Raw genomic sequence first — 121,896 nt, 5'->3', positions numbered from 1 at the left:
AGTCCTCCAACCTCCCTTAGGATGGCATGGATGGTCCTGACCTAGTTCCCCCAGGATCTTTCAGGGAAGCAGCTATTGTGTAGGAGCCACTGCAAGGCCAGGCTGAGCACACGAACAACACACAGGTGCACCATGTGGGGCAAGATGCCCCATGGAGGGAGGCGGGCGAAGTCTTGATGGAGAGTGGGTGCGGAGGAGAGGGAAAGGCAGCCAGCAACACCTTAGCAAGGGATGCTTCAGCCACTTCTGTGCAGGCAGGATGTAGAGATGGGACCCAGCAGGATTTAGTGCAGTCACTGACGTCCTTGTACAGGAAGGACTTGACCTAAGAGTGGTTCCTTAGTGAGACCCAGTTCATCATGGTGGGACACAGGCTCATCCAAACAAACGACTCACAGATTCTCTCTCAAAAAACATTCTTTATTGAAGATTTAAAAAAAAACAAAAAAAACCCCAACCCTCTAGTAGGAAACAACAGCTAAACCCTTCACGATCAGAGGAGCTCACAGTATCAGACCTACAAAATAAGACACTTGGGATCATCACTTCCGCACATGGGATGGGAAGACGCCTTTTGCTCTGGAGAATCAAAGCACCTTGCCTGCCTACTATCTGTGGGCACTCAATAAGCAGCGAGATGGCCACCCGGCACCAGCGGGTTTTTGTACCATTCTGTGCGCTATATTGTAAGCGCAGAAAATGCAAGAACTCAACACTCAAATCCAGTGTGTGTTTGGCAGGAGGCAGAGAGAGCCGCACAGCACGCTGACATAGGCTCGGCGATGAGTCCCGTCCTTTGGAGATGGGTAGCTGCAATGTGGGTCTTGAGGAGTAAAATGTGTCTCTTGAATAAAGGACACATTGGTAGAGCTCCTATCACTGTCGAGATCAACCACTGCTAGGACTGCTAATGCAATCTTGGGGGTGGGGGGAACCACAAGGCAAAACAAAATACCTTGTCTTCTCTGTCCTCTTAACAATGTGGACCACATTAGGGGCACTTTAGAAGCACATTGCCCACCATGGCAACTAGTCTAGCGAGCTACGTCCCAGTGGCAGCTGCTCTTCACAAAAAGAATACATCCAGTCTGCAGGCTGAGGGCTTTACACTGCCCTACAAACCAGAAGGAATCCCGGAAGTGAGACAGGGAGAGTCGGGTATTTTCTGAGCTCTGGAAAGACATTTAAGGGGTTGGGGCGATGCAGGAAGTTGGGGAGACAATGCTGCTTTGGCGGAACTCCAAGCTGCCGTGTCTCCTTCCCTCATCCCTCCAGTCCCAACAACCTCTGCCGAGTCTCCAGCACAATTTCCTGCATCACCTCTGGTTTGAGAATGTCCTTGATCTGCAGTGAAAAGGAGAAGAGCAACGTTTGCAGTTGTGACCCCTGCACATGAAGTGGACGAGGCCTTGCCAGGCGCACAGGGCAATGAACTGCAGGCAGGTATTAATGCAGCATATGGAAACACTGGGGGCTGTGGCCCACACAGACTCTCTCTACTGGCAACAATCATGACAGATGCCCCAAGTCCTGACAGCAAACTTACCCATGAGAAGGGAACTAAGTGAGTCTTGCCTAGTCTGTCAGTGATGGTCTAGATAATATTTAGTCCTGCCACAAGTGCAGGGGACTGGACTAGAAGACCTCTCAAGGTCCCTTCCAGTCCTACATTTCTTTACCTACTGAGGAGCTGAGGGCACAGAGAAACCACAGCCCTTCCTAAATCATATGCTTCGGTACTTAAGAGGGAGCATTATATTGGAGGTGGAGCTTGACTGCATGTCCCCTTGTGCCTGGGAGGCTGACACCGGACATGAAAGCAGGCGACCGTTTAAATCTCTGTCTGTTTGGTGAGGACAGGAGAACAACGAAGGCTTGTTGATGGGATCTCTGTGATAGCATATGGCATTAAAATCATTAACAAATCACAGGACAAAGGGGTGTTGACTGCACCATATCCAGCTACAGAAAGTCTAGCACCAGGAACCTTCCAGCATTGGCAGGGGATGTGCATATGGGAGAGAGAAGACAAAACTCTGACCTTCCATTGTAATGTGAGACACCTCCTCCTCACCTCACCCTACCCTGGTGCAATTCCAAACCCAACAGGTTTGATGGGGATCAGAGAGAAAGGGGCTGTTCTTTCACCCAGGGAAGAAAACTTGCCGTTGCTAGTGAAGGAGATAGTTGTTTCTACAGAGCCCAAGTTTAACCTTACCAGATGTAGGGATTTTCAGTCCATCCCTATCTCAACCTTTCCACAGCTATCTGCTTCACTCTATGACAGAGGACATCATATTGCTGCTTACGACAAGGATCTTCTGGGAGGATCCCAGGAAATGAAAGCTTTAGGGTAAAGTGGTATGGCCTGTGCAGCAGGGAGTGAAGAAAGCAACAACTGGACTCAATACCTGATGGGGAAGGGAGGCCTCGTAGCAGTACACAATGCTGGTGTCGTAGAGCATCAGCTTCTGAGCAACCAGAGCCAGGATGCAGTTCCGGAGTCGTGAGATTACCTCCCGGTCATGTAAGGAGACTGGCTGAGAGGGAAGCAAGGATAAAAGGGAAAAAACACGGAATGTGAAAAAGGGATGAATTTGCAAGGAAGTACTGGAGGTCTAGGACAATGCAAGCGTCACTCCAAACCTAAAACCACATCCAGTCACTTGCATCATCTACGTAATACAACTTCTCTCCCTGAAAGCGAATTCAAACGGCTAAGGAAGCAGGGGAACTAGTGATTAAAGTAAGGACTGGGAGCCGGAATCTTGGGTTCTTTCCACACTGCCAGGTAAGGAATGTGGTCTATCAGTTCTGGTCAATAGCTACTCACTGCCCATGATAAGCTCCACTATAAAAGAAGCCTGGATGTTCAGACAGACAACTCTTTGTCTGAAAATTCCCCTAATTCCCCATCTGTACCTCCCCTCCACTTCCCCACCTAAAATTCCACATCTCGGACAATATTCTGCCATCCAAAAGCGGGACTGCAGCTTTTTGTAGCCCACTGACACTGTTCCTTGAATTGGCTGAGTGCGCCAGGCCTGCAGCACACACCAGAGGGACAAGAGAGATCGGGACCGAGCACTAAACCTGGGCGTCCCACAGAGCGGCACAGACTATGATCATGAAGCTACGCAGCTGTCTGTGCAAGGAAAAGTCCCTGACAGTCTCCCCACACAAGCCAACTCACTCCACACAGGCAGTACTAATGGAACAATCCAGCGTTTCAGCTAGGATTCCTGCGGTTTGCTGGTCAAAAGTAAAGAGCGAGGAATTCGGCTAGCAGTTCACTGTGTGTTAGGTATGAGAACGAATCACGGGAGTGCGGACTGAGCCAGGTGTGGTGGTTCCCGGAGACCTGCCTGCTCCCACGGTGGTGGCTCCCTTCCTTGTTTCCAGCTGCTAATTCACACTAGCAGACAGCTACAGGTATAAATATTTCCTTATTGTGTTCCACCTAAAAGCAACTGCTGTCGTGTCCCCCGGCACATTCCGTGATTGTGAACAGAAGGGGAGATGCTGTGGTGACAATCTCTTTATTCAAGCGTGGGCCATGCTATGAAATGTGTGAGAGCCCTTAGGTTAGCACTTTCCCTGGACACGGGTTCCCTTTACCATGGATACCAGGCTCCTGAAATACAGCTTGATAAAGAGGCCTTTTGACGAGAAACTAACCAACCCAACCACCGCTGAAGCACTGTTTCCTCACCTCCAGATTGGTGACAAAGCCCCCTGCCTCTTCATCCTTCTGCTCGGGCGTTGGGTAGATCCAGATGAAGCCGTTGTTGCCAAGGATCACGGAGGCGCCACAGGGCAGATCATGGAAGTGAGTCTTCTGGCGTTTCACGAGGGAGGGAGAGACCTGAACAAGCACACCCTGGCCAAGCTGAAGGGGAGAGTGACACTTAACGTGAGAGGGGTGTGGCCTGACCACTGACACCAACTCCACTGGTGGTCTGGGAGCCAATCAACTTCAACTCAGTGCTTTGCTGTCCCTGTCTGGGAAATGGGGATATCAACCCTGCTTGCCTCCAGCGCAACTAATGCCCAGGCAGCGCTTTGAAGACACAGTGCTACGGAAGTGTTCAGTGAGAGAAATACTAATATTGTGATTGCACCAACACGCCATCCAGCCTTCCCAAAAGGCAAAGAATGAGAAAGGCTCCATTTAGCGGCACATTTGATCCAGTCGCCGTCCTTCACCCCTTGTACAGTAATCCCGCTCCGCATTCAGCTTTGAAGTGCTAATATCCCAGGTCTGATAACCCTGAACTGCAGCCTAGGTACAAATGGCCCACTGGCTTATTTCAACACACAAAACCAGAGATAAATGCCAAGCACATAAAGCCCGAGTCCTGGGGCAAGAGAGAGAAGGAAAAGTCACAGGCGATTCTGGGCAGGAAGAGCTATCAGGAAGTTTCAGCCAAGGGCGATTTCTCCCCAGGGTTCTGATACCCAGCAGGGGTTCACAATCTGTAATTGCTGATAGGGAGGGTTAAAGGGCAAATGGACAAGATTCATTTCACACTGGGGGGATTTTGCATTTTATTTCACTTTGGGCCCCGGTTCCTTCATCTTCCCAGCCTGAAGATATAGGTTAGTATAGTTAGTATATCTTGTTCTTATTTGGAACTCTTCATGCCGAAGGACCCCTCACTTGGGAGCCAACTCTGCTCTCAGTTATGCTGGTGTACAGCCATACAAATTCCAGTGACAAGGAAAAGTAGCAGTCTGCTTGGTACCTCACCTTCCCGTATTTCAGACTCCGTGTGTGCAGTGATACAGCCCCATCAGAAAATACTGCCTGGACTTCTGCCTGGCAGTGCTGCTTAAGGAAAAGAGAAGTCTGCCTCCAACCGGCCCCACCAGCCTTCAGGGCCCCACCTCCCATCCCTCCCACTGGGCAACCCATAAATGAAAGAGTCAGGTGGAGTTTCCCTTTATCCCATAGTTCTTCACCAATCTCCAGAACTGCTGTCTGATGGTACTTTCCTTGTTATTTCAGGCCAGCCTAGGGGCTCAAAGCTCAGTCTTTTTTCTCAGCCCGGTAGCCTCACACAGGACCATGCAATATAGGCTATGGAGTGACAACGTGACATATCTGCCCCCAAGACAATACAGGCCCTCAAGCCCAGGTCCATCCCCCGGCTAGCACACCAACAATTAGTCCTTGGGAAGTAGGGAGGGAGGGCAAACGTGCAGAAGAAGCAAACGGAAGATGAAGGATTTAGGGACCAGCATCAAAACTGGGAGTCAGACCAGCCTGATAAGCCTGGGAGACCGCCAGATAAGACAGATTATAAAGTCTAAAATTGAGTGTCTCCCACAATGGTCAGCAGATGATCTCTGCCTTCAGGGATGGTGTGTGCATGTTGTTTCCCCCGGCAGCCATCCTAGGACAGATACTTCCTTCAAGCAAGCATCCCAGAACAGGATCAGAGCCTCATGGAGAGGCTGACCAGTGCTCCTGACCATGATACACCTATTGTTTAGGCAAAAATGGGACCTAAAGCCAGACAGAACTGGGGAGGCAGAAAAATGTCATTTGGAAACAAAGGTGAGTATAACATACCCTCCTGTCCCACCTATTTCAGTCAGTGGTGGAGGAAAGAACTCTTGGCTCAGGTCACACACATGAAGAAGGGAGGCTCACATTCTGATTAGCAGAGAGAGTTAATCTGCCGGCATTTGGCTATGCACCAAAGACCCACAGAGGTCTCCTGCCTAAATACAAATGAAGGAAGGATACGCTGATAAGATCCCCTTCCTGTAGATAGTCCCTCATTGCAAGCTCATCCTCCGCTGATCTCCTCCTCTGAAAAGCACAAAGCGAGGGAAAATTACGCGAAAAAGTAACTGATCCCCATCTATTTTAATTCCACCCACCTCACAAAGCTCTGCCACCACAAGCTAGGGGGCAAAGCCTCCTTAGATCAACAGGTAGAGCACCTGTCCTTCAGTTCTAATCCTACCACCTGCCTCTTTCTATAGATCAATCCCAATCAAAATGCGTCCAGCAGTAGGATAAGGCTCTGGAGAATATACTGCAGGAACAATCCTGCCTGGCCAGGATGAGGGTAGCTGATTGGATGGGACGCAATACAGCTCTTCTATCTCAGAGTGCCACGATTCCCATAACCCAGAAGAGTAAAACGTGCAACAGCTACATGAACAGACGCATGTCTACACTTCAAGCCGGGAATGGGATTCTGAGCTTGAGCAGACACACCTGTGTTAGTGCTGATTTAGCTAGCATGCTAAAAATGCAGCACAAGCAACAGGAGGGGCCAGCTGGCCCAAGTACATACCTAGTGCCTCTGGCACGCACTCAAGGCTGTTGCAGCTACACACTATTTTTAGCATGCCAGCTTGATCAGAGCAAACGTGGGTATGTCTCCCCCCAGCTGTGCATTACATCTCCAGCTTCAAGTGTAGTCCTACCCACTGAAGGTATCCGTTATGTAGAAGGAACGACACTTGATAGGATGAGCTGCCTTTGTGCAGAAGGTCCTGGAAAGGGGTACAGCCGATTAACCTGCAGACTTGCACGCATAGATGAATTAGCTGGCCACCAATGCTGCACTTGCAACAGCAGCTGAGGAAAGTGAGACACAGCCTCGCAGCTCATCTCAGCGCCTAGCTCCTCACATCTGCTGCCGTTGAGCAGCAAGAAAATAATCCAGCAATACACTATTTGGGATTTCACTCACCAGCTCCCCTCCTGGTAGGTTCATGGATGAGAGAAGCAAGACTGAATCCAGCCTGGCGTTGGTCTCCACCTTCCATCGTTTCTGCTGAACCTGAGGAGGAGGTAAGAAAAATTCCTCTATTATTCTGAAACATCAAGCATGTGCTTACCAGTGGAGCAGGACTCTCAATGGCCATTAGAACCACAGTCCCCAGCAATCCACACCAACCAAAGAACTTCATACAGACAAACGAAGAGGAGTAAGTGACGAGATTTGTCCTGTTCTCTGTGTATGTGAACATACCCCACCCGGTACATACATCCACTCAAAACATTAACAGGGGGGTCTCAGGCACAGATGTAGCACACAAAACGACTTTTAACTCAATTTTTAAGATTCCAACCAAATGTTACATTAACTGTGTCCCTTTAATCCAGAAGGCTGATATCATCTCCATTCTACAGATGGACAATGACTTCCTTAACGTCACACAGCAACACAGCCTGGAATAGAATTCAGGATCTTTAAAAAGGAAAGGCCCAATACAATACGATGCTGAATTCCCTCAATGCCAGGGCAGGCCCTAAAAAGCCTGGATGCTAAGGTGCTGGGCGCACGAGAAATGTCATTCATCAGGCACAGACGCACCAATGACAGTCCTATATTGTCACTATTAAACCATACTTCTGACTAACACTCTTACATTTTAAATGTAGGTCAAGCATAATACTGGTTTTAGTACGTTGTCAGGGAGTCATTGGCAGGAAACAGTGACCGGGATCTCCTTCGCCTTACCTCTGTTACTCTCCCAACCACAATGTCACCAACTTCGCCATTATACCTAGGAGCAAGACAAAAAGGGAAATTCTGTTCACATAAACCTCTTCCCGGACTGGCTCAGATACATCACTCGACTCAAGTACATGTATTAGCATGACACTAATTAAAAACACAGCATTAAAGAAAAGCAGGGCCGAGTCACAGCACTGGAGTCTGTGAAAACTGTAGCATTAGTGTTTCCAGTATATCGTTTATTTCTAGGGATTTATAATTGGGCTCAATATAGGAGTAATTCTCTGGCCTATGTTACACAGGTCAGATTAAATGATCTAATGGTCCTTTGTGGTCTAACAATCCATGAATAATATGGTTATGAAATCCACCCGTCTGGTGTAGATGGAAGCATTGATCTGATAAAGTCTGACAATTTCTACATTCACCCCAACTCATTTCCAAACATCTCCCACTGTTGGACACACACTGAGACCATCTGTTGGTTTATGTCCATCCGCTCTAAAGTCGTTAAGTGGGAAACGCGGCGCTAGGAGTTACACAGAAGGAGCATCTGATTTCTAAATAGGTTCAGAAAATGGTTTCTGCCCCAAAGCCTGTTCTCACCTGGTTTTCAGAGCTTTGACACAGATCAGTTTGTTCACTCTCTCCACAGTGCCTGCTACCGACGCTACAAGTTTCTCATCTCCCATATACGTACCATGGCCCCTGCCGAAAAAGAATACATCAAACATCCACACATCCATCTGCCATCCCGACCACCCTGGGGCTGGCCAACCCACGTTTTTGCACCCCAGGCTTAGAGCAGTCACAAAGTTATTAGGAAAAGAGTCCCCAAGCTCCCTAGAATGAAAACAGGAAAGTGAACGGGGGCTATTTCCCCACCACTCTAAGGCTGAGGTCTGTCTCTCTCCACCCAGTTCTCAGTGAAAAGTCTGTGAAATAAAGATACCTGCAGGTGGTGACCCAGCTCAGCCTCCATCCTCATGTGCACTAGTGGTCCAGCTTTAAGTGTGACTGATAAGCCCCTTCCCCACACTGCAGATGGGGAAAGTGACTTAGGGCCAGCTCTAAGCATGAGATGAGCAACAGAGTGGGGGCGCTGAGAAATTTACAGCCAGATAAAAAAGACCCCCCAGACCCCTCACCAGCAAGGTGAGCTGGGGGGGGGGGGGCGCAGGGAACCAAAACAGGGCAAGCAACTGTTCAGGGGTCACCTGAGTAACTACAATGACTCTTGCTTGCAGCCCCAGCCCCCAGGAGAAGCTGTTTTCTGCAACTCGAGAAGCAGGGGCAGGGAGGAATGAGCACCCCCCGCCCCCAACCTGGGATTGAAGGAGAACGCCTCTGTTAATTCCCAGCAACCCTTGCCACTGGGATGGTGTGGGGGAAGAGACCCTATCCCCAAACCCTTGGAACGGGGGCAGGGAAGCTGCAGCATAGCCCCATTCTGTGCAGTATAAGGGAGCCTGCCCCATAGCCGTAGCTGCTGGGATGCAGGGGGGGCAAAAGGACCCTGCCCCATAACCCAGGCCCTGAGGAGGGGGGCTGGGCTGCACCCTAGCCACATGTCTGGAGGGATAAGGAACCCTGGGGGCGTGTGGCGGCGCCATAGCCTCATGTTTGGTGGGAGAAGGGACCCCATAGCTCCATGCCTGGGGGGAGAAGGGACCCCACAGCCCCATGCGCTGGGGGGAGAATGCACCACAGCCCCATGCCTGGGGGGAGAAGGGACCCCACAGCCCCATGCGCTGGGGGGAGAATGCACCACAGCCCCATGCCTGGGGGGAGAAGGGACCCCACAGCCCCATGCGCTGGGGGGAGAATGCACCACAGCCCCATGCCTGGGGGGAGAAGGGACCCCACAGCCCATGTGCTGGGGGGAGAATGCACCACAGCCCCATGACTGGGGGGAGAAGGGACCCCACAGCCCATGTGCTGGGGGGAGAATGCACCACAGCCCCATGACTGGGGGGAGAAGGGACCCCACAGCCCCATGCGCTGGGGGGAGAAGGGACCCCACAGCCCCATGCGCTGGGGGGAGAAGGGACCCCACAGCCCCATGCCTGGGGGGAGAAGGGACCCCACAGCCCATGTGCTGGGGGGAGAATGCACCACAGCCCCATGCCTGGGGGGAGAAGGGACCCCACAGCCCCATGCGCTGGGGGGAGAATGCACCACAGCCCCATGCCTGGGGGGAGAAGGGACCCCACAGCCCCATGCGCTGGGGGGAGAATGCACCACAGCCCCATGCCTGGGGGGAGAAGGGACCCCACAGCCCATGTGCTGGGGGGAGAATGCACCACAGCCCCATGACTGGGGGGAGAAGGGACCCCACAGCCCCATGCGCTGGGGGGAGAAGGGACCCCACAGCCCCATGCGCTGGGGGGAGAAGGGACCACAGCCCCATGCCTGGGGGGAGAAGGGACCCCACAGCCCATGTGCTGGGGGGAGAATGCACCACAGCCCCATGCCTGGGGGGAGAAGGGACCCCACAGCCCATGTGCTGGGGGGAGAATGCACCACAGCCCCATGACTGGGGGGAGAAGGGACCCTGCCCCTCAGGCTCTGAGATGAGGGGAAGAGAAATCTGGGGGAGGCCCCTCACCTCATGTAGCCCGTGTCTGTGGTGATCGTGTCCCCCGGAGCCACCAAGTGCTTGTCGCTCCCCTGCGCCAGGCTCTGGACCACCAGCTTGCGGGCCACCGGCAGCCGAACCTCTATTGCCGCCATCTTAAACCCTGGCAGTTTCCTTCGTGGGCTTCAGTGCCCGTCTGAACCACACGTTCTCTCCGCCATGTCGGTTACTGGCAACCGCGTGCGTGGGAGCTGCCATGTTGGCTTGGGGCGCCGCCATCTTGGATGAGGGCTCTGCGAACCTCAGCAGTGACAAGGCTGCGGGAGGCCATATTGGATCCTGGCAGAGAGGGGGAATGGCCTTCACTGTGTTGGGTTCAAAGGAAGGGATAAATGTTGGGCCATGTTTAGTGCTGGCAAGCTGCCTAGTGCTCTGGTGCCCTCCAGTATTGGATGTGGGGTTTAAGGCTACAGGAATATCCCCCGCCCCTCCCCCCGGCCTGCCCCCCAAGACAGGCCACATGTTGGTAATGCCCAGAGACAGTATTTCATCGTGAATGCTGCACACTGGCCATAGCAACCATGGGCGTTCAGCATATTTGCCCCCCACATCCTCTTGGGGCCCACGGGCCCTATATGCATGGCCAGCACTGGCACAGAAGGCAGCCCCCCGCCGCAGAACTGAGGGAAGCAGTAAATCCCTGCTAAACGATGCTGCTGCAGCAGTGTTATTAACTCCCGTGATTTTGTCATGAGTCTCATAATTATTGTTTTCCTTAAAGTCCCAGCTCCTACAAACCAGATCCCAAAGCACTCAACAACTCATTCATGCACAGGCTCCATTTCAGCTGTCCCTGAAACACAGTCTACTCTGGAACACAGCATTGCTAAATGAGTATCTGACTCAGTGGTTCTCAACCTATTTATCATTGTGTGCCGCATATGCAGCTCTCCATGGGTTATCTGGGCCGCATCCACTCTCTTTATATACTACCTGCATGGCCCTGAGGAGGTCACAGGGGATTGCAGCTGTGTGGTGATTAGGCCGCAAGCAGCCCATGGGTTGCACACGACTGGTCTGACTGAAATGGCAAGAATTTATTATCTACACCTAGAAAGGAAAAGAAATGTAACATTAAGAAACTACTTTTTTACAACTAAGAAAAATCAGCTCTTGTCATTTACCTAGTCATACTGTCACGTAGGGATTTAAGAGAGAGATCATACCAAGGTCATCAGCCAATGCTTCCCATTGCATTAAGCCTAAATACAGCACAGGCTTCCATCTGGTAAGCTAAATTATCTTCTCCACTCGAGTGGATGGTTATATCAGAGAACAGCTGTTATTATTATTAAATATTTGCACTGTGATAGCACCCCAAGGGGCCAATCAGGAGAGGGTCGCCACAGAGCCAGGCGCTGTATAAACACATAGCAGAAGAAGCAGGTACATGTTCATAAGAACCAAATCATCATAATCCTCTCTGCCGTTCAGCTGCTGTGCTGAATCCCACAGCGTGATTCTCCTCTCACCCTACATTGTTGTTACTCCTGACAGCCCTGGTGTTAGCGAAAAAGCATCAAGTTGACTCATTCCAAAGTGAAGCTAAAGAGAGCTGTAGTGCTGTCTTGTATTAGACATGATCCTGCTACGAGATCCACCAGTGATATCTGCGTGTATCCTAAGCAATCTTCTTGCTAGCGACATGACCGTGCTGGACAGGAATTGATTAGGATAGTGGCTGTTGGGATATCAAAAGCAGGTCTGCCCCAGAACATTTGTGCTGCCTAGAACATGGTATAGTACAAACAGACCCTATTTAGGATTACATCTTGATCTATGATATATGGACGCGTGTTTGTCTTTAAAGGCTGGGGAATTCCAGAAGGAGGTGGGGTTAGTCCTGTGTACCTCTGTGTTAAGTACTGCAGGAGTTATTTGTAATGAATGAAAATTGGGGTTCAACACCTTGTGCTTACATACATATGAACACCATGTGTCTCTGTCTCTGTGTGTGCATCTGTGCGCAAATTGCTTTTCTCCACCTTTTAAAACCATTGTCTTTCAAGATGCAAGGATAGTTCTTGAAAATAATCCAGGAGGATTGAGCAGTAAATTATGCTGTGTCCAAAATGTATGAAATAGATTCTAGATTTTAAGGCAGGGAGGGACTATTATCATATGACCTCCTGCATAACACAGGCCACAGAATTTCACTTGGTGATTCCTGCTTCAAGCCCATAACTTTGGTTGAACTGGAGCATATCTTTTAGAAAGGCATCCAATCTTGATTTAAAGACTCCAAGCGAAGGAGAATGTACCACTTCCCATGGGAAACTGTTCCAATGGTTGATAATACAGTGTTTGGATCTTTTGTTAATTTCATTCAAACACAAGCTAGGATCCTGAAGACACTAAGGACGTGAAAAGAAGCAAATTTCAATGATACTCTCTAGGAGAAGCTTCACTATCCCCTTTCCAAGACCATCATTATGCTTTCCTAGAACAGAGAGAGAAAGAAAATTCCCAAACAACTCACCTTCCAAATGATAAATGTTCCAAGGAATCTTTATTTAGAATACAAGAGAGAGAGGTACAAATGTATTTACAGCTGTGTACATATACCATCAAATAATATATACTATCAAAGTTTTGTAAATAATGTTTTACATAAATATTTACAAAGGTAAAGTGACAATTGTTTTCTGGAAGTAAAACACAGTTTGCGAAAACTCTATACATCGTATACTTATAATTAATAATATTATAATAGGGTTTATTTTATTTTATTTTATTTCATTTCACAAAAGTCGTCTGATTGGGTTCATAACTGTGGCAGGACTCAAGGGGGCGCTCCGGACTGCAGTCTGGGTGTGGTTTGGGGACAGGAATTATTTCTCTCTGGTCTCCAGAGGGCAGTAGAGGTAAGAGTTTAAATAGACCCCAGAGATCTGGATCTGCTGAAGGACCACCAGCCCTACTTTAGAGCTGGAGGAGGAACACCCATGCAGTGTGGGAGGTGGCCTTGGCAAGGTGAGCTGAGTGTGTGTGTGTGTGGGGGGGCACTTCTAACTACCCCAGCTTACACACATCCTGGAAAAATGCTTTTGGTGACACCAGGGCACTTGCCTGATTCTCCAGTTCCTGAGTGCACGATGGGGCAAATTTTCATCAGCAGCCTGTTGCTCAGTTGCCGCTTTGCACGTCCCCTGTCTGCATGGGCAGAAGCTCAGATCTCTGTGCAATTTCAGAGGTCTTAACATGTGCACAGCTTAGACATGGAAAAACCAGGGGTGTGGTTTTTGAACTAATACACTTGAGACTGGAAACTTACAAAAGATCCTTGCCACCGGTGGTAGCTCTGGCACAGCAGACCAGCTGGGCGGGGGATGTGGTGGACCAGCTGAACTGACATGGGGACCAGCTGGGGGTCTAGCATGGATTCCAAGCCTAACGGATATGGGTGCAAAAATGAGGCCTGGCCCCATGATTTTTGTCTGTATTTTGCTCCCACCAGCACTAACATCAAAATAGGGTTTTGTAAATATCCCCAGTGCAGACCCAGCTTTGGGGCCAAAATTACCACTGGTGTAAACAGGCACAGCTGCCTTGACTTCAGTAGAATGGTGCCCGCTCCCACCAGTGGTGAATCTGGCCTTCCAACTGCGCTAACTACAATAGAGGGGAAAGCAATTTCTCATCTCTCCCTCCAACTGAATTAAACATGAAAGCCCTTGGAAAATGTTTCACAAATCAGCATTTTGGCTCTTCCCCACCCCACCCCCACTACTCCATATACCGGTGTCTTCACATTAGGGTCCATGTTATTTTTCATTCTCAGTGTATTTACGCTCCCAGATGCCTTTATGCCACTCACTGCCTGATGCCAAACACCCGGGACAATGAAGCTTATCACACAGCCTCCTCTACGGATGGAGAAGATCCACTGAATGGACCACAGGGCTGGGCTCATGTCTCACAGTGGCAAGATAACACCCTAAGCCCCAAGGGAATGGCAATGCTTTAACAGAGGTGCCACTTCGTCAGCAAACTGTTTAATTAAAAAATAGGCCCTGCCTCATCCTCTCTGCCACCAGCCCCCCCACCCCTCCCTGAAGGGTTAATGCCAACAAATTCATCAGCACGATCAATGCCAGTCTGCGACAGCTGGAAATGGCTGCCCGGAACCAGGCATCTCGACAGTGGCTCACAGCACCATTGTCGGTATGTGATGTGCCAGGGAGGCAGGGTGGGGCCCGGGCAAGGCTGGGGAGTGAGACTGCAGGGAAGCATTGGGAGGTCGGTGCCTTGCGCTCTTCTGGTGGGCCCGGAGTCCAGCGAGCTGGGAGTAGGCACTTTGGCAGACCTGGCACTTGTAGGGGCGCTCCCCGGTGTGCAGGCGCACGTGGTTGCGGAGGGTGGAGGACTGGCTGAAGCGGCGGTTGCAGAAGCGGCAGACGAAGGGCTTGTCCAGGGTGTGGATGCGCATGTGGGAGCGCAGGTTGCTGCGGGAGTTGAAGCCGCGGTGGCAGATCACGCACCGCATGCGGCCGGCCGTGCTGGCGCCCGTCTCCACCGTGTGGAAGTCCTCTGTGTAATAAACAACACAAGGAATCAGCCACTGCCCTCTGCTCTGCAGCCGGAACAGGATCTCAGGGCCTGAGCAAGGTATTCCCTTCCTTGTCCCTGTCAGGTGACTTCATGGCACTAGGCATTCTCAAGGTTACGACACCTTCAATAAAGACAGAGGCACATTGGTGCGTGGTGACCAGTCACGACAAGCTCAGTAGCCATGCCCCTGCAGCACATAATGAATCGATAACAAATAAACATCGTTTCTATAAGTACTGTACCACTCTGCTGCATCTGCCAGCTAAGGATATCCAAGCACTTTGCAGGCATTGACCAATTAAACCTCCCAGCCCCTTGGGAGGCAGGCATCACTATTTCCATTTGACCAGGAAACGGCACATTGCTTCTCAGTGACTCACTCAAGGCTGGAGTGAGTTGGGGATAAGAGCCGGGTGCCCTATGCCTGAATCACCAGCCTTTCTTTCTTCATGGGGTGGGGGGTGTCTGCTGTTTTCTGTCCTTTCCAGAAGAGCTCCTGCTGGGTGCATGCTGGGGCCAAGCTCTTTCGAAAATCTGGCTGGGTCACGATGGGGGCTGAGCGCTATTGGCAATCAGGCCCTGAGCTCTTCTGTAGCCCCAAACCCAGGCACATACAGACTATGAAAAGCAGCCACCTCTGCAGAGACAAAGAGGCAGGGCGGCTGGGTGTGAGTGAGTCAAGGACAGTGGGGCAAACCCCACCTCTTCTGCTCAGGCCTTGGGATCTATAATGCAGTGCAGGCAGGTCACACTGAGGCAGCCGCACGGAGCAGGCTGTATGAGGCTCTCTCTCTCCTTTCCTTACTACAGTTTTATGTTCTATGAACTGTTTCCCCACCCCCTTTGCATTCTGCAGCCTATTGGACCCGGAGATCTAAAATCCCCTGTTGCTGGCTCATTTGCTCTGGTCCCCTTCTCCATCCATCCCAGTGGGAAATGGCAGAACAAGTAGAGAAGGAATCCCAGAGGAGTTAAGAGTCCCCTGCTATGGGATCTTGGGAGAAGAGGGGTTTGTATGGGGTTAATGAAGTGGCCCCCATACAGCTCAGGGAAATCAGTGACTCGACACTTGGCCTCTGCTAGTGCGGAGCACTGAGTCAGCACTTTTTCTGCTGCCTGCCACTCACCATACAGGAAGCCTCCTCCGCGTGGGAGTGATGAATGAAGGGCTCTCTCACTGCTGGATTTGGGCCACAGGCTATTCGGGATGATTGGCCTTAGGGACTCTGCAGGCAAAGCTGTGACAGCCCTGGGCTAGTCAGCATAGGGAGGCAATACTAAGACTCATTGATTTGTCTCTGGCAGAATTTCAGGGGAGCCCCTTGGCCTTGATCCTTACGAGCTAAGCAGCCTTCGTTCACAGTGGGGCTCAGAGGGGTCCCAAGGAGAAAAGTACAGCACCTACCCTGTCCCCTAGGGCAGCTTTTGGGGTGTCAGCTCCACCAGAGCCCCCAGCAGTTTTCTATTGGGGCAGCTAAAAGGCAAACCTGGGGAGAACAGCAGCACAGCAGAGACCCAGCGCGCTCAGACCCTCACCCTTACTGGCATTACAAAGGGCTCAGGCAACATCAACTTTTTACTGGTCGTTATCTGCTGAGAGCGGGAGGAAATCTGGGTAAGTCTCCCAGTGGAGCGAAGCCGATTCCCACCAACTGAGGAGCTGGTCCAGGCTGTACAAACAGCTCCGAGAAACAGGCCCGGGATTTCCAAGGCCAGCCAGGTCAGGCCCTGCGGCAGGCGTCTCGAGCTGCAGGGGAGCAGTGGTTGGAACAGTTCAGAGCAGAGGGCTGGGCTCCGCCCAGCACCACACCTGGTAGAGAACACTGGCAAGGCTTTATTCCCTGCCCCTCTTCGTCGACGTCTGTCAGCATTGGGTCATGGTACACCAGTCAGTCCCTGCCGGGTGAGCAATGAGAGAGCCTGTTTGCCTGAGAGGATCCATGTGCTAGTGAGACCCTCCCCCCATTCACTGTCCAGGGACAGCCAGGGGACAGCCAGCAGGGCTTATGTGCATAGAGTGCGGGCAGGGAGATGAACTCAGATGTGCATTTGCGACAGTTACTGTCCTACCTAGCGCTACGTACCATGCTTGTTTTTCTTCTGCTCCTCCTCCAAGCCTGGCACACCCGGGATCCCCAGGAAGGTGTTGTGGGAGTTCCCATACCAGACCAGCAGCTCTTGGTCTGGGGGAATCATCTACAGGGAAAGAAAAAACCAACAGGGTCGGGGGGTGAATAGATTTTTCTGCCTGTTGCCTCCATGATAGCCGGAGCCAGAGTCTCGTGGGGCAAAATTCATCTCTGGTGTAACTCGGGAGTTACAGCAGAGATAATCTGGCAGCTGGAATCTGGAGTGATCCCAAGCAGAACCCTGGAACTGAGAGGTAAAAGACGGGAATTATGGCACATGATTAGAACTGCCCATGGCATCCAGACACTCGCCATTTCCCTAGTTCCAATATCCCAAACCATGCTGGGCACACCAGGCAGACACACAGCTCATAGACTGGACTGTCCAGGACAGTGCTGCAGACTCTGGAAAATAGTCAGAGATTGATCATCACAAACAGACCTGACAGCTCCCTCTGGCTTCAGCAACAGGACAACGGTGGCATTATCTTAGAGGCCTCAACTGAGATCAGAGCCACATTGCGCAAGGTGCTGTACTTACATAGAACAAGAGACAGTCTCTACCCCAAACAGCTTACAGTCTATATAGACAAGAAAGGCAAAGGGTGGGAGGGGAAACTGAGGCAGAGAGCGAGGCAGTGTTAATCCGATCCAGTGCTGCCCCTACGCATTTCAGCCCAAATTCTGATCTGTGCTGCGATCTGCTCCTGTGGGAGAGGACGGGGGAGATCTGTGTGGGAGCCAGGTATGGCTCTGTGCTGTGCTGTGCCTAGGGGCTGCTCTATCTTACGCCAGCTGATATTTGGCAGAGTGCGACTCTTCTCTGCCCCCAGCAAGCCCCACCAAAGGAGCCAGTTGGCGGGGGGAGGGAGGGGACACACACTTCCTGGTGCTTTTTAAGCAAAGACGTGGCTCAGACAGAAAGTGCAGATACAATAGCTAAGGGCTTGAGTTGCCCAGGGCACGGTTAGAGAAAAGCCTGACAGTTAAAGGAAAGGCTTCTACACCTCCTGGTAAGGGGCAGTGGTTTGGTGGGAAGATGAGTCTAAATTAGTGATTCCCAACCTGCAGCCCACGGGCCGCTTGTGGTCTGATCAGCATGGAGCTGCAGCCCATGTGACATCCTCAGGGCCCATGTGACATCCTGCAGCCCACATAACACACATGCAATGCACAATGGTAAATAGATTGAGAACCACTGGTCTAAGTTCTACTTAAAGTCTAAGCTCTTTGGGGCAGGGACAGGCTCTTGTGCTATGTTTGTACAGCACCTAACACAGTGGAGTCCTGAGCCGTGCCACTACAGTAATAATAATCACCACCACCACAGCAAGGCCTTTGATTTCCACAGTACTTCAGTACCTCAGGCGGAGTATTCTGCAGCAGCCATAAGGACATTTAAGAAGCAAGGTTTGAAAGCATCTCTCTTGCATTATTTATTGTGGTTCTGAAATCCATTTATTTTCCTTTGCCCTTCACTTTTTCAGCGTCTCAGGTTTGGGGGAGGACAGTGCATACCTGCATTGTAGAGATCAGGGGATTGATGGGGCTTTTGGCACCTGGGAAGTAGTTGGAAAATGGAGGGGGGCAAACTAGCTACTGCTGAAATGACCCATCAAGAAATAGTTAACCTGGCTGGCATGTGGAGTGGTGTCATTAGGTTTCAGAATCAACACCCAACTGAGCAGAACAAGGCTATTCTCATCGGTCAGAGCTACTATTTCAGGCTGTCAGACACTGCTACACTAAATCACACCTACTTCGTGTTTTTATGATTTTCTATGCAAATCATGCGTTAGGGATTTAATTAAAATAATTATAATAATAAGAGCCCAGATTCTGGAGCACAGTTTTGCAGCCATAGAATCTCCGAATACACAGGGCCCTGTTCATAACGGCCCAGATTCAGCAAAGCACTTAAATATGTGCCTAACTAAGCATATGAGGAATCATACCACAAACAATGGGAATTGACCTGAAGTTAGCCACTTGATTAATGATGAACAGTGGCCTATATAAGGGTTGAATAGTATGAACTTGGAAATAGATTGTAGGTCTCGCTTTCTGGCGTGCATGCAATCATTTAACCATCTCATTGAAAACTTGTCCCTTTTAACAGAAGAGAATAAAGAGAAGAGAAGGGAGGAACTTCAGTGTGTGTGCGCTGGATTGCGCGTATGCACCAGTGTGCGTGCGTGTGGATGAGGGCAGAAGTGTGCGTGTGCACCCAGGCAATCTGAATCACCCCCACTAATCTCATGGCTTTCAGACTGAAGGTTGAAACTCACTGCCTCAACTTCACCCCCCCACAGCTGCAGCTAGACACGGCCGAGGAAGAAGGAAGAGAAAGTGGGAAGAAAGAGCAGCAGGAGAAAAGGGAAACAAAAATCCAACAAGCAAATAAAGGCAATTAATTACAAAAATGCCCCCAATCATCCTGCCTGGGGGGGTGGGGGTGGAAGGACGGACAAAGATGCCTTGGGTCATTTGTGGAGTTGGTTTAACTGTGTGGGCGATGTTCAAACACTACAGCAATGGAGTTGTCATGAAAACATAGATCGCATGACAACATCTGTGTTCTGGGACAAGGAGACAGAAAGTGTGTCAAAGCGTGTGTACACCTGCAGAGAGAGTGCAAGGGGGGAGGAAGAGAAGAGAGACTGTGTGTGTGCATGCAGATGAGAAAGATGGAGGGTGTGTCTCTGTAACAAACTGGATTTTTCAGTATATCGGTGCTTTTTCTAGCATTGCATCCTCCCTCTGCTGGATTCCCAAGAAACTGATGTCTTTTTTTAATGACATGTAATCATCTATGAAAGCATTGCTCTCCATGCACTCTTGCAAAGATTAGATCCACATCTACAGCTCAGAAACTTGGTCTTTGGGGACTATGGGCCCAATCCTGCTGTCTTGATGAGATTAGCCCGGGGATCTATTCCTGAGGGTCAAATCTGCGGGATGGGCTTTTACTACCATCTCCGGAGAGTCACTCTGTTCTGAAATTAACCACCCAGCGCCTCAGTCCTGGAAGTCATTTTTCTTTTAAACCCACATTTGGCTTTTGTGAAGTTTCACAGTGGAGAATAGTGGTTGGAATCACTCACTGTTTTGAGACACTTCATTTGTGCTCCTGTAACTCAATAGCTTTGATTTAAAAGGTATATATATTACGTTTGGTGAGTGAGTGGCACCTTCATTTGGTATTTCAAGGGGGGGAAAGCACTCAAGCTATCAAGGGTTGTTCAGCTCCTATGCATGGACAGAGACGTTTGCAATAAACAACCTACATTTCTTAAATGCACTTTGGTATGAGGGCAGAATGGATACAACTGCTCTCAAAGATATGGTGGATCCACCTTCCTTTAGTCGGTTCATCAAAGGGATTCTAAGGATGTATCCAAGCAGATCAGAGTGGATGTGATCCACTGGGTGAAAATCCACTTCTAATCCCCCCTCCCACAAATAGACACCTCAATAAATATTCACCCCAAGGCAGGCTGAGCCAGCATTCTTTGTGCCCATGCCCACCCCGCAACTCCTAATGATTTCAAACAGAATAAACAGGGTAATAGGAGCCAGCTTCAACGCGTGAGTACCTGTGGCACTGGGCGTGTGCATTGTGTGACTGGGTTTGGGACTCTGGGGCAAGGAAGGAATGCAGAATCGGGACCTAGACCGAGCTATTAAAATCTAATCTCATACACTTCCAGGCCACGTATGATTTCCCTCACTCTCTCTTTCAGAACAAAATTCACAATTAACCCCATCTCCATCTGACACTGTTGAGTGGTCCTGTGTTATTTAATGCCCTGGCTGCAGAAGCAGACCCAGGTACGACTACTGCTTAACATACCAGTAGCTGTCTGGATACCGGTATGTACTACAGCATGGTGGGCTGGTAGGTTGAAGTGTGACATTTTATTTCCTTTGTCAGTTGGAGTCACAAACTCTTACGCTTATATCTTAGGGTTTTTTTTGTGATCTAGACGAACTGAAAAATAGTGTTCTGGTGTTTGTAGAATCATGGATTCAGACATATGAGCAGTACAAACTGCGTATTACTGAATGTCTGTATTAGGTATTATATACGCACATATATATGTATCTATCGTCATTCATACACACAGGTATACTAGCGCTCATATAAATGCAATAGATCTATATTTTTAAGAATTATGTCAGTATAATGCTATTATTCTATTTCATCACATAGTATAAAATATGATGAAATAGACAAAGATAAAAAGCAGTTCAACTCCCTTTCCTGCAGCTTGTCCACAGAAATACAGAGTTTAGGATCAGCTATAAATAAAAATCTGAGCTGTTATTTTTCCATAAGGCAAAGAAACCCCACCCGCAAGGAATGTTACACTATAACAACACTTCTCACTCCCATGTCCTGGATTTACACAGGTTAGCCAGGGATGGTTCTAGCTTTGGGCAGTACCTTACGCTGCAGAAAGCTGGTTACAAATGCCCAAGTTGCCTGCCACAGAAGAGGAACGGTTTTCACTCTTTCTGCGCCAACCTATTTGACTTGACCGTTTCATTTATCTCCGGGGTAAACGGTGGGTCCGAATGCCCTGTCCCTATGCCAGCAGAACTCCTATCTGACGTCAGTGGAAGCTGACCTGCCTACGGGGTACAGAATTGGGACCCAATGATTTTTCTCTTAAATCTCACATCAGGGGTGATCTGCAAGGTGCTGTGGACCTTGGTCACCATCCAACAAAGCATGTGACTCATCTGGAAGTCCATGCAGGGCCCTAAAAATGTCAGTGGGACCATGCACACGCTTACAGCTAAGCACACGCACCTAAGTGCTCTGCTGGTTGGGGACCAAGACGCTCAGCACCATGCAGGCAGCCCCTTGCACGTTCCCTTCTCCTAGTGTGTTCAGGGTGCAATTGTTCTATTCTGGGGCCCTGGCGCTGGCTCTGTTGGACACACGCGGCGACTCAGCGAGCGTGTGCTCATATTCCTCTCCTGGCTAAGAGAGTCTCCAGAGCCACGTGAATCCAATCCTATTCCTGGGGCGTTTGTTATCCTAGACTCACTGCTGGAGTTGTGCCAGAGCCAGTCCCTTCGTGATAGGAGACTGGATTCAGTGAGGGACATTCCCACTCCTGCCCTCACCCAGGCAGCCGAATTGTAATGCTACCGAGACCCACATCGGGCTCTGCATCCAACATTCCTTTCATCCGAAATGCAGCTGCCTTGAACTACAGCTGCTTCCTCGGCAGGCAGGACCCACTGACTGCCCCAAGGTATCATCCCAACAGAGTTTGAGGTGGGCCCTTCCGCTCTGTGTGGGATGCTCCCTATATGGCCCCCTTCCTGGCAGGGGTGGCTCTAGGAATTTTGCCTCCCCAAGCACGGCAGGCAGGCTGCCTTTGGTGGCTTGCCTGCGGAGAGTCCACTGGACCTCTGAAGCCGCGGGACCAGTGGACCCTCCGCAGGCAAGCCGCCGAAGGCAGCCTGCCTTCCGCCCTCACGACAACCGGTAGGGCACCCCTCGTGGCTTGCCGCCCCAAGCACGCGCTTGGTGTGCTGGGGCCTGGAGCTGCCCCTGCTTCCTGGAGACTTAGGAGACTCAGTACCTGCTGGGTCCTATTTAGTTTGTCTCTCTCAGCAGGAGTTTGGGGTATTGGCTTACAGAGATTTTTTTAATATCGGGTGTGCGGATCATGTTGCCTTCAGCTCTGATATTGTTAGGTGCTCGGAAGCCTGTGGGTGCCTCTTGGAGATGGTTCCCTCCCATTAGCACTGGCTGGCTCTATTGCTTGGGCTGCTGGTGAGGAGCTGTCCCATTTCAGTCCTGACCTCCCGTGGGGAAAAGTTTTTGTGATGAAAGATGAATAGCCCAAGCTTCGTCGTGCAGCCGGGAGCCAGAACCCTAGCTGGAGACATCTGTGGCCCCAGAGCCACAGCTGGGGGGGAAGGATAGCTCAGTGGTTTGAGCATTGGCCTGCTAACCCAGGGTTGTGAATTCAATCCTTGAGGGGTCATTTAGGGATCTGGGGCAAAAATCTGCCTGGGGATTGGTCCTGCTTTGAGCAGGGGGTTGGACTAGATACCTCCTAAGGTCCCTTCCAACCCTGATATTCTATGAAACATGTATATTGTGGTAGTTCCAAGAAGCAGGATCAGGGCCCCTTGTACTGGGTGCTGCACTTACACTAATGAAAACATGATCCTTGCCTCTAAAGGCTTGTGACTGAACTCCGCTAACCAGATGTGAGCTTGGCCAGTTCCATAATTTGCTGCGCTCCAAGCCTGATCCTGCACATCTTTATCCAGCCAAAATGCCAATTGAGTCAATGGGCCTGATTCTCCTCTCTCTCATGCTGGTTTTACACAGAACTCACTGGAGTCACTCCTGATTTACAACATTGTTACCAGGAGCAGCACCCAGTCCGTGGAATTCAATGACTCTTTTGGCTGAATCAAGACTTGCAGGATCAGGGATCTGGGTATTTAACTTGAATACCCAGAAAAATTTAACAATAACGTAACCTGTATGTTTTATGTTGAACCTACCTGATTCTCATTTGTCCCAGGCATAGACCTTGAAGCGAGGTCCATTAGAGGCAACGGCAGAATCCTGCTCCAATTAGAGGCAGTGGCAAAAGTCGCACTGACTTTAATGGGAGAAGGAGCAGACCCCTAAGGTTAACATCTCTGTCGTCCGCACAGTTCCACAGGAGGAAGAAAGCCCAAGTCTTATTTTTTTTTCTCTCTCCCCCATTTCTCTCTCTCCCTCGCTCTCTCTCTTTCTCTTTCTGTCTCTCTCTCTCACACACACACGCACGAGGAAAAAGACAAATCCTCATTTTTCCAGGCCCCCCATTGTAAGCCCAAGCAATGGCGATTGCACCAAGACGCTTGCCAAGCTCCGTTCTCATGTGTGTATGTGTCATTCTCCAGCACCGCCACACCGACCCCTGCTGCTCTCGAGAGGGTCTCGGTGCCAACATTTTGCTCTCTGCAAGCCGCTAGCCTTTTCACTGCTGCCTGAATTAGGCCCCTGATGACAAAGTCCTGATGAACAAGGAGGGATGTGTGATACGGGAAATGCCAGTTCCCTGCTCCGCTTCCCCCCCACACACACTTCTTCCCAGCCCCACTTACCTCAATGGCCTTGTAGAATATGCTGTTTCCTATCTGGATCACTTCCAAATTCTGCTCCTGCTCGTTCCTGGCACACTTGATGTAGGTCATCCAGCTACGGTGGTCTTCTTGGCTGGCATCAATGAAGTAGCGGACAGTGCCATCTTCGTTGAAGACCTAGGGTGAGGAGCAAGGGGGTGATACATTAATAGCCTTGTGGTTGAATGCGCTGCCCAATCCTTTCCACCCTTCACCCCCAGGGATGGCCCAGGGTCGTGTGGGATGCTGTGAGAAGTCAGGGGCCTGTAACTACCCCCACACACACACACATGCAGAGCCTTAGTAAGTCAGAGATGCTCATCCCTGGGGCTATATGGCAGGTCTGTAGCAGCTGGAGCGTGTATTATTTGTCATGATGGAAGGTAGGAGTCAGAAGGATTTAATCAGCTAAAGGGTGGGGGCCACACATAGGAGAGGGTGTTCGGAGTGTGTAGCTCATCTTTCCCGCTGGAGAGGACATTGGAGGGCCATAGGAAGGGTAAGCCAAGAGCATGGACAAGAAGGGCCTGGCACAGGCAGTGGAGCAGCAGGGCTGGCAGGCGCCTATGGCTGTTCCTTGAATAAAGAGTCTGATCTGACATGGCAAATCCCATGTTCCTCTTGGGTGCAGTTTAGTGCAGGGGGCCAGGAATCAGTCCATAGGCAGGGGAGAGCATAGGTAATGGGCCTGGCCTGTCGAAGGCCCCATCACTTCCATGAACTGGCCAAGTGAGCCTGCCCTGGCACAGTCCTTGCCTGCGATTCCATAGTCCACAGGCTCTCACCCAGCCGGGAATGTCACCTGCCATCTTGGCCCCACTTCAAGATGTGTGGTTCCTTCCCCCTGTTCTAGGGACCACTCTGAGCCAGGGCTTGAGGAGCACAATCAGGGGACTCTTTTCACATTTGAATTTCTTTGGTTTCCCTCCTAAGTCCGAGGGGAAACCAAACCTAGCGAAGGAGGAGGCCCATCCTGAATCACTGAGGGCAGCGGGACCTTTGCCTTCCATGTCAATGGACCCAAGACCAGGGCCGACATTAAGCTGATCTAAGCTAAGGCACTCGCTTGCAGCGTATGGCTACCCGGGGGAAGATCTGTAAGTGAAGATCTGAATAAAGAGAGAGACTTGTTTAAAAGCAGCAAGTCCTCAGGCAACAAATAGTTCAAATGCACCAAATCATAGCCTGGGGTGTTGTCTGCCTGGATAAAGGGACCCGATTCTGGTCCTGCTCACACTGGTTTTACACCAGTATAATGCCGCTGACCTTGATGGAGTCACTCCTGATTTACACCAGGCTCATTTGCACCAGGCCCCCATGTCTGTTCAAAGGAATGAGTCCAGATTTCTGCAGCAGCAGCTTCTGGGCTCAGTCCCACTGCCGCGAGCAGCCCAGAGAGCCGCAAGGCCTGAAGTTTGCAGAACCAGCCCCTTAGGATGGGAGGATGGGGGCGGGGGGACATTGCCAGGGGACGACGCTCTATGTCAGCTTCTTTTCTATTGTTCTTGGGTCCTGCCACACCCACGGCTGCCCCACACTCCTAGGAGACCCAAGGGTGCAACAGCAGCAGCAAACCTGCGTGAGCAACACACAGATCGAAAGGGCTTCGTTCCTGGTTACACTGGAGATGGGCAAACTCCTTAGCGAGCCCCACTCATTATCCGACGAAGTGGGTATTCACCCACGAAAGCTCATGCTCCAAAACGTCTGTTAGTCTATAAGGTGCCACAGGACTCTTTGCTGCTTTTACTCATTATCTGGAAACAGGGACAAGATCCTCGCCCCCTGCAGCAAGTCCCGCTGTCTAGTGGGGCCTTGGCCTTCCCTTTCGCTGCAGGGCACAAAAAGAAGCCACCAGAGGAGGTTTGGTGCCAGGCCAGGAGGAGTTTTTGGAGCCTAACCCAGCTCCCAAGGAAGCTGATGGAAAAAACTCAGCATCACCGAGTCGGATCAGGCCCCGGCCCTTCCAGATGAGGGGCTAGTGAATGAAAAGGCCTCGCCCTCGCCCCTTACTGTAATTCTCCTAGCTACAGCCCTTTCCATCAGCTGACTTGTACCTACAGAAACGCGGCCCAGGCTGAGCACCGAGGTCCTTGCTGTTCTCACGGGGGTTAGTTAAGCTGTTTTCTGTCGCGCGTTGCCCCAGAGTTTTGATAAATTAGCCTGGAGCTAAACCCCAGGGTCCCCAAACGTCTGTCCCGAAAGGCTGGAATCTTTGCGTCTGTTCCGGGCAGGCCCCAGTTCATTCCCTCCGGCTGGCCCCGAGCACACACCCGAACCCGCTTTCCCTGGGCGAGGCAATAACGACGCTGCGGATGAAACGCAGCAAGCGGGAGCGTTTTACCGCAGCGCCAGCCGCTGCTGGGATGGAGTGGCTGATGGCACCGTGTGGGGCAGGTTCTGGTCTCTCTGCCCCGCTTGGGGAGCGAAAAGTCGGGTAAAGCGAAGGAAATCTTCCTCCCCGCTGGCCGGGGACTAACTGCGAGCAGGACAGGGAGGGAATTTATTTATTTTATTAAAGATTCTTTTCTCTTACGGAAATCCTGCGAAATTAACACACACACACCCGTTGGGGATAAATCATGTACATTCAATGGCATGTCTAGCTCCTTTAATGGGGCGACCCCAAAGCCCTTTAATTAGCCCCCACCATATCATCGTCGTCCCCCTTTATACCGTGGGGAAACTGAGGCACGTGGAGGTGTGGGGGGGATGACTTGCCACAGGTCGCAACGAGCAAGGGACGGGACCAAGGAGTCCTCATTCCCTGCCCCGTGTTCTGGACCGCAAGGTCGGTCGTTAACTGCTCTGTGAAGCGAGATCTGCGTGTTCCCGTAAGTTGCGCGCATAGGCGCAAGTTGCGCGGGCAGGACGGGGGTTAGTTGGTGACAGGGGCTCTCCCACGTGTGGCGGGGCTTTGCTCCATGCATAGCAGGAGTCAGGCGGCCCATCCCTGAGCTCGTGCGCCCCTCTTTACCTCCCACATGAGATTGTTGTTCTTGCACAGATCCACGTGCTCGGGCGAGATGACCCTGCCGGTGAAAGGGCCCATCTCGGTGCCGGCTTTGATCCAGGTCTTGGAGAAGATGCCCAGGCCTTCCCCGGGGATGGAGCTCTGGGCAATGATCACTTCCGAGGGCAGGACCAGGCTGGATAACTTCTGCACCTCTGCGGGAGGGAAGAACGGAGAGGGGGCTGGAGGAAGGGAAGAATCGGGGCTCGCCTTTGCCCCCCTCTTGCCCCTCAGTAAGCGGCGCCCGGACACCAGGGACCGAATCCTAGCGCCGCGTTCCTTCCCGGGGAGAAAAGGCACCAAACTTCGGCGAAGTTGGGATGGGAGATGGTCTCCCCGGGCGGCGGGGGGGGGCATGCTGCCCCCAGGGGGAGGTTTGTAGGGCAGAGGAATCCCACCCCCCTGCCCCTGGGCGCCTACGAAGTGCTACTAACCAAACTCCGCAGCCTCGCCCGCTCCCCCAGCAAACCCGCGCTGAGAAATGCCCCATTCGCACCCTACAAGCTCCCACAAGCTTCCCCTCTACGCATTGAGAAGGTACCTGGGAAAAACCCCAGCGCTGGGAGCGCGCGGGGCTGAGAACTGGGGTTAAATGGTGTCCATTCCAGCCCGTCCAGCAATTTGTCACGCGGTTAAAGTGATCCGCATTCATTAAGCCCAAGCAGAAAGCAATTGCTAATTCTAAATTCATTAGCCCTTTAAGAATGCTGTAGCGATCCATCGCGCCTGAATGGCGCGGGGGCTTGTTTAAAAGGGCCCAGGAATTCCTGGGACAAAACGGGGCGATTCGCTGCTTGAAATAACGTGAATGAAAAGGGAATTAGGCTTCACGGTAAATTAAGAGAGGAACAGAAACCCTAGCGGGGGAAAAGGGAGCCGGGGCGCCCCAGAGATGCCAAAGCGAGAGAAAGTAGATTGTCCCCGGGCTGATGAATGAGGACTAAGAACTTGAGACATTTAAAGAAAAGAAACGTCCCCCCCTGCCCCGCCCCGGCTCCCTTTTTAAGGTCTTGGTTTAAGTGGGAACTTTCTCAGGTCAAGCCCAAGTTAACTAAATGAATTAAACCCCTCTTCTTTCGCAGTCAACTGCTATTACACGCCTAATAAGACCTTAAATGCCAGGGGCTTACAGCTTCAATGGGCTGAGGAGAAACGCTGAGCCAAGTGGGGAAATGATGGGAGGCAGGAGTGGGAAAGTCAACACTGGGGGGGGGGGTTGGGAAAGAGAATTGAACTTGCAAAGCCCCTGGGAGGTGGGAGCGCCCGGGATCCGCGGAGCAATGGCCTGGCCTTCTCCTTTGCAGGCCAGGGCAGGGTTGTTCTCCCGAGCCCCCGGGGACGGTGGGGATTTTCAGCCCAGAGGAGCGAGGCCGAGAGGCGGTGGAGAAGCCGTCTGGCGGGGTACCCCGCGCCCTGGAGGGCGGCTCTACCCAGACAGGTTGCGATGCCAGTCCTGAGCCAGCGCCTTGTTCCTTCCCCCAGGACCAGCTGGTGGGGGGCAGTTTTTAGGGCCTGGCCCCCGAAGCAGCCGGGAGAAGAAGCTACTCACCCCCCGAGAAGGACTGCGCCAGCACCTCCGCCGTGAAGGCCGTTTTGGGGTTACTGTGGCTGCTCTTCTCCTCGAAGAGCTGCTCGCCCAGCACGTTCCTCCAGCGGCCGTAGAGGAAGCTGTGGAGGATGTCCGACGTGATCACCTCGGCCAGCGACAGCCCCTGCTGCTTCAGCCCCGTCTTGAGAACCAGCGCTTCCGCGGGGAGCACGGAGCCCATCATAGAAACCTGGCGGCGGGGAGAGCCAGGGAGACGGGCCGGGGGTCACCGGGCAGCGGGCGCAGAGGGCGGCCGGGGGAGCCAGGCGCAGAGCGCTGCTCAGCCTGGGGCGAGGGGCTCTTGACAGATTCCTCTTGGCAAACGCTCCCAGCCGGCTATATATGAGCCGCAGTGACCCTCCTAATTGGTTATTAATGACCCCCCGACGTTGTAAGATAGACTTGTTCCACCAGACTGAGCCAAACCTTCAGAGACCCCCCCTCCTTCCCCCTGGGGGGAAAGGGGGGGAGACAGAGGGAGAGACAGAGAGAGGCAGCCTCGCATATCCCACCAATAGCCCATCAGTGGAGAGAGAGCGAGAAAGCGTCTCTTCTGGACACCTGCTCTAGCAGCATCCAGCCCTTCCCAGCCAGCCGCGGGGAGGGAAGGGGGAAAGGAAACGAACTAAATAAAATAATAATAATAATTAATAACCCCCTTATTGCGAGCTGGCAGAGGGGCAGCGGCTGCGCTGCAGAAATAGGGGCATTCCGCTAACCTGGGGGGGGGGGGCAAAGGTGCATTGGGCTCCTGGCTTTCAAGTGAATTTGGCTGGATTCAAAGACGGGCGATTTGCGCCTTGGCGAGAAATAGCCGGGGGGAGAGCGGGCCAACGGGTTTCACTCCGGTTCGCTTTTGCACCAACACACCCACAGCGCACTTCTCCCCCCTCCCTCGGCCGAGCATTGAGAGACACCCCCCGCTCCTGACCCTGGCCAGCACCCGCGGCTCCGCAGGCAGGACAGAGCCTCGCCGCGGAAAGTTATTGGGGTGAAACCGTCCGGAGGGTTTGGAAAAAGCAAATCTCCTCCCGTCTCTCCCGCTCCTGGCCGGGTACAATCAGGGGCCCTTGGATCACTCGGGGCCGGGCGGAGAAGTCAGCGGGAGAAACGGATCTGAGTGACCAGGAGCTGGTCGGGCTCTGCCGATCTCTGGGGGGGGCTGTTCCCCCAAGACTGGCCGAGGCTCGACCGCCGTTAAAACAACCTGAACTCGCCCACACGGCTGGGCGGATCTGGGTCCCCCGCGCTGACCCCCGGCTCCTTCAAACCGACTTCGCCTTCGATTCGCAATTTCGCCCCAAGAACCCCGAAACTGGCATTTTAAACAGACACGGCGGGGGGGGGAACCCATCTTTTCTCAGCCAGGGTCTCCTCGGCTCGGGCTCGAATGCTTAGATCCAGGTTCGTGGTTTCAGCATTACCTTGCAAAGACGTTTTTAAACAGCTGCTTGGAACTGGGGTGGGGGTTAGATCATAACAAGGGACAAGGGAAATGTTCCCCTTCCGATTCCCCTCTTTTCGGGGGAAAGGCTGCAAAGCCCCTGCAAAGCTTTGTTGCTAAACGCCGCATTTCTGTGTAGATGGAAGGCGCAGAGATTTTTGACCCGCAGTACTTCGATTCGGGGTTTAAAAACACCGACGCCTTAGAGAAACGAGCTTTTTGCTTTGGAAAACGACTAAATCCCCCCGAAGCTTCTGCTACTGGAAGTAGTGAGAAAAAACCCACCTCCAGCGATTAGTTTGCAGGCAGCCCCCCAAAAGCCTTTTGAAGTTACGAGAAAATTCGTTAAATCTTATTAGGAACCGCAGAAGGGGCTTTGCGCTGTGGCTGGGTTTTAAAATTTAATTCGGAGCGGGAGAAGGCAAAAAGAGTGTAAAAGCTAAACGGTCGTTTATACGGCGCCTGATTGCGGGGCGATTAAATCTAACCTTCCCTCCCAAGCTATTGCTTAAACTCTGGGGAAAGGGGCCAGGGGTCCGCTCACCTATCGCTTTCCTCGGGCCAGTCCTTAAATATTATACTTTCTACGCTTCGATTTCCACGTTGGAGGGGATCCCCGAGGAGAACGGAAAAGGACTTTTCTTTCAGAGGGGATTTCACAGGTCGGGCTAAAGGCAACGAGAAGCGGCCGGCAGAGATTCGGAGCTCGGGGCTGGTCAGTCTCCGGCGGCCCTTTCTAAGGAAAGTTTGCAAACAAGTGTCAACCAAAGGGAGACACTGGCGGTGAATGAGAGAGAGCGGAGCCCGCGCAGTTCTCTTTGGAAATCGCTCCATTTCTCTGCCCGTCCGTTCTGCGCTGCGGTGTTTAACTGGATCGAATCTGCTCCTGGCTAATCCTCCCCCCCGCAGAAGACAACAGAAAAAGACATTTGGCTGGCGGGGCGGGGGACTCGCCCTGGCTCTAGGACTGTACAGAGCCCCCGTCAGGGAACGTGTAGGGCGAAGCTGGGGCAGAAACGTGCTGAACCGGGTCACTAATAACAAGACAACGAGGTCGTACAGGAGCAGCACTTCTCCCCTGGGTTTCTCCTGCTGGAATCGGGGGTAACAAGCCCTCAGTCCCCCGGCACCCTCGCTGGGCTCCAGGGCTGGCAGATTGCAGAGCGCAGATCGGTTTTAGAGCCAGAACCGGGGGCCACCGAGGGGATCCTTTGCCAGAAAACATCCGATGTGAAACTGGTTTGTGCCTGCCTGACTCCTGCAGTCCTCACTCAGGCACAAGTCTCATTTGAAGGCAAAGGCAGCTGAGTGGGCAGCTCTAGTTCTGCCGTCCAGACCGTAAATTCTGCGGGGCAGGGAGCTGTCCTCACAGGTGGCCATAAGGCATCTAACCCAGGTAGCAAGGAGTGGGGGGTTGTGTCAAATAAGAAGCAGGCCCATGTTGTTGGAGCCAATGTACGTAAGATGGGAAGGAACCGGAGGCTGAGCCGTGCCCATTGCAGTCTAGGGAAAGGCTGCCAGTTTACAGCAGTGGGCCTGGACTGGGCCCACAAAGGTTAGTGAAAGGTCTGTCAAGCAGCCCGGAGGTTCCACGTGTTGCATCCAATGCAGCAAAACCCACATTAGCTTCAAATTCACGATATGAAAAGGTCTCTGGCTTGTCCCTCCCGCACCTGAGTCTCTCAGCTTGGCCCAGCTTCTCCTGTTGCATTTCTCAGGAAAAGGGGATGAAATCAGAACAGATTTCCCATGCCCTGAGAACCATCCACCCCCAAGCACCCTCTTCCCCACAGTCACATTACAACCGTTTTGGCCAGTGCACCAAGACTGGGAAGATGGGATCATGAACAGTCATTTCTTTGGACCTGCTGGGCCTCAGTCCTCCAGTCTTGGAAATGGAGGTGCTAACTCTGTGTCCAATCGTGGCTCGGCAGGGAGATGGGGGCAGAAGCAGATTGTCTGGATCTGAATGGGGAGGAAACCCCTGGGACCAGCCCAAACTTCTGGATTCTTGCAGGGCAGGGAGCCCTTCAGCTCTTGGATCCAGATGACAATGATTTGCCCCGGTGTCAATGAGGACACAAGCGGTGGGCAAGGAAGAATCAGGCCCCAGGGAGCTCAGACCTTACAGGGCCCAGTTGTACAAACCAGTTGCCAGGGAAGCAGTCCCATAGCCTGTAGCAAAGACTGCTCAGGTGAGTGGTCACAATTTTGGGCCCTCCGAACAACAGGGCTTCAACAAGCCCAGAGGAAAGCTGAAGAGCCCTGAGAGGACAGGACACGGACTATAGTTCAGACAGTATCTGAAGGGAGAAAAAGGTCCCCTCCCAATCAAAGGTGGGGGCTCAGCAGTCAGTAATTCTGGGTTTGAGGGAAACACCTCAAGCCGTGGGCTAGATTCTTCTCCCAGGTTCTATGGTCTGTATTTGCTATGTTGCTCTTAGTTCATTTGCAGAACTTCAGCGAGAGGTGGCCACATGTAGAGAGAGCGGATCACTGGAATCAGGATCTGTCATGCAGATGGGAGGAAAGAATCTTGCCCCTATCTTGGTGGCTTAAAGCTATTGCAACCCAAGAACTGCATTAACTGCCACCCACTGGAACCCTCATGAATGCTAAGAAATCTATCCTACATCGCCCCATTGTCAGGCAGCCCCTTTGCCTCCCCTCTTTCATTTCAGGATCCTGTTCACAATTGTCCTTATGCAAGGCACACTGGAGTTAATGGAAATACCCTCACTAATTTCAGTGGACTTTGGATCCGGCCCCCAAACCCATACATGGACTTTTCAAGATTTCTCTCTGTCCCCTCCCATCCCCACTCCTGCTACATCAACTTCCTCTCTGCCTTCGCACACCACTTCCACTTTGGTGCAAGGGCCTTCTCCTCTGCAACCCACTCTAATTGGAACAGCCTCTCTCCATCTCGTGCTCTCTGTTTCTTTTCCAAACTCAGATGCAAACCATTTCCCCCCTTGCCCAAGCCTTTGATTCTCTCTGACTGTCATCTGTGATGTCATCCTGCAATTGTATTATTTACGTCAACCCTGTAAAGAATTTTGGTGAATGAGTTTTGTGACAACAAAAGGAAATTGTCCAGTCATGCTAATACATTCAGGAGTAGTTCCACAGGGTATACAGAAGCACAGATCTTTAGCTACCTACTTATATAATTTCATGGCAAGTAGATTATACTTTCCTAAAAGCAAAGTTAAAACAAAAACTTAGCTGTACAAAAAATTCTGTCCAGCAGAGCATCAGAATTGCTGGGTTGTGGATCCAGGAGCATTTAGCCTGAGTCATGTAACATACACATCAGGTGTGGGGCTTTACAAATGCCTTTATTGCCTTCCCAACAGTGCAAAGAGCGGGTCCCTTTTACTGGTTCTTTTCCGGAGCTGTACATGGCCCAAATTACTCGATGACAAAACATGCCTCTTACAAACATGAGGCTACACAGCCCTTCAGGTTATTGTTAAAATCCAGCCCTGCCCTGTTGACTCAGCCTGCGAGATAGCTGGACACCGCATGCCCCGCGTTGGGGTGGACAAACAGCACTAAGAACCCCAATCCAGAGCAATCAGACACACACCAGTGCAAGTTTGCAGCTTACAAGCGGCGAGGTCCACGTTTAAATACACTCTCCTTCATTGCACAGGAGGGGCGGGAAAAAAAATCTACCTTTGGTGAGTGGTTAAAATTAGCCCCAGCTGCGTTCCAAAGAGCCTTCCCTGTTCGAGGGTTTGTGGTGGGGTTTGTTTCCCCTCCCCTAAATATGGTGACTCTCCTCTCCCTTTTAACAGTTGAGAGGAAACAAGTTTAATATTCATGGCTGTTAATAGAGGAGGCCCATTATTACTGGCCCGTTGTTCTGGGCCGTACACAATGCTGCTTGTATTTTCATGTGTCTATTCCCAAAGTCCCTGCTTAGCCTTCAGTGAGGACTTTAATATTCATGGGTGTTAATAGAGAGGCCCCCAGTATATTGGGACATTGTTGGGAGTGTACATATTGCTCTGCCTCTGAATAGCCAGAGTTCCCTTTTCTTTGGCTCTGTTTTGCAGGGTTGATGGGCCAGGAGCAAATGGGCACTTTCCCCCCCCCCTCCCTCCCCCTTACAGAGAGAACATCTTTATTCCAGCCCCAGACTTTCTGGTTTCCCATTCAGACCCCTCCGCAATCATGTCAGGCCGAAGAAAAGTGGAGCAAATCAATCTTTCATGGTCTTTTTGAGCCCAATTTGACATCCATGGACTCTTCTTTTCTTTCACAGCCTACAAGGGGATGGTCAGGAGCTGGACAAGGTTGGGGTCTGATGAGGGGAGACATGGAAGCAAATGCGGCAAAGAGAGAAAAGAAAAGCAGAACAAGAAAAGATTGCGGGGAGAGGGGGGGGGGGGGAATGACAGTGCAAGAAAGGCGATTAGTGCCCAACAGCTGCTTTTTGGGGGGTGGCGAGGGGAGGGCGATTTCGCCCCGCTTTCAGCCCTCTGCGTGAATAGGCTCGGAACAGAGCGGAGATTGATTTATAGTTATTGCAGTTGAACATTTATTGCTCTTAAAGAGCGGAGGGGAGAAAAGGGGCATGAAAAGCTCCTTTCTGCGGCAAAGGGGGATCAAATGAAGACTGCTGAGCTAATATACAGTGGCCAATGGGAATTTGATTTGCTTTAAAATTTAACTCTTTGAGGGCTGCGGCTGATGGACACATTTTGAAACGGAGCCCTGGGAAGCGCTTTGGTTTGGGGCTGGAGACAAAGCCCTGGGCTTGCCCCGCTTCCTCCTCAATAGCTCGGGGATATCTCGTTAGTGGGGCATTCCCTGCAATGACCGATTTGTGAATGAGGGAGAGGGAAGCTGCGTGTGTGTAAAAAAACCCAACAACCAACAACCCAAATGATATTGGCTCAACTTTTCCATTCACTCTTCTCTTCCCAGAAGCGGGCGAAAGGGAATATTCGTTTAACACTCACACACTGCAACATTTCCAGACTCTCTGGATTTAAAAACAAACAAACCTGAATGCCACCTCGGAGTTCTCGTCCCCCCCTGGTATTTGGCGAATAAAGGAGAAGGCGCTTTTCAAGATCCTTTCCCCTGCGGAAGGCATTTTTAAAAGGTGCCGATTAAAATGCTACCCGGAGCTTTCTGGAGGGACGTGTCCGAATAAGGAAGTCATTTGAGAAGGGGGAAAAAAACCCTTTAGGGGCTGAATTTGTGTTAGCACCGAGCGGATTTCTAATTTCTTTTACTAACACCGGCAAATCGATGCCCCGTGTCGTCTCCCTGCGCCCTCGGACAGAATGGAGCCCATTGTTAAATAGAGAGAAATACATTTTTACTAGTGATTGAAAGCGCCTTTCTCTTTTGAACTTTAGAAGAAAGTCTCTCGCATGGAAAGAAGATTCCCACCCCCCCTCCTCTCCCTTAAACATCTGTTTGGAGAAATCCAGGCTCCAGGGCAGAGCCCATCCCTAACCCCCTCCCAAAGTCATTAAAAAGATATTAGTGCAACTGTGAAAAGTCCAGCACCGTTATTGATCGGGAGGGGGAAATAATTAAAGAAGATTTGGGATTTGCCAGAACTAATAATGTTGAGGGGGGGAGGCTCATGATAACCAAATCCTCGGTGCGCATTTAGTTCAAATGAAGCCTTTATGTGGCAGATCATTAACGCAGCTTTCCCCAGGAAGCCTCCCCCCTTCTTCCAAATTCAGGTTTCTTTGGGGGCGCTGCGTGCGCTGTGGCAGCTCCCCCGAGCGGGCGGCGTCTCTCCTGGCCCCCCCCAGCACCTGGCTCCGAGTGGGGTCCGGGTATTTTGATTTCAGTTCACTTGTGCAAAAGGCAAAATAAAAGCCGAGATCAACTTGAAAATCGGTTACATTCAGATCCGATTTCAGCTGCGTTTGATTCCCCCCCCTTTAAAATCAAATCTTAAAGGGGGGGGGATGGTCCCTGTTGCGAAAAGTCGAACGGGCCCAAGAGGTACATCCCCCCCCCCGCCCTGGAAAGTCATTTGTTGAGCATTCATGGGGCTTTTCTCTCGCGCTCGCTTGCAAGCTCACAAAGAGGCAAGCTGCTGTTTGGGGGGCTTTTCGCTCCGAGACCCCTCGAACAAAAGAAATCCTGCAAATGTTTTCAATGGCTTTACCTCAATGAGGAGCACACTCTGCAAGGCAAGGGGGGGGAGAGACGGTGAATGCCCCGCGCGGTGGCTGAAAGGCAGGGCTGAATTTAATGGGGAGATATGGGTTTATTTGTTGGGATCAAATTTAATTAGCTTAGTACAACCCTTGAGAGACAAAGCGGCCTCAATCTGTATCCAATCCGAAGCTCGTTTGGGAAGAGGGGCTCCTGGAAAAGTCAAAAGAGAAGAGGAGAAAGGAAGCGAAGCCCCCAGAAGAGCCGAGCCTTTGGGGGCGAGGCAGGTGACTGGCACGCGCGAAACAAGGGACCCTTTTGGGCACAAGGCAGGATTCAAAAGGGGGCGAGGAAAATAGACTCTCCTCAGTTTTTCCCTGCTTCACATCTCGGAGGGGCCGGGGCTGAAAGGGCTGAATGGGGAGGAAGCGGGGAGGGGGGGATCTAAAGCAAACAGAAGCGCTGGAGAGGCCGTTTTGTGGCTTTGGAGGCAGCAGGCAGCAGGGGGGTTGGTTATGGGAATGCGCCCAAATGTTACCTGCTCGAGCAGCGCGGACACAATAGCGGGGAGAAAGGGCCGGGACAGGGGGACCCCCCCATTAGCCAGCCGGGCTCAGAAGGCCGCTGGGCGAGACAAGCCCGGGGGTTGGGGGAAAACCGCGAGTCCCGGGCAGATGAGCCAGCTGCGCCCAGGTCCGCCGCGCCGGGGAGTCGGCGATGCCCGGGGCCGCAGGAGCAAAGCGGACGCGCTAGCCACGGGCTGCAGCCGGGGCGCTGGGCGAGATGCTCACCCGGCCGAAGGATAATGGGACCCCCCACCCCACTAACCCTGGCAGTGGCAGGGGAAGGTCTGCAAACTGCACAGGGTTTGCGGGGAGGAGGCAGCTGTGAGCCCTCGGTTTGGGAACAGGTCTAAAACGGGCGGGCAGCCCTGCTATCTAGGCGTGGTACTTTGAAAGGAGCCTAGGGGAATTAGGAGCTCAAATCCCATTGGACGTCAATGGAAGTGCAGCACCTAACTTCCTTAGGCTCCTGTGACAAGCATCTGTACCTCACTCTTCGCTCCCCCAAAAGCTATAGGTATGATCTCCTACTGGAAGGTTGGAGAAAACCAGCAGGTGTCCAGTTTCCATCGCCAGCCGTTGGAGCATGGAAGAGGATGGAACAGAGACTGTATTGGTATCAGAGCATGAAACCATAAAACGTTACCAGACATCCAGGATCCATGTACCAGTTAATGGCGCACAGGGAAAGAAATAGCTGACAGTACTTGATGAAAATAGAGGGGTTTCTGAGCCAGGATGCCAGGAAGCTGGCCATATGTGAACACCAGGGCACATTAGTGGGGACCCTCATCCCCTTTGAGCTGACAAATGCACCAGCCACTTTCCAACACCATGTGGACAAAGGTTCGAGGAGTCTCCAAGCTGATCTGCTTCCCATTTTTAGATGACACGCTGGTGTGTTGCAAAGGCTTGACTGGAAGATGGTAGGAAAGTACTTAAGAGATTGTAAGGCTGTGGGGTAAAATTCAGCCCTGGTAAGCATGAGAATCCACCAGCCAGTAAGGTCACTAGGACGTGAAAGGACAGCAAGCAGGACCCTTTAAGATATTGCCATCCCCCAACGTTTGAAGCAAAACAGATTAGACAGAGGCTAGATGTACAAAGCGAATGGATTTCCTGGGATAGCACCAAGAGTCCATTAGGGAACGCTCTCATGTTGCTAAACCCCTGCCGTGAACTTTTAAGGGATCTTATGGAGGAGGACAAGAGGCAGAAGAGAAGGGAAATGGACCTCTCCCACTGAGCTCCTCAAAGCTCCAGAAGCGGCTGGAAACGCTAATGGATGGTTTCTCCTCTCCTTTGCCCACCTCGCCCCCAGGAGATCCTCTCCCCACTCCTTTGCCAAAGGGCTAGGTGTGGTATTTCATCAGTGGCAGGGTGATAAATCACTATGGGTCGCAAATACTGATGAGAACGCCCACCTGCCTCCAAGGAAGTTAAAGTTCCAGCCTGTTCCCAAGCTGGTTATTGCTCAGCACAGGGACCCTCCTCCACCCTTCAGCACCAAGTGCGTTAGCCACCTCCTGGCAAAGCTAACCCCACGGGGATCACAGGGTGATGGGGGCAGTTTGGCCATCAGCTGCAGGGCCAAGGGAAGCCAATGTCATTGCAGGTGGTGTTGGACACCCATGGCAAGGATATGGCCACAGGCCTGGGGACTGGAATACAAGCCCAGCTAGGAGGGGAATAATGTGTGCTGGATCCTGGCTTTAGCCAGAGGCACAGGGCAGGTGTCCCTCATGTCACCCTAACCTCTCTTGTTAGCCAAAAGGGGCTGCAAAAGAGCACAGCATGAGGGTCCCACGTGGGAGGGCAGTAACGGAGCTGAAGAGCAGAAATCAACGGCTCTAGAGGGCAGAGAGAGGGCAGGAAACTCTTGGTAGGAACATTGGGCAATGAAGAACTCCTGTATAGATGGGGAGGATCGGTACTGCCCCCACTTCCCGAAATCAGGCTCCCTGAACCATATATATCATTGGTTTAACCAATACACCAAGGGAGTATGGCTCAGCTCGGGACTTGAGTCAGGATTTTGTTTGCCGCAAGTGAGTTTTTGGCTGCAAATGAAGAAAGAAAGAGAATATAGTCAGCAACAGCCAGCCAAGAGATAAACAGAAGAGACCTAGGGTGAAAGTCTGGCCCCCTTGAAGTCAGTGGGGCCAGGATTTTACCCCTCTTGCAGCTTCTCTGCCCCGATTATTAATGCCCAGCCCCCTACCTTCCCCAAGGCTTGTCACTTCCATATGCTCTGCGTTAGTAGCCCTCCTCCCTGCACCCCCGCCCACGGGTCCCCATAACCCACCCTCCGTGTGTACCATGCAGCAGCCACATATACCCAAAACTACTGTGTGCGACTCGGCTGCTAACTCAGCCTACTGACTCCCACCCGCCGATACCCTAGTCTGACGTACACCTAAGGTAACTAGACAACATGTGTGTGTGGGGCGGGGGGGATTAGGAGCCTATATAAGACAAAGCCCCAAATATCAGGACTGTCCCTATAAAATCGGGACATCTGGTCACCCTACGTACACCCTTTTGCCACCCCTCCATTTATAATACAGCCTCCTTCTCCCTATTAAGCTTGTCACGGAACTGCCCAGGCAGTGACTAAAATGGCCTCATTGCACTAGGAGCTGCCCCAAAGAGCCGACCCCCCCACACCCTAGTGCACGTCCAGCTCATTGTTCACCACCCGCCTACAGACAAACCTCGAGAGGCAGCGTGGTCGTGGCCAGGGCGTTGAACTGGGACTCGGGAGACCTGTGTCCTGTTCCCAGCTGTGACCCTGTGGCTTTTTCTCTTCCATCCCTTTGCCTGGTTTATCTATCTGGAGTGCAAGCTCTTTGGGGCATGGATGGTCTCTTGTATACATGTACCGCACCTGGCACAATAGGGCCCAGGTCTTGGTCAGGGCCTCTAGATGGGCCTGTAATACAAATAATAATAAGCACAACACCCATTTCCAGCCATCCTGTCGCATGCCAGCTTCTTACACTCTCTCTGCTATACTCCGAGCTCTCCGGCCTCCTTCGGGGCACGCCCGGTTTGACACTACTGCACTGGGGTTCATTGCTGCCAGCATATAGGAATTAACAAGAGGGCTGCTCCTTGTGCCACCCTCCCACTCCCAAACCTGCTGCCTCTCCCCCTCCTTGTCTGCCACGTGGCCCAGCCCGAGGGAGGTCTGCAAGCTCTCTCCTTCCACTCCCAAGGACCTGCCTCCTCTCCTGCTCTTTGTCTGCCACATGGTCCAGCCTGAGGGAGGCCTGCAAGCTCTCTCCTTCCATTCCCAAGGACCTTTTGCAACCTCCAAAGAAATAAGGCTGGAAAAAAAGGGGGCTAAAGTGTCACCTTTTGGAACCAAATCAAGTAAAATAAAAAAAAAATCCAAACCAACATTTTGCTTTTGTGTGACCATCCTTGTTTGGGAAGTTTAGAAGGACGACACAAAAGGGGCTTTGAGATGGCACCTGCGTAGCGCCAGCCTCCCCATCCTCGCATATAGGAGCAGTTTAGATATTTAAAGCAGCTGTTTTATGTTTGAAGTCTTGACCCTCTTGGCTATAAACACACGTGGGCACCTCCATATCCAACTGGCCTGATGGTACCATTTCCGAAGGGAGCTGTGGGGATTATTTGCCTCCAGTTCTCTCTGCAGGGGTCCACGGAGCCACAGAGCCTGAGCGAGAGCTCCAGCATCTTTCTCACTAGTGTTCCCAGGATTAGTTTGGCAAAGAGGCAGGGTGCACACAAAGGCAAAAGGAGGGGGGTAAAAAAGCCTCAATCTGTGTCCTGCCTGCCCTTTGCAAAGCTCCGTCAGTTCTGAAATGAAATGTGGTTGTGTTAGCTTGGAAAGGTAACTTCTTTGCTGCCCGGCTGTGGTTCTTCTGGGGCCGGCAGCTCGGATGATTCTCTCTGCGCAGCAGCCGTAATGACCCATTGCAAGGAGCAGCGAGCCGAGGTTGTGCACACTGCCTGGAATGACTAAGGCAGAGAGCTATCTTTGCGGCCCACCCTCTGTGCTGTTTTAAGGCAGGTGATTTGAGGGAGCAGGTGAGACACATTTAATACATGGTCCTAAGAATACATTCCTGCAGGGCTTGCTGGTGAGTGACTACCATAAAAAGACCCTTTCAAGCCCCCTTGGCAAGGAAAAGGGCTAAACCGGGGCCTATGAAATTGAAAGCAGAGCCGGAAAGAAGCAGAGGGTTCGGAATGAGGAGTGACTCGTAGGGGTTTAGACATCGAAAACATACAGCGACATGAACACAACAGCTTGACTGGTACTTGACTGATCTCTGGCAGCTACATCAGAGAGCTAATGAGAGCCCCAGGCCAGCATGCTGGGGTTCCATTTTAAAACCCACTTAATCGCTCTCATCTTCATGTGTTTTCATCCCACGGGAGATTCTGGAGGGCCCAGTTGCTCTCAGTGATTATATACCAAACAGGAACAGGACAGATCAAAGGGTGCAGAGAGCAAGGGGCAATTTGGACACATGGTGGCCAATCTGTTGCCATCCTCCAGGATCTCCCATGGAAAACAGGCCCCACACAGCGGGCTACATTCAAAGCTGGAGCATTGGGTGCCCGCACACCTGTAACTCTCTGGGCCAGGGTCACCCGGGAGGTACGTTACACACCACACGTGAGCAGGTTCGAAAGCTGGTGTGAATGGGAAAGTGGTGTAACTTGCACCAGTTCAGCAGTCAGCAGCCATGCAAACAGTGGCCAAACCCTTTGCCCCAAGGATCCTGTAGTGGGTTTGCAGATGTGGTAGCTGGTTATACCAATGATACCCAGGTCACCCGTCCCCAAGAAGCAGGAGCGGCGCCAGGATTTTTGGCACCCTAGGCAGGGGTCCTTCTGTGCTACCAGTTGTTGGTGGCAGTTCTGCGGCCGGGGTGGGGGGGGTCCTTCCATGCTCACGGTCTTCGGGGCACTTCGGCAGCGGGTCCCGGAGCGAGTGAAGGACCCGCCGCAGAATTGCCACCGAAGACCTGGAGCACGGAAGGACGCCCCACCGCAGAATTGCCGTCCGCCCAAATCCTGGTGCCCTAGGCAACCGCCTAGGTTGCCTAAATGGAAGCACCAGCCCTGCCAAGGAGCGTGCTCCTGCATCCACAGGCTAGGCAGCTGTACAATAGTTTAGGACAGGAAGTGACCAATTCTTCTCCCACCTAAACCCATAGGGGAGGTCAAACTCTAACCAGTGATACCAGTACAAATTCACAGAAGACAGTGAGGCTGTATTTCAAGGAGGTGTAGACCAGAGGCAAGTGAGCAGAGTTTGTTCCCTAGAGGAAGTAGGAGAGAGAAAAAGTGTGTGTGTTGGGGGATGGGGGGAGAGGGGAGAATCTGCTTCATCTTACACTCTTCTATTACCTGCCTTCTTGCAACTTCCCCCACCTGCCCTACAACCCCTTTGCACATCCAGCTGGACGCCAAAGTGGTGCAAATTACCCTGATTTGCCTTTTGCAACCAACACGTGACTATGTCTAGAGCAAATACAGCCTCCCAGGGATCTAGAAAGGCCAGGAAATCCTGCCCCGCCCCATCCCCAAGGATATTCCGTGGGTGCAGGCCGCCATGTGGTAATAAAACCCCAAGTGGGACGATCCTGCTCTCAGTTATATCAGTGTAAATCCAGAGTGACTCCAAGGACTGCAGTCGAATGACTCTGGATTTACATGGCAGAATCCAGCCCAGAACTAGATCTACACCTCCTTGAAATCCCGTCAGATCAAGCCTGGTTAGTGTTTGCGTGAGGCAAGTGCGGGTTCTGTAAAGGGCGATGCAAGACTTCGTAAGTGGCGCTCTGCGATGTCAATCCGTGCTGGTCCTGGCGTGGTCCTGAGGGGCACTGTGGCTGTGGGTAGCAGCGTGGGAGGCTCTCAAGGGAGCACTTTTCTCTCCGAGTCAGTACAGACCCCCAAAGCCCAGCAGGCTGTTAGAACGGATGTGGTGCAGGAAGCAGTGTGGGAGATTCAAGGGTGGGGGGGGGGGGTGCGTTCCTTCTCTCTGGGCCAGTGCTGACCTGACAGCCCATGAGCAAACTAGTGGCACTGTGCTTTTGGAGCGGCTATCGTTTTGGGCCATACAGAAAGCTGAGCTCCTGGCCACCTGTGGTCATTTATGGGGCAGTTTTCCCTTGGGCAGGGGTGGAAAATCGGAAATCCTAGCCTTGGCCTTCTGCTGCCGAAACAATCTCCTGGGAAAGGAATTCTTCACTGCCTGTCCTAAACGGCTACGCGGCTGTGGTGCTTCTTGGGGACAGGTGACCTAATCTGTAGATCAGGTGGGTATGTTTGCAAGCCTCCTTCTGGCTGAATAAGCATCCAAGAATTCTTGGGCATCAATAGCAAATGGGTCTGCAGCCTGGCCCCTAGGGGAGGAAACAGAGGGAGAGCTGTCCGTGCTGCACATTCTGTGTAGCAGGGAGCAACATTTCCCATCAGCTTTGATGCAGCAACGCTCACACAGCCTCACTTGTTACGAACAACTGAGCGGAACGCTGTCCTTCAATGGCTTTGCAATCAAACCCCTGGGTGTCCCGAGGCCTGGGAGGATAGAGGAGGGGCCCTTTCTCCTGCCCCTCTCCCTCCTCAGGGTCACAGTACACTGAGCAAGATGAGTCTCAGGGCTTGGGTGCCTCTAAGACCAGGGATTGTCCGTTCTTGGTAAAAAGTTGTAGCCAATCACTGCAACTACACAGCACTACAGAGGAACAAACCAGTGCATGCAGCCTCTGTAAGGAGGAGACCGGACCATCAGTCATTACATATTATAACTGGTACCTGAATAGCGCTGCAAAGAGAAGATGAACATGGAACAGATTTAAAGAGAAACACCTAGTCACACACTGCACAGAGCCACTCTCCTCAGACCTTCAGGACAAATCCAGAGCAGGTGGCTGGGCTGGCCATCAAAAGTCACTCTGATCCAGTGGCTCATCCAGGGCCTGCGAGAGAGGAATTTGCATGGCTCTCCAGGGACTACGGTTGTCAATTCTTGCAATATTTAGAGTTTTTCTTAAAACTTCAGCTCCTGGAGTGGAGAAAAGCGTGAGAGTGGGGCCTGAGCAATTCTCTCAGAAACGAGGAGACAAAACGAGAACCTGACATCTGTCATTAAAAAAAAATTGTGTGAGTTTTTAATCCAGTTTCACAGGGCTCTCATGGTTTTTGGATGCTCAGGGTTGTGGGGACTGCCCCAAGTAGAACTAATTGCCCCCCTTGTTGGTAATAACAGAAAAGGCCAGGACTGGCTGGGCCATGGAGACTGGACCCCCCTTTGGGAGAGGTGCCTTGTATAAGACAGGAGGAGGGGAAGCATGCCATGCTCCTGCCCACCCTGAGCACTCTGCAGCACCAATCTGGCCTATTTCACCAGTGCTCAAACACACTGTTTCAGCCACACGTGTGAAATGCACAAGTGTGAAATGTGGCATAAACCAGACAGCATTATGTCAAAGGACAGATCCTTACCACCGTGCAGACCTTGGGACAGGTAGGGGCTATCCAGCGGGGCAGGGACCTGACACCTATTATCTTGAAGGCAGCAGGGATCATCTCTAATATTTTTTGGAATCCTTTTGATGGCAAGGAAAATCTCCCATCCCCAGGGTGGAGGCTGTGGAGATATTCAGGGCCAAATTCCGACATCCTTATTACAGTGTCCCACGTGTTGGCTTCATCTCCATATTCCTCACGTGATACTACAAAGGGAGAACATGATCTAATGCAACGAGTCCCTGGGAACACCACCCTGTCTAAAGAGTCTTTACCCACACAGGGCTGGGAAGCGAACACCTCGGGGGCCACATTGGAGCAAACCACCTCAGAGAGAGGACACAACATACAGAGGGTTGTGGTGAATGCTCCATCGCTGGCAGTTTTCCTAAGCGAGGTGCTGTAGTTCAATGAGGGAGATTAGAAATGAAGGACGCTAGCATGGATGAAGGGAGAGTTAGGACGTGGGGGAGGGGAGACACGTTGGCTTTGGAGAAAGGGGGAAGTGGTCTTGGCCGCAGAATTCAAGTTTCCCCATCCCCTTCCCCTCCCCGCAGACAGAGAGCTAAGAAGGGACAGTGACTAGCCTCCTTGGAATGGAGATGGGAAAGATGGGAAGCAAGAGCAAAACGAGAGAGAAGGGGAACCAGATTATCCTGTTATCCCGGTGCAAATCCAGAGGGATGCCAGTCACCTGACTGGAATGATTCTGGATTTACACCGGCCGCTTAGAGTTGAATCTTGCTGACTTTCCAGCGCAGCAGCTTACCAGAGACAATTAACTTCAAGGGTCTCTGTGCACCAAAACCTTCAGAACTGGCGAGGTGCCTTGAAACACACAGCGAGCCTAGGAGTCTGGCCTGCCCTGCCTGTCCTCAGTGGCTGCTCCCCGTAGGCATGCATCAGTTCTCGTAGCATGAACAGGCGTCTGTGCCTCCCCCTGCAGGGAGCGGTGTAGCCCCATGGGCTGTCCTTGACGGGCTCACAGCAGAACAGGGAATTGCCAGCCCTTCAGTCATCCTTACCACGTTCATTAAAAGACAGGTCACCCTCCAGCTGCACCTGTGATCAAAATGAGCTTGACTGGACTTTGGCGAAACCCAGGGGAAGCCTGTTGCTAACATGGCACTGGACAAAGAACGTGGAGTTCAGTGTCCGAGTCTCAGTTCTTCAGTGACTAAGAGTCTGGCCATCACCTGGGATGTTATCTGGGTACCGTCTCCTGGGGGAAAGCCCATCCCTTGAGAGAGTGATCTGACCATGCACCAGGAAAAGGAAATGCACTGTATGAAATCACCCTTCCCTGGGCCCTGAGAGACAGACTGCAGAGGACCCCAGGTGTCCTTCCCCGCAATGGGTGTTAACGAGATGGTGCTGCCCCTAAGTGCATGGAGTTTTCAGCAGCCGTACACTGAGGCAGCTTCGAGAGGGCTCCAAAAGGTGAACCACAGCAAGACTGGCAGAGCAGCTCGGCTGGCTGTCATCGCCTCAACCACCCCCCACAGGTCAAAGGGGTTTGAGTCCACAAGGGCCTACATCCAAAGCACTTGCTCAGCTATCCAGACTGGCCGATGTTGCCTTGTACGTCCCAACCCCTCCCTGCCAAAGCGACTTGAAACAGAGCCCTGGAGAGAGCCCGCAGGGCAAGGGGGAGGCTGGACCCTTCAGCCTTATCTGCTGACAGGTGACCTCCTAATGATGCCGAGTAAAAGGAGCCATTATGAGCCCTCCTGCCGCTCCCTCCCCATTGTTACCCCCTTTCTCTATAAAACAAATAGATCGACTGCCTCTGCCAGCCTGTTGTAATGACTCTGCTGCAGAGAAGTTTAATATTCCCCCGTGAATAGCACAGACAAGGATTCCTGCAGCTCCGCGTGAATTCTGCGGGGCAGGGCAGACAAGTGAGTGACAGGTGGGACAATAGGAAGGGCCTGACTAATCCCCTGGGGGCTAAGGCACCTGCACGCCAGCCAGGCCAGGATTAAAGAGCGAGCAAGGCAGACAATCAAAAGATCAGAGGCTTCTTTCCAACGGCCTTGAAATAGGATTTCCTTAAGTGATAAAGGCAGGGTGGAAAGATAATCTAGTGGGGGAACTGTTACTAGCCGGACAAATGCACACAGTACCTGTCGCCTTCGGACGTACCCCAACTATTCCCAAAAGAGAGAGTCAGACACCAGAGACTTACAATTGCTTAACATGAAGCAGCATCTGTCATAGCTTTGGCATTTCATTGCTCTTAGAGCTCATTGGCAGCTGGGGGCCAGGGCTGGGTTATTACAGAGTGGGAGCTGATGTTTTGTGGCACCTAAGAATTAATGTATTTGTAGATTCATAGGACTTTAGGGCCCAAAGGGACCATCATGATCACCTAGTCTGATCTCCTGCACGCCACAGCCTGACTCCGCCCACCGTAACAGACCCCTAACCTCTGGCTGAGTTACTGAGATCTTCAGATCATAGTTTAAACACTTCAAGTTACAGAGAATCCATCATTTACACTAGTTTAAACCTGTAAGTGACTCATGTCCCATGCTGCAGAGGAAGGTGAAATGCCCCCAGGTCTCTGCCAATCTGACCTGGGGGAAAATTCCTTCCTGAACCCAAATATGTTGATTGGTGAGACCCTGAGCATGTGGGCAAGACTCACCAGTCAGATACCAGGAAAGAATTCTCTGTAGTAACCCAGATCCCACCCCAGATCATGTCCTGTCTCCAGCTGGTGGGGATTTTTGCTACGCGCAGTTGTTGATGAGTCACTTAGTCTGGATCTGTAAAAGCAGCAAAGAATCCTGTGGCACCTTATAGACTAATAGAGGTTTTGGAGCACGAGCTTTCGTGGGTGAATACCCACTTCATCAGATGCATGACGAAGTGGGTATTCACCACCGAAAGCTCATGCTCCAAAACCTCTATTAGTCTATAAGGTGCCACAGGATTCTTTGCTGCTTTAGCCATCATAGGCAGTCCCATCCTACCAATCCCGCCATAAACTTATCAAGCTCAGTCTTGAAGCCGGTTCAGTTTTTTGCCCCCACTGCTCCCCGGGAAAGGCTGTTCCAGAACTTCACTTCTCAGATGGTTAGAAACCGATGTCTAATTTCAAGCCAAATTTGATGGCCAGTTTATATCCATTTGCTCTTGTGTCCACATTGATGCTTAACTTAAATAACTCCTCCTCTCCCTGGTATTCATCCCTGTGATGTGTTGAGAGAGAGCAGTCTTAATTCTCCCTAGCCTTCGTTTGGTTAGGGTAAACGAGCCAACCTCTTTCGAGTCTCCCCTGCTAAGGTCGGGTTTGCATTCTGCAGATCATCCTGGAGAAAAAGGTAGGTAGGCAGGCAGGCAGCTGGAGGGTAAGAGGCAGCAGCCTCTTACCCAGGGGCCTGACCCAAACTCATTGAAATCAATGAAAATCTTTCCATGGCCGGCAGCAGGCTTTGGACTGGAGGCAGAAAGAGCAGTTCTAAAGGGCTCTGTACCTAGGAACCCTACCCCAGCAGGAGGACAGATGTCTGAAAGTTGTGTCAGCCCATAGCGAGTACAGAATTTCCACCCTCGTGTGCAGAGTCCTTCCCTTCGGCTTCTATGGCACAACAGCATCTCTCTCCACCCGAGGGGTTGTTTTGGATGGGTGGAAGTGAGAGGGAACAATTTACATCAAGCCCCTTCCCTGTCCACCCCACCAACCCACACTTGTAGCTTTCCACAGGGACTCGGTCTACGGTTAACCCCGGCCCTTGCCCACATTAGCAGAAACCCAAGGTCCGTGAGGACAGGTACGGCACTGAACATGTCCCTTCAAACAGGTTCTGTGTGTTTAGTGGCTCCCACTAGAACGTAAGCTCCCTATGGCCTCTCTAGGTATTTATACAGCCCCACATCGGAGTATCTGAGCCCCTCACACACATTAGTGATGTTGTATTTATCCTCATGCCACAACTAGGGAGGCAGGGCTGGCCGCTCTCTCCATTCTGCAGATGGGGAACTGAGGCAGAGGGATTAAGGGCTTGACTATGTTTGAAATGTTGCGCTGCTGACCTGCTTCTGAATGGACACTACCTACGCTGATGGGAGGGGTCCTCCCCTAATCCACCTTCCCGAGAGGCAGTAGCTAAGTTGACAAGAATTCTTCCATTGACCTTGTGCTTTCTATACAGGGGCTTATGCTGGCCTAACTACCCGCCACAGGGGAGTGGATTTTTACCACCCTAACCCATGTAGTTACTCCAACCCATTTTCTAGCATAGGCCAGGCCTGCAGGACTTGCCCAAGGTCACACAGGAAGGCTGTGGCAGAGCAAGAGTTTGAATCTGCGTCTCCCAAAGACCAAGTGGGTATTCACCCACAAAAGCTCATGCTCCAAAACGTCTGTTAGTCTATGAGGTGCCACAGGATTTTTTCCTGCTTTCCCAAAGCAGAGAGACTAGAGCCATGGCCACTAACTTATCCTTCTCTTAGTGCTCACTACACGCCTGCAAGGTGTGGCTAGTCAGTATCCCCTTTTTACTACTGGAAGGATGGTGGTAGAGGAAGATTATGTACGTCCTCAGTCATTTTAACACATTGCACGTGCTCATAACTTTCTTTCTAAGCTTACATTTTCCAGTGCTGGTTTTTACCCAGACAAGAATTTTGGTGAAAAGTTGGAGCAAATTCCCTTTGGCTGACTGAGTTTGGAGAGCATGGAGAATTTAGGGACTAAAGGAAAAGCATAGGCAGCCTTTTCTTGCACACAAATTTCGAGAACAGGTGGGCTTTACCCTGTGACATGATCAGGTTGGCTAAGCCTCTGAAAACTAGACTCATTAAAGAAAACACAAACCTCCAAAGAAGACTGAAACTGTGACCAAAGTCAAGTTAAATCATTCAAATCAGGAACTATGAAAGCTGACATTTAACTCAATTCCATAATCTCCTCACATGCAGGAACAACAATCCAAGCTGGAATTACATGATCAGACAGACAGACCGTCTGTTTTCGACAGCCCTAGATACACACAGCACTTTATAGTATTTTCATCTCAGTCCATATAAACCATCCCTATGGGAAGTACACAAACATTTTAGCACCAGACGAGAGAAGCAGAGCAGTAGGAGAGCCAGCCAACTTGTGTGGTCATAAACATGCAGTTATTGAAAGAGCTCATCACCCCACTTATGCTTCACTGATACAGCTTATTGTAAACACTGTCATTCTAATGCAATTAAATATTTAGTATTTGGGGGATAAAACATACCTGCTTATGGAAAACGAATCATCTTTTCTTTTTAACTTGCACTGTTAGAAATAGGCTTCATTTTCAAGTCATGCAAAATTAAAGAAACTATTTTAAAATAGCTGAAAGTACACCCAAATAGATTTGCATGGTACGATACTCTGTATATAGAGCACAAACCAGAAGATCAATTGAGTAATCATGAACCTAGCAAGACATTTCAGCAAAATTATACAAGATTATTTCGCTAAGAGTTTGCAGAAAGATTGCAGTAAGTTTTCATTTAAAAATGTACCAGTACTCCAAGAAAAAGTAAAGTAGGATTCATACAGCTCAATACACATAGCTTGCAAATTAGTACGGGAGAGTAAACTGAACTAATGAAAAGGTGGGTCCTTAAAGCTATATTATTATGGGAGTTGATTTAATGGAAGAATGAAAACACATTAAAAGATGCTACACAGCTATCTGCATCCAAAGTTGTAGGAAAGTGTGTTTAGGAGGAGGTCAGAGCATTTAAAGACTGATTGTGAGACCATGAACACACAAAGGCAGAAGTAAAAGTTCAAGTTAAACTTCGCTGCCTGAATTTTCGTGTCCTACTGAGGTCACCTCAGAAGGCCACAACTTCAATTTCTTTTAAAAACTGTTAGTTGGAAACCTCAGCTTCTGATGCAACACCTTCCAAATAGTATTTTCTGAAATTAAAAACATTAAGTGTTAAGCCGACTCTACCTAGAGTGCTGAAAAATGCAAACCCACTGAAAAAGCAGCATGACCCCCCCCCCGCTAATCTTTCCCTTCCAGCTAGCGCAAGTGTTGCATGTACCTGAAGCAGGCAGAGTTTTCAGAGAGAGATGTGATTTTCAAGTGGAAGCTGTCTCTAACTTTGCATGAATGTATTGTTTGCGTGGAACACTTCCCCTCACCCCCAGTACCTCCCTCCTCAGCTGCCTTCGTTTCCCTGCCCCTTTACTTCCGTCCTCCTCCCCACTTTTAGTCCAACTAGTCCCCCACACCTGTTCAGCACCAACAGCCACCTGCTCCTGCAAAGGAAAACCCCCAAACAATCCTGCCACCTGGTAAAGCTTTAATATGAAGAATGTTCACAAACCCAGAACCTGCTTGCCAGAGGTGCTGAGCTGCTGCGGCTCCCAGACTTTGAATGAAGTTGTAGGTGCTCAGCTCTTCTGATCACCGTCCCCCCCATCACTTGTGCCAGTCCCACCCCTTCTCTTTTGTCACTCCCCATGTTCTAGACTATCGGGCAACAGCCGCCTCTGGCACCCGGTGGGTGCACACAAACATATGTAACCCTCGAAGGCAGCCAATGGCTAGTGAACTGGGAATTCCAGTCTGGAAAGCATCCTGCATTTGTCCCCCGTCACAGCCCTTTGTTCCTAGGAGTTAAAGAAAGGGGGAAATAAAGAGGAAGGATGATGGGTCATGGTTTAACCAGGCATCTCTTATGGAGAATGGGAAAGGGGGAGGTGTGAAAGGAAGCAGAGTCTCATGGCCAGAGAACCACCCTGGGAATAAAACCCTGGTTCTAGCTCCAACTCTCCCCATCCTTAGCCAAGGTGTTTAACCCACATGGGCCTAGCTGGCTGTTTAGGGTTCGCCTGCAAAGCAGTTGCAACTCCCCACGTTTGGAAAGGCAGATTATGTAGGATCCCTTCAGACCACTATTCGTTCCACCTCCACAGCACAGAAAAAGATCCTAAAGAACAAGCTAAAGCCCGACACCCATGTCCTCAACTCCTCATGCCAAGCACAAGATCCAAACCGTTCCTTCAACCACCAACCCCTTAGAGCCACAGTAGTCACCTTAAACACCTCTCCTGGCACAGAGCAACCCAGAGCGCACTGGCTGGGCCAGATCAAAGTTCCATGGAGTCAGCATCCCCAAGGCTGTAAGCTGCCCATCCCCACCGGAAAGGTGGTTACATAGGGTGAAACACCCAAAAGAGGTCATGGGAAGAAGGGTAAGAACTCAGGAGATGGCACTGAGGTAGCAGACAAAGATGGCACCAACTGCATGAATATTTGAAGAGTTCTAGTACAACAGGAAACTAGATGGAAGTTACTGCAGGTTCTATGTCAATCACTTTTGCATTGGGTTTCGCACTGGTCTGTTTCATTCTCATGAGGTTTTGTAGCAACAAGACCTGAATGCCTGGGAGAAGTCGGAAGGATATTTGAGACTTGGCCTTCCATGCCTCACCCAGTGCCATATGGGATTATGGGAAAAATTCATTCTGCTAAAATCAGCAGCAAACAGTTAACGTGGACCTTTACATCTTCTCTAGGTGTCGAAGTTAACTTCCAGTGAGATGGAGGGGGCAATTCACGCATGTGCTCTGAAGTCCAGAGGCTGGAGCGTCAAGAAGAAAAGCACGACCTCAGTTCACACATCATGGTTTTCAAGTTCTTTGCAAGCATGAGAAGATGAAACTTAAAGACAAAAGCTTCATTGTGAAGCACCTTCCAGCAGATTCTGCAACCATAGAACCCTGCGCTGTACACAAAGATTGAGCCTCAAGAAAAGAATTGGATGAAGGATTGGAGAAGCATTTGCTGTAGGGTTTTTGCTGCCCTAGGCAAAGCATATGCCTCTTCTAGACTCCTGGGTCTGATTGGCAAGGGTGCTGAGCACCCCCAATTCCCACTAAAAACTTAACTCTTGACTTTTCTGGCTGCCCTACCCAACTGCCTACATCTGTAGGGCTGATACTGAGCAGGAGAAACTCCAGTTTATAACCAAACATGTTAAATTCCTCCTGCATCCCTCTCACTGATGACCATGCAGCAATAATGGAAGACAACTGCTGAACTTGGTAACATTTCAAGCACTTTAGCCTTCCAGGACACCAGACTGCTGATGAAAAACCAGCTTTGCAGGCGCCATCTTAATGACAGGCCGAATTTCAAAGGCTTGCAAACTATTTCTCTAGCTGCCCCACCCCCTCAATAAAAGGTTGCATCAGGATAGATTTCCATAATTTATAGTATGGGTATTTCACTGGGGAGACTCGCTAATCTGTACTTACAGATACATTTAAGAAAATGCATCCTCCCACAATCCTGTGCCATTTATGACTCTTGGCACAATCCGCAATACTCAGTCTTCAATTAATGGACACCTTAGGGTTCATTATCACACAATTGCTCCCTGTGAACCATGCCAAATGCTGTTTTGGCACAGAGCTTGGAAGATGAATTAGAAGGAAGTCTTCTCGGTAATGCCCTCTCCCCAATTCCCATTCCCATCATCAGTGTTTATGCCCTCCTCCTGCATTTCCCCCCTCCTCTTTCCAAGTGGCTTTTACTAGTCCATCTTTCAACGTCTCTCTTGATTCTCTGGAGGTGTATTTAAAGATGCTATATTCTCTTTTCTTCCGGCTCTCAACACCCCTCCGAGTCACTGCTTTACAGATGGGATCTCTTTCTAAACACCCCCCTCCCCCTCAAAACCCTCGTCAACTCTGCTACAGATGCCTGGGTGTTTGCGAAGGCAGTAGAGTGGACAAAGCTTTACTTAAGTTGTGGGGCATGAACCTCACATAAAAAAGGGATATCTCGCAAGTGATTCAGCCCAGTGTGGGTTGGGTTGCAGCTAGAGAGAGTTTCCCTGCCCATGAGATTCCTGAGAGGTCATTCAACGGTAAATGTACATTGCTATCCCATAATATCCATTAATTCCCAAGGACTCAAAGTCCTTTTTGTAAGGGAGGACTGCATTGCTCCAATGCCCTGGTGCCGAAGAGCGACACTGCCAGGAGCGCAAGTGTAAGCCAAAATATTCCACTTCCTAGCACCAAGGACAAAGTTTTGGGAGAAGAGCAACAGGTTCAAGAGATTATAAAACCAAGCTCTGCTAATGCACTAACATGCAATAACAGGGTTTACACAGGTGCAGACAAACCTTCTGGATCATTCCTGTTTATAGAAAACTTTTCTTTATTAAACAGATCTCTCCGGCCATAGGCATTTGCATTTAGAATACCTGATTGTGGAACTCCTTCGTGTCCCATTATTTCAAAAGACACATCCACGTGCCATTCAGAGTTTGACTGGAATTAAGGCTCTCAAGTCAACGTAATGGCGTTATCTGAAACCATTAACATGAAATCATTTGGAGCTAAGTTGATGTGATCTGCGCCAGGTATGCAGGCCGAGATGGAGCTCGTTGAGGTAAAAGCAGTTAGCCCACGCTCACGATAGTTACTTTCAGAGGAGAGTGAGCAAACTGAGTAAAGCAGACTAAAAATACTTCACCCACAAGACATCTTGTGGAAATTTTATTATATAGAGTGTAAAATGAAACTGTCAGTCAAATAAAAAGAACACTTTTTTTAACATCATGCTCAACATTATCCAATGGCGTTTCTTTAGTTAGACATTTCAAGCATTATAAGGAAAAAATAAGGAAAGAACCCAACAACAGTAACTTCAGTACATTTCAAAACGGAATGTCCCGCAGGTCAATTAAAAATGCAAGAAAAAATAGCTTCAATTCCGTTTTTTCCTTTAAAAATACACTGTTATCTGTACAAGAAACACTACAGTAAACATTGGAAATCATATTATCCCTTTTATTAAATCAAAATTATTTAGCGCATACTGTGGTTAATACTAGATTCATTTATTTCTCTAGGTAATTTGACAAATATTAGATAAGAAAATATTTAAAAAGAAAAATGAAAAAAGCAAAAAACACCCTGGAATTAAAAAATAGTTACTACTTTTTATATGGTTTAATGTTCCACAGTGTTTGTTAAAGGTACTAATAGCAGATTCATTTTAATATTAAAAATAACAGTATTTATATTTCTGAGAGAATAGAGGAAGGGTTTTTTTGTTTTTTTTTTTAAACAAGCTTGGAGGTCTTAGATACATAAATGCAACCAGCAATGGAGACATGAAAAAATGTATTGCTAAAAAAATTAACACATTTTTATATTATCCTTTAGAACTCTAGAAATTATACAAACCCTACAAAATACCTCCCCACCCACTTGCCTGACAGCAAAACAGTAAGTGTCTCAATACAGAATTCACATAATTAATTACAATACATACCATAGTTCAGTTTTTTAAAAAATGCAATAAAATCAAAGACAGCCAAGATACAAGAAATTAGAAGTAAAACATTTAATGAATTTACATATTTAAGAATATTTAAATACTGTTTAAAATTTTTTTTTTTTTAGGATTTGTTACATACCACCTAAGACTTCCAAGCCACTCTTTCTGTTGCAACAGAAAAGATTGAAAACTAAAAAGAAAAAAAAAAACACACAAAAAACCACATGTTGAAATGTCACAGCTCTGGGGTGCGTTTTGGTGCCTGTATTCTTTCCAAAAAGAATCCCGGAGTTTTTACAAATTTGGAAACAAAAAATTACCAGCATGTCCATAAGTTTAGTACATTACTAATTGTTCCTGATTCTTAGAAAAGTTCAGTTTAGATTATCCTACAACTAGTGTTTCACAAACAGAAAAGTCTTCATCAAAATGTTGCAAATCTAGAAACCTCTGTTACAAAAAGGTTTTCTTCCACAATGATTCCAAGAAAAAAAATTGCCACAAGGACATTGTTCTACTGCTCCTGCATAGAAAGAGAAAGAAACAAAGTCAACTTAGGCCTACACTTAAAACTTATATGGACAGTTTTGTCAGGCAAGGCTAACACCCCACGCCCCATGCCCAAGACCAACATAGCAAAACCTGAGTATAGACGCAGCTATGCCTACAGACAAGTGCTTGTGTTGGCATAGCTACTGTTGTTCAGGGAGTTGGTCCTGTCAGCATACTCAGTCTACGCTGGGGGTTTACGCCAACCTAGGCTCTGTAGTGTAGACACAGCCTTACTCAGCAGCAAGTTCTAAAGTGATCTCCAGAAAACGCCTGCCCGCCACATTTCCCATTCTAACAAATGAGGATATGTACCACAAAGGGATACCTGAGAAGTAAGTCTCTGCAAGAACTCAACCATAACATTTATCATCTCTGAGCTTTCTTCCTGGGAGTCTATGCCCCTTAAAGAACTTTATTTCTTTCTCCACAGGCCCAGACTTTTCAACAGAAGGCTGGAAGGGGACTCCCTTTAGTACTACTTCTAGATCAGCTAGAATGTAATTATTTAATTACACTAAATATTTCCTCCCACGGCATTTCCAGCAAGACTGGGACCAGAGTGAGTATGCAGGTTCCTGCAGAACAGTGGGCTGCACCATCAGTAATTTTATGGCCAAACGTTTGTCTCTCTAGGAATTTGAGTTTCAGTGCTGATGAAAGGTGCCGGACAGCCATACCCACGAATTATCCACAGACAATGGCAGTGCAAGCTTTTCTATACTGCTTATGAGTGGGCTTCTACCCAGACCCAGGGTGTGGGAGGGTAAACATCTTTCTTTCCCTAATAGTGCAAACAGAAGCATTGACGCAGGACCTGCCCACTAGTAAATTAACAGACCAGCAAGTCATTTCACACTTGTTACCATGCAGCCATCATATGCTAGTAACTACGGCTGGTAAAAGACATCCAAGGGAGCAATTTTCATTACATTTTTAATTCAGATTGACAAAAAGTGAGTTGAAGTTTGATGAAAATCTTCACGAAAGTTTTGTTGGATTTTTCAGCTGGCCATAGAGCTGGTAGAAAAATTATGAAATTCCAGTGAAGAAAGGAGGAAGTATTATTGAAAAACACAACAATTTCCACAAACTAGTAATAACTTTTGGGCTCTGCCAGGCTCTATTAAAACCAGTGACTCGGTGGTGAAGGGCTCTGCAACCCATTACCAAGCCAGTAAGTAATCTAGCCCTTTAACTTGGATTTTAACATGGATTGCTGTTTTTAAAGTATCAGCCATCTTCATAACTTGCATGTGGGAGGTGCATATACACATCTCGCCAACTGCCAGAGATGTTCACATTAGCAAGTCTAACTTCGCAGGCAACAGCTACTCCTGACCAAAGCAGCTTTGATGGTGGGATCCAAAATGAACCCCATTCAACCTTCAACTGGAAAGGTGGCAACTGAACTGCACGGCTTGAGTGACAAGATAAGGTAGATATGGAATTCGTTACCATATATGCATAGTACAATCACTCTTCCAGTGATGTGTTTTCCTGTTACGACATTAGAACTGCATTTGCGTATATTTGCAAACACCTAACCCAGGCACAAGGATACCCAACATGCATGAAAGTCAAAGTCTGCATGTGGACGTGACCCTGCAAATTGGATGTGCACCCTTGTGCAAGGCTGGTCCATCCATCAAGCTCTGAAATGCAGAGATCTTGGTAGCATGTGGATTGTGATGCAAGCGCCCACGAAAGCCAGTCAGCTCAGTTAGGTATTAAGCTTCCCATGAAGAGGCACAGTGGGTTGCAGTTAGCCGATTTCCCCTCTTCTTTAGTTGTGTCTCAGGCATCAAGGCAGCTTTACTGCCTATGCCCATGGTGGGGTCTTCACCACACTGGGGTAAATGCTAAGCTACACTAACTCCTCCGAAGAGCAGCAGCAGCAGAGCTTGGTGGAACACAAATACAGACCTGGCTGTGAGCCTGAGCTTGCCCTAGTGTCTGTCCATAGTAGGCAGCCTGCTGTCTGTAATACTCTGCCCATGCCATTGTGTAGTCCGGCTGGGAACTTGCCTGAGAAGCAGCATTGGCAGCGTGACCTGGATGATGAAAAGGAAACACAGGTAGTTGAGCACCAGCAAGGGCAAGCAAACAAACCTACACTTAAGATATTGTTTTATAATGTTTCAGTACAGCAGACATCTGAAAATACAGCAGCAGCAGCTACCTGCCATTTGGACAGAACAGGACACGTTTTAAGCAGATTGCAGGTTATTAGTTGGTGCGGCACTTTGAAAGCATAATTATTCCCACTGTTCAGGGATTCTTGGCTTTGAAATTCTGCTTTGTTCATCCTTTGAGTCCTCCAGGTGAGGAACATCCAATAACTCCAGAAGCTAGGGCATGGAAGATGCCAGAGTGGCATTCCTCTGAAATGTCAATGAGAAGACACCCCTCCCCTGCAACTTCTCAGTCACCAAAGTATACAGCTTTTCTTGTATCTCAGAGAGCAAGCCCCACCCGCCTTCAGGCCTTTTGCCAGTTCTTGTTCTCTCAGGCACGGGTACATGTGCAAACATTTTCCTAATACAGACCAACTTCTGGAGGTGCACCTGAAAGGGAACAAACAGTCCACTGTGGACTGCAGTTCACTGGCCTCACCTTGCCCTGAGACGGTGCAGTAAGGAGCAAGACTTAAAGCTTTCTGTGGGAGAACTACAAGCACCCTCACCAACAGGAGGACACAAAAAGGGATTTGTAAGGGAATGGGACCTTATAAAGCAAGGGAGTGGAGATAAGTTAGTGGATTAGAGCTAACTCTGTTTATAACAAGAGTTTATTCATCTCCAGCAGCCCTGTTTCACTCACTCTGTTTTTTGTAATACTCCTCCCACGCCTTGCTGTAATCAGGCTGGCTGTTCTGCTGCTGGCTCTGTTGGCCTGTGCAAAGAGGACAACAACGGGCATGTCAATAAGGAACAGACGACAAGTCTCTAGCTAGTGACATCTCCCCAACAGACAGCTCCTGGCTCCAAATCTACTGCCCATGCCCTCAACATTCCTCTTCATGCTTGCTACAACAGGTGGGATTCTTCGCTTGGGAAGAGCTATTTTAAAGAGTAAGGGTGCCTGAGTTGTCCCCATCTAAATCCTTTCGTCAGGGAGCAGCACACTAGTCTCCTACCTGTGGTGACCAGCTGAAGCCAAATTGACTTTGCTGGACAAATACTTAGCCAGCGTTGCAAGCCATCCTATGACATAACCGGCAACCTCTGGAGAATGTTTACAACCTGGTACTACAGGAGAATTGAAGGGCACTGGCAGAACCATGATGGAGGAGGAAGACTGAACAGCACTGGCCTGCACCAGTGAGCAAGACTGCCTGTGTCCTTGGCAGTTAAATTCACATTCAAAAGAGGGAGACCTGGGATGGAAAAAAAAAGTGTACATCCCTGGTTGACAACCCAGTTTCTGACAAGCCAAGTTCCGATGACAGAGCGCCCAAGGAACAAGCTTGTTCTTTAGGTTCACCTCAGAAGGGACTCTGAGGGGCTAGAATAGCCCCGCTCGTTCGGTGAAAGCACACTGCAAACAGCCATCAATTAGAATACCTAGTTTGCAGTGTCTGTTGACACCCTGCATCCACACACAACAGCTATCTCACGCACCTCACAGGTGCTGGGCACGCCAGCTGGTTGCAGTACTTGGGAAGCAGTCTTCAGCTCAGCGTTAACAGAACCTGTGCAGTCCACCCTGGCTTTGTCGAAGCATGGAAAGGGAGCCGCGAGCTCTGTGGCATGACAAACACCACCCCACAACGCTGGGCCTTGTATTTGGAAGCTATCCAAAAGACCTGCTTCCAGCAACAGTGATGCACACTACGGAGTAGGTTATTCTAGAAGTCCCAGAACACAGCGGTGTCACCCTAGTTGCAAGGCATATGCTGGCAATGGATGCAGACTGTTTTAGGAAACTGTGCTGCTGTGCAGGCACACGAAAGCTTGTCTCTCTGGCCAACGGAAGTTGGCCCAATAGAAGATTTTACCTCACCCCTGCCTGGTCTCTCACAAGAGAGCCAATCATTTCATAAAGCATTTCTACAGCCACTTCTCTACTTAGAGCACAGGCACTCTTTGAAAAGAGTCAAACAATCCAATGAATGGGCTCAGCATGTCTAAGCTTCAACTAGGGGAGAGGCCATCCACCTGGGCCCTGGGCACCCCCCTTACCCATACCATTATGGTTAATGCACAGGACCTGCAGAATTGTGGCAGACTAACTAAAGAGCAATATAGACAACGTACTAGTTAGAGACACAGCAAGGAAAGCCAGGCGGACTAAAATGCATAAGCACTACAAGAAAGCCACTGCATGCATTAGACTGGTGGGTGAGGATGGGAGGTACGAAGAAAATAAAAAAAATGGAAGCATGCTCTTCCTGGTGAGTTAACTGCCTTCACTCTCCATATACAATCCTGGGTGCTGCCCTGCACTGCAACACAGGCTGACGAGAGCTTTGAAGTGGCAGGGGCTGGGGGGAAGGGTGAACATAATACACTGGAAGTGTGAAGTGGGTGGAGGAAACAGGGCAGCAGTGTCCTGTCCAGGGGCATAAAAGCGGGTTAAAAGACTTGACCAAAGCTACAAGTCAAGACCTTTTCTTGCAGAGGTCAGGGCTGCCTTGACTGTCCACCTGCTAATGCCGACAAAGGACCTCCTTCAATGCCTTTTCTTCTAGGAGAATTACAGTCCGCAGTGGGCTGAAAGGACACGCCACTAAATACATTTCACGGCAAAATGTTTTATCCGGCCAGTTAATTTATTTAAGATGGGGGAGAAGTAATTGAAATCTAAATACATGTGTAGGGTTGGGGGGTCTGCCCCCCCCTCACGGGGGGGTGCTGTGCTGGTGAAAGGGAAGAGGGGGGACATTCTAGAATTTGCTCATGTGAAGTCTGTTCTGAAAAGTGATTCATCTGGCTCTTTGACAATGCTAATGAGACCATGGAAAACAGGCTGCGACACTTGCTTTAGAACAAGCTGGGAAGGAACTGGTCAGAAACAGATTTTAGATAAACCTTTATGTGTGAAAACAAGAAGATGTTGGAGACAGGTATTTACCTAGTTTCTTATAATAATCCTCCCACACCTTGGTGAACTCCACCTGGCCTGACTGGGTACCATTGTGATCTGCAGCAGGAGAAGAAAGCAGTGAGGTCTGCTTAAAGCACAGCATTATCTTGTCTGTCCTCTCTCTTTACCAAGACTGCCTTCAGAGTGGGCCTGGCTATAAACAGGAACATGGAGGGTTCTAAGCGGATGTGGAACAGAATAGCTGACATTCCCACCATGTTTAACAGCCGTGATGCAAGACAACTGACCCAGAAAATGGCAGGGGCAGTACGGACCCCAGCTGGTAAAGGGTTTGCCCAAGGGGTTGCAGTTTGGAGCCCCAGAAAGCATTTGGGGGGTGGGTGGGGGAGGGGGATGTGCTTTTTCATCTGTGTCTGGCTTGGTGTTTGTGCCAGTGACATCTGCATGCAAACAGGCCCCAAATCTGATCAAGGGCTGGTGGCAGGGTGGCCAATGAACAGCCTTCATTTATCTTCAAGGCGTGGTGCAAAGCCCATCTCTCTTCTTAAACCTTTGCTTGAGGAAGGGTGGGTTATGTCTAGGAGGATTATTTTAGGAGAGGATTTTTCCTTTGTAAATAATTGCTCTTGGACAGCAAAGTTTGTGCAGATTTTTTTGGTGGTGAAGGACTCCCCTTGTTCTCATGCAAAATATTAAGTTATCTGGGGTGTTTTATTTTTAAAATGTGCATAGTCTGAGGCAAGTACAGCATGTTTCATAATGCAAAAGGATGTACACCCAAAGCCTTTTTACATGAAAGCAAAGATAAGAGCCTTGCGCGTACAGGAATGGTGAGGAAGCCCTGCCTGATGACTCCCCGTCCTGGGATCAGAGCTAAGATATTAACGGTACCCGTCCCTGCTTCATTCAAGCAATGTTAGCAGAGTTCTACTAAACGGCTTTCCCCATACAGAAAAGAGTGTATTGTGGACATGGCGTTTGACCTTTAAATCAGAAAGTTATGATGGAGTTTCTAAAACCCAGGACAGGCTGCCCTCCCAGACTCAAAGAAAACTGAAAATAACTGCAAGTAGCATATTTCTGGTGTTACAAAGTAAAGGTAGCAGGAAAACATTAGTGACCATTAGTACCTTACTATAATGCTACCTGGTGAAGGAGTACATTTGGGTGCTTGCATCACTTTACTGCTTTGAGCTATCTGAACCACATACCCAATGTAATTATTTACAGTTCAATGCTTCCTAAACTGTATGGTCCTTGGGGCACAGACTGTGTCTTTGAAAGTGTCTGTACAGACATCAGGACAATGGGCCCCTTTATCTATTGTAGCATATATATTAGAAATGTTAAGTTAATAATGCACTATGGCAGGGTATTTCCATGACCAGGACACAGAATATTCAGAGTTATGGTTTCCATGGCACCAAATTTTAGTCTCTGATCTTGGAAATATGGATACAGCTGCACTTACAATCACTGTGCAGCACTCCAGGTGGTATGTACAGCTGGAGTGCTACATCTTGAGAAGGTCTGTTAGTGGGAAACTGCATGCTACAGGCAGCAACCAGTTTTCAGATTCTTATTTCTAAACCAAACGTAACACTTAAAAAGACACTTGCCATTCTTGAGAAGTTTGAAAGGAATATTTAAAACTTAAGTTATTCAAGTATTTAAAAATGTACAGAAAGTTCTCTTAGCACCTGAAATACCCCATACCATCCCAACACAGGTGGAGAGAATTGTATCAAGTTTCTGAACAGATTCACCTTTCGGCTGAGGGAAGGCATAAAGCGTTTCTGAAAGAAGTAGCCTCTTGGTCTGAAAGTTTAGGCCTCTTAAGAGTTAAAGTGAAACCATCTCTACCAGAAGAGAAAAATATTAACTCTGGGACTACTGACAAACTGAAGTTAGTGTCTGCGTGAAATGACTGCTCCATGTGTTAGTGACATGTAGGAGAATGGCATTGCTGGAGCCACCTTAACTAAGGTGGGTCTGTTGTTCTCCATATATGAACGGGTTGGGGGTTTAAACAATCGGGGGTCAAATGCCTGGCTCGGAGCAATAGCCACGTGAAGCAGGCGCCTCCACAGCCCAGTTGACCCAGCAAGCAAACAGCTGCAGATCTGCTTTTCTGGGCTAGTGAATGGAGTGAAGGACAGAAGTTTTGGAATTCTGACCAACAATGAATTTGTACAACTTTATGTAATTTACTTTAAGCCATGTGACCAATGTGTCCTGTTTAACCGGCAAGGCACTAATTCCCAGCATTTAACACCTTGGGTGCCAGTCAGTACTTAACCTTTCAGGGACATGTTATTCCAGTAAGGGTGTGTGTGGATGTTCTGTGTCACAGGGAGGTGAAACTAGGATGGAAGCCAATCCTACCCTCTTCACCGTTCAACCCCCTCTCCTCTCCATTCATTCATTGCCCCCAGAATCCCAATCTTTCCTTCAGGCTGAGAAACAAGTGGTAAGGGCAGCTTACATCAGGAGAACAGTGAAGTAGCAAAGAGAATCAGGACAGTCAGTAGCAGAAAGGAAGTGGCTGCTAATGACAGACTGCATGGCTAGTGGAAGGGAATGGTGCTGTCCAGTGCTCAAATGAGGAAGGTGGGAGGGGAGAGAAGGGTCTTGTTAGAGGGGAGCAGAGAGGGAACCCAGGATCCTGCAGGAAAGAGGGGTGGACGCTTAAAACAAGCGGCTAAAAGCAAAGAGTGATTTATAACAGGTTGTCTGTGTGCCATCAATTTATTTTACACTAGTATAATCAGGAGCATTGATCCCTTACTCCAGGATGCACCTGCATGCACTTAATTGCGTAACTTCTACCATCTTCCATACGACTGGTTTCACGAGACCTGCAGCTGTGTACCTGTGTGGAGTACAGATTAACTTTTGACTTTTCTCAAACCAAAATGTTAACTACTTACTTGGAACTTGCTGTCCAGGCTGTTGCCACGTCTGGTAGGTGCTGCCCCAACTCTGTGTCATGAACGCCTGAGGACCACTGTGGATTATAATACCATACACTGAAGCAGACGGACAGAACATTTTCTTAATAGATCATATGCACAAAAACAGTAACAGCATCAAAATGATTATTAGGAGTCAGCAGCTGCTAAGGCAAGAACGAATGCAAAAATAGGGGGAACTCCTGACTGGTCTAATACTGGAGAAGTGAGCATGAAGGCCTTCCTTAGGTTACTAGTAGTAGAGCTGAAAGGAGGGCATGTCACACCTCACTCAGACTTGAGGCCAACAGTATCCGTTGCTAATTTAAATTTCTTTCCACACCTTGCTCCACTGATGGTGGGCGTTCTTAGATGTGGCAGGAACTGGCAGCTCCAATAAGGAGTTTTCTATAATTGGGCTTCAAAGCTTCATCTCACTTATCCTTGGATTTGGGAGTCTTCAAACTGATTTTCTACAAGGTTTTCACTTATTCTTAAACCTTCACGCCTCAATCTAAAATGCTCACATTCACGCTCCCTATGTTAGAGTCCAAAGGATGTCATGGAAACTTACTTTTGATGAGGTGCAGCAGGTGCTTGGCTGAAAGGATTTTGACCAAAACTGCCAGGTCCACCCATGCTGGTACCCTGTCTCAGAATCCACAAACACTTAATGTTATAATTCTTTGCACCATTTAACAAAAAACAAAAACAAAAACAAAAAAAACACCCAACCCCCCAGCCTCTATGTTTAGATAAATGGTAAGAAAAGGGACCAGAAACACAGCACATACCACTCATGGCACCAATTCTGAAAGTATAAAATTCCCAAAAGGCCTAAGTGAATTGGGAGCCCATTTTTGAAAACTGCTTAGGCTCCTATGTGTCTTGTTGGAAGCCAGTGGGACTTAGAAACGTATGAAAGTATTTCACTATACGTACTCCAAATCGAAAACACTCAGATTAGATTGGATTTTAAGACCAGAAGGCAACATTATGATAGTCTAGTCTGACCTCCTGCACAACACAGGCCACACAATTTCACCCACCCAGACCTGTAATAAACCCCTAACCTATATCTGAGCTACTGAAGTCCTCAAATCATGGTTTAAAGACTTCAAGGTGCAGAGAATCCTCTATCAAGTGACCCGTGACCCACCCTGCAGAGGAAAGCGAAAAAACCTCCAGGGTCTCTGCCAATCTGCCCTAGAGGAAAATTCCTTCTCGACCCCAAATATGGTGATCAACTAAACTGAGCATGTGGGCAAGACTCACCAGCCAGACACCCAGGAAAGAATTCTCTGTAGTAACTCAAATCCCGCCCCATCTAACATCCCATCACAGGCCACTGGGCATATTTACTGCTAATAGTCAAATAATTCAGTATAAAGGCAGCTTTTTCAGTTTTACAAGGTCCCACCTTCAGTTTTTTCTCACCTCCTTTTACCCAAGTCTCACCTGACTAGGTTCTTTGGCCTGGTTCCATTACACTGCAACATCCAAGGCTTTGTAACAGGTAGATTAAGAGCCGCTATAGCACCACTACAGTAACAGCAGTCTGTAGCGTCACAGAGATCCTGCCACCCTCTCTGTGCACTTCTGTAATCCCCAAGTAGCAACATAACTCAGTTTTCTCCCTCAGATCTGATTTTAGACACCTTTTTGGTACCCTACAAGATCTTTTCTGGCAAAGCATTACATCTTCCATCCATCACAAAGCAGCAGACCAGACTGGATTACTGAAGCAGGCGTCTGGGAGAAACATTCCAGGCTACAGTAAATCCATCCATATTAATCCAGGTCTACTGGAGGGCCAGTTCGGACATTTCAGGCTGTCTGCTCACAAGCAAGTTGTTTTGAACCCAGACTATCAACACCACAAGCATAGCACAGGATACAGAAGTTTGTGCCCCCGCCTACCCAAACCTTTATCAGTAAAAATACTCAACGCCAACTAAAACAAGATCAGAAGCAATACCACATGACACTTACACCAACTTTCTCATCTATGAGATGTCTAGCGAGCTCAATTTGTTGGGGAACTCCTCTGATGGTGAATATCCGTACGCTAGGGTCCGTGTTGGGAGGTGGATTTCTTTGCAGCTCCACGTGGGCTCCTGACTGTTGGTTTATGCTCTTGATGTTCTCTCCACCTGCAGAAAAGGGAAATCAAGGCATGAGAAGAGATGAGCATAAAACTCATTTCATTTATACAGAGATGATTATCATGATTTCCAAAGCTACGTCCTACAGCTGGAATAGATTTTCCCCCTACCCTTGTGCCTGCCCTAAGCAGTGAAGGAAACACTATAGTGAATATAGTCATAATACTTTGGCTCACATCCCCACGACACCCTCTCCATTTATTTGTAAGTGCACCCAGATACCAAGTCTTTGCTGCTACATGCCAGAATTCTGTCTCTTACTGGGTCAGCCAACGCCACTTAATGTCTGAAGAAGGGTATGTATCCTAGCGCCTTTGCACGCTTTGCTGGGCTGCTGAGCAAATTCAGTATTACTGGCACATATCTTGTGAATAACAGAGCCCAAGGACAAGAATTCTTCCTGCTAATTTACCATCTCTTACCCTTAGGGCCAGCTAATCAGTACAAATGCAGAAGTTATTTCTCAAGAAAAGTAACACTGTTATTCTTCCTGACTTAAGGCTACTCAGTTCACTGCTGAAACAGGTGTTTTGTTTGTTTGACAGCACGATAGCTAAGATGCATTACTTATCTCACTGTAAAACACACCTTTTTTAGCAGTGAGGACAAAGCCTGGTAGTTTTCCTATGGTTATGCAATGTTCAATAGGTGCTTTCCTTAAAATCCTACCGTCTCCTGCAGCCACTTCCCACTTGCAATGCAGCACAAATGGCTACACACACTTCTGGAACAGTGCAAAGTTCACAGTTGCCAGCCTGTCACTTCACAGCTAGAGTTCAGGCTTGTATACACGAGGAAATTAACCACAATAAGCTACTCAAAACAGCTCCCCATGTGGACCCTTATCACAGAATAAGAGTGTCCAATGGGGAATTATTCAAGCTTTAAATTCAAAGCCTACCTTAAGCTGAAATAACTTTCAAGTGTAGACATCCTTTAGTGCACCTTTGGCGAACATATACGAACAGTGAACCAGCTCTCTCAGATAAGTGAGAGCACAAGAGTACTCTTAGGCACAGCGGAGCTAATGAAATCTGGTTTGACTTCGTGAAAAAACTTGAAGTCTCAGTCTCTTAATGAAATTTGCTTAACAAAAGCTTCAGCCAATGTTACAATGGTTCAATTCTTCTTTTGGAATTTCACAGAACTTACAGATCAGCGCCACTCAACTAGAGAAAAGGGTATGTGTGTGTGGGGGGAGTTTTAAGCTCTTATTCCTACAGACCTAGATAAGGGCACTAACTGAAACATACACTGCAAGGGGGAGAAAAGGAAACTAATGAGCAATTGAGCAAAAAAGTTGATTAAAGTGTATCCATAAGCAGCTTCCTTGTTTTTGTCAGTGTTCCTAAAACTAGCCCTGAACACAACTTCAAGACAAAAAGTGTGGACATTGAGCACATTTGTTCATTTCATTGTAAAACTTGTGACCTTTTCAACATTCTATACCCCCTTTTGTGGGAGGAAGAGTCACCCCTAGGCAATTAACTCTTTCTAGATGCATTTTGGGGGATTAGAGAAGTTTTTATGCCCCATCTTTCCTTCTGCAGGCAAAACGGATTATCCTGCGCAGCCAAATAGGAAACCATCCATTTCAACTGTGATTTGGAAAGTTCTGAGATGAATTTGGAAACAAGAATTGTTTCATTTAACAAGTTAGGATGTGTGCACAATCAGAGTCTTGGGGCCTGCTTATGTGCTCACTAAGCTGCCATATGGAATGGAAGAAAGTTTTCCACACTTTTAGCCTGCCTACTTGTGAGCACATAGGAAGGAAGAGAATGCAATATCTGTGGCAGATGCTAATGTGAACATCAAAGCAAAGCTATGTGTAACCTCTGAGCTCTAAATATCTTCCCTTTTGACTTGCTATCCTTGCCCAGCTGTAAATGACCAGTGTATTTAGTTTCAAATTGTCTCCATAATTAGCATTTCACATTTCATTATGCAAGTTACCAAAAGCAGAAATGTTTAGGGGAAGCTATTAGTTGTGGGCCTGTTTCCCACCAGCTTCTTCTTTTACCACTCTGCAGCAAGCGAAGTGAGTTATCTCTAGGCTTGTTCACAAAAGGGTGTATGTTAGTCCCTTTAAACACTGCACATTCTTGGGTATCAGAATTCTTCTTCCTGCCCCTCACTCTGATATACCAAAAGTTACTTCCCTCCCATTTGAGATATTTTCTTACTGTGCCTTTGGAGCATACAAGCAAGCTGAAGCAGCCAACATGATGCTGCAGCAGCATCGGAAGGAGTTCACCTTCCTTCATAATGAGGTCACCCGCTTGGCGCATGGTGGCTGTCCACAGACTTATTTGGCAGCTTGCTCCATTCTTCTACCTGACGGGGGGCAGAAATGATCCAGGAGTGGCCCCCCAGCTGGACGTGAAATTGTAAAGCAATTAATCAAACCTGCTAAAAGGCAGAGCTGACAAGAGCTAGGCCAGCCACGTTATCTGTCAATATTGCTGTATTTATCATGGAAATCCAGCGGGGCCCCTGAGAGGCTGCAGTTTGTTTCCAGGCACCAGCACACAGAAAAAGCACTTGACATTTGTATGGCTTTCCACTCCACCCTTCAAGTCTTTCAAACAAGAAAAGCTGCACCTACCCACCCCTAGAGCAAAAAAATACAACCAACTTTGAGTGAGCCTTCGCATTTCCTTATTAAGCCACAGAACGCTCACCATGCCCATGTGGAAAAGGCACTGGGATCAGTTACTGTGTGCACGGCTGATACAAAGCTTGTAACAATCCGGTCTGAATTCCTCTTCCTCCTCTGACCCCCTCAAGGACAATTTTTAAGGCAACAAGGAATACGGCCGTTACTAACATCTACTCTTTTGTAGACATGATGCTCATGCATATGTCAGCTTTGGATCCTGTAGAGGAAGGATGGTCCAAAGGTGAGGGACTAGCTTGGAACCTGAGTTCAGGTCCTTGCTCTGCCACAGACTTTCTGCATGACCTTGGGCAAGCCACTTAGCCTCTCTGATTCCCAACACTACAATGGAGTTAATAGCATTGTCCTGCCTCACAGGAAGTTTGTGAGGATAAACACACTAAAGATTGTAAGGCCAGGTCAGTACCTAAAATAGTCTAGATTACATGAAAAGCATAAGTCTTCAGCATGAAAGGTCCAATTCTAAAGCAGCCTATTTTAGTTTAAGTTACTTATAATTTTTTCCAGTCAAAATAAATAACTCTTATTCCAAATTCTTATAATCCTGGGTGACAGTGTGTTTAGGATTAAAGGGTTACTTTACAGCTGTCTGATTAACAAACTGAATTTACAGAAATTGCTCTAGTGACCCCTGCTGTATTGATACATTGGTTTCCATTATATGTCAAAAACATTGGCCTTAGTAAGAAAAGAGCTAAGTCTACTCTGAGCTGCAATTCCCAGAGTCTTCTTTCACATCAGTCTCATGACTGTCGTTAATGACTGAAGAAAATGGTTAAAATATAATGAGAAGATTAAGTGATTTATTCTCAGTCAGATGCAGTATTAGAATCTCATTCACATGAAAATTTTCCATTAAAGAGACAACTTGGGACTCTGCTCTTAATTTCTCTGTGGAAGCAGCCCCTAGGGTTTCACTAGCTGACCCATCCAGAAATTTAGCTTCAATACTCTAAGTGCCAAATGGCTAAACCCCTTATCCCCAGCCAGGCCTGGGTGTTTTAGAACAGAGGATTCCTATTTGCCCATCCAGAAAGAGTATTAACCTTGGAAATAACATTCCCTCTTCCTCCCACTTGACATACCGGTCAGAAATTGTGGGAGTGTGGGAAGAGAACTGACTGACACAGAAGGCTCTGAAAATGTGTGTCATATCCATTTCTCATCCAAGACTCCCAGGAGACAAAGCTACAGCCATCACTCCCAACAAACAGATAAAAACGAATTAACAATACAAGTGTAAATACCCCAATAGTACTGATTGCAAGTAAATATTACACAATTTTAAATGCTCAAAACACTGTACAGTCATTAATAATCAATCCGCTGAAAGCTTCAGGTAAGCGGTCCCATTTTACTGATAGGGAAACAAAAGTACAATGGCTTACACTCACAATTACACGGCAAGACTCTGGCAGAGCCAGCATTAGAATTCAGGAGCTTCTCACACCTAACCCTGTGTTTGCTCCTTCAGATCACAGCACTTACGTTAAAGAGACATTTCTATACATTGTGGAAACACTAGTTACTTTTCTGTACTTTCTAATGGTTACTGGTAGCTACTGCAAGTGTTAAAATAGCAATGGTAGTTTCCATTATTATATTTTACCATGTTGACAACTTTTGCTTTTGAGAATAACTTTCCTTTGCTTGGTCTCTGCCCTGACAGGATTTTTTGTTGAAAGACTGAGCACTATCTTCAGCTGTTTCTGAATTATGAGGCAACAAAAGCACTTTTTGCATGGCTAATACATTTTCACTACACTTGTGTATAGGGTTACAGCAAAAACTAAGCCTGAAACTGTTTAGAGAGTTTCCTTAAAGCTTTCTAAAGGGGGAGGGGGATGAGACTGGGAATGGGAAGATTTGAAGGGCATTAATTTTAAAAACTGAACTTTCTTAAAGCAGTCAGCCCTAAGCATGTTCACAGCAGCATCTGAAAAAAAAAAGTCTTAATGAAGGCCAATTCCTTTATGATTGTCACAGCACATTCATCCTGCCCAATGATAATTGGTATAGAATGCAGGCACGCTTCATGAGAAAAGCCAAATGTCACTGGACCATGGCAAAATCCCCTCAAAAGCACATTAACACCAAGTGCAGAAGAAAATAGTAAGAAACGAGAAAAACAAACAGAGCCTCTTCTCTTGAATTTAAGAGCACTGCCACACTTCTGGCTGCATTCGGCAAATCCCAAGCTTTTATTGTCAATGACAGACAGGCATCGCTATGCCACAAATATAACGGAAGCAGCAATGCAGCCTGGCAGAAAATTCTCTAGCCAGCAGCAAAGAGGGAACCCACTGCTACTTGATTTACCTCAACTCCAGGGACACTAAAAGCTGAATTGGGACTATTGAAATGCTAACATTAAGCACACAGATCATTCTTTCCTAGAGTATGGAGAAATTAAATACAAACTACTTTCATGTGTTAGTGTTGCAGTTAACCCCCGCCTCACAAAGTCTAGACTCCAACATTAACTAAGGTGCATTGCACCAGTGCAGTATTTCTATTCCTGTTTCTAGTTAAATATAGTGTAGTTATGGTGCACACTTTATAACCTGACGACAGACACAGCCAAGTTACAACTGCTGTTGGAGCCTTCACCTTTGCATTTGGTATTGTTTGACTGGGACACAACTGTTTTAAGAAGGGAACAAAAATGTTTCCATTACTTTGGTACACTTGAGTTCAATGACTAGGCAGCAGTGTTACGCCAACTATAGAGAACTACAGACTCCAGGCAAGCTAAGGAGTCCTAGCCACTCAGAGGGCACCTGCTCAGCCTATTACACACCAGGAGATTAAATTCAGTGGGTAGGTTAGAGCTTGCTGTTTCCAGACAGACTTCTAACTTACAGGTGACTACATAAGCTTGGCTACATGTAGTCACTTGCTGATCTCCACGGACAAGGAGATACAACATTCGCTCCAACAAGAAGTGCCATGCAATGGAGTGTAAACTAAATACAAGACAAAGGGTACCACTACAGAAATGCAGCTGTTTGGTCTGTCCCCTTGCACTTTAAACCACTCTGCTAGAAGGGTTCTCAAAAGGACTTAAGTCTTTTCATGAGATAGCTGCATTGTACAACATGTACACCTGACCTGACAACTTAGAGTACAACTTTTCTGCATGCACAAACCCCCTTCCTCATAAAAAATGCCTAGAAAGCACACTTGTGAGACAAGGCATCAGAAGGAAGTGTACAGAAAGCATCTGCCTTACTAGGTGGTTTCGCCTACTAAATTCCTCCTATGTTGTATGGTCATGGCCACTGAACTACAATTTTCAATACTGGAAATACCACAGCCACTCCAGTAAAGTTTAGGAACCCCCAGTTGAGACGGAGATTACATCTCAGAACATCATGTCAGCAGCACTTACCTTTGCCTATAACAAGGCCACACTTATCAGCTGGCACCGTGTAGGTTATTTCCTGCATCCCCCCAGGTGTCCCAATGCTCCAGTCCCCACGACCACGACCTCTTCCCCGGGCTACTGCCAGACTTCCAAAGCCATCTCGTTCCTTGAAGGGAAAAAACAGCATTTCCATCAATATTTTTCCTGACCTCAATACCTGTACATCTAATTTGCCACATTAAAAAAAGGCAAAGCAGAGTTTAAACTGCATGATAATCAATACCACTAATATCACTAAACTAGGGAACTCCTGGCCTTCATCTCCATAGGTGAGATTCTGAAGCAGTTCAAAGAAGTGCTGTTAATGCAGGTCACAGCTGCCTTCCTGATTCTGTAGGTTTATTTCAGCAAGTAGATATAAATGCCTTCAAACAGAATATCCTTTTGTAACCGGCAGGTATGCAGAAACTCAAAGTCCTTTTAGTTGCTGGGTTCCAATCTGAGCAGGGCCAGTTATCTAAGCTTTCGTGAGCAAACCAGAAACCTTAGCATTAATGCACACTGTTTGGCACCAAAGGCTTCATAAAAGCCAAAAGTTAACCCTTTCAGATGCCAATTACCGTGAGAACTACCGGAATCCCTCAGCTGAAATACACATTGCTCCAAATCAACTTGAACCTCCAAACAACGTTGTCCAATTTCAAAGACGTGTTAGGTCAGGATAAAAAAAATCCAAATGCTTGTATCTGCAAAGTAAAGGCCCTCTGCTGTCACAGGCCAATGTCGGAGAGATTAAGTGGCTAAGGAAAGGATCTGCCCTAGTATGTAAAGAGGTTTTCAAACAGTGCTGGGAAGAGCCACAAAAGGCTGTTTTCTCCCCCCACTGCCTTCCAGAAAGAGCCGTGGAGCTTTCCAGCCCTAGAGCCTTTTCAGAACAGTACAAGGATGGGTATCCAGGGTACAGATCCATTAGCTACACCTCTACCTTGATATACCGCTGTCCTTGGGAGCCAAAAAGTCTTACTGCGTTATAGGGTGAAACTGTTATATTGAACTTGCCCTGATCCACTGGAGTGCACAGCCCTGCGCCCCCAGGGCGCTGCTTTACGGCGTTATATCCAAATTTGTGTTATATCTGGTGGCGTTATATCGAGGTAGCGGTGTAGGACAGGGGTCTGCAACTGTTCAGAAGTGGTGTGCCACGTCTTCATTTATTCACTCTAATTTGAGGTTTTGTGTGCCAGTCACACAGTTTAACATTTTTAGAAGGTCTCTTTCTATAAGTCTATAATGTATAACTAAACTATTGTTGTACGTGAAGTAAATAAGGTTTTTAAAATGTTTAAGAAGCTTCATTTAAAATTAAAATGCAGAGCCCCCTGGACCGGTGGCCAGGACACGGGCAGTGTGAGTGCCACTGAAAATCAGCTTACGTGTCGCTTTTGGCACACGTGCCATAGGTTGCCTACCCCTGAGCTAGAACCTGCAAAAAAGATCCAGAAGAAAAGAGCTCTTCGTGCACTCAGTTTGTGCTCTGCCATTCTGAGCACTTCTCACCCTTATCAAGCCCTGTGGTAGTAGCAAGCTTTTCCATGCTAACCCCAACCCTCAATTCCAGGCTCTCCCCCCCCCCCAAAATCAGGATAGATAAAAATTGATTTTTTTTTTGAAAAAGTGAAAATTGGATTTTTTAAATTTAAAAAAGATTTGGTTATTTAAATGCTAATTACATTTTTCTTTTTAAAAATAAACCCATTTAAAATGAAATCTAAATATAAACAAAATATTAAGGCCTAAAATTATAATCTCTTAAAATGTTTAAATATAAAATAAATATGCTGAATCCTTGATCTTATTTTAAAAAAACTGATTTCAAGGCTGCTTTTCTATATAAAAAATGATTAGGGGAAAAACATCTAACTTTTGAGGTCAAGCGTTATATAAATATAGCGCAGCAGGCCGTGTGTTATATTAATGGCCTGATCCTGTGGGGGGCCCAGAGGCTATGCTACTGGGTGCAGGAGACTGGCAAAGTCACACAGGTATTGGGACCCTACCTCCAGAAGACACCATCGTGTGTCTCATCAGGCTCATCCACTGAGCCCACCTGGGTGGTGCCGTACTCCTATTTTACAGCTTCTCCCTCCCTGAGCTCTGATAGGTTCAAATCTCAAATTAAAAACATGTATGACTCCACCCACCATGGATACCTGCTCTCCAGCTCATGGAAAGATACTGATCTGTCCAGTAACTATCCATCCTTGCTTCTGGATGGTTTTGGGTACTTCAAGTAAATAGCCTTGCTCTGTCTCCTCGCATGTGTACACAGAGATACAAAAAACAGAAATCCCATTAATTTCTCACCTGCTTCCCTCTCCTGCTAAACAAATAAAATCTAAAAGCACGGGGTCACATGAGGAGAAGGCTCAGAGCGTGATTACTTCTTGCGTTTTCTGGAGGTACTGATGGGGGAGTTATGTAACACGGGAGAAGGAGCAGAGTGCGCAGCCAGAAAGGAGCAAGACTGGTGCCAAAGCAGGACACTGTGGGAATCAGAGTGCAGTCGCTCGTGCTGATTTCAACACTAGGGAACTGGAGAAAAAACCTGTCATGGCTGCAGCTTGTACAAAAGACCCTATTTGGGAATATTTTCAAGAAATTCTTGGACCTCTGGGTAAAAAAAAGAACACGTACCAAATTTAAACAGTGCAACAAAGAGATGCAAGGCCTGGTGGTCAGAATGAAACATTATGAGAAGTGCTCCTCAAAAGGAAAGTCTTTGAAGATGAGATAGGTGTGTCTGAATCATCTGACTAATTTTTCACTATTCTTATGGACAGCCTACCCTGTCTTACTATGCTAGTAAATGATAACTTAGATTACTGTCATAAATGTGTTTTTTGGGGAGAGTTTACTTGTGAATTTCAAAATGTGTGTTCAAAAGATAATTGGCAAATGAGTTTGTTGTGGGAGTATTTATCAATTACTTTTTGACGTATGGCGGGACGTCTGACAATTTTTATTGCTCAATATAATCAAACATCCCAGGTGAAGATTTCCTATTTAAAAGTAAAGATTTTAAGTATTAACTTCAACATTTAAAAAAGAGTCCGTCTTCCCCTCCACAACCAGTTCGGTACGTTGCTAGAGATAAGGGTTTAAATAGATTCAGACAATCCTTAGGATTTATTTTCTCTCTAATTTATTCTAAACCCAGTTTTCTCTCTTTTAAACAGGTGGTACAAACAGCTGCAGGAGAAGGAAGTCTTTCATTTAGTCTTTTCTTTATCATTCAGTAAAACCACAGCTGAGTTCATAATCAGGCCCTGCAAATTCTAGCAAGAGTCCACAGATGAAAAAAATGTCTTGATTCATTTATGCAACAAATTCTCCCTTTCCACTTGTTCGGAACAAACATTTCATTGACTTGGTGCAATCATTACAATCATGCTACACTCCACCCTGTAGAGCAGACATTGCTGGATACAGTAGACAAGAAGTAAATTGAAGAGCTCACAAAAAACATTGATGGAACATTTGTTAATCTGAGTCTTGATGGGTGGAACAATGTACACAATGATCCAGTAAAATGTGCTTGTGAGACAGAAGAAGAAGATGGGGTTGTCTATCCTACAGAAGCTATTAATACACCAGGAAATGGCCATACAGCAGAATACTTAGAACACACTGAACAAAAATTCAAGTGTCAAATATATAGTTGTGTCACAGACAATGCTGCCAATGTAGGCAAGATAAGAAGAAATCTAGAGGATAATGAAGGGAACCTGAAACTTGTAACATATGGGCGCAGTACTTGTTTGGATGCAATGTTCATTTGAAGAGTTAAGTACAACTCCAAGAATAAAGAAAAATCTTTCTGAAATTGCAAAATACTTCCATAACAACCACCTTGCTTCAGCTTCACTGAAAAGAACAGGAGGACCCAAAAAAATTCTCCCTTGCGATGAAACGATGGAATTCAGTGGTTGAGTGTTTTGATCGATTTAGTAAGAACTGGCCTATTCTAATGACAATTTATGAAGAAAAAATAGTGCCAAAACAGATGGAACTATCACAGCCAAAGCAGTCAACAGACTGAAGAGAAATGTAGAAGATTCACTGAATATATTGAAGCCTATTTCCATAGCCTTGGACAAAGCAGAGAAAGATTGCTGTTGTATTGCTGATTATTTAGGTGTAAATATGAAACATGTCTCCATAAGAGAAGCGTCTGTATCCAAAACATTTAAGGTTATTTTGTTTAATAAATATAAATGTTATAATGCTGTTTTCTACTTTTAAATTCCAGTTACCATCCTAATGCAGCTTGATGCAAATCATGAGCAAAATGTTAATTATCTAAGCAAATAAGCAGTATATTATTCACCATTTTCTTCTTATACTAAAAATGTACAAGAAACTGACAATATTAAGCTATCCGAGAACCAAATGGATGTGCTTGAGAGACCTTCCATAGTTGAACCAGCACATGGTTAAGTGGTACCAAGGACAGGAAAACACTTTACAAAAGTGACACTACAGCACTCTAATGGGTAGCAGCATAAATGGCCTCCTGAAAAGAGAACACAGTTGCCTACTCAATACCTTCTATTCCTTCTTTGTGGTATGACTATAGGCCACCACCTATGTTTACTATGTACTTCCCATAACTACCTTTCCCATTCTCTATTAATATAGGTGTTTGCCTCATGGGAGTTTACAGAACCCACCTGTGCTGTGAGAATAAGCTCATTGATGATATGAGCTGCATGCTGACACCGATCAGGAAGCCCCATGACCTGCGCGACTCTTTCAGGACTAATCCCATCATCTGTGGAGGGAGAGGTGACAAAGACTTAATTAAAAAGGCCCACCCACCAAATGAAGCTTCCCTCCAGTATGGCTATTGCCAGTGTTTTCCCATAGGTAGATCTGTTGTGTTGGACCTGCCATCTTTCTCCTCTATCTTCAGACCTTCCCCGAAGCCACCTACGAACCCATGTTGATTATCTGGGAAGAGTCTAATAGTGGAAAGGTAACACTTTCACATGCAACATGATAAACCTTGAGAGAGATTGGCTAAAGGTAGCCAAGTGACCCAGAGGAAATTATTTGAATTTGTCAAGTCCTTGATCCCTAAAAGCCAGGAATATCCTGGAGTACTTTAAAGTCAGGAAACAAGGTTTTTCCGTAATCCAATTCTTTGTATCAATTAACTACAAGACCAAGACATTGCTGCCATAATGTCTAATGTTTTGAAAATGAGGTGTATACAATTTCTTTCCTGTATCACAGGTAACACACAGAAAACCTCTGTAAAAACAGCATGAGGAACCAAGGAGGTGGCATGTCATTTAGAAAGGGGCACTAAAGCTGTATCTACTGTGCCGCTGTTAGGTCTCCAGGGTAGTTAATCTTTGCAGGCAAGAGAGAGCTCTTCTGCCAGCAAAATAAATGCACGCATAAAAAAAGTGCTGTCCACAGCAGCGCTTTTCATTGGTAAAACTTTTGTCGGCTGGGGCGTGTTTTCTTCACACCCCGACTGATAAAAGTTTTACCTATCAAAGTGCAGTGTAGACACAGCCTAAGTAACTACAAGCAGACAGAAAACTAGCTGCTGTAGATTAGCACTAAGCAATAAAACTGGGCAGTCCCTGCTTCACAGTGATCAGAAAGCAACAGACCTTTGTTCTCACACAAACCTGGTTTAAACTGAATCCTAACGCCAGCATCATTCTGAATCTTTTTGATCATTTCTCCATTTCTTCCTATTACAATTCCAACAGCAAACCTAGGCACAGAGACCTGATGGGAAAAGCAAAGCATTGTGAAAACTCAGAACTGGCATATATTATACTTGTTTTACAAGAGGAGTATTCATCCCACTTATGTACCATGCCAGACCAAATGAAGCAGCTCCAGGCTGTAATGTCTTATCCCTCTTAAGCACAAGTGTATGGGCAATTTTCAATCCTTAATATTTCTACTGGCCATAAACCCCTTCCCCTATCAAACTTAGCCCTCTGCATTACAAGAACGGCATTTCCAAAAAAACAATTTTGGGAGATGGAAGTGCCACCCGCAAGCCCAAACAAATGCCCTCTCTGAAAAGCTGGTGAGCCTCTTCTGGTGGATGGGTGCAACATATTTAAAGGCAGGGAGCACTGTGAAGGAAATAAATCTCACTGGCAATGTTTGAACTTAAATGGTCTCCATCCCTCACCCTGGGGAGGTAACCAAAGCACGTGTGAAAAGAAGATACCTCTATGCTGCCTCCTCCCATTCTAGAGCTGAAATCACTTCGTACGCCTCGGAAATCTGCCTGATCTTTCTCTCGGATGATCTCCAGTACCATTTCCCTTGCTTGCTGTGAGGAAAAAAATTATGGTTACCTTTTAACTCATGTCTATCCCACTTTCCATCTTGGTGCTCATGGCCTCAATGATTAGGAGGCATCAAGCAGAATTGCTTCTTATATTAAGCAGACGGAAATTCCTTCACTTTGGATTTCTTTCACCATTTTAATGGAGATCTGTTTTGTATGGCATCCTCCCTTCCTCATTAGAAATTTGATAGTTATTTAGAAGGAAGATCCCCATGTGCAATTGTTTAAAATGTCTTTCAAAAAACATGGACATTTGTTTCTAAAATATAATCTTAACTGGGATTTAAGGAAATTCAAGACCCTTGCTGCTGAACAGAACTCAAACCCATACATGCTATTGCAGAAGCCATGATGGCACATTAAACTGCAAGTCCACTAGAAGATGGGGAGGAGGAGACAGGAAGGAAAAGAAGAAATACTAGCTACCAAACATGGTGAAAAGTAAGCACCAGAGAACAACCCTGGTAATCTGTGAAGGTTTTCCTACAAGAGCGAATAATCGTGTGCTTGTTTCTGAAGGCCTTTCATAAGCTACTATACAGCCCACCTAGTGAAAGTGTACATTGCTAACAAACCTATAGTAGCCACCATTTATAGAAGTGTACTTATTAAAGCTATATATCAAACTTTAGGTTCCATGCATTACCTGAAGCAGCACGGCCGATATTTGGTGGTTGTGTTAATAAGATATAGGGGAAGGTGTCCCCTCAACCTTTTACTGAAGCAGAAATCACAAAAAAGGTTGACATGGAAAAAATAAAGTTATTGGCATGCTTTAATAAAAATCCACCATTTGCAAAATTATCTGCCAAGTGCAACTGTTGTAGCATCCAGAGTTTGTTAGGTGCTCAAGGATCTAGAGTTTGTTAGGTGCTGTGCAAACAGACAATCCCTGCCTTGAAGGGTTTGCAGTCTAAGATCCTTTAATTCTGATTTGCATGGGATTTACTGCTCAGGAAGAACATGGAAAAATATGCTGAAGCACATAGAGAAAGGCAGACAGAGGGGCAGTCTAGAGAGTGTTAAGTGACAGGTGAGATGCAGTTTGGTTGAAAATATAAGAGCGCTTTTAAATTTGTCTTATAGATCTACACTTTTGTAATGCTCAGTTTATGTAGTTTATGAATCATCATTCATCAAATTGAAAGCTGTATTACTAGCTAGATAGACCTAGGAGTGTAGGAAAGGATATTAGTCTTCTTCAGGAATGACTTGAAACACCCTATCATTGTAGGTGTTTCTAAAGGCAACCAGACACTCAGCTCCCGCAGAAAATCAACAGGAGTTGGGTGCCAAATGCTTCTGAAAGATCTCGCCCATTGTTCCTATGCTTGGGCAGGAACTGAAAATTTAACTTGAGCTGTTGGGTGCAACTTGGTGCAACAAACTGCTGTACCAGCCTTTTAATGTTTTGAGAGTTGTCTAACTTTAGATTACTGCGCCAGCCTCTAGTAAGGCACCTCATCAGCACAAACTGCTATAACTGGTAGATCTAAACATCCACTATGAAGCATCCTACCACCTCCAGAGGGATTGTGGGATTAAGCTCTGAAGTCACGACTATACGTTTTAAGTACCTAGCACAATAGAGGCCCTGGATGCAACTGCAATATAAACATTGAATACACTTAACCTTTGGTGCCAGGATTTGTTCTGCTTTCAAATTACAGATGTTAACTGGCTGTCTGAGGAATTAAACATTCAAGTTACACTAGAGTCTTATCTATAGCATGTGTGCCAGCACCTACCTTCATCAGTAGACGTTTGGAATGAACAGCAACCAACATTTTCTAACAAAGCATCCACAACTTTATTTAACTCCACTACATGCTCACAAGCACCATCAACAATTCCACGGTCTAAAGGTTCTGTTAGCACAATTATGCAGAATCACATGAAGTGTTTTTTACTCCATACCTGTACTTTAAAAGCATCTCCAGTAATACGGAGAGGTTTATCTGCTCCCGTCGGTAATGGGCCATCTTGGATCATAACCATTTTCACACCTGTTCGCTCCTGCAAAAGCCACACAACACTTGAATCAGCATGGTCCCTAAACAAGAGTGAACAGTAGGTGTCCAAACTTTGGTCACTAAATATTTATATGGGTCAGATCAGCAGCCTTCCAGCATGCTGTTTGCAGATGATACTAAACTGCTCAAGATAGTTAAGACCAAAGCAGATTGTGAAGAACTTCAAAAAGATCTCACAAAACTAAGTGATTGGGCAACAAAATGGCAAATGAAATTTAATGTGGAGAAATGTAAAGTAATGCACATTGGAAAAAATAACCCCAACTATACATACAATATGATGGGGGCTAGTTTAGCTACAACGAGTCAGGAAAAAGATCTTGGCATCATCGTGGATAGTTCTCTGAAGACGTCCACGCAGTGCGCAGAGGCGGTCAAAAAAGCAAACAGGATGTTAGGAATCATTAAAAAGGGGATAGAGAATAAGACTGAGAATATATTATTGCCCTTATATAAAACCATGGTACGCCCACATCTCGAATACTGCGTACAGATGTGGTCTCCTCACCTCAAAAAAGATATTCTAGTACTAGAAAAGGTTCAGAAAAGGGCAACTAAAATTATTAGGGGTCTGGAGAGGGTCCCATACGAGGAAAAATTAAAGAGGCTAGGCTTCTTCAGCTTGGAAAAGAGGAGACTAAGGGGGGATATGATAGAGGTCTATAAAATCATGAGTGATGTAGAGAAAGTGGATAAGGAAAAGTTATTTACTTATTCCCATAACACAAGAACTACGGGTCACCAAATGAAATTAATAGGTAGCAGGTTTAAAACAAATAAAAGGAAGTTCTTCTTCACACAGTGCACAGTCAACTTGTGGAACTCCTCACCTGAGGAGGTTGTGAAGGCTAGGACTATAACAATGTTTAAAAGGGAACTGGATAAATTCATGGTGGCTAAGTCCATAAATGGCTATTAGCCAGGAAGGGTAAAGAATGGTGTCCCTAGCCTCTGTTCATCCGAAGATGGAGATGGATGGCAGGAGAGAGATCACTTGATCATTGCCTGTTAGCTTCACTCCCTCTGGGGCACCTGGCATTGGCCACTGTCGGTAGACAGATACTGGGCTAGATGGACCTTTGGTCTGACCTGGTACGACCGTTCTTATGTTCTTATCCTATTTTTTAAGCAATCTATGATACTCTACTTTACAAAACTGTTCTACAGCCTAAGCACAGGACTGCAAGGAGGTGCGTGTCTTACCACACCGCATTCTAGTGCGGAGAGAGAACTGCAAACAGAAAATCCAACTTCTGTCTTTCCATCCAAGCGTAACAGGGAGATAAGAACCTTTCTAAACACTCAATTACACAGTGTGCCAGATACCTTTGGATGATACGGCCAAAATTAAAGCTCTCAACCAAAAAAAAAAAAAAATCACAATTACTATCTTGGCATAAATGTATTTCTGAAGCCCTTTATAGCCTTGAAAGATGTGTAAAGTACACCAAGATAGAGAAAAAAATATATCCAGGAACACTGATTTACATACGTGTTCATGGGGGTGGAGGGAGAGAAGAGGAGATTAAATACCAACTTCACCTACAGAAGTAATTAATTTGATGAAACATATCCTTGGGAACAGCATAGCAGGCATTAAGCAGCTTCACCAAGGTACTTGAATATTGACCTGGGACACCCTTTGCTATGCGTCTCTTATAATGCAGACAAACCTACACTAGGAGCTCAACTGAGAACAAGATCATTCCTTTTGTAACTCAGGGCTGGATTTGAACCCAGATCTCTGAAGGTGAAAGACTAACATTAACGTCCTACAGCAGGGCACCAGAGGCTCTTTATTTTAAAGCACACTTTCTTGATCTCTATTGGGTCACACACCACCTTCTTAAGTTGTTGTGAAGTGAATGGATGGATGGAACACCGAGCTCACATACTACCAGAGGTACGTGTACTACAGTTTGGGAACCCTTAATCTAGAGGAACTTTCCCCTAGCAAAGTTCCTTGAAGTAAAAACATCTTGCACACCTGCAACTGTTTTATTGTTTCGCCTCCTTTGCCAATGACTAGACCCACTTTGGATGCCGGGATCAGAATCTCCTGGATCGTACTGTTGCCATCAACATCGTTGTGAAAGCCAGGTCCATTCCGACAGCGATCCACTATCTGCCCCAGTAGTCTCTTTGCTTGTCTTTGAAAAGAAGCAAGGACAACGACCATTAGACAACACTGTTTCATCTGCCCAAGAAACTAAGAACCATGGGAATGTGAGACATTTGGGGAGAGGAGAAGTGAAGAGATGAGAAGAAAACCATGGTTAGCACAATGGCTTTTATGCTTTGGAACACCAATTCCCCTTCACACCACCTATCGGCACTTTGATTTCTAAAAAGTGGAAAGGGTAGGAAACAGTGCATCTTGACCCCTTTGATGCTTACACATTTTTAAAGCATTGGCTTCACCACAGCTTAGGTGCATCACATTTTAAGTGGAGTCAAGAAGAATCTCTAATGCCTAAAATCCCAATTTTACTGTTAATATAAATCTTTGTAAATCGCAACCACAACCTCACTTCCTGACTGAGGCAGGCAAGGAGCGCTGCTCTGATACAGTAACACAGCAGGTTAGACCATCACCCTCTGATATGAGACAGAGCCACAGGTGAATCTCTTCTTCTCAGCCTACTCTCCCCCAGCAACACTTGCAGCCTCCCTAGGGGCTGCTACGGTTGTACAGAAAATGGGGCAGGGACCTCACATAGCAGCGAGGGCAGGAGATTAAGTGCTGCCTGTGAAAGCAGGCAGATGACAAGGCCAGGAGATTGCTCCCTGGCAGCTTTATAATGGCTGAGCTGACTGGCAGTGGCTTTCCATCTTCATGGTAATTGCTGCCATCTACCTGCCCCTTCCCTTCACTCAAGAGGCTGGAGCCAGGTCAGCAGTCACCCATTTGCACTTGGGTGGTGTTCTTCCTCTCTCCTCCACTTAGCATCCAACCATCCCGTGTACATCACGACTCTGCAGCGCACGCTGCAGAGGGAATTATCCCCTTCAGATGCATTCCCCTGGGAGTGTCAACTCAGGGGGTGGGGGGACCTGACGGCCTGCGTCCACCAGCAGAGCATCACCCCAACCTCGGGCCTCAATCAGGAAGCAAGCAGGAGCTGGAATTTCCAGAAGTACATTTCAGATTTGAAGTTAACAGTTGGGTTCTTGGTTGTTTTTAAAAAAGCACAAAACCAATCTTAAGTATTCATAAAGCCGTTAAGTTAATTTTTTTGATGGAAAAAGTAAGGAGGAGGTTAAAACAGAGGGCACATTGAAACACAGCATCATCTGCCCTCTGTTTTAATTGTCTTCCTTACTGTTTCCATTACAAAAATAATTTTATTAAAAATCTAAGGGCTTTATGAATACTTAAGGAAATATTATTATTATTATTATTATTATTTTAAAACAACCACCTAACTGTTAAGAATATTGGCCTGTTATTGAGCCTTCTTCCTCATTCAGCTTCACAAGTTTAAAGAATTGGGATCACTTGAGACTGCCTAGGATAGGAGTATGTGTTTAGCTGCATATTTCAGAACTTTAGGTGTTAAGATCTGCTCTTATCCGTTTTCCCCAAGTCTCTCATCAGGCATTACAGCTTTTTAGTATTTTGCTCTTGTTCTGAAATATTCTTCACTAGAGGAAAAAAAAGCCTCAATACCAGCAAAACCATATTGTTTGCCCTATAATGTGTGCTTGCCAATTACACTTATTCAGGTTCAATGCTTGCAGAATTATGGTAGAGTGAGGGGATTTAAGCATCCTTAGATCTCATAGAAATGGAAAAATAGTGAAAGTCTTCTCTTGAGAGAGACAGTCTTTCTGCCTACATATTTTTATCAAAATGCAACTCAGCGATTCCCAGATGGATTTTAAAAAACCCACCTACCCAAAGGTTGGGGAGAGAAAGAGCAGCTCCATATGTTAAGTGTGTTCCTGTAAGCCTGAGGATCCTGGATTCAGTCCCAGCAGGAGGTCCTCAACTGGTTTGTGAGAGTCTCAAACTCAGCTCCTGGGAAGGGGGAGGGAGGAAACACTGTCCCTAAATTTTCTATAGGCCTACAGAATAGAAACCTCTGCTGGATTGCCAAATGTGTGTTTACCATGCAGGGACCAGAGTTCAAATATTCAGTTCAGTCCTTCGCTTCTAGCTGGCAGCAATATGGAGAAGGCATCCTGATGGACCTCATGCTGCTGTGGAGCAACACCTCCAGTTTATTCAGGAGTGCAACTGACAGGCTCTGGGGGCCTTATGCAGCCCCTCTTCAGCTGGAAGGATGGCCATCTCAGTAGCAGTGGGAAGGCAGAGGGGAGAAGAGTGACCTTTAATGGCTTAATTTAGTATCCTGGAAACTTGCAGTTAGTCAACTGCATGCGAAGTGCCCTAAGAGCAACCCTGTGAAATGGAATTCCATGGGAATTTCTGCAGAGGGTTCAGCAGACTAACTGGAAAAGCCTTTGATGAGTAAACGTCTCAGTGTTAGAACAAATGGCTCTAGAGTCTGGTGACCCTAAAGCTTCTATAGGCCAATATTTGCTGATTGTGGCTAACCAAATAGCAGCACTGACAGAACACAGTGGTAAGGAAGAAGAAAAGAAAGAGAAAAAAGAACAAAACAAGACTCACTCAATGCTCTCTGGTGTTCCGGTGAGCACACAGGGCCTCTCAGGCATCCCACCGCTGTCTGTGAAGGGAACAAGAACATGACAGGGATTGGATATTTCACAACTCCTGAATCGCCAGCAGTAGCCGGCCAAGCAGGCAGATACAAGCAGCCTAGGCACAGCCTACAGAACTAGCTCTTTTGTGGTTAAAAGAGGCAGTAAAATCTACATGATCCTTTATGGATTGCACGTTACAAGAGGGTGGTTAGAGACATCCAATCTCAAGAACAAAGGGCAGCCTCAAAGTACACACAGTTCTTGTGTGAAGCAATCAGGTTCTATACCTGCTGCAATTCATTATAATTATGTATCTGGAAATAAAGCAAATATTTTCTAAGTATCTTATTTATCCTTCAATCACCCTGCACACTCACTCCTGCTTGAGTATTCAGTCTTGCTCCTGTGGCATCTTAGACTGATATGATTATGGTGTTTTCCTACACTTAGTACAACTATATATTCCACGTTAGCTTTCTTTTAAGTGTCACACTCCTAGTAAACAAGTTGTTACATGCAATTCAATTGGATTAAAAAAACTGGCCAGCTGCTTCAGTGACCAAAGGGCAGCACTAAAATGTTCCCTTTGCACATAGAACATGTTAATGAGAATTCAGAGGTATCCAGGAGCAACATATTTCAAAGACAAAATGGATGTTTCCTTTATTTTTAAATCTCTCCCTGACAATTAAGATTAAAAATGCAGAAGATAATATTTTGCAATAACTATATAGTAACACACTTCTGTTTTCCCATGGAGGGGCGGGAGGGGGAACAACACACACACTGACTGACTATCTTCACAGAAAATAGTATAAAGCAAGAATACGCAGCATACCACACAAGATTGGTACAGTCTCCTTTTTAGTTTGAGATGGATCCTATCAGGAGCAACTCCTGATCTCTTGAAATTTCAGTTTCCAAAAACTGACAAGACTAAGCAATTAAATACAATCCACATCTGATCTCTCCAAAGAAGTGCCACTGGAAGACAGCCCTAAACAGGAGCATTTCCCATCTCGGTAGGGAACAACATGGACTATAATTTAACACTTAAGTTGCATCTGCTTCTTGATTAGAGGTAGTCCCCAGGTCTGTTTTCTGTGCTAGTATGGACATCAGTCCTAGAACAGAATTCCCTTGTGCATCATTTGGTAACCAGCGATAACACACATGAATGTGATGCACAGCCAGGTCTCCACTTCTATTGGACATGCCATATTTCAATGCCACACCTTGCTTCCACTACACACAGAAGCTCTTACCTGGAGCAATCTGAATTTTACAGCCAGACTCTGCCTGGATCCGTGAGATCTGTTCACCGCCCCTGCCGATTACTGAAACAAGTTCAACAAGTGTCAATTTCCTGTAGTCCTAGCCACGAGCAGAGTATCTGCTCCATTTACTCCATTGCAACTGGCAGTAAAGGGGAGATTGTATTCCAAAACTGTAAAACAGGCCTCCATACTTTGGTACACAGAAAGCCAATGTTATGGAGAATCATTACTACAATTCAGCAAAAAAAATTAATTGTATTTCCTTGTAAAAACAACTCTTACATTGAACTGGGAACACATGGTAGGTAAAAATAAGTTACTAAACAGAGACAGGCCAGGAAAGGTGTTTTAAGGTTATTGTCCTGTGACAACCTGCACCTCAGGTTTGACAAGAAAACATGGCTGTCCTGATGATTTTGCAGCCAAAGCACAGGTATTTTGGGTGTTGCTTTTTATTTATTTAATTGTTTAAAAGAATTCACTGTCCCTCCTTCAAGAGCATGTCACCGGTTTGATCTACACTTTAATACACCTGGGTTTTATATTGAAGTGCCATGCCAGACCTCAAGCTGAACATGAAAGCTAGCCTCCCCTGGATCCCCGAATGACGACTGTGTTCCACACAGTATAGCAGGGAGAGAACATGCACAGCCAGCCATATACACCTTTCCCAAAGAGTAACATGGAACACAGCTACAGGTCAGCCAAGTTAGTCAACATTCTCCAGTAGAGGGCCAACTGTGGCACTTGCTTCTGCTAGTACCTGTCTGAGCTTGAATCTTTATCACCTTCTTTAGTGTGTGGCATGAAGCAACTTTTTGCCCAGGCCTTCTCCTTACGGAACTACCTTCTGAACGGCCAGCACCTGGCCCCTAAAAGAGATTGGAGTGGGAGGGCATAGGGGGGAGGAAGAAAGAAAAAAGAGTGCTGCTCCTTTATAAGAAACCAACAAATGACTAAAGAACTGAGCCAGGAAGAGTGTTTTCAATTTCAGCTTCAGGTTGGACAGCCTGTCAGCCTGTGTGTAAGTAAACGTGGATTGTTATTTCCCTTTTCACTCTTCACACACTAAGCAGAGCATTTTGGGTGATGCTCCTTTACCAGAAGAGATGGCATGCTGGAATCCAAAGGTTATGGAATATGCTGTGGCATGACTCTTTAGTCGTGCCAGTGGGAGGATTCCCTTGAAAGGAGAAACAGTGAACAGCTGGAGGAACACAGGAATCAGGGTGAAGGGTGCGAGAACATCGTCAAGGGTGCAAGAGTGAGGTGAAGGAGAGAGAGAGAAGAAGAACAAACAATCAGGACGAAAAAGGAGAGAGAAATTCACCTGTGCAGGAAAGTGCACCCCAGTTATTTCTCTCTGCACTGAGTATACTAGGGACCTGTAAAAATTCAACTTTCACTTGAAGTGTTTAAACACTCTCTCTCCTCCCTCTTCCCCACTGACAATAGTGTACTTAAATACAGTAACTGCTTCTGGTGACAGGAAAATGGATTCGTTCGTGGCAAATCATTATGTAATTTGGTCTGGGGAATCTGTGGTGACAGCCAGAGTTATCAGAACAGCAGATCTTCAGAAATCTGTGTCCCCTGCCGCCTCACACCCCAAAAAACCCTATTCCATATTCATCGCTGTAAAACCCTTACCAGGAAACAGGTAGCTTATATCTCGGCTTTTAACTGCAGGGCATTGTGGCAGACAGAGTTTAATTTGCCCTTACAGGGGGATGTTATTAATAGCCAAGATTTTTCACAGCCAGTAAATTCGCAGTGGCATTGACTGAAGTTGTGTGCCTTATTCCTCATCCACCACAATAAGCACTGTTCCCGAACAGAATGTACATTTAGAAACTGAATTTAAAACAAAAACATCCAGGATACTTACTAAATCCAACCATTTTATCAGGCACTTTGAATTCTTCTGTTATTACTGTCCTAAAAATGGAGATTGAAATAGTCACTGCAAAGAACCATTTAGTAGACCATCTTTGTGCGCCCATAAAAGTCAGACACAATACAAAGTAAAGACTTCAGCCATAATCAAAACCATTTGGGTTGGAAGTGACCCCTAGAGGGTCATCTATTCTACCCCTTTCTTCATGGAGAATCGGTTTAGTTATTCCTAAACTGATATATTTTAAATGTAGCCTTGATTAGCTCCACTGAAGTTGATTCCATGCCTCCTTTGGCTGTTCTTGCTCCAAATGCATAGCTGTTCAAGTAAGTAAATCTTTTTCTAAACTGGAACCTCAATTTTCCATGATGCAGCTTAAGCCCATTACTTCTTGGTCTGTCCTTATTGCATGAGACTAACTGGCCTCTGACCTCTAATACCCCTTCATGTATTTGTAGACAATTATACCTCCCCTCAGCTAGATCTTCTCTGGAATTAACATAAGCCGTTCTCAGCTCTTCCTCTTCAGTCTTAATTTTCACAAAATGTTTTGTCATTTTTATTGTTCTCTGGACACTTCAATTTGCCTATCTTAAAATGTGATGCCAAAAACTAAAGTTTTCCATCTGAGGCCTAATCAGTGTTGAGTAGAGCAGAATAATTACCTCGCTTGTTTTCCAAATGATACTCCTGTTAAACACAGCCCAATGCATATGGCATTTGCCTTATTTATTAGCACTTGATTCAAGTGAATCTTGATAGACACTTCCCAACTCTTCATACACTGAAACATGCACAATATCCAATTTGTCTGATACCCCTTAAAGCAATTAAATATCTTTGGAGGAAATTTCTAACGACGCCTCTTGTGAGATCTTATGAGATAGTTTGCTTTATAACAGCCACTGGAAGAATAAAAATATGAATTTCTAAAAACTTTTCCCCAGCTGTGCCATAGATAAGTACTTACGACTGAAGATCTAATCTGTAATACGATTACTACTGCAGCACTATATTGTCCCACTCATACCAGAGTTAGAATGTGGGTCACCTTTATTGCCAGACAGCAGTGTGATACCATGGTAAAATCCTATATTGTAAAAGGGACCCCAAGTGAATTAGTGGTGGTAAAAGAGTGCTTAGCTGACAGCTTAAAGTATGAGGTCCTCTGTTTGGAAAGGGAACAGGCACAGCAAGGGTCTACCAACTGTTCTAACATCACACTTCCACCTTGGTGTAACAGTACCACTTCCAAGTACGGTGAGGTTGCAAGTATCCATATCCATTCCTTGCCCTTTCTGCTGAGCCCTTAAATAGAGGGATTGGTTAGAATAGTAGTGTGTTGCCATCAGCACATCTGGAATTTAAGGGCTTTGAGCAAGAGGCACCTTCTGAAGTGAAACCACTATACTCTCGATAGAAATGCAAGATTCTAAAAACCAAGCACGACTTAAGACACGGCATTCTTTACAGCCACACTATGCCATGCCTGGTAAGGAGTCACCCAAGGGATCAAATTTTAACCAGCAAAACGAGAAAAACTCAACTGACAGCTTAATACTTCTGACTCCTCTCCCACTGCCAAAAAAGCATGTCATTTTCTTATGCTCAGTCCTACAAATTTAGATGAAGCCAAATCCAAGCCTTCCTTACAAAAATGTGAGCTCTTTTTTTCAAGTGTGCAGTCTCAGAAAGGGTAGGCAAAAACGGCAGTCTGGAGAAAAACAAGAGCCTACAGTTTTCCATGTTATCAACCTCTGACTTTCTAGCACTCTAGTACAGATGGTGGATCAATAAACAATTAGAACTGATCAATAAATAATAAAACATAACCCACAGCTTACCTTTGATGTACCAGGGCCCCTAACTGGTTACCTACTGTGGCAGAGAGGAAAAAGGGGAAAAAAAATCAAAGCATTAGTACGGATAAACTAACTTCATCCCTATAGAAAGAGTTCTTACCATTTCATCAAAAAAATGAAAGAAAAGCAAAACAGTAATTTAGGTTCAGTGGCTGAAATGAATGTGTTATGTGGTAAGAAACAGGAGGGGATTTCTTGATCAACGCAGTCTACAATCCAATGTCCAGCTGAACACAGGATAGGAAATTGATCTGTATCTCCCCATGCTGAGAATCACGGGAGAAAATCCTGCCAGCCCAAATCCCTGCAACTTACCTCCTCCCCCATCCCAAATTAAACCCAATGTAAAGATCAAGCAGATTTTGGTAGATATTACATTTTAAAAAAAAATCAAAAAGCTAAAACAGATTTTGAGATTTAGTTTAATCAGAAGCATTAGAGATCACTTGCACATACTTCTCTCTGTATCTCTTATCTGTGCTCCATGGAGCCCACTTAAACGGAGACCTGTTAAAGGAATAGGTCTATTAAGTAACCTTGTGGCACCCACATTGTATCTTTTTATCACATTTCTACTAAATACACACATTTCAGCCACACTTACATTGTCATCTGGTGGCTCATCTAGGATTACCCCTCACCTCCTCAGCTAACCTCCCCCAACCAAGACAATGTTTTTGCTATTTGTTTCATCCTCCCACCACCACCAATAGATTAATTTTTCCTCCAGAAGTTACCTTAAAAATATGGTGCAACAGATAGGGTCCCATTGCCAAGTAGGAAAAACATCCTGCAAAGCTTCCTGCAGGACTTCACTTGTGTCAAACACACTAAGAAATGGGCCATTTGCTCCTAACAACTAGAAGACCAGTTTGATTACATCATACGCCTACGGGGGGGATAGCTGGTGAAAACAGATGAAACAAGCAGATACCATCTGAACTGTGATAATAAATATTTTGTTCCTAACTTCTTGGTGATAACTTGCACATTCTTTGATCTGAACTAAGTTGTCACTCAGATGATGAGAATAAGAAAACAGATGCACCTCACATTCTTCAGCTATAATAGTGTATTTTTTGCAGCGCAGCAGCCATGTTGGTCCCAGGATATTAGAGAGGGGGGTGGATGGGTGAGGTAATCTTATTGGACCAGCTTCTGCTGGTGAAAAGAGACTAGCTTAGAACTTACACAGGGCTCTTCATGGCCAGGAAAGGTGCTCAAGGCAGGTCTATGAATTTATAGCTGTGCCGCTATAGCGCGTCTGGTGAAGGCACTCTAAGCCAACAGGAGAGAGCTCTCCCACTGGCTTAACTCCACCTCAGCGAGAGGCAGCAGCTATGTTGGTGGAAGATTCTGAAAGGGTCGAGGGATGTAAATATTCTTTAAAAAGTTCACCCATTTAAACGATTAAAATTATATTATTCAAACAGTTAACCGATTAAAGGGAGAGGGGCTGGGGGGATGCTCCAGCTAGCTAGCATAGCTTGGACTGGGGCCACTCTGGCCAGCTCCAGGGCTGCTGGAGGTGGCGCGCTGACTGGCCCAGGGTTAACTATTTAGACCAATGCTAACCAGTTTATTTTACATCCCTAACAGAGTCCACTGCAAAGTAGGAAAAACATCCTGCAAAGCTTGCTATAGAACTTCACCTGTGTCAAACACACTAAGGAATGGGCCATTTGCTCCTACCAACTAGAAGACCATTTTGATTACGTTGGTTGTGAGGGGTATTGGTCATCACAGGAGCGGAAGGGAGTGCAGGTTTTGCATCTGTTATGGCAGGGTCTGATGCTGCTTTGAACTGGTATGTCCTGAACTGTGAAGACCTTGCTTCTGATGAGCACGGTGAAGTTGGAGGGTTGCTTGAAGCAATACCCTGTCATAACACATGCAAAAGTTGTAGGCGTATTTTCACGCTTATGATGATCAATACTCCCACAACATACATTTCAAGATCCACAGGTCCTTCAAATGCCTACCATAACATGTGGTATACCTCTGCCAGTGCACTAAATGCCCCAACAACAAATACCTGGGTGAAATTAGACAATCACTATGCTCTCAAATGAACTCTCCGGAAAAAAAGAAAAAAAAATATAAGACAACAACACTATCATCAGCAGGCAAACACTTTTCACAGAATGATCACTACATATCTGACCTCTCAAGCCTCATTCTCAAAGGAAACCTGCACAACACCTTCAGAAGACTAACCTGGGAGCTTACAGTCATAACTCTGCTAGACACGACAAGTCATGGACAAAGACCCTGGATTTATGGCTCATTACAACAATCTGTGACCCGTCAACCCTCCTTTGTCCTGACTGCAAAGGTAACAACTGCCCACCTTCCCTTAAATGATCTTTGGCAACATGTTCCTCCTTGTATTTAGCTGTGACACTGAGTACCACTCTCAGACTGAAAGACAAGCTCTGTGTAAGCTTAAAAGCTTGTCTTTCACCCACAGAAGTTGGTCCAATAAGAGAGATTACCTCACCCACCTTCTCTCTCTCTAATAGGAAAATGCATAAAATTTGTGACTAGACACACACTTTAGATAAATAAAATAGGCAGAGTCAATACCATATTTCTGTTCTGTGTCAATATCTTGATAATGGTCCTGGACCAAGATATTGACAGAATATATATATTTTTATTATGCTGTTCAGCTCAGAGATAAGACAACTGCTGTGTTATTGACTCCTTTAGATTTGCCTTTGCATACACTCACTCTGAATATAAAATGTCCTAATTTAATAGTTATCAATACTGCAGCAGAAAAGTTGGGTGATGTAATGGGGAATATTTGCTCTTACTGATAACGGTACTATTACACAGAAAGGCTCGGAAAGTAAGATACAAGTTTACACAGTAAATTCGGAAACATGCCACCCTGTCCCCAAGCTGCTTTAAAAATATTTTTGCAACAATAACAGGGCAAGAGACATTACTTGCATTACCACTGCATTAGGAGCCCTAGACACGGATCACAATTCCACGTTATTCCAACAAGGTGGCAGAAACAGCAGTCCCATTATTGCCAATGCCGTTTCACATTTCCCCAAACACACACTGTTTCAGCCTCTCTCTTAGCAAACTGGATATGCCTATTTAAGAAACAGAGCTGTATCCCAATAAGCCCTTCCACCTGTCCTAAATTTTACACTGATGATTAAAAATAGCTTCCATTTTGTAACATGTACTGCACATCTGTACAGCCTCCAATCCAAAGACGTTGAGCGGATTACAAACAAATTAACTCTTTCAACATGCAGGTAAAGTAGATATCCTCATTTTACTTAAGGGGAAATGGGTGGCACAAAGAGGTTAAGGCACCTACACAAAGTCTGTAACAGAAAGGAGTAGATTTCTTGCCTCCAAGTCCTATATGGCTTAAGCACAAGACTTCCCTGCATCCTCTGCGTACATGCACTCTCCTTGTTCCCCACCCCAGAACATGAAATGCTGAGAAACACCATAGCAGGCAAAAAAAAGATGACCCTGCCATGAGAAAATGATTAGCCCATGGTTCCAACAATCTCAAGTTTCATTCTCTCTCAAACATGCCCATTTTGCTCTGAAAGACAGACTAATAGAGAGGCAAGTGTGGAGCAGAATGCATGCACTGAAATACCACAAACTGATGATGGTGCCTTCTGCACAGAATCTATCTTCTTCTTAATGGCAAGGAGAGGATTGCACACTGATAGGCCATGTATGTGTTCCGTCAGTCCCCTCCTTTTTACATCTATTGAGTACCATTTAACTGTAAGTGCAGTCATTTTGCTGCAAATAAGGAAAAAGACTGAATAAAATCAGCCCAATTTCCGGTTAATGGCACCTGCTGGTTGATAACTCTACATCCTGATTTAGGCTTCACCTTAACTGAATTCTGCCTAACAGATACTCAAAACAAATGCAGATTTTTATTTTTTATTTTCTACCCTATAAAAACAGCCTCCCACTAGATTAATGTGCATGGTGGGAATATACAATCTTATGGAAGAAAATATCCCTCACAAGAATAAAACCACAGCAATGCATCACGAGAGGAAGCTGAGGAATATAAGGTTCCAAACTATACATTAGGATTTTGAGAAGTACACTCTTGTTGAAGAGGGGTCAAGAGTGTTTGAGGAATGGGGTAATTAAAGTGTATCTTTCCCCCAAATACTTCTCCCTCCTCAAGTCAGTCACTAGTTTTCTTCCAAATGAAGCCTTAAAGAACTGCAACCAGAGGGGAGGTCTGCCATTCTTCCACTCATTACGTTTTATTACAATTCCTTTAAAGTGTTCATTACTGCAATAAAACATTTGCATCTTTAAGGGATCACTGAAATGAGGGAAGAGGAGATTGGGTTTGGGTTCTAACTGCCACAGAACCTTCTGACTCTTGGTCTCATGTCCCCAACCCTCTCTTGCAGATAATACATCCTTTCTTTCACCTTTTGCTCGAGTCTATTTTGATGGAAGTTCTGAGGCAAGGATCATCCTCTACTATGTGTCTGTACAGCACTTAAAATGGGGCCATGATCTTAGTTGGGACCTCTAGGCATTACTCTAATACAAATAAATGTGAAACATTATCATGAAGTCACCGTAAACATTTTGGGGGGTGGAGAGATGTCTCTAGGATTCTTCCCCATCTCCTCCTGCCAACGCTTTTGCCCCAGAATAACAGCAGTCCTCTACCTGAAAGCTGAGCACTGGTTCCAAATCCTGTATCACCAAAGAACACAAGACAATTTGTCAAAGGCCTGACAGGACTTAAAATGGATGTGACAAAGTTCAGGGTCTGATCTTCAATTTCTGAAACTCAAAATGCAGCTACTAGCCAAGCTCCCCTCTTCCTTTGAAAAAGCAACCTTATTTTTTTTTTTTAACTGTTTGGTGCTGTAAAATGGTTAAATTGTGCCATTAGACAGACATATTCTGGCACCACAACAGTAGCAGCCAATAGATTATGGGGACTGCGTCATGAGAGCTGGATTCTATTTTCAACTACATGCAACCAAGACACTATATCTATGCAACACAGGCCCTGTCCGTGCAGTGTGGCAGAGCACTTAAAGTGTTGCACTCTAACTCCCTGTATAGGCCCTGCTGATACGCTCTAAAGGCACCTAATGCATGTTGATGTAATCCTGTTTGAAACAGCTCTCTATGTTCACATGCATGAAGAATCATTTCGAGCATGCTGATAGGGTCTACACTTTAGAGCACTCTGATTTACACCCTCCTGTGCTCATTCCTCATCACTAAAATGGAGAGAACCCACCTCTGCAAAGCACTAAAAGATCTATTGAACAGAGGTGCTATATAAGTGCATGTAAAATTAAATAGAAGTTACAGTGTGGGTATTAGTGCCAAAAAAGCCGGTTTTGCCCAACTGTGCTACCAGTTCTCAGTTAGACCCCCATCCTGTCCAAGCCCTGTGTGTGAAGAAAAGCATCCACACATTTCATACTACTTCTCTGAGAAAGGAAATAATGAAACTGAAAATCACCTGTTTCAGGCTCCATTTCAGACCCACAGCCTAGGTACAGTGCAGCCAATTTTAATAGCTCTAAATTGTAGATTAAGGTTATTTTAAGGGGGGGGACTTATGCACTGTTTTACAATACACCTCTACCCCGATATAATGTGACCCGATATAACAAATTCTGATATAACTCAGTAAAGCAGCGCTCTGGGGGGGTGGGAGGGGCGCGGGGCTGCGCACTCTGGCGGATCAAAGCAAGTTCAATATAATGCAGTTTCACCTATAACGCGGTAAGATTTTTTGGCTCAGAGGACAGCGTTATATCGAGGTAGAAGTGTACTATGACAAATCTTTTTTCTCAGGAAAGGCTATAAAAGCAACAGAACTTATGACCAATGCATTGCCACCATTTGTCTCAGAGACAATTTCATAATCTTACATCACTCAGCAGTGCTGGCAGCCATTTACAGAACTGTACAGGTCTGAGTTAAGATTTCCTAGACCCTGGCAGTTCATTCCCACATTCAGCTGTTGGAAAACTGGATTCAGAGAATATGCAAGAGTAGTAAGAAAGAACAAAAGTAATTTTGCAAAAAGCACAAAAGTTATGTGGGGAAGCTGTAGCGGAGAAGACTGCATCCAGTCAGGAACACGCAGCATAAAGAGAACAATGAGCCAGGTTATTTTTTACTACTGGATTTGTTTTGACACTCACCAGAGGGGTTTAAACATGTGTTGGATTTTGGGAGAGTTGGTTATGAAAGTGATCTGAAAAGCCCCTTTGTGCTGATGTTTCCAAACCGTGGTCCATGGACCACTGGTGCTGTGCTCAAAACTGGCTGGTCACATAGTACTGGCTATCCTTGTTTCCAGCTACTGATTATTAAAAACATAACACTTTCCCAATATTACTTTTCCATAGACATGATTATTGAAGATGTCTCAGGGATATTATGCAGTTGTTAAGTGAGAAGGGATGTGGTCCACATAGTCTTAGTAGGGAGAGAGCTGGTCATCTATAAACATCTGTAAATCATGGACTACCAAAAAATTGACAACCTCTGCCTTAAATGTCTCTATTTAAAACTCAGTGGGAGTTCTGTGACGAGGCTTACTAGACTGGGCTCCTAGTTTGCTGCAGTAATATAATTTTCTCATCCTACATTTAAAGAGAGGGCATTCACTGGGATAATCATATTTCTGTTTAAGATTTACTTACTACGACAAGTAAAACCTAAGATTACTAACACTGAAATAAATATATTTCCTCTCCTGCTTCCATCCCTACAAGTTTGATGACTTAGTGAATTTCACAGCTTTTGCATGTGGTCACTTATTTCTTACCCCTGCACTGTCAGTCAATTTCCCTTTTGTTTGCATAGTCTTACACAGCAGAGTAGGTTTTTTGTTTTTTTTTTAAAAGGACGTTTTGACTGTAAAACCACAAAGATATACAAGGACAAATAAAGTACATGCAACTTTAAGAAAGCTAGAGACCAGATTTCAAGCACATCATCCCACTGAAGTACAGAGTAATATCTGTATCTCTATCCACTGTATGAAGACCAAGTCTACATGTACAAAATCCACCAGAGAGTACAGCACCTCTAAGAGGTTCTGCTTGGAAACCAAACAATGCCTGCTATAGGGAAGCATCTATTTGAATGAGGAACTAAAAGCAATTGAAAGGAATTGCAAGGAATCAGAAAGCTCATTACAGAAGCTGAATTTGTGCTGCTGAGGTTATCTAACAGCACTTAACCAAAATCTGGAGGCGTTCATGATTTGCCAGTAAATCTTCACTGTGGGCTTAAATTTACAAGTACAAAGTCTGACTAGATAAAATATTTGTATATATACGCATAAAAGGGCTGTCAAGCGATTAAAAAAATTAATAGAGATGAATCGTACTGTTAAACAATAGAATATCATTTATTTAAACATTTTGGGGTGTTTTCCACACTAATGTATCAATTTCAATTATAACAGACTATGAAGTGCAGAGTGCTCACTTTATTTTTATTACAAATATTTGTACAGTAAACAAAAGAAATAATATTTTAATTCCCAAAGTATAAGTAATGTAGTGCAATCTCTTTAGCATGAAACTTGAACTTACAAATGTACAATTATGTACAAAAAACTGCAATAAAAAATAAAATAATGTAAAACTTTAGAGCAGGGGTAGGCAATCTATGGCTCGTGTTCCAAAGGCAGCACGTGAGCCGATTTTCAGTGGCACTCACACTCACCGCGTCCTGGTCACCGGTCCGGGGGGCTCTGTATTTTTATTTAATATGAAGCTTCTTAAACATTTTAAAAACCTTATTTACTTTACATATAACAATAATTTAGTTACATATTATAGACTTGTAGAAAAAGACCTTCTAAAAACGTAAAAACGTATTACTGCCACACAAAACCTTAGATTAGAATGAATTATTGAAGACTCAGCATAACACTTCTGAAAGGCTGCCAACCCCTGCTTTAGGGCCTACAAGTCCACTCAGTCCTACTTCTTCTTCAGCCAATTGCTTAGACAAACAAGTTTGTTTACATATGCAGGAGATAATGCTGCCTGCCTCTTGTTTACAATGTCACCTGAAAGTGGGAACAGGAGTTCTCATGGCACTGTTGTTGCCAGTGTTGCAAGGTATTTGCATGCCAGATGTACTAAAGATTCATATGTCCCTACATGCTTCAACCGCCATTCCAGAGGACATGCGTCCATGCTGACGATGGGTTCTGCTTGATAACTATCCAAAGCAGAGCAGCCCGATGCATGTTCATTTTCATCATTTGAGTCAGGTGCCACCAGCAGAAGATTGATTCTCTTTTTTTTGGTGGTTTGGGTTCTGTGATTCTCGCATCTGAGTGTTGCTCTTTTAAGATTTTGCAAAGCATGCTCCACAACTCCTCCCTCTCAGATTCTGGATGGCACTTCAGATTCTTGAACCTTGGGTTGAGTGCTGTAGCTATCTTTAGAATTTTCACATTGGTAACTTCTTTGCATTTTGTCAAATCTGCAGTGAAAGAGTTCTTGTCACGAACATATGCTGGGTCATCACCACAGACTGCTATAACATGAAATATATAGCAGAATGTGGGTAAAACAGAGCAGGAGACATACAATTCTCCCCCAAGGAATTCAGTCACAAAATTTAACACCTTTTTTTAATGAGCATCATCAGTGTGGAAGCATGAAGGGGCATACGAATTTTAGCATATCTGGCATGTAAATACCTTGCAATGCCTGCTACACCAGTGCCTAGCGAACACCTGCTCTCACTTTCAGGGGACACTGTAAATAAGAAGTGAGCAGCATTATCTCCCATAAATGTAAACAACGTAATTTGTCTGAGCAACTACCTGAAAAAGAAGTAGGACTGAGTGGACTTGTAGGCTCTGAAGTTTTAGATTTTTTTATTTTTGAATGCAGGTTTTTTTTGTACATAATTCTACATCTGTAAGTTCAACTTTCATGTTAAAGAGATTGCACTACAGTACTTGTACTAGGTGGATTGAAAAATACTATTTGTTCTTTTACAGTGAAAATATTTGCAATAAAAATAAAGTGAGCACTGTACACTTTATATTGTGTTGAGTTGAAATCAATATATTTGACAATGTAGAAAAAACATTCACAAATTTTAATAAATTTCAATTGGTATTTATTGTTTAAAATGCAATTAATGTTGTTAATCACGATTTTTTTTGAGTTAATTGCGATTAATCGACAGCCCTAATATATATGAAATTCTGAAAGTGCTTTGGCCATTTATGTATTAAGCGTTCCCATAGAACCAAATACATCTGTTTCAGATGCTGTTTTGCACTTTTCAATTCTGATTTAGTTTTTAATAAATGCAAGAACTGCCATACTGGACCAAATCTAGTCCAGTATCTAGTCTGATAGCAGTCACTTCAAGATACTGAAAGGAGGTCCAAGAACCCCAACAAAATCTTGGCAATGGTCAGGTTGCTTGTGTGATGAGACCACTGCCTATCATACCTGTACCGGCTCATTGTACTCCCTTGTCTGTATCCATCTATCATCTCTTGTTCTATATTTAGGATTATAACCTCTTTCGGGTTGGGACTGTCTTTGTTCTGTATTTGTACAGCACCAAACACAATGGAGTCTTGGTCCATGGCTGGGGCTCCTAGGTGCTACAATTATACAAATACATAATGTAATAGGCAGTTATTGAACAAGCTGCCCCATGAAAAGTTTCTTTCTAACCTTCAGTAGTCAGAGGTCAGCTTATGTCCTGAAGCAAGAAGGTATACTTGAAGTTTTTCCTTTAATCTTTACTAATGCTGGATGTTCTTGCTATCCATATAGTACTTAAATCTTAACTGAAGTCTGAAACTTTTGCCAGTGACTATATTTTTTGGCAATTAATTTTCTGGGTTCATTAGATGAGCACAGAATTCCGGGGTGGCCACGTTATTGGTTTATAAAATAGGATGTTTACTACTCCCTAGCCATCCTAACAGGTTTCTTTTTTGCCCATTGCTGCACACTAAGCAGAGGTCTTCACTGAGCTGTTCATAAGGGTGCCCAGCTTTTCCTCAATCGTTACAGCTGATTTAGAACTAAGTCAGATGTATGACTAATTAAAATTCTTCCTCCCGATGTGCAATACTTTGAACACTTAAACAAGTACAGCAATTTTTCAATATGCTCTTTCATTAGTTTATGGTTTTGGGATAACATGTTCTAATGAAAAGCTCCCTCACTCGTACTCAACTGCTATCTGGTTTGCTTTCCTTGTAAAATGGAGCACTTTCATGGATGTTACCTCCATCATGATCAGGACTACTGGGATCTTAAGAAGTGATGGAGGAATACCTGAGGCTTTGCTTCCTACACTCACAAGAGGCCAACATCTTTCCCACTTCTGAAACATCCACCACTAATGAAAAATTTCTTCAGCTGAGACCGTCACAAGATGCTGGAAATGGAACAGCCTGCCTCCCCATCTACTATTCTAAAGCATTTGATTACTGCTAAGCTTAGATGATGTTAAGTGGCAAGTATTATTTTACTTGAATTATGGACAGGCTCCAGGCTTTTCTACAAGCCTGAAATTTTTTTCAAAAGCCTATCAGAAATATCCTTACTCAAGTAGACACTGCCATGTTGTTGGGGAACCGTTCCTACTTCATAATTATTGAAGTGACTATCAGTTTTGGTCTAGTTACATGAAAAGTGTGAATTAAAAATATTTCATTTGAACCTGACATAATTGAGCTCAGTTTTGCATAATATCCTGTTATTTAACAATGCATGCAACAACAAGTTAAAATCAAAGGTCGGATACTTTAATAAAAAGGCATGGCAAAAAAGTGCCAGAGGGAAATTTCTTACTTGCCAAATACAGACTAGGTGATTGTGCAACATGCAGGAATTTCCAGTCCAGAGACTGATAAAGTGTGTGCCCCATGGTAGAGAGGGATTCATTCTTCTCTTTTCCCCTCCCCAATGCAACTGGTCTGTTAATTTCTTCATTCTAAGGGCATAAATACATGCCATAATCTTATTTTGGCAGATTAGTGAAGCAAGTAAACATGCAGAATTTATTATTACTATACGATTGATATTTACTTAAGGGTAAGAAGATTAAAGTCAGGTTTGTTTTCACATAAGCTTTTTCATACAATCATCCCTCACGCTTAAATATAGTAAGCTTGACTATTCATTGCCATTTCCACTTCAGAGACGCTAAATGCAAGGAAGACAAGGCTGTTGCAGAGAAGCTAAATGAATTTTCCGCATTGGTCTTCGCTGTACAGGATGTGAGGGAGATTCCTCAAGTGTGGGAGACAAATCCAGTGAACTGTCCCAGACTGAGATGGCTTTGGAACACGTTGATGAATTAAAGAATAAGCCACCAGGACCACAGGGTATTCACCCAGGAGTTCTGAAGGAATTCAAATATAGAACTGCAGAACTACTAACTGTGGTATGTAACCTACTGCTTAAAATCAGCCTCTGTATCAGATGACTAGAGGATACTTAATGTAATGCTTATTTTAAAAAAAGGCTCCAGAGGCAATCCCAGCAGCTACGAGCAGGTAAGTCTAACTTCAGAAGACGACAAATTGGTTGAAACTTTAGTAAAGAACGAAATTATCAGGCATGTACATAAACCCAATATGTCGGGGAACAGCCAACATAGCTTTTGCAAAGGGAAATCATGCCCGACCAATCTATTAGAATTAGCTGAGGTGGTCAACAAGTATACAGACCAGGGCGATCCAGTTGACAGTGTACCTGAACTTTCAGAAAGCCTCTGACAAGGTCCCACACCAAAGGCTCTTAAGCAAAGTAAGTAGTCATGTGATAAGAGGGAAAGTCCTCTCATGCAGTGGTAACCGAATAAGAGATAGGAAACAAAGGGTAGGAATAAATGGTCAGTTTTCACAATGGAGAGAGGTAAATAGCGTGGTCTCCCAAGGATCTGTACTGAGACCTGTGCTGCTCAACATAGTCATAAGTGAGCTGGAAAAGAGGGTGAACAGTGAGGTTGCAAAATTTGCACAATTCAAAATGATTCAAGATAGTTAAGTGCAAGCTGAGAGCAAAAAGTTAAAGGGTTCTCACAAAACTGGATGACTGGACAACAAAAATGTCAGCTGAAACTCAATGCTGATAAGTGCAAAGCAATGCATATTGGAAAAATAAACCCAAACATACATACAAAATGATGGGTTCTAAATTAGTTATGACTCCAGAAAGAGTTCTTGGATAGATCTCTGAAAACATCTGCTTAATGTGGAGTGGCAATAAAAAAAAAACTAATAGAATGTCAGGATCCATTAGGAAAGGGATAAATAAGACAGAAAATATTACAATGCCACTATATAAATCCATGGTAGGCCACACCTTGAATTTTGCATGCAGTTCTGGTTGCCCATGTCTAAAAAGATTAGAATTGGAAAAGGTGCAGAGAAGGGCAACAAAAATGATGAGGAGTATGGAACAGCTTCCATATGAGGACAGATTAAAAAGACTGCGATTGCTCATCTTAGAAAAGACTAAGGGGCAATATGACATAGGTCTATAAAATTGTGAATGTTATGGAGAAAGTGAATAGGGAAGTGTTATTTACCCCTTCACATAACACTAGAACCAAACATAAGAAAGTACTACTTAACACAATGCCAAAAGTGATGTTTTAAAGGCCAAAAGTATAACTGGGTTCAAAAAAGAACTATATATAAGTTCATGGTGAGTAGGTCCATTAATGGCTATTAGCCAAGATGGTCAGGAATTCAATTTCATAACCGTATATCCCTAAGCCTCTGACTGCCAGAAGCTGGGACTGGACAACATGGGCTGGATCACCGCATCATTCCTTCTCAAGCATCTGGAAGCGGCCACTGTCGGAAGGCAAGATATTGGGCTAGATGAACCATTAGTCTGACCCAATATGGCTGTTCTTATGTTCACTGCAGTCAGTAAAATATTTTTCAACTCTCACTGGAAGAAGTGCTAGGCCTGATCACTGAACACTGTAGTGGGCATAATTCTGGAATGGAGGAAAACTCCAGAAACACTCTCATTAGAGACGTATGCCCATAATCAGACATTTGATTTTGTTTCATTTCAGAAGAAATGAAGCACGGAGCCACTGGAAAGGAAAGAGGGGCCATTACGACTAACTGGATCACAATGAATATCCTAAGCACTTATGGTCTAGTCAAAAAAAGTTTTGGTTGGCCTAGTAAGGCAACTAGTAGCACTCTGAAGAGGCCCATTTTGGTTACAAAAGAGCATCAGGTTTGAACAGTTCACTGTTTAAACCGGTAACACAGTTTTGCCATACAGAAGACCAGGATACAGAGAATTAGAACCGGCTTCTTGCTCTCATAGCAGAGCATTGGAAGTACTGAAAAAAAATGATGCTTTAGCCCAGATGGAAGGGGGCTGGTCTCACAGGAACACACTCCTTCCTTCAGCAACCATATATATGTGCGTGTACACACACACATACAAGAGGAAATATCAAACTGAACTTAATAGGAAGCACGTGGCAGCTCCTCTTTTGGACACACATGGCTGATATGGAGGAAGGAGTGGGTTATGGAAAATCTGACAGCTGAGACAACAGCAGGCCAGGAGCGTCTCTCCCATGCCCCAGGTTGATTCCTCAGAAGGAAGAGACAGTCCATCTATCTTATCAGCACCATGTCACCTCCATTTCCCAAGGCAATTAAGAATTAACAGAGATGAGGGGGATTTTTCCTTCCACAGGTGAAACTCTAGGCTGAGACTTTGTTTGCCTGCCTGCATCCCTCCCCAGTGCTGCTCTGGTGTTGACCCACATTAAAGCATTACCCTAATCACAAAAAAAATCCAGTGACTGAAAGTTCATCCACATTTAGAGAGAGAGAGTTATGGTTATATGCAAAATTTCAAAGTCTGAACAGTATATTTGCAGAAAAGAATCGCATGGCAAGGGTACCTTTGTCAGGCAAAAAAACCCCGGAACTATAAGTAGTAATATTCTAATCTGGTGAGGAAAAGGAAACCACAGCCCCTTTGATACAACCGCTGCAACAAAGAAGTGAGAGCTTTTTGTGCTGTAAAGCAGCAAGTAATAAAACACTCTGTTCCAAGAGCAGTGCACAACTGATGACACAGATTCGTATGGACATACGCATCCATTCTGACTTCTGTAGCACCAGAAACACAGCAAAAATTAACAAAAGTCAAACTACCAGCAAGGAAAACATTTTTAGTGATTCACAAGAATATTTTAAATAATGGAATATTAATACAATATAGGGATCAGACAAGGTAGTCTATCTAGTCCAGTATTTTGACTCAAACCATGGCCACCACCAGATGCATCGGAGAAAGGGTTAAGAAATACTGTAATGGATAAATATGGAATAATCTTCCCACTAGGAATTAGGAAGGATTGGTTTGAGCAGGGCGTTCCTGCTTTGAGCAGGGGGTTGGACTAGATGACCTCCTGAGGTCCCTTCCAACTCTGATATTCTAGGATTTTGTGACCCCCATCAGCTTCCTCTCTCAAATCTGTCTTTAAAACTTGTGCTGAGATGCATACATAATCAGCTGTCATGCAGTGACTGCTGCCCGTTACACTTGTTATAATCATCTCACAGCTACTATGCGCTATCACCTACCTGTCGTTTACCGTTTTATTTGTAGACTGTAAGCAATTTCAGGCAGGAACTGTCTTTTTGTTATGTGTACATAGTCCCCAACCCAATGGTGCCTCATTTACAATACAAATGTTAAATAGTTCTATTACTTAGCTAAATTTCTAAAAACTAGTAAGTTGATAATATCCCTTGTAGAATGTATCATTTTGTCAGTTGAAAATATATGTTGTACTATCTGAACAAGACTAAACAGCACAGGAATTCTTGTGTATAATCTCAACACAAAATTATCCATCAACTAATCTCAGCTATTTCTACAACAAATGCAAAATTGATCCATGTCCACAAACAAACATTCCTGAATGCTATATCTGAAATACCTATTGTCAAAAAATAGCCAGCTTACCTCCATCATCCAGGGGCCTTTTTTGTACTCCATAACCATAGACAGAGGGGTCCACCAGTGGCGTGGTATTATTCAAGTGAGGAATATCTCCAATTTTAGCAGCAATCTGTTGAAGCAGATTTTTTAAAAAAAAATTAGCATGCATGAAATGTCAGCCACAGCAAGTGAACTTTGGTCCTTGCTGTCCACTAGAACACTTGCTCCTGTTATTATTTTGTCTTTTTAGCTACTAAAATCAGAGTTTTCATGGTGCAAGGATGAAGAAAACCTGCAATTTACTTCACAAGTTAACAGAAGTAAGCAAAAATAGTTATTTTCATTTCAATGAGTTCTTTGCCCAGCTTTGTTTCCTGTACCATGTCAGACATTTATTTAAATATCAAATGTTATTAACAGAGGATGGTCCAGTGGTTAGGGTGTTAGCCTGAGACTCAGCAGCCCAATTCCGTGCTCTGCAACAGACTCCTCTGTGATGTCAAGTAAGTCACTTGTCTCTCTGTGCCTCATTTCCTCATCTGTACAATGGGGATAGTAGCACTTCTTAATTCACAGGGGTGTTACAAGGATAACTACATTAAAGATTATGAGGTGTGCAGATACAATCGCAATGGGGCCAGACAAATAACTAAAATAGATGTAGGGACACCAAGACACTACCCTAGTTTTTTTTAAAGGGATTTTTGTTAATAAGAGCAGTATAAAGTACATGAACTGATGCTTCGTGCAAAACCTGATGAATGTTCAGAGCGGTGTCTTATTCTATATTGTTCCCCTCATTCTTTTCCAAGGAAAAAGATTTCAACAGGCTCTGTATTAAGAGTCTGATGGAGGATTTAGTTCAGAAGGAGAACAAGTAGCAGAAACAATCAATCATTTCCACACAATCAGTCCTGATAGATTACTACTAATTGGGATTTCAGTAGAGAATAAGCAACACGAACAAATTTAAAATATCTTTCTACATAGATGTTCTTCATAATGAAGGGAAGAGAGATGGAAAAATATAACCAAAGGTGTTTCTAAAATGTAGCTTTCCTTGCAACACCTGACACACATCTACAAGGGTTCAAGTTGCTGACACTACCAACAGCTGCAGAGGAAAAGCTGGCTGTCCAAAATTCAGGACCTGCAGTAAAGTAAAGTAGAAAGCTCTTTGTAATATGGACTCCTGTTACACTAAGGCACTGCTTTTCAGTTCACTCTTAAACATCACACACACACACACCATTTGTGCTACTTATAGTGAATGAAAATGGCCTTTGGTTGTCTTTAGTCCGCCCCCTCCCTTATAAAAAAAATATATTAACAGTATCAGGAATGCAAGTTCTAAAAGAAGTTCTTGATTTCCCTCTTTTTCTATTGTATTTCTGTGATCTCCAAGGGGGAAACTTGCATGCACACCAGGAAATTAACACAGGCAGCTGAAAACCACGTTGAATCTTTTCTAGAACAAAAGAACCCTCTTTCACAGAAGAGAAAGGAGTGGTCAGTCTCAGGCGGTCTAGTTTCTTTTTAATATATGGAATAATGCAGTGCCAGATAATGCTGCAATTAGAGAGACTGACACCAAACAACTCAGGCATGGTTTATTTGTGTCACCCAAAACCAATGGCTTCATGTAAATACAATCATAGAGATCACATAAATATGTACTGTCCACCTCCCCACACGTGCCTTCTTATGTAACTTGTCATATTCCATACCATGACACATTTCGGGCCCTCCTCCCACCTGCTATCCCTCGCTTGGTTGCTTTATTAAAGCTATTTCAAATACCACTTCAATACTGAAAAATAAAGATTAACATCAGTTTCTGGAATCTACTAACAGCTCCTATGTAGTAATTTATAATCCACAGATCTGCAAAAGACTGGGTCTGCCAGCCCTAACATACTGTGACATGTTACCGATATGTTTTAACAGGTTCGCTGAGAATAGTCTACCATTTAAAAAAAAAATTGAATAACTGTTAATTTTCAATTTCCACAATTGAATTTATACTTTAAATAGTTCATTTGGTCCAAATCCTGCCCTTGGCTACACTTGTGCTGTTCCCCCATCCACCCTGCTAAGAGCCTAAAATTAGGGCAGAAATTGGCCCCCAGAAACTAGACGAAAAATTCAAAGTCAGCATTTTCACAATGCACAATTATTTCAAGTTGGTCAAGGCTTATGAAAATGTAAAAGATATATTTTTAAAGACCACTGTTGGATTATACAGGGAGCACTGACCAATTCTTTACCACAGGAGAAAAACAATCAAAAAGTAAAGTTATCAAACATTTAGAATAGATGCAGCAGTTACATTAGGTTTTAATTTCTCTTGTTTTAAGTTACAAAAGGAGCCTTGTTTATTACTACAGGTTCTGCAGGAAGATAATTAAGCAAGCTGAAGCTAGGAAATTAACAAAAGCATGCAGCCCTAGCCCTTATCTGACTGGGTGACCTTGAGTAATGTACTGCCAGCTACTGCATTCACCCCTCTAGACGTCATTCTCCATTCCCTCTATATAAAAGCCTTTATTCAGTTTAATTCTAAAGCGTGTTGTAGAAACATCACTAAATTATTTCTCTGATTGTCCCACTTTTGGGATTTGGCTGGTCATTCAAAACCTGAGCTACACATTTGCAGGAATACAGTCATAGAAAAAAGTGATAATTGTACGTGCTTTTCTATTTACAATGAAGATACAAAATGAAGTTTTTTTTTAAATTGAAGTATTCCTAGTAGTTAGGGAGGCATATGACCTGGTGCCTTTCATCCTTCTTTAACAATATTGTTTAAGGATTTAAAATCCATCCATGTGCACAAGATGAAAGTTTCAATGGCAAGTGTGGTAGGACCGAAACCATCAACTTCTACAGAATTTAGTCTAAGTTTCTAGTTTACGGCTACAAAAAGATAATCTTTCACATGTTAACAATACAAGTCAGTGAAGTATTATTGCCCTGAGTCTTCAAACCGCTCCAGTGCCTCCGCGGCTGCTCATGTTTGTCAAGCAGAATACTGAAGGGAATGTAATTTGCTTCAGTTTCTCAACTGCTATCCAGAACCCTGTGAGGAGTGGTAAAACTGTCCAAAACCATGTAAATTTTGTTTTGCCTTAACTGGGAAAACTAGCTGCAACAGCAAAGACCAGCTATTAATTTATTCAAAGAGAATCTAAGAGAGAATCTAAGGGGGGGAGGGGAGGAAAGGGAGATGTAGAATAGCTGACAACTTCCTTCCCCTTCCCCACCCCTAGGAGTCCAGAAAAGGGACAAAGAGGCAGAGAAGTATCTCACTTCCAAAGAAATGGTTGGAGTGTTCCTCCTGCCCCCCTGTTATTATTGTTTTTTAATTAAAAAAAGGAGACCTACAAGGTAGAGCCTGATATGAAAAATGGAGTTTACACACAGGGCCCTGATGGGACCATGATAAAAATCCCGGCACCTAAGGTTGGCAGGACAAGGGCTTACCAGCCCATTACCCATCACATCACATCAACGATGGGGCTGCCAATTTGTCTTTTGCGTCTTCCTCTAGATAGTTAATTTAAACCACTGGCTAGTAAGTATCTGGTTAATTTCTCAAATTTAGATTTTTATGATGTAATCTTACAATGCAAATCACTTCACAGCAAAAGTGCCGTGTGCATGTGGAGAAGGGACTAGCACCATACGAATAGGAATGATTTATTACAAGGTGAGACTGTTAAGGAGGGGAAAGGAATAAATCAAGTTGTTAATACAAGTTACATTACTTAAAGGAGTAATACAAGTGTTTAACACACAAAAGCAATACAATTCCAAATTACAGTATCAGCAGCCTCCCTATGTAGGTTGGCTACTGCATGTGTCAGTCTGCTAATCCACTAATCTCAGATCCCCTATGGAGGGCAAGGAGAACATGTGTCTCAAAGCCTCAGCATACATTTGAAATAATTTTTTGGTTTGTAGGTTTGTATCAGAAATTTGACACTATTACTATAAAAAAGAAAGAGGGTTCACCTAGGACAACCCAATAAAGCAACACAACTCATTTCTTTGAAAGGTTCTACAGACTTCTGTGGTTGCTAGATCATTTCACAATGTCTAAGCTTGCAGTTACTGTGGCTGATCATCCTGCAGGTCTACTGACCTGAATATTTAGTTGCCCACAATACCGATGGTACAACTCAGATGTACAATACTATAACCCATATGAGAAGTGAAAGTAGACCTCCAGCATATTTAGATTAACAGTCGTATATGCAGTTTTAGCTCAAAATTGATTCAAAACCACAAGAGGGGCATTTACATCAATAACCCAGGGGTCAAAGCAGAGCTGTAGCAGCTCTATGGTTTGCATGATTTTAAGTGAACACAGTTCATAAAAAGGTACCATATTGTTGAAATACACCCTCCCCCAATGATATCTGCCTACAGAAGAAGTATGGCATGGACAAGTACCATGCAAACTTTCCTAATTTCAACCAAAATCTTAGACACCATCTTTAGGGACAAGACAGCAGAATCTGTCTCTACATTCCATCCAACAAGAATGCCAGAGGTGTGAACTGTGATAGCTGGATTTGTGAAGTACACAATTGCCCACTAGGAAGTGAACCAAGACCACCTCATTTCATATTGGTCACTGAGACCTCAATGACAAGGATTTAGTCACATCACACCTGGGCACAAGCCAAACTACTTGTACTCAATTACTAAATGCCCTTCACAGCTATTAAGATACACCTCTACCCCGATATAACGCTGTCCTCGGGAGCCAAAAAATCTTAACATGTTCTAGGTGAAACCGTATTATATTAAACTTACTTTGATTCGCCGGAGTGTGCAGAACCCCCCCTCTGGAGCACTGCTTTACCACGTTATAGCCAAATTCATGTTATATCGGGTCGTGTTATATCAGGGTAGAGGTGTAGTGAGCTTGATTTTAAGATCTACTTTTTGCCCAGAATCAACAACTCCTCCCCCTCCCCCAAAGCACACTGAACAAAGCTGTCAAGCCAGGCAGCATACAATCATCTTACAGAATTGCAGACCAATTACTCAACTACCATAACTTGAGGGAACCCACATTTATCAGAGAAATGTATGTCCATTGATAAAGGCCTGTAAAGCGTACTGTTTCTAGGACACTTCATTTGAAGCAGATGGCTTTGAAGACTTTAAAAGCTTAGACTAGAGTAACTCAGTACATTCTGGGCCTAGGGATACCAATTTATTCATTCTTCTATAAAAGAAAAGCCAATTTACAATTAATGGAGTTTAATGCTCCATTTTCTCTGGGCACGAGAGTGTGGAACAATCCTACCATAACCCACAAATCTGACAGGGCAGCCATATAGGATAAGTGATCAACTTTCACTGATATACCCAGGTCAATACAGTCACAGAAATTCCCCCTTCACATTTAACTTGTTATTGATCCAGTGAATGGTGCATTTCGGTATGAGTTCAGTATGTTTCCAATGAGGTACTCAGTTTCCTTTCAAAAAGCCACAAATGATCAGCAAATAATGGAAATTTTTCTTCTACCTGAGCAGGCTGTCCAAGATAAAGTCCATCCATTACTTAAGAACAGGCAGAAAACATTCTCAAATACTCAAAATGACTTTTTGCAGCTGGAGGCCTTCAGTAAGAGGTCCAGATTATGACATGTGTCTATGATATTTCCCAATACAACAGCCTCTAAAGGTTAACAATCTGATGCTAACAGGAAGACTCAGACATCAGCGTACAGTGAAGTTGACACAGCTGTAGTAGAAACTGAAAAATCTGATTTGCAGCCTTGTCTGGGTCACTGCAGATGAGAGCTACTTATTGCATATTGTAAAACATGACTAAGATGTGGTGCTTTGGATCAACAGCTGAAAAGCAGTAAGTCGCAGATCATTTTGGTCTTTCTGAAAAAAGTAGATGACGTGCTACCTAAAACAGCCAGTGTCTTTGCACAATTCTCTGAAGACTAGAGAAAAAAAATAATATTCGCTACCATATTGGGTTTATGACTGAGTTGTACAAAGTGGTGAGCCTTTTCATTTCATTAGAACAATAGCTCGAAAGGTTTTATGATCCAACTTATTTCTCCAGGAGCTGGGCAACAGGGAGATCTTATCCCCCAACACCCCAGCAACACTGGAAAGTGACAGTAAGACCATACAGAATCTTCAAGACTTGCTTCTAGTAGTTAGCCATGTTATGTCCTGTTGGGATGTAAATAACCACAATGAACAAGTTGCATTTAACATCTGCGATAAATATGGAATGAGAAAGATGATGAATACACAGCAATGAATTTTGCACAACTAGCAAAACCCACAAGGCAGTGGCCACTTGCCTCTGAAATCACTTTTCATAAACTCACACGCTGCTAAGGAGCACTATAATTTCTCAGCCACCCTACATTTTATGCAGAAAAGTTGTTTGGATTTGAAACCCTCTCCACCAGTCTTTGAATGTTTTTGTTTCAGAATCACAGAAGTTACACCTTTCCACCTCTTCCGGGATGAATGCTAACCACTAATTATAAATACAGTATTTCCCCTATATTATAGTTTAAATTGACTTGTCTAGACTAGTCTTAAGAACCCTTTAAAAAAAAAACACGTGAATGCTTATTTCTATTCATTCCACCAAGGAAAATGTTGTAAATTAGTATTTCTTTACAAAATAGCCACTTTGTGTGTCATAAGCCCAACCACTGAACTGCAAAGTAACAATATCTCCCAAAAGCCCACAGAACCTGCACCTCTAGCTGTCTGACCTCCTTCAACCCTGCATCCACATAAACCCCTTAGGGGTTTATTTCTCCCCTCTCACCCCACACGTCCTAATTACTACAGAGGGGAGCTGTTTTCAGAAGCACTCTGGTCTCCTGGGTGATGAAAGGCGCTGCACAGACACCAGGTCTGGGCGCTATTTTCCAGAGAGAAAGTTGGGCGGGTGGTGAACAAGGCCTGAGAGACCCACGGGACTAGTCTCCCCAGCTCCCCACAACCTGTCCCAGCGCTCCCCGCCCACCCAGGCTGCGCCCAGCGCGCCCGCCCAAGCCATCCCCGCTCGCCCCTCGCTCCAGCCCCCCGGGCCCTTCCCCAGAAGGAGGCGCAGGCCGCTCCACCCTGTGCCCCACTAACCACCTGGCCGGGCCGCCCCGCTCCCTCTCCCGCCCCGAGGCCTAGCAGCGGCTCCGAGGCCTCCTCCTGTGCCCGGGCTCCGTTACCTGGCGGACCCGGTGCAAAGCGTCGGCGAAGCCCTCGGGCTTAATCCCCACTGGAGCCGCGCTCTGCCCCTGCGCCAGCTCCGCCATTACACGCGCCAGCCACCCCCACCACTACCGCCGCCGCCGCTCCGTCCTGCCTGCCTCTTTCCGCCGCCTGGGCACCCGTACCCGGAAAAGGAAAGGCCCCAGACTTCCGCCGGAAACAGAGGGGGAAGGGAACCTCAAGCCCCGGAGGTAGGGGGCTTTCACAATGACGTAAGCGCCCCGCCAGACCGAGGCTGCTTCCGGCGCGTGCAGCCCTTGCTCGGGGGCGGGGCTTCCCGTGCGCTGGTGGCTCCACATGGCTCCTTATGGGGAGTGGCGTGGACTGAGCCCCGCACTCACCCATCCTAGGGAGAGCCACTCGCCTCATTGCCCTGCCTCATTTATAGCGTCGCTCATTAGCATCCTAATTAATGACCCTGACAGTTCTAGATCATATAGTCCTGCCATGAGCGCAGGGGACTGGGCTAGAGGACTTCACGAGGTCCCGTCCAGTCCTATGAGTCATCAGCATATCACACACTTCTACCAAGCCAGCAGGGGTGGCTGCCCATGAAGTGTCCCAGCTTGCTACAATTTGGTCTGTGCAACCCCTGCCTCGCCCACACAAGGCCCCCAAATCATGGCTGGGTCCCTAGGGCATCATAATGTGACACAGTGATGCAATGTGATTCTTGCTGCTGTTCTATTAGAAAGAAAAAAACCACCCTAGACCAGCATCTCTCAGTCAGGTACAGGGAGTCTTCCAAGGGGTACATCAGCTCAGCTAGATATTTTCCTAGCTTTACAACAGGCTACATAAAAAGCATGAGCAAAGTTTCATACAGACAATGACTTGCTTATACTGCTCTCTCTATATATTATACACTGAAATGCAAGTACAATATTTATATTCTAATGGATTTTTTATAATGATATGGTAAAAAATGAGTTCAATAATACTGTGGCTGTGACACTTCTGTATTTTTAGGTCTGATTTTGTAAGCAAGTAGTTTTTAAGTGAGGTGAAACTTGGGGGTACACAAGACAAATCAGACTCCTGAAGGGGTACAGTAGTCTGGAAAGGTTAAGAGCCATTGCATTAGTGTGTTGCAGTGCAAGTCACCATCTGTGGATAGCAGGGCCTATGAGCACAGAACTATTTTCCAGAAAAAGAGCATTTTTCCTCCATGGATGCTGTCTGGGGCTGTTAGGGATGGGCCTAAATTACTATTTCTGCTCATGCAAGATGCCTAAGAATGTCCAGTCACTCTGCTCTGCCCCCAGGCATTTCTCCAGCATCCCCACTCACTCCTGACATGACACTGGCTAGTACTACCCACCTAAACATCCCCATTCCAAGCTATCCCAGTGGAGCAATTAGCAATGCGCGTCTCTGGGCTTTCTGATGAAAATAAATACATTTTCCTCCTTTTTCCATTGCTCCAGTTTCCTTGTCACCTCTCATGCATGTATCCTGAGACTCTAGCTTCCAAGGCAGAACTATTCCTATCCTATTAAAGGTTAGTTGAATTCTAAAATATGTTGCAGTCATGGATTCAGAGACACTAAAATAGCCAGATCAGAATCTGTATTGTTAAAAGAAATGTCAACATTAGAATTTGTAGTCATGTTTTAACAGGTGTTAATTAACAGGATTGTAAATTCTAGTCTTGACAGGTGTCAGGGGGTCCACTCACCACTGGTAGCACCTCCTCCTGGCCATCCTGGAAATTAGCTCTGCCAGATATTGCACCCTCCTCTCACGGTCTCTCCCACCATCCTCTCATCCTGCAGCCCCTCTTGCTCCTGGAACTACAGTCTCCTTTTTGTGTCTCAGCCAGGTCACAACATGGTTCCCTATTCCAGGGGGAGTGTAACAAAGTCTTTCCCAGACCAAATCATCCCAGGCAGTCTACTTTCTTCTGCCTGGTATGTGCCATGTCCCCTGTAACTGGTAGGGGAACCCAGGCCTGCATTGTCCTCCCTGACTGCTTTTCCCTGAGCCTTTTTCTACCTTCCACCCTCTCTGGGTTTGTCAGCCTCCCAACTCCCTCTTCTCAGGAAGTAACTGTAGACTACCCTCTAGCCCAATGGTTCTTCTCAACCTACTTACCATTGTGGGTTATATATGCAGCTCTCTATGTGTGTTGCATGGGCCACATCCACAAAATATATATCCTACCTGCATAGCCTTGAGGATGTCATATGGGCTACAGATGCATGCTGACTGGGCTGCAAGTGGCCCATGAGTTGAGACCCACTGCTCTAGCCCCTTATTGGAAAACCCTCCTCCCAAGAAGCAACTGCAACCTACTTCCTTGCAACCCCCTTCTACTTTCAGCTCCTGAGCTTTATACAGGCCTCTCCTGTTCCTCCTCAGCTGGATGCTATCAGTAAGTAAGTCCCAGTCTGCCCTGTCTTCTCCTCCAGGTGCAGCCTGTGGAGTTAATAGGCCTACCTGGGCACCTTAACCCCTTCCAGTTCTGTGTGGGGCAGATGACCCATCACAACAGGGAACAAACAGTTGTTGCAAGTTTTGTTTAACACTAGTAAGGAATGTTTGCATCATGTCTGCACTAGACTTTCCAGTGGCATTTGTTAATGTGCGTTAAAACCATATTAAAGATTCAAGTGTGAAATGTGTGAACATGCAGCGCCACGGCATGTTGAGAGACACATCAGTCATAGCGACATCATGTCAGAGACTTGTGTCCACTACACTTAGGTACAACAGTGACTGACAGACCTCAGAGGTGGCACTGCTCTAGGTGTTCGGGGATTTGTATTACATTGGCATGATTATGGTTTACACATCAACTGTTGTCTCAGCCAAGTGATGCTCTCTGAAAGCCTGAATATCCTGTCTATCAAGATCCCTGGATTATATGAGGACTCCAAGAGTAGCTCGGTTATGGAATATGGTCTGGACCCACCCACAGCTCCAGGCCAAATCCAGAAGTTCTTACTCAATTCTTAGACAACAGGCCCATTGAACTAAATGAGAAATTTGCTGGAGTAAGGTGTGAATAAGGACATCAGGTTTTGACCACATGCCAGCAAAAGTGCAAGGATCACACACAGATGATGCAAGGCCAAATCAGTCAAGGACGAAAGCAAAGAGCATGCAAGGATTGTTCCTAGATCAGGACATTCAAGCGTTTTCTACACACAACCATTACGTCATGCACGAATGATCGTTGCATTCTGACCAGTGCTGACTCCTCTTCTCGATCTAACCTTGCAAGGGGTTTTATGCAGAGTAAGTAGCTTAGAGTGTATGTTCGTTGGAGGAGGGACCATGTGTTCTTCTGTCTCTCACACACACTCACTTCTCAAATAATAAGGTTTCTAAATGCCTAGATGCTATGAAGCTCCCTGTAAGTGCTCAATAGATTTTAATTTTCTTTTTCCAGGTTTCCCTGGGTACGGTTCCTTTATGCTCACTATGGAGCTTTAAGAATTATTAATTGTTAATTATTATAAAGATTTCTAAGATTCCACAGATACCCCCAAGTTAAGGCCTTCATCCTTGACTACTCACACTAGTAAAGTTAAGCAAGTGCGTAAGTGTTTGCAGGATCAGAGCCTACATCAAGGCACTGACACTCAGAACAGAGGTGCATGAACTATGAACTTTATTGATTTCCTCTGCATTGCATAGATACCCTGTACCATAGTCACAGGGCCTGCCCTGATCCAATGACTATGAAATTAGTGGGAAGCTTTCCTTATATTCCTAGGGCCTGAGTCCCTGTTTCCCTGCACCGTATCCAGTTATTTACATCAGTGCAAAGTGAGTACAAAATGCTATTGTTTTGAGCTGGTAGCTTTTAACACCCACTTTGCAAAGGACTACACAAGGTTGCAGGAGAAATAGGCTCCTCAAGTTTCCGTCTGGTCATGCCCTGAGCTCTGTGTAATCCCTTCTGAGCTTTACAGATATGACAGCGGCATACGGTGATGAAGAGCTTTCTTCAACAAAAGGCTTGTTTATTGCAGCAATAGGAACAATGCATTGAGAGAAAAGGACTGTAAACCAAGTCTAGGTGGTTGTCTCTATTGCCTAAGGACCTACCATCCCGTGCCGGTGACCTAGGGCAGGCTTAGCTTCTCCAGACACCCCAGCAGGCACCTGGGTCTCATTGTCGTGCCCCAAGACAACTACTCCCCCTCTCGGGAGAGTCTTTTTAACCCTTTGCCCCTAGGCTTGGCCCTGGGCCAACACAATCGGTTTGGCCTGGGAGAGGAAAAGGCTGGTGAACCCAGAAGAGCAGTCAGTTTAGGCACCAACTTCGCTCTGCCTTTTTTGGGGGCAGTGGGGGTGGGGCTGGCTATTTATTTGTGCTCAGCTGTGGGAACGGGGGTGCCAAAAATGTTTCCCACCCCAACCAGCTAAACACCTGGGGCCACTCCAGCATAAGCTAGCTGGAGAGATGGCCAAATAACCAAAGCTCCTAGTTCTGCCGTTGTCCCTGAACAGTCAGCGTTTGCTGAGAGGCGACTATCTTCAGCCACTCTTGCCCTTCCTGCCATTCATCCAGACAGACTCCTGTTCAGTTCCCCCCACTCCATTTCTTTTATGGAGCTATACCTATCTCACAGAACTGGAAGGGACCCCGAAGGGTCATCAAGTCCTCCACCTGCCTTCACTAGCAGGACCAAGTACTGATTTTTGCCCCCGATCCCTAAGTGGCCCCTCAAGGATTGAACTCAGAACCCTGGGTTTAGCAGACTAATGCAGAAAACACCCTGAGAACTAGGCCAGCATGCAGCACTCATCAATTAAAGACCAGGGGTTTTTGCCGCATTACAATTATACATCACAGTAGGTTGTAAGCTCTTAGGGACAGGTATTGTCACTTACCGCGTTTGTACAGTGCCTAATACTATGGAGACAGACCTGATTGTGGTCGTTATTCGCTACTGCAGCATAAATGTTAGCTATGGGAAACTAATTCATATGTATAGTAATTAATATGTAATACATATTAAATGATAAATAATAACAACACAAAAAAGGAGCCCACGTTTCAAATTCAAATTGAGCCAAATTCCGCCAGCGGTAGTAGCTGTTTGGATCTTTGGTTTTGGTCTGAGCCCATCCCCAGTTACCGTGTGTGAATTCTGACCCTGGGAGAGATGGCTGCGGGCAGATTTGACTGCAAAGCGTGGCAGCTCTTCTTTGGTCTCTGCTATTCTCCGGTGAAACTGGACATTTAACTGAGCCCACCTCTAATTAACAGAGCCAGCTGGAACAAAAGTCCTCTGTGAAGCAGGAAGAAAAGGGCAAGCCAGGAACAGGCATCTGCCATGGAGTTAGTGTCCCAGGCCTGGAGCTGGAAAGCAGTCCCTCATGGAGAATAACCCCCTGGGCTTGACCTATGACAAGCGCTCTTCAGCTACGGGAAGTGACCCAACACCTGAGCCAAGTTAAAGGCACTCTGCTTCCAGGGTGGCCTTTGGGAGCTGTTCTCACGGCATCACCCCTCCCCTTACACCACTCCTTCCCATCATGTCTTGCCTTCCCAAGGTGGGCACTGGTTTGACACTGTCCTGGGTTCTTTAGCCCCGTCACTATACTCCAGCCCTGGGGACAGTGATCCAGCCAGTGACCCTCCTCAGTGTAGTGAGATTGAGTCGCTCTGCAAGCCTCTGCAGCCGCCTTTTTACACAGAACCGTCTCCCACCTCCTACACCGCCTCGCACAACCTGTCGTCACTTGCCTCCTGCACAGCCCAACACAAACTACAGTCACCTGCCTCCAGTATGGCTGCACACCAGCGCTGGTCACATGCCTCTGCTATAGCCCTGCACCGACTACAGCCACACGCCTCCTGGGCAGCCTCCTACGACCTCTGGTCACTAGCCTCCCCTGCAGCTGCACACTGCAGCTCCTCACCTTCCGCATGGTCTCACTCGTCATTTGCCATCCGTGCCGTGGCACACCTCCCCGGACTTGCCTTAGCGCCTATTCTGTTTGAGTGGGAGAGAGAGAGGGAGATGTTGAGGAAGCTACTGGCCAATCCTCTGCTCTTTTCAGAAAGTGCTGTAGGAGCCGGACCTTTCCTCTGACATAAAGGTAGAACAGGGCTGCAATGGTGTGTCCCCTTAAGCCCACCAGGCTACTGTAAGCAAAGGAGCCTAGCCTTGTATGCTAATAAAATCATGAGCATTGGCAGCACTGATATCACTGCAAGGCTTGTGATTTGGGGGAGGGGAGGTCTCTTAAATCCCCCAACTGCTGGAATCATGTTACTAGCTGAGAATCTCAGCTTTCTTTCTTTTTTTTTATAAAGAAAGTTTCTAGCCCTTATGACGTTAGAGAAAAGCTTGAAAAATGTGAAACAAAGTCTTCCACACCAGAAAACACCTAAAAAGAACCCTCGTATTGATTATTGTTCAATTTCTCGTGACTTTTTAAGCCACTGTCATGAATTTTGGGAGCCTGACTCATTCTTTTTGAATGTTTAGGTTTCGCAATACTGTAAAACAGTGCATGTGCCATGTGCTAGTTACTTCTCCCCAGATGGTACATCCGGCCTTGAGGATACTTGATCTGCACTATTCTGAGTCCCTTTCTTGAGTCTGGGCCCAGGTCCACCTTCTACTGGACGGTATGAAGGGCTGCATTTAAAAAACATGACCCAGCGGAGAAGGAAAAGAAGGTAAACAACTCTCTGAAGAGCTAAGATACAATGACAAAATAAGGCTATGAATGTAAACCAAATGGAAGGAGAATAAGTGGGAATCAAAGGCTTCTCTGCTCTCTTCCTTGCCATGATTCATAGAGATCATCTAGGCCAGTGGTTTTCAAACTTTTTTCCTGGGGACCCAGTTGAAGAAAATTGTTGATGCCCACAATCCAACGGAGCTGGGGATGAGAGGTTTGGGGTGCGGGAGAGGCTTAGGGCTGGGGTGCCAGGGTGAGGGCTGTGGGGTGGGACTGGGAATGAGGGGGTCAGGGTGTGGGAGGGGTCTCTGGGCTAGTGCAGGGGGTTGGGGTGCAGGAGGGGGTCAGGGCTCTGGACTGGGGGTGGAGGCTCTGGGGTGGGGCCAAGGATGAGGGGTTTGGGGTGCAGGAGGGGCTCTGGGTTTGGGGGGTGCTCAGGGCTGGGGATTGGAGCATGCACTTACCTCCAGCAGCTCTTGGTCAGCAGCACAGCCAAAGTGCAGAGGCAGGCTTCCCGCCTGTCCTGGCACCATAGACCATGCTGTGCCCCAGAAACAGCCAGCACCAGGTCCGGCTCCTAGGTGGAGGTGTGCAAGTGGCTCCATGTGGCTCTTGCCCGCAGGCACTGCCCCCTCCAGCCCCGGCCAAAGGGAGTGCGGAGCTGGTGGTCAGAGCAGGGGCAATGCATGGAGCCCTATAGCCCCCCTGCCTAAAAGCTGGGGCACGGTGTCGGAACAGGTAGGCACTAGCCTGCCTTAGCTGGGCAGCACCGCCGATGGGTCTTTTAACATCCCGGTTGTCAGGGCTGACCAGAGCGACCCAGTGACTGACATGCCACAACTCAGGACTGGGTCACAACCCGAACTTTGAAAAACGCTGATCTAGTCTGACCTCCTTTATGTCACAGGCCACAGAATGTCATTCGGTTACTTGTGTAATGAGTCCCATAACTTGTGTTTGACTAAAGTACATCTTCCAAAAAGAAATCCAGTCTTGACTTGTTAAACTAACCCCACCTCCCCGTGCTCTTCATAGCCCGGCTGGAGAGCCGCAGGGGGGACGCCAGCAATTCTGGTGTACTGCCGAGGCTCTGTTTGTTTTTTGGGGGTAGCCCCATCCACATCCTCCGTCGTCCTGCTCTGGCCATTTGGGGATGAGGAGGGCAAGGAGGAGTCAGGCTAGGCCCCCAGTGCATTAGGTGTTGTACAAACTGAGAATGGACAAAGGCAGCCCAACAGCCACCTCTCTAAAGCCATGGTGCAGAGGGATTGTTTGGCTCCCACCACGTGTTTTTAAGTGGGGAAGGGATCACATAGGCCAGAAAAAGGCGAGTGGGAGAGAGGGAGGAGGAGAAGCAGAAGAAAACATTGGGCAGACAGACACTGTTGAGACAGTGGGCCAAATTGTTTGCTGTTTTGCACCCCTACTAACACCCATCGGCTTTCACTGAGATGAGAACTAGCCCAGGCCCTGGGCCCATGGGCAAGCCAAGTGCCACAGACTCCTAGCGTGGTCAGGAGGGCTGCAGAGGTGGCAGCCCCAGGGTGTACCGTGCGTGAACAGATCCCAGAGGAGGCTGACAGCTCGGCACTGGAGGGGGAAAGAGAGGTGAGGCAATAAGAAAACATCAGGCACCAATTGAAAAGGAGGAAATTACAGCCCTTAAACACTTCCAGAAACAAATTTCTGATGTAAATCTTCCCTTTGTAATAATCACAACAAAAAACGCCAGACATGAGTGATTCGACGATGCATCTCCCTCCTCCTTCGTCCCTCTCCCCTAATCCCGCCATCCACCCCCCCATCCCCAAAACACACCCCTTCTCCAGACAAACAGACAGACAAACACAGAATTAGTTGTGACAGCTGAAATTCTCTGCTCATCTGAGGACATTTGACAGGGTACTTAAAAAAAAGAAGAAAAGGAAAAGTGGTTTGGTGTCGCGTGGAGGAGGCGGAGGGGGGTGAGGGGGCGGGGGATTTAAAGTGATACAAGACGCATAATTCAGGCTTCTTGGATTGCAAAAGCTCCTCTTACCTAAAGGGCCTGCTGCCTTTATTTTTATCCAAATGGCTCAATTACTGCAAAGCCCCACAGAGAAAATTATGGATGTTTGCCTCTATTTTTCTCGACAACTGTAGATATTTTGTTTTCCTTCTTTCTTTCTTTCTCCCCGTGGTGGTTGGCGGGGGGGAAGGTGGTGAGAGAACAAGGGAAAGCAGGGGCAAGTGTCCCTTTTGAAATGAAAGCTCGGCTCATGGGGGAGAGGAAGGGGAGGAAAGCTGGGCCTTGCAGGGGGCAGTTCTGCCAGGAGCGGTTTCACGCCGGTTCTTGCTCTCTGCTCTTTCTCGCCTTCCGTTTTCTCCATCTTGTGCCATGACCACGCTCACACGCTCTCCCCGTGCCATTCACACTCTCTTCCTTAACCATCTTCCACTCACCCACTTTTCTTCATCTCCTTTTCCCATCCCTTCTCCTTCCCACCACTTCTGCCCTCTTCCCCGCTCTCTCTCTGCTCCTGTACACCCTTCCCCTGTGCCTCTTCAAGCCACCTTAATAGCAGCTTGTTTGGCACTTCACTTGTTCTCAATGAGAAAATACCCCTCCCTCTCCCTCTTTTCGCCTTGGTTATTTCCAAACCCTGCAATAGCTCCTTTGCTCAGGGCTGCGGGAAGTGCCTATTTTTCAACACTTTTCTTTGGCTTGTGTTTGTCATCCTCAGAATTACCGCTCCAGGGAGTCCAGTCAGACCGCCACCGGGCCTCGCTATTCACATCACTCCGAGTCCTTGAGATCATGTGGGGAGAAATTAGTTATTTCTTTTGAGCACGATGGCAATGTATTTATCTGCAGAGTGTTTGTTTGGATTACCTGGCCACGGAAGAGTCTCTGTGGGCAGTGCTGGCAGCAGCAATTTCGTGGCTAGTCCAGCCCCCACTTCTCTCAGTGGGAGGCATGGGGAGGACTGTGGTGAGGAGGGTGGCTGTGGGCGAACGTGTGGCCACTCCAATCCCAGTAGGAGGCAGCATAGGCAATAGCCTAGGAACTCTGGCTGTGGAAAGTGGGGAAAACCCTAGACTAGCTTCCCTTGCCAGGCATGGTATAGCAGGGCTGCCCAGTGCGGGGGCAAGTGGAGCAATTTGCTCTGGGCCCCGCAAGGGCCCCACAAGCCCTGGCCTGGCAGCGGTCTGGATCTTCGGCGGCATTTCAGCAGTGGGGGGCCCTTCAGTGCTGCCGAAAACACAGTGCGACTGAATGGCCCCCTGCCACCGAAATGCCCCCAAGCCATGGCCCGGTGGCGGTCCGGGTCTTCGGCAACATTTCAGCGGCAGGAGGCCCTCCAGTGCTGCCAAAGACGCGGAGTGATTGAAGGGCCCCCCACTGCTGAAAAGCCGCCGCAGACCCAGACCGCCGCCAAGTGAATACAAGCACCACAGCTCCCCCGCTTTGCCCCAGGCTCCCTGAATCCTCTGGGTGGCCCTTGGTATAGGAACACAGGCTGTGTAGGAATTCTTACTTAGCCTATCTTAGAATCATAGAATATCAGGATTTGG

At 46.4% G+C, this 121,896-nt stretch overlaps 3 protein-coding genes across 14 annotated transcripts; all 3 read right to left on the bottom strand.

Moving 5' to 3' along the window:
* Positions 1-399: 399 nt before the first annotated feature.
* Positions 400-10,294, bottom strand: EXOSC2 (exosome component 2). The gene is made up of 9 exons (XM_030535667.1): positions 10,093-10,294; positions 8,091-8,192; positions 7,488-7,533; positions 6,714-6,803; positions 5,753-5,818; positions 4,751-4,819; positions 3,713-3,889; positions 2,412-2,540; positions 400-1,344 (listed from the first exon to the last, which is right to left on the bottom strand). The coding sequence occupies exons 1-9, from the start codon at positions 10,215-10,217 to the stop codon at positions 1,264-1,266; spliced, it is 885 nt and encodes a 294-aa protein (XP_030391527.1). The 5' UTR covers positions 10,218-10,294; the 3' UTR covers positions 400-1,263.
* Positions 10,295-14,104: 3,810 nt separating this feature from the next.
* Positions 14,105-28,736, bottom strand: PRDM12 (PR/SET domain 12). The gene is made up of 5 exons (XM_030535790.1): positions 28,514-28,736; positions 26,929-27,119; positions 23,934-24,089; positions 16,758-16,869; positions 14,105-14,652 (listed from the first exon to the last, which is right to left on the bottom strand). The coding sequence occupies exons 1-5, from the start codon at positions 28,734-28,736 to the stop codon at positions 14,270-14,272; spliced, it is 1,065 nt and encodes a 354-aa protein (XP_030391650.1). The 3' UTR covers positions 14,105-14,269.
* A 24,965-nt stretch (positions 28,737-53,701) lies between these two features.
* Positions 53,702-111,782, bottom strand: FUBP3 (far upstream element binding protein 3). 12 transcript variants are annotated; one of them, XM_030535193.1, is made up of 19 exons: positions 111,648-111,782; positions 104,444-104,549; positions 89,868-89,918; positions 89,394-89,427; positions 87,541-87,590; positions 85,641-85,712; positions 84,341-84,398; positions 81,692-81,854; positions 79,589-79,687; positions 77,549-77,653; positions 76,989-77,091; positions 76,017-76,117; positions 71,311-71,452; positions 65,067-65,227; positions 63,649-63,722; positions 63,054-63,130; positions 57,898-57,969; positions 57,001-57,128; positions 53,702-55,048 (listed from the first exon to the last, which is right to left on the bottom strand). In XM_030535193.1, exons 1-19 carry the CDS (start codon positions 111,732-111,734, stop codon positions 55,040-55,042), a joined length of 1,692 nt encoding a protein of 563 aa, XP_030391053.1. In that variant the 5' UTR covers positions 111,735-111,782; the 3' UTR covers positions 53,702-55,039. The 12 variants fall into 12 exon arrangements, with proteins under 12 accessions (XP_030391053.1, XP_030391057.1, XP_030391050.1 ...); XM_030535197.1 differs by lacking the exon at positions 57,898-57,969 and adding an exon at positions 109,964-110,631 and having other exon boundaries at positions 63,649-63,726; positions 111,648-111,722; XM_030535190.1 differs by lacking the exon at positions 57,898-57,969 and having other exon boundaries at positions 63,649-63,726.
* Positions 111,783-121,896: the final 10,114 nt, after the last annotated feature.

This window comes from Gopherus evgoodei, chromosome 16 (genome assembly GCF_007399415.2).
Source record: "Gopherus evgoodei ecotype Sinaloan lineage chromosome 16, rGopEvg1_v1.p, whole genome shotgun sequence".
In the NCBI taxonomy this organism is placed as follows: domain Eukaryota; kingdom Metazoa; phylum Chordata; order Testudines; family Testudinidae; genus Gopherus; species Gopherus evgoodei.
The sequence above is the reverse complement of the archived record's forward strand: the minus strand, read 5'-3'. Positions and strand labels throughout refer to the sequence as shown.

Bases quoted from the DNA above. Each gene is read 5' to 3' on its own strand.
- EXOSC2 (XM_030535667.1), bottom strand. From the start codon at position 10,217: ATGGCGGCAATAGAGGTTCGGCTGCCGGTGGCCCGCAAGCTGGTGGTC. The intron at 6,804-7,487 runs GTAAGGCGAAGG...CCTCCTCCTCAG, and splicing joins TGGTTGGGAGAGTAACAGAG to GTTCAGCAGAAACGATGGAA. The intron at 1,345-2,411 runs GTATTGAGTCCA...TTTTCACTGCAG, and splicing joins AGGCCTCCCTTCCCCATCAG to ATCAAGGACATTCTCAAACC.
- FUBP3 (XM_030535190.1), bottom strand. From the start codon at position 111,734: ATGGCGGAGCTGGCGCAGGGGCAGAGCGCGGCTCCAGTGGGGATTAAG. The intron at 89,919-104,443 runs GTAAGCTGGCTA...TTCCTTTAACAG, and splicing joins AAGGCCCCTGGATGATGGAG to GTCTCCGTTTAAGTGGGCTC. The intron at 84,399-85,640 runs GTAAGAGCTTCT...TTCCCTTCACAG, and splicing joins TAAAATTCAGATTGCTCCAG to ACAGCGGTGGGATGCCTGAG.
- PRDM12 (XM_030535790.1), bottom strand. From the start codon at position 28,736: ATGATGGGCTCCGTGCTCCCCGCGGAAGCGCTGGTTCTCAAGACGGGG. The intron at 24,090-26,928 runs GTAAAGAGGGGC...TCCTCACCCTAG, and splicing joins ACAACAATCTCATGTGGGAG to GTCTTCAACGAAGATGGCAC. The intron at 14,653-16,757 runs GTACGTAGCGCT...TTTATTACACAG, and splicing joins GCAGAAGAAAAACAAGCATG to AGGACTTCCACACGGTGGAG.